This window comes from Salvelinus alpinus, chromosome 1, assembly GCF_045679555.1.
Source record: "Salvelinus alpinus chromosome 1, SLU_Salpinus.1, whole genome shotgun sequence".
NCBI classification, from domain to species: Eukaryota; Metazoa; Chordata; class Actinopteri; order Salmoniformes; family Salmonidae; genus Salvelinus; species Salvelinus alpinus.
In genome coordinates this window covers 94,286,561-94,430,739 of record NC_092086.1, presented here as the reverse complement: position 1 = coordinate 94,430,739, position 144,179 = coordinate 94,286,561, and the positions used below count along the sequence as shown (strand labels likewise).

The following is a 144,179-nucleotide window of genomic DNA, read 5'->3' as shown; positions in this document are numbered from 1 at the left end:
GCTGTCATGCATATTCATGATTTGCAGTACTGCCTGGCTCTCTAAGCAACTCTGCTACTCTTAGTTAGTTTGCCTGGGCCCTCAGCCACAGTGAGGAGTGGAGGACACTGCACAGACCTTGGGGCTCCTCAGCCCTCATTAACAGCAATTAAGAGCCAGTCTGAGACGGCGGCTATGCCTAATTGCCAATTACAGATATGTTAGATATGGGTGAAAGTGACAGAGCTATGTTTAGAACACATCAGGGTAAATTGGCAAACCGTGTTGATGCCTTTTAAATGAGACAGAAATGAAAGGTTGGAAAGTATTGAGGTGGTGCTCATACTACACTTGAGTATCATTCTGCTTTGTATTCACAGGAATTCTTTTGACGATAGAAAGAGAAATGCTTACTGTTTGTGCACGTACTAACGGTTACCTTTTCCAAATCATTGCAAAAGATAAGGAAAGCTTTTCTCATTTTCTTTTTTTACAATAAAACTTAATGGAGTCAATCAGTCCCTGTGATGTGTGCAGTGGAGAAATGTGTGTCTGTATGGATTTTAGTTGAGGCACTCAGGTGGCTGTCCCCTCCCTCTCTTGCTCCCTCCTGATGTGCCAACCCTGTGGTGTGGTAATTGACGTGACATATTGATGGGCACTCTCCCGCGGCCAGGGAGACGCGCGCCTGCACACCCTTCCAGCTCGCTAATAATTGCTGATTAAAAACTAGTTAAGAGCCCATGAAGACTCAAATGTGCGTTAACCAAATGACCTTCCGGGACCGGGACTGAAAAACAGTGTGCTTTCCTCCACCAAAGTAAACTGACTGCTTCATATGTGAATGTGGCTGCAAAGCTGTTATTGAAGAAGTGCAGATAAGGAGGAAACAGTAGGGTGGGCTGTGATTGCATATTACTTTTTTTATTTGTCTCGAGAATGTGTTTTGCCAATATCCTTTTTGTCATTCACAGATTCAAATTTACTTTATCTTTATTGAGTTCTTATCAAGCTGTTTATGAGCTTATATATTAAGGGAAGGTTGTGCGCTGCCATACTTACACATTAAAGTGCCTGCCAATGTCTACACCAAGTCTCCATTTGTGGCTGATCTGCTATACGGATCATGCTTGACCTCAATTTAATGAAACAAGTAGGTCATAAAACTATTTAATTCTAAAAACAAGTGTCTTTGCATTAGGTAAAGTCAGTGAAATTGCAATGACCTTAACCAATCAAATGTCTGGTTACACATGAATTATGTATCAAATATTGTTTTGGAAGCTTAGAATCAAATCAAATCAAATGTTATTTGTCACATGCTCAAAATACAACAGGTGTAGACCTTACAGTGAAATGCTTACTTTACCAACAATGCTTTAAGAAGTTAAGAAGAAAAACGTATTAAGTAAAAAAAATAGATATGCAAAAAATAAATAATAATAATAATAATTAAACAGCAGCAATAAATAACAATAGCAATAGTGAGGCTATATACAGGGGGTACCAGTACAGAGTCAATGTGCAGGGGCACCGGTTTGTCGAGGTTATTGAGGTAATATGTACATGTAAGTAGAGTTAAAGTGACCATGCATAGATAATAAACAGAGAGTAGCAGCAGCGTAAAAGAGGGGTCTGGGTAGCCCTTTGATTAGCTGTTCAGGAGTCTTATGGCTTAGGGGTAGAAGCTGTTAAGAAGCCTTTTGGACCTAGACTTGGCGCTCCGGTACCACTTGCGTTGCGGTAGCAGAGAGAACAGTCTATGACTAGGGTGGCTGGAGTCTCTGACCATTTTTAGGGCCTTCCTCTGACACCGCCTGGTATAGAGGTCCTGGATGGCGGGAAGCTTGGCCCCAGTGATGTACTGGGCCGTACGCACTACCCTCTGTAGTGCCTTGCAGTCAAAGGCCCGAGCAGTTGCCATACCAGGCAGTGATGCAACCAGTCAGGATGCTCTCGATGGTGCAGCTGTAAAACTTTTTGAGGATCTGAGGACCCATGCCAAATCTTTTCAGTCTCCTCAGGGGGAATAGGCTTTGTCGTGCCCTCTTCGTGATTGTCTTAGTGTGTATGGACCATGATAGTTTGTTGGTGATGTGGACACCAACAAACAGCCCTTGGGGGCGTGCTCAGTCCTCCTTTTCCTGTAGTCCACAATCATTTCCTTTGTCTTGATCACGTTGAGGGAGAGGTTGTTGTCCTGGCACCACACGGCCAGGTCTCTGACCTTCCTATAGACCTTCCTGTACTCCCTGTCCACTCATGCAGTCATGAGTGGACAGGGAGTACAGGAGGGGACTGAGCACGCACCCCTGAGGGGCCCCCATATTGGGGGCGGCCCGTCAGGAAGTCCAGGATCCAGTTGCAGATGGAGGTGTTTAGTCCCAGGGTCCTTAGCATAGTGATGAGCTTTGAGGGCACTATGGTGTTGAACACTGAGCTGTAGTCATTGAATAGCATTCTCACATAGGTGTTCCGTTTGTCCAGGTGGGAAAGGGCAGTGTTGAGTGCAATACAGATTGCATCATCTGTGGATCTGTGGAAGCTTAGAATCATGAATGCATTTATCAATTAAAAAATATATATAATTGCAGCATTTTTCTGAACTGTCAACTAACTCTAAATGATACCAGTACTTGTCATCCAATTTCCACATGTCCCCAAATTATGTATGACATCTCATAAAGGCCCAGTGCAGTCAAAAACGTGATTTACCTGTGTTTTATATATACACTGAGTGTACAAAACAGTAGGAACACCTGCTCTTTTCATGACATAGAGACTGACCAGGTGAATCCAGGTGAAAGCTATGATCCCTTATTGATGTCACTTGTTAAATCCACTTCAATCAGTGTAGATGAAGGGGAGGAGACATGTTAAAGAAGGATTTTTAAGCCTTGAGACAATTGAGACATGGATTGTGTACACGTACCATTCAGAGGGTGAATGGGCAAGACAAAAGATTTAAGTGCCTTTAAATGGGGTATGGTAGTAGGTGCCAGGCGCACCGGTGTGTTAAGAACTGCAACGCTGCTGGGTTTTTCATACTCAACAGTTTTCTGTGTGTATCAAGAATGCCTAAGGACATTCAGCCAACTTGACACAACTGTGGGAAGCATTGGAGTCAACATGTGCCAGCATCCCTGTGGAATGCTTTCGACACCTTGTGGAGTCCATGCCCAGACAAATTAATGCTTTTCTGAGGGCCAAAAGGGGTGCAACTCAATATTAGGAAGGTGTTCCTAATGTTTTGTACACTCAGTGTATTTCCACACTATAAGGTTAGAATAATACTGTGAATTTGTGAAAATTATGATAATGCTCTTTTAGTGTAAGAGCTGTTTGGAAAGACCGCCTGACATTTCTGTCTGTGTGATGGAGTGGTGAATGAGTTAATAGACCAATAAGAAAGAGAGTTCCAAACCGCTCTGCCAAAAGCAACTAGTTTTCAGTTTTCCCCACTCAGACAACTCCCAGACAGTCCTAGAAAAATTCTTGCTTGAGAAATTGCTCTTTGCTAAGAAGGTATTTTTATTTATTTTGGTCATTTTAATTGAAAACAATCACAGTAAGGTACTTCATTGCTACCCAGAAATCATTTGATATTGAGATGCCTGTACCTGCAGGCCCTCTAGACTTGAAGTGATTATAGTAGCAGTAATTAGAAATGGTCCCATGGGCTTTCTGTAGCCAACCACTCCAAAATATGTACAGTATATAGAATCGAGGTAAGGGCCACAGAGCAACTAACACAGAAAATACTGTCATTGTGTTTCTTCTTTCTTGCATTATCTACTACTAAGAGGGTTCATAAAGCTCACGGAACAACAGCTTTGCCCTAGATCAAAAAGCATGCAGCTGTCTGCTCATCATTCATTAATGTTATCACCCTGAAAGATTGGACTCCCTGAAATCAATAACTTCCTTAGAGCAAATTGTATTGAGTAACACGCTTAAGAAGCTGAGAAATACATCAGTCATTGTAGGACGACAGTACGGGAATACTGAGGACACAGCAGAGGTTTCACACTTACCCACAACAACTGGTGGTGCTGTCAATCAAGAGATACATGCAGAGTTTAAAAATACAGTGACAAAGTAATTTCAAAGGTCACCTGCCTTATATCAATATTACTGTCAATATGTAGAAAATAGAACACTAGGGCTAGGGTTAGCTCTACTGTCGTAAGTACAATGTATTACCAGTCTAAGGTTGGGGTTAGGGTTAGCCTACTGGTAATACATTGTACTTACAGCAGTAGAGCTAACCGTATCCCTAAACCTACACTGGTAATACATTGTACTTACAGCAGTAGAGCTAACCGTATCCCTAAACCTACACTGGTAATACATTGTACTTACAGCAGTAGAGCTAACCATATTCCTAACCCTACACTGGTAATACATTGTACTTACAGCAGTAGAGCTAACCATATCCCTAAACCTACACTGGTAATACATTGTACTTACAGCAGTAGAGCTAACCGTATCCCTAAACCTACACTGGTAATACATTGTACTTACAGCAGTAGAGCTAACCGTATCCCTAAACCTACACTGGTAATACATTGTACTTACAGCAGTAGAGCTAACCGTATCCCTAAACCTACACTGGTAATACATTGTACTTACAGCAGTAGAGCTAACCGTATCCCTAAACCTACACTGGTAATACATTGTACTTACAGCAGTAGAGCTAACCATATTCCTAACCCTACACTGGTAATACATTGTACTTACAGCAGTAGAGCTAACCATATCCCTAAACCTACACTGGTAATACATTGTACTTACAGCAGTAGAGCTAACCGTATCCCTAAACCTACACTGGTAATACATTGTACTTACAGCAGTAGAGCTAACCGTATCCCTAAACCTACACTGGTAATACATTGTACTTACAGCAGTAGAGCTAACCGTATCCCTAAACCTACACTGGTAATACATTGTACTTACAGCAGTAGAGCTAACCGTATCCCTAAACCTACACTGGTAATACATTGTACTTACAGCAGTAGAGCTAACCGTATCCCTAAACCTACACTGGTAATACATTGTACTTACAGCAGTAGAGCTAACCGTATCCCTAAACCTACACTGGTAATACATTGTACTTACAGCAGTAGAGCTAACCGTATCCCTAAACCTACACTGGTAATACATTGTACTTACAGCAGTAGAGCTAACCATATCCCTAAACCTACACTGGTAATACATTGTACTTACAGCAGTAGAGCTAACCATATTCCTAAACCTACACTGGTAATACATTGTACTTACAGCAGTAGAGCTAACCGTATTCCTAAACCTACACTGGTAATACATTGTACTTACAGCAGTAGAGCTAACCATATTCCTAACCCTAACCTTGTACTTGTAAGACATTGTACTTATGACAGTGGAGCTAACTAACAGTAACCATAAACTTAGGGCTGGATTCAATCCATATCGCCAAAGTGTCGCAGAAGATCCGTGTAAAAATGTAAAGATAACTTCTGATTGAACCGACATTTGCATAATTTTTCCCGTGAAAGCAGTCTCCGCGACCGCGGGAACATTGCCTTTAATTGTCAATCGTGCTTTAAAGCGGATATTCAGGGTTACTGATTGAATAGAGCCCTTAACACTCACCCTATCCTTGGCCACAGCCATATACGTAGATGCACACACAAACTTACATGAAGGGCTTTAGCTGTAGCAATATTTCCTCCATCCAACCTTCATGCACAGCTGTATAAAATGCATTGAAAACAATATGCAAAGGCAGTGGGATTTCAGAAGAAATAAGGGCCTACTGAAAATGACCATTGTTAGTAAAACGTTTACTGTTGACAGGAGAACAAGAGGAGACAATAGGACGAGGTGGATAATTTTATAATAAGGCCGTTTAATCACATGTAAAGATATCTTAGTAAAATCTTGCAGCAAGGCTCTTTCTGTCTGATTCCTATTGAATCGTCCGGGAAAGAGATAGTTCCAAGAACCGTACAGTATTATATAGACAACAAGCAAAGTAGGTAGATCTGCGAGTCTGGCCTTCCGATTGGTCGATCTGGGTCTTGGGTAGTCCTGAACAGCCCTGGTGTCCACGTTCCATCGGTTCCTGAGATAGTTCTTTGTCCCGAGCTCCAAGGAGGAGTTGTGTGTGTCTGTGTGATTGTCATGGGGGAGGGGAGTTGTGGGTATCGTGTAATGAGTCCAGCATATGTCCAAGAGAGAAGAGGGGGTGTGTATGTTGTGTCAACTATAGCTAATGTTGAGAAGTTGTTAAAACAAGTTACCAATATCTAATACAATTTCTTACACCATTCAATCATTCATAGCTCATTTCAACATTTCATCGAAGGAAGCAGAAATTGACCAGGGACTGCTTCACTTCAAAGACAATGCTGACTTGAAACCAGGTCTTTCATTCAAAATTCAAGCCCACATTCATGCCTGTAACGGAACAACTCTCGATAACAACAATACTTGTCTTCCCTCATCTTTCAGTTACCGCAAAGAAAACACAATCACCCCTTTAGATATCTTAAGAAATGTATTCCCTGGAGTAAGCATGTTGAGGACCACCAGGCAACTCAGAAGAAAATCTTTATTTTTTTCAATTTCAAAAACACAGAATCCATAAAACTCTGCACAATGACAAAAAAAAGCAATTTGCTAACAAATGTTTTGACAATGGCTTTCCTTTTTTTACCTGAGCAGTCAGAAATGTACGCACAATTTAATACCCACAAACAATCACCATTGTGAATGGATCCACAGATATTCTGTATTTTTTCTCATTATTGTTCCTGTGCTATGGAAAAGTAGTCAATGGCCCATATCACACAAAATACATTATCTCATCCTGCCATCCTCTCCCTCAGCGCACAAAGCTTAATTCATTCCATCTAGTACCAAAACAATATTCACCAGCTTGGTCAGAGGTTATTATGAAAGTCTGTAGCTAATTGTTTTTAAGACAAACTCACCGGTATACTAAACACACTAAAGTGTGATTAGAGAGAGATGCAGAAGTCTGCATAAGCCATCTAAAGTGTGATTTATGGTCCAAGTGTGATTTTGGTCCACCGAACCATGATAACCATGATATTTAGCACAAGGTGAATTTGCACATCACAGCGAAGACTTGCTTTGTACATTTTCCAGATGAGCGACATCTCTCGTTTAAATGATACCATAATCATTATTTATTACTATAAATACAATCCTGAAAAGGAATGAGTGAATCTAGTAAATTGTGAATTGTCAACATGAGTGAATCCAGCTGTGAGTAGCTGTTGAGATAAACTATGTGTGACATAGGCGGGAGGCAGTGGAGTGTGCTGGGCACTTGGGGCTCTATGCTACAAGCAGCCAGAGGTGGTTCACCTGAGGCACAGCCCACAGGCACAGAAAGTTTACCCCACCATTCTCCCAGAGAGCAAGGCCAATTTAGTATTCCACACACGGATCAGGGAGTGCAGTGTCACTGTTAATGAAATGCCTTTTGGACTAATCCAGCATTGCATCCTGAATATATTCCAGCATATCTCTCCCTCATATCCACTCTCCTCTCCGTGCACTCTCCCCCTCAGGTTATTAATCATGATGGCATGTGATGCTGAAACAGTGGGATATTCAGAAATGTGACTTGCTCTCAGCATGACATGTCTGTTTTTCTCTGTCTGATGTGTTCTAGGGCTCAAATCCTCTCTCTGGTGGATGGGCCATCACTGTATCATCTGTGACGTGTTCCACAACACACTGTCGTCAATTTTGAGAACAGCCTCCTTTTTTTGTGAGTGGAATAAAGTTGGAATAGAATAAAAAAATAAATGTATGACAGCAATAATGACATCGATTTCCTATTTTGTATTTGTCACACAGCATGTGCATTTAGTGCCAACCTAATAACATTAATTAGCTAGTAAAAGGAATCCAATGAGTCACTGAGTTCAGACGAGCTGAAGGAAATACTGGTTTACATTTGATAACACTAACATGATCCCACCCTGTGCACCAGGAGCCAGCTGTGATCTGCAGGAGAAGGTTAAAAGTACTTTCTGTTGAATTTGATCCTCTTAAAGATGGCATTAAATATTGATCAGGCTCAGGAATGGTCAATAAGCTGCTATTCAGATATGTCGCTGTGAGCCTGGGAGCCAAAGTCTAGTGCCTCCTGAGTCACGACTCACAGCCAAGGGGGAGGACGAGTACAGGCACAGACAGGAGCACCGCTTGCCCCCCTTTAGCTACATACACATCCTATTGCAGGAGGGAGCATGGAATTCAAATAAATATAGATTTACAGTGTGACTATATCAGATCACAAGACAAACTTTGAGCAAGTTATCACATACAAAGCTGTTGTACAAGAATAAACCAAATATAAGGGGTTCACCAACATCGTTCTCTGAGAAACATAGATAGGTTAACAGCTTTGTCTTTTACTGGGGGTGGAATCCTAACTTGAGATACAGTGTGTGGATGACATTTTACGAGCTAGGATTCAGACGTGCCTGCTGAATTCAGTTTTCATCTTTCTGCATTTAGGGCTTCTCTCCCTGGTTGAGAAGTTTCTGTTGTTTTCATATCTTGATGGCCAAGGGCAAAAGTTTGAGACACACATCATTCATCATTTCCACAGCAACTGTCCCTGTATTGGACAGCTATGCAATCAGTGGCCCATCAGACCTGCAGTCTGGCTGTAGCCCCTTTGTCTAACTCTGCTAGCCGTCATAGTCAGATAAGATTATCACTGACAACCTCAACTCTGAGTAGCTCCAGTCTGTATGACAATAAGGAAAAAGGGAGGGGCTTCCTACTTTTATTTCTTTCTCATTCTTTATTTTATTTATACCCCAATCTCCAGAAGGATCCTCTCCTGTCTTGTCAAACTGACGCTCCTATTGTCAAACCCTGCAGAAGGAATTGCCTTTCAGAATCCAATTTGTCAAGGTCAAAGCATGGCACTCCAAGGGAATGCCTTGGCATCTGCATTGAGGTCAGTGGTAACTTTATCAAACCACACGTCAGGAGGATTTAAATCTGCACAGCAATGCTATGAATGAAGGAGATACATAAAGATGATAAACACTTCAAGAGACAGTCATCGTCCAACGCCCTGAAATGCAAATGTTTCATGAGATTATTTGTCACGTCAGAAAATTTAAAATCACAAAATACATTTGATAATTTCTCAGTATGGACATTGATTAACTATAAGACTCACATACAATAAAGGAGACCATGTCAACATTTCAATAAAAAGCCACAAAGAGCTACAGTGAAGGAGTATTACATGACAATGCATTCCCATGCAATTTTTGTGCAACCATGCTTTGGTGAGAGTTATCAATTACCATTGTTGAAATTTATTCTCACTATCATATTGGGTCTCTATTAGTTTTCGTTCCATTTTAGTGAGCGACAGAGTTAGTAAGTGGGACTCTGGGCTGAGGCTTGGTCATCACCATTTCCTACCACCTACCACTGTCAGAAATTAATCCTGCATGATTTATTTAAAGCAGAAATTAATAAGGTCAGATTCATCATAGTCTTCTTTCTCTTATAGTTTTAATATTTAATGTTAGTCTGAGGACAAAAATAAGCTTTCTCTCCTCCATTCCTGCTTTCTGTGACATCTGTGATATCCCATCACTCATGAGCTTCTTATCATGGAACTCATATATCTACTGTACATACTGTAGGCCTAGAAGGTGCTGTGGATTCATGTACTTAAAGCAGAAAGGGCCTGGATCTGACTGTGAGGTTTGACACTGCTTTCAAGGTTATTTTATCTTCAGAGAGAACGCGCCCTTCTCAAGGACACAGGAAATGTAGAAAACAAATAACTGTCATAACCACACCCTCTATAGTTTATATCAAGGCTCTACCTTTCTGCAGACCTTTTGACAAATGTTGTAGAGACAAATGAAAACATTTTCAATCCTGATATCTTAGACCTGAAGACGTTTCATGAAGTCCCAACTAAAAACAATCATGTTTTAAAGACATTCTTATGAACTAGTCGTTAAATTATAAATTGTGGGACGCCTCGTTGAAGTCAATGGAGTGGAGGTTTGGATTGCTTCAGCCAATTACTGACAGACGCGCCTGCAGTGCTGTGTTTGGTGTAGGAGGCCCTGTCTCTCATACAGGATTTAATGGGAGGTACAGAGCAAATTTGAAATCAGAATTTTAACACACACTTTTTTTAGAATCACTTTTTTAGAAATGATGTGACCCACCTACTCATTCCAGGGTTTTTCTTTATTTTTACTATTTTCTACATTGTAGAATAATAGTGAAGACATCAAAACTATGAAATAACACATATGGAATCATGTAGTAACCAAAAAAGTGTTAACAAATCAAAATAGATTTGAGATTTGAGATTCTTCAAATAGCCACCCTTTACCTTGATGACAGCTTTGCACACTCTTTGTTTAACACTTTTTTGGTAACTACATGATTCCATATGTGTTATTTCATAGTTTGATGTCTTCACTATTATTCTACAATGTAGAAAATACTAAAAATAAAGAAAATCCCTTAAAAGAGTAGGCGTTCTAAAACTTTGGACGTAGTGTGGTTGTTGCATTCATCAATTTTCAGTCACACAAAGTGACTGCTTAAGTGATTGTTTTTTAATTAAAAGTTAACCCTTTATGACCTCACATCATACAATTCAAATCAGACCTGGAAGTCACAATATGCTGACTTGTAAAGTAATGTGTAATTCCTATAGAAAAACAGCCATAGGGAGGATAATCAACAATTGGAACATTTTATCACCCACATTCTGAGTTCAGAATGATCGCTATGGTGAAGACCTTGTCAAGCAAGACTACTTAAACCATCTAAACTGGAACAACCATCTCAGTAACAGGTGCAATAAGTACAACCACTTACAGATTGGATTAGTTTAGAAAAATGTAAGTTATTTATCTTATATCAATTAATCAATTAATTAATTAATCAATCTGCATGCAGAAACAGTAACCAGGTTTCCATCCAACCATTTAATGTGAATGAATTACCTGACTCATAAAAAAATTCACAACCAGACTGATGGAAACAGGAAATGTTGGTTCAATTTAATAAATGTCGACATACAATTTGTTAGTTCGACATGGTGGGATCTTTTTGTGTCCGTAAAATTAATTATGCGAAAAATTAATTATGCGAGAAATGGAAGTGGAAGCATATTTATACACAAATATTGATATAATAACTATCATATGGGTGGCGGGTGGCCTAGCGCTTAAGCGCGTTGGGCCAGTAACCAAAAGGTGGAAAAATATGCCGTTCTGCCCTTGAGCAAGGCAGTTAACCCCCAACAACAACTGCTCCCCGGGCGCCGATGACGTCGATTAAAGCAGTCCCCTGCACCTCTCTGATTCAGAGGGGTTGGGTTTAATGTGGAAGACACATTTCGGTTGAATGAATTCAGTTGTGCAACCGACTAGGTATCCCCTTTTCCATAAACTTGGAGTCACACTACCACTACGACGTGGAAAAACATGAATAGTGTATAGGCAGATGAAATAAATTATGATGAACTTGGTGTTGGTTAAGTGATGGATGGTTGTGGTGAGCTTGATGCAAATTTCCAATAAATATTGACAGTATTATTTGAATGAGGGTGACATGATGATTGATGCTTGGCTGCAAATGATCAAATAAAAATTATATTGCTCTTATCCATATCTCATCACGTAACCTACCCTGTCTACTTTATCAGCAAACTGCTCCAAAACCAGATTGGTCAAGTTTGTGATTTATCGCAACAGTTTTTGTGACAAAACCATCCGTAGTGGTGAAAATGCAATGGAAACCCATTTACCTTGTATTCCACTGGTGTTAACCCCACTAGAATCAACACTCAGATATAACACTCACAACACTTTTTACCTCAACAGCGAGATTTTAACACCCGCAAATTTATGTTTGCCCTGTCTAACCCACAGCCACAGGTATCCGTCTACAAATAAAGTAATTACACATGATATCTCTTTGTCCAGAAACATTGCTTATTTTTGTCCAGTTAAAACAGACATTAGAAACACTGTATTAGTGTAATATAGTATCATATCTCAAGATCCATGTTCATAGTGCTATGATATGGGGGGGAAGGTTAGTGTTAGGACATAGACAAACACACTATCCAGGTGACACTTCCACACTCCATTCCCCCGGGGGGCAGCAGCAGCAAACTTGTCCAGGTACTGAGCCTGATTGAAAAGCACATCAGGTGCTGCCAATTAAGGTGATTGTCAGTCAGAGTCCCAGCTTGCAAGCCACGAGGCTGTGGGTTTTGTTTGATGGCCATGAGGCCTTTTGTTTTTTAGTCTTAGGTTTGGGCATGCCTTTTGTATTTTTCCTTTTTGTACATACTGTATTTATGTTTCATCACCATTTGAACCAACAACAATCTGCTTGGACTGGCTGACCAAGAGGTCAAGAGAGACAGAGCTGGCCCTGGACCTAAGGTAAGGTTGCTTTCTCCCTGGGCACATGTGTGTCCAACAAGGTCCTCACATAAATGCACACATGAATTCAGATTACAGACCAGTCAACTAGGCCTAAGACCCCTAGATGTAGCGAGTGCAACAATATTAGCACCCTAGTTAGTCAGTTTTGTAACAATAGTGGCCCCATACTTGTGTTGATGAAAGGCAAGGCAAGCTAATTCTGACCAGCGCAGCTTGGACTCCTGTCGTGACAATCAGGACAGGATGAGGTGCTGTTCGGGGATGATGAGAGTAGGCGCTACCCTGCCAGAGGTCATTATCATAGCAGGGGTGCCTGGAGGAGTTACATGTGTGTTACATTACATACAGACAGGAGCTGGGAAACAGAGTTCCTTCACCCTCTCCTGTACTACAGGGACGTAGGGGGACTGGGCCTGCGTCCTTGTTTATTCTCAGCCAGGCTGGTGGCAGCAGGTGCGTCCCTAACTTGTGGTTATGGCATCAATTGAAATGACAGATAATTACTTTTGTGACAATGTGCCAATTAGATTAGGCCCAGGCAAACAACATAACGGCAATTTGCTATGCTCTGGTGAGCAATAACACACCGATCATAATTAAGAGCTATGACCAAAATAGCATGCTACTGTGAATTGCAAATACTATTACAAACCAAAACGAGGGGAAAAAATGTGGATGAAAAAACAGGAGAATTATATTTCTGACCTGTTGAATAACATGAATCAACTTGAATGAACTTATTTAGCCTTGTTTCCAGCCACAATGATTGGTGAAGGTAGGCCTCAAGGCAGCAACTGTCTGCTGAGTTTCCAAAAAGATAAACAGACAGCATGAAGTCGATGTTGTGTCTACGATGTCAATGCCTCTTTGAATCTGTCTATCTGTGTTTTGCATAAATTGCCTCAGTCAACTTTTAATTGTTTCATACCACTACCAAGAACACAGCTGGACATGCAAATTCATCACAAATGAGACTATATAAACAGGGACATATGTTTCCAGTATTCAGTCTTCATTTACAACCCACTTATGACTGCCTACCAGGGGAGTCTTCAGCATAATTCATTGTTATTATTATGTAATTGGTTTGCAAAAGGCTTAATCGTCCTTCAGGAATTAACGGGGGGGCTGGGGCTTCGGTGGTGGTAAAGGATTTGAATAACTAAAACTTGCGGAAAGGCACTCTTTTCCGTTCGCTCTGACTGAAACTTGGCAGCACCACGGCGCATCTCTTGGGGTGGCTCCCAGAGCGAAGCGCCTAGCTAACGAGAACTCAGTCATGGCAGCCAGCTCCATGTTGTTTATCTGAAACAGACGCCGCCTCTTCCCCTACGTCCTCACGCCTGAATGACCGGCATGAAGAACGCCAGGGGCCTACGTCAAAGCACGAGGGCACCTTTACCCATAAACGTCTCCTTTGAAATAGGCTTGGGGGGAGGGGGAGGCCTACCTGTTTCAAACGGTGTGAGACGGCACAGTTACATAGAGGAATATGCACCAGGGAACTTTACCCGGCTTCCTGTCAATAGAACTTGGAGTGAGGCACCATGAATAATATATCTTCTGGCATTTGCCGTCGGGGGCCTTAAGAGGGATGAAGGGACCGTGATGCCAGTCATCCGGCACGCAGCGTGACAATTGTTCTCTCTCAGTTGTCATGGGGATTCTTATTTATTTATTCGTTCTCCAGTTTTATCGGGATATGGTGATGGACCAGATGGGGGGGGTTGTTTTGTGGCGGATGCATGCCTCTCTTTTAAATGTAGTCATTTGCTCTGCTGCGCTCCGAATGATTGTCATGCACTCCCAGATTTACCTCTTACAGGCCTGTTATTCTCAAATTCAGATTTACACCTGACTTTTCCAGTTCTGAGTCTCTCCCAGATCCAGAGCTGTCACTCTAGTTACACAGAAGCAGGGACGCACACAGGCACACTCGTGCATGCACACCCTCGTGTGCACATACACACCTGCACACACTTATAGATATCTCAAATATAGAAATGGGGTGATTCCAAATGAAACTAGAACAAAACAATATGATCAATAGAAGGGTCCTTTGGAGGAAAGAGTGTTGACATATGTATCTTAAAGCATCATTGAGAAAGAATGAATTGAAGTTGGAACATTTGTGACATTTTAGCTGTACCCAGGCCTCCTTCAGGACTCCATAATGTTTCATCTGTAGGTGCTACAAAGCTAAAAGTTGTCATACGAAGCTTTACCGCTTACTCTGTAATATAAGTAGGATTTCGATTTCAATAACAATTGTCTTATATTAATTTATGAATATTGACAAATACAGCGAGCTCAAAGTGTTGGGACTGTGACCATTTTGTTGTTGTTTGGCTCTGTACTCCAGCACTTTGGATTTGAGATGATACAATGACTGAGGTTAAAGTGCAGACTGTCAGCTTTAAGTTGAGGGTATTTTCATCCATATCGGGTGAACCGTTTAGAAATTACAGCACTTTGTGTACATATTGTAGTCCCCCCATTTTAGGGGACAAAATTCACTTACATTCAGAAAGTATTCAGATTCCTTGACTTTTCCACATTTTGTTACGTTACAGCCTTATTCTAAAAATGATTAAATATTATGTTTCCTCAATCTACACACAATACTCCACAATGACAAAGCAAAACTTTTTTTTATAAATAATTATTATAATTAATTAATTATTATATCTTATTTACAAAAGTATTCAGATCCTTTGCTATGAGACTCAAAATTGAGCTCAGGTGCATCCTATTTCTATTGATCATCCTTAAGATGTTTCTACAACTTGATTGGAGTCCACCTGTAGTAAAATCAATTCATTGGACATGATTTGGAAAGGCACACCTGTCTATATAAGGTCCCACAGTTGACAGTGCATGTCAGAGCAAAAACCAAGCCATGAGGTCAAAGGAATTGTCCGTAGAGCTCCGAGACAGGATTGTGTCGAGGCACAAATCTAGGGAAGGGTACCAAAAACATTCTGCTGCATTGAAGGTCCCCAAGAACACAGTGGCCTCCATCATTGTTAAATGTAAGAAGTTTGGAACCACCAAGACTCTTCCTATCTCTGTCCGCTGAGCCAAACTGAGCAATCGGGGGAGAAGGGCCTTGGTCAGGGAGGTGACCAAGTACCCGATGGTCACTCTGACAGAGCTCCAGAGTTGCTTTGTGGAGATGAGAGAACCTTCCAGAAGTACAACCATCTCTGCAGCACTCCACCGGTCAGGCCTTTATGGTAGTGGCCAGACGGAAGCCACTCCTCAGTAAAATGCATATGACAGCCCTCTTGGAGTTTGCCAAAAGGCACCTAAAGGACTCTGACCATGAAAAACAAAATTCTCTGGTCTGATGAAACCAAGATTGAACTCTTTGAATGCCAAACGTCATGTCTGGAGGAAACCTGGCACCTTCCCTAAAGTGAAGCATAGTGATGGTAGCATCATGCTGTGGGGATGTTTTTCAGTGGCAGGGACTGGGATCTAGTCAGGATCGAAGGAAAGATGAATGGAGCAAAGTACAGAGAGATCCTTGAAGAAAACCTGTTCCACAGCGCTCAGGAACTCAGAATGGGGTGAAGGTTCACCTTCCAACAGGACAACAAACTTAAGCACATAGCTAAGACAACACAGGAGTGGCTTCAGCTTGTAGCGACATACCCAAGAAGAGTCGAGGCTGTAATCCCTACCAAAGGTGCTTCAACAAAGTACTGAGTAAAGGGTCTGAATACTTATGTAAATGTTATATTGGGGGAATAATGGGGGGGTTTATTTGTGAATTAGCAAAAATGTCAATCTGTTTTTGCTTTGCCATTATGGGGTATTGTGTGTAGATTGAGGGGGAAAACTATTTAATCCATTTTAGAATAAGGCTGTAAGGTAACAACATGTGGAAAAGTCAAGGGGCCTGAATACTTTCCGGATGCACTGTATGTTTATTAATGTAGTAAAAAGTTAACTATTTTATTATAAATGAGAATATGTTTCTAAACACTTCTACATTAATGTGGATGCTACTGAAGGGGTTAAACCATGGCCTCATACCTTTTTAAAGGGTTAATAAATTGTGTTATGATAAACTGTAAGGTCTCCTCTTCTAGGAGACCTCTGTGTGTGTATTAACACTTGTTTTGAGTGTTGTACCCTTCAGACATTATCAGAAGGTGGAAACCGCCTACGTTCATACACCTGGCTATCTGAGGTTCTGAGAATACGACTGGTTTTCTGAGAACACAAGGCTGCCGCAGGCACTTGCCACCTGTCAGAAGATGCTTGGACTCATTCACCTTGTTATGACCCTATAATTGTGATGAAAGGTCAAGTTTCGGTCAAACCCACTTCTGAGCTTTTAATTTCTGACAAGATGGTTGCTGCTGTCAGGGGGAGGTTAGATTTATTAAAATGTTGTTGCCAGGGAAACTCACGCAAGGAGGACTGGGAGAGGCTATATGAGTTACAGGATGTCTTAGACATTTTGCAGAACCTGCGGAGAGCTATCATATACTGTACTCTGTACCAACTTCTGCCTACAATTGTACTAATAAAGGAGAATTGTAATACTTAAATAAAGAGTCTGTTTCCTTTCCATTACTAATGTATGTTTGATAATTATATAGACCTGATCATCTGTTGAAGAAATTGACCAACACTACCATGATACAGATAATCCTGAAAATCATGAGTGAGAAAGTTAGAGGCATAAATATCATACCCCTCAAAAAATGCTAACCTCCCCTGTTTTTGGTAATGGTGAGAGGTTAACATGTCTTGGGGGTATGATATTTGTGCGTCTAACTTTCTCACTTATCATTATTCATGATTTATTCAGTACTATCCGTAATCATGGTAGCATCCACATTAATGTAGAAATATTATATTATTTTATACAATAAAAGTGACTCCAAAATGACACATTACATTATGTACCATTCATTTCTGTTGGGCACAAATTTATCTGGAACACAACCAAAACAAACAGGAAAAGAATCCAACAAGTTTGTAGAGTTAAAAGCTTGATGTAATCATTGCATTCTAGGAATATGGGACCAAATACTAAACATTTGACTACTTTAATACACGTGAATTTTTCCCAATACCTCTGGTACACAAAAATGGGGGGACTATGTATAAAAAGTTCTGTAATTTCTAAACGGTTCACCTGTTATGGATGAAAATACCCTGAAATTAAAGCTGAGTCTGTACTTGTATCACTTCAAAGTGCTGGAGAACAGAGCCCAAACAAACAAACGTGTCACACTCCCAATTCTTTAGGTACTTACTGTATAAACATGAATATTGAAACCATACCATTTTTGATTTGGCAATTTTTTTGAAAGTCTTCAAACCCCTTGACCTATTCCACATTTTGTTGTGTTACAGCCTGATTTCAAAATGGATGAAATAAATACAAAATCTGACCCATCTACACACGTTTTTAGAAATGTTTGCAATTTTTTGTAAATGAAATAGAGATGTATATGTAATTTGCGTAGGTATTGACACCCAAGTCAAAACATGTTAGAATCACCGTTGACAGCAATTACAGCTGTAACTCTTTCTGGGGCTTTGAACACCTGGATTGTACAATATTTGCCCATTATTCTTTAAACAATTCAAGCTCTGTCAAGTTGGTTGTTGATCATTGTAGACAGCCATTTTCAAGATTTACCATAGATTTTCAAGCCGATTTAAGTCAAAACATTAACTAGGCCACTCACACCTCCACCTTACCTGCCACCCTAGTCTCACTTCAATTTGCTTACCACCCCAATAGATCCATAGACGATGCAATCACCACCACACTGCCCTGTCCCATCTAAACAAGAGGCATACCTATGTAAGAATGCTGTTCATTGACTATAGCTCAGCATTCAACACCATAGAACCCTCCAAGCTCATCAAGCTCGAGGCCCTAGGTCTGAACCCCGCCCTGTACAACTGGGTCCTGGAGTTCCTGAAGGGTCACCCCCAGGTGGTGAAGGTAGGAAACAACACCTCTTCGCTGATCCTCAACACTGGGGCCCCATAAGGGTGCGTGCTCAGCCCCCTCCTGTACTCCCTGTTCACCCATGACTGCGTGGCCAAGCACACCTCCAACTCAATCATCAAGTTTGCAGACGACACAACAGTAGTGGGCTTGATTACCAACAACGACGAGACAGCCTACAGGGAGGATGTGAGGGCACTCGGAGTGTGGTGTCAGGAAAACAACCTCTCACTCAACGTCAACAAAACAAACAAGATGATTGTGAACTTCAGGAAACAGCAGAGGGAGCACCCCCCTATCAACATCGATGGGACCGCAGTGGAGAAGGTGGAAAGCTTCAAGTTCCTTGGTGTACACATCACTGACAAACTGAAATGGTCCACCCACACAGACAGTGTGGTGAAGAAGGCCCAACAGCGCCTCTTCAACCTCAGGAGACTAAATAAATTTGACGTAACACCTAAAACCCTCACAAACATTTACAGATGCACAATTGAGAACATCCTGTCGGGCTGTATCAACGCCTGGTACGGCAACTGCACCGCCCACAACCGCAAAGCTCTCCAGAGGGTGGCACTGTCTGCCCAACGCATTACCGGGGGCAAACTTCCCGCCTTCCTGGACACCTAGAGCACCCGATGCCATAGGAAGGCCATAAAGATCATCAAGGACAACAACCACCCGAGCCACTGACTGTTCACCCCGATATCATCCAGAAGGCGAGGTCAGTACAGGTGCATCAAAGTTGGGACCGAGAGATAGAAACTGTTTTTCAATAAAGGCCATCAGACTGCTAAACAGCCATCACTAGCACATCAGAGGCAGCTGCCTATAGACATACAGTTGAAGTAGGACGTTTACATACACTTAGGTTGGAGTCATTAAAACTCGTTTTCAACTACTCCACAAATGTCTTGTTAACAAACTATGGTTTTGGCAAGTCGGTTAGGACATCTACTTTGTGCATGAAACAAGTCCTTTTTCCAACAATTGTTTACAGACAGATTATTTCACTTATAATTCACTGTATCACAATTCCAGTGGGTCAGAAGTTTACATACACTAAGTTGACTGTGCCTTTAAACAGCTGTGCTCCTTGCCAGTGGAAAATGTGTGTGTTGTATTCTGAAAGGTCAAGGTGAGTTTTGCTGGGTGGATGAAGCCACATCCCGAAAGATTTGAGTGGATTTTTCCTTTTTAAGGGCAAAATGACACACATGATCCAACTTCAATTAAATATTTCTCAATTATGCTTTTTTTTATACTTTGTTTTTATTTTAGGAACACAAAAAGTACAAATAAAGTCAAATGAAAGAACAACAAAAAGAGATCTGGCAGTTACAGTGCACTTCATACCTTCATCATCATATCAGTTACAGTGCACTTCATACCTTCATCATCATATCATCATATTAGTTACATTGACATCTTTGAATTAGACCTTTTCCAAGTATGAAACCCATTTCTCCCAGTATTCCTGACCTCTCTCCTGTTGAGTTCTTAAAGCAAAGGTCATACGCTCCATGTGGTGTATTTCTTCTACAATGTCTATCCATTTTGTCACTGTGGGAGGGTCTTTTGTAGCCATTTCCTAGTGACAGCCTTTTTACTGGCTGCCAGTAGGACCTTCAAGAGGTACTTTTCTCTATTGTGTAAGTTATCAGGTATTTCACCCAAATACAAAGAAATTAATGTTTGTTCTATGTCAAATCCCATTATTTTTCCAATGTTAGATCTTATTTCTCCCCAGTAAGTTTCGATTGCGGGGCAAGTCCAAAAGATATGAGAGTGGTCCGCCCTCAATAGACCGCGTTCTCTCCAACGGTGTAGGGAGCCAGTCTGTTTTGATTTCAGTTTAGGTGTTATGAAGAAACGTATAACATTCTCTCCAACAAGGGTGTAGGGAGCCAGTCTGTTTTGATTTCAGTTTAGGTGTCATGAAGTAACGTATAACATTCTTCCAGCAGAATTCTCTCCATGACCTTGAGTTGGTGGAGCTTTGTTGAGTCTCTAATATGTTCAACCATGTTTCATCAGTTATTTCAATGCTAAGTTCCTCCTCCCATTTCTTATTAATATAGTTTGTAGAATGTTTCTTTGATGATTGAATACCCAAGTAGAGATTTGAAATAGTTTTTTTGTTACTCCAAGTTGTATGCGTTAGTGAATACTTGGATTAATTTTGGAGGTGCTCGAGGGTCAGTCACTTTTATCTCCCTTAAGAAATAGTGTCAAACTTAGGTATCTGTAAAAATCTTGTTTATCCAAGCCATGTTTTTTACTTAGGTCCTGGAAGTTATCTAGGTTCCCATTCCTTATAATTGTACTGAATGATGTGATGCCTTTCTGCGTCCATTGTTTAAATCTGCTGTCCTGAGTTGCAGGGATGAAGCTGGGGTCGTATGCGGGTCAACTCAGCAGTTTGATCTCTCTGTCTAAATTATTTTGCTTAACTACCCTAAACCATGTCTTCAGAGAGAAATTAATCCACTGATTTTGTCTATTTCTTTTACCATGTCCTTATTTCCCAAAACTGACTGTATGGGTATCTCTGTCAAAGTAGTCTCGATGTCTTTCCATTTGGATTCGTATTCTGAATTGCACCAACACACCAGAGGTCTCATTGGGCTGACACATAATAATCTTTTAGGTTTGGTAAGGCCATACCCCCACAGTTTTTTGGTAATTGTAATGTTGCATATCTAATTCTTGGTCTCTTACTGTTCCAGATAAACCTTGATATCCGTTTATCCCATTCCCTAAACTGTTTAGGCGGGATTTCTATGGGCAGTGATTGAAACAAATACAGTAACCTTGGCAGGATGTTCATTTTGATTGTTTCAATTCTACTACTAAGATCTAAGGGAAGTGAATTCCACCTGTCTAGGTCATCATATATTTTGTTGTTGATGTGATCGTAATTCATGCAATAAAGTGTAGGTGTATCTTTTGGTAGATATAGTCCAAGATATTTAATGGATGAAGAGGTCCAGGTGAAGTTATACCTACTCTTCAGCTCTTCCTGTGGGGTATAATTATATACTAGGGCTTGGGTCTTGTGTACGTTAAGCACATACCCTGAATATGTTCCAAATGTTTGTAAAACATCCATCAATCTAGGTACACTTGAGCCTGGGTCTTTAAGGAATAACAGAACGTCATCAGCATACATGCATATCTTATGTTCACTGTCTCTTATTGTTATTCCCTCTAAGGTTGGGTCCTGTCTTATTGCCTGTGCTAATGGTTCGAGGTACAAGGAGAAGAGCGTGGGTGAAAGATTACAGCCTTGTCTTGCCCCTCCCACTAATTTTATCGTTCGTGACAAATGTCCATTTATCTTTATTCTAGCGGTCGGACTTGAATACAGTGTTTTGATGCACTGTATCACTTCTTTGTTGAAACCAAATCTTTCCATAACTTGGAATAGGTAATCCCATCCCACTGAATCAAATGCTTTTTCTGCATCTAGACTGATTAATATTGCACTTGTCTTATTCTGAGTAATGTGGTCCATGACATGTAGTGTTCTCCTTATATTGTCCTGTGTCTGCCTATTTTGTATGAAACCAGTTTGATCTCCGTCAATCAATTCTGGGATTATGTTCTCCATCCTTTTGGCTATTATTGATGCATATAGTTTATCATCTGTGTTAAGAATTGCGATAGGTCTATATGAACTGCATTCTTTCTTATCTTTACCCTCTTTTGGAATTACAGATATGAGACCCCCCTCCCTCAGAGTCCAGTTAAAACAGGCCTTAAGTAGAGGTGCTAATTGTTCTCTGAAGGTCTTGAACCATTCTGAAGGGAAGCCATCAGTGCCTGGAGACTTGTTGACTTTTTGCTGAGATATTGCTTTATTAATTTCTTCGGTGGATATTTCTAAAGTTAGTCTATCATTTTGCTCTGTCCCAATTGAGGGGAGATCAAGTGAGTTCAAAAAGTGCTCTATTGTCTGTGCATCTGCCATCTCTGGTTGCGTGTACAGATTTGTGTAATATGATTCAAATGCATTCTGTATTTCATCTAATTTGCATGTGATCTTTTTTGTTTTGGGGTCTTTTATTTTGAAAATGGTATTCTGTGCTTGTTGTTTCCTGAGTCTCCATGCTAGTAATTTGGTTGCCTTTGAGCCTGCTTCATAATATCGTTGTTTCAGGAACCTAAGCTTTTTCTCTACTTCTTATCTATAAATCTGGTCAATTTCCTGTTTTACCTTTTGAATCTCTCGTAATATAAGAGGGTCTTTGTATTGACTATGAGATCGTTCTAAGTTTCTTAGGGTTTCCTGTAATTTCAGCAGTTTCTGTGCTTAAATCTTTTTCTTGAGAGATGATGTGGCTATGATCTTTCCTCTAATAACCGCCTTAGCTGCATCCCACAATATAGCAGGAGATACTTCCCCATTATCATTATTCTCCAGATAGATGTTCCATTCTGTCTTTATTGATTCCTTGAATGCTGGATCATTTAGCATGCTTGTATTAAGTCTCCATATAGTATTTATTGGTTTGCTATCAAGGTGTAGAGTAAGGTAAACTCCATTATGATCTGATAAGTCGCTCTGCCCGATCCTACAATCCTTAAGCCTGTGTCTATCTGCACTGTACATAAAAAAGTAGTCTAACCTGGAGTATTCAGTGTGGCGGGCTGAGTAAAAAGTATATTCCTTATCCGTCTTATCGGTCAAGCCATACATCGAGCAGTCCTAGATCCTGCAGTATCCTATTGATCTTTTTGGCAACTAGGCTCATTTTCCTATTTTGATTTGTGCTGTCCAATTTTGAGTTTAGAATTGTGTTAAAATCCCCTCCACAGATAAGAGTGCCAGTGGTTTCTGTGGCAATTAAATCAAACACCTTCCCGTAGAAGACCATGTCACTCCCTGGGGGTGCGTATACATTAAATAATGTAACTTTCTTGTTATCCAGTTTACATTTAACAAGTATAAATCTACCCTCCTTGTCTTTTATTTCTGACAAACTCAAAATGAACTGAATTTGGGATCAAGATTGCAACTCCCCTTCTACCCATTTTGTAAGAAGAAAAAAAAAGTGTTCCTATATCCCATTTCTCGTGTTCAGGTGTGGATAAGTGAGTTTCCTGCCAGAATAGTATGTCAACTCTCTCCCGTTTCATCTTTGCTATTACCTTACTTCTCTTGATGGCACTCCCCAGTCCGTTTACATTGAGACTTATGACCTTAAATTCCCGATGATGCATCGATATAAATTAAAAAAAAACTGTGCACCATATCTGCCTGCTTATCTTGAGCCTAAAAATGAACGAAAAATCAAGAACGATAATAAAGTAAACCAAAGTGGGAAAATACTTTGGTATTTGGACTCCCATGTCAGAGGACTGTCTCTTGCCTCTGGGGTTTGCTCGAGTCTTTCCGCTGGTGATGTCGCCTTTCTCCTGACGGTATACTCCACTGGGAAGCCCCTTGACTTCAGGTCCTCAGCCGCCTCGTCTGCATGCTTGTATGTAACCGGGCCATTTTCCAGAAATACCCGCATTTTTGCCGGGTATGGTGTTTGGAAGCGAATACCCTTCTCTTTCAGTGCTTTCTTAATGGGGGTGTATTCTTTCCTTCTTTTCAGTATCTGTCCTGCGTAGTCATGATCAAAGAACACTCGTTGGCCTTGGAAGTTAACAGGCTTTTTCCAGGTTGCATGTAAGACTTTCTCTTTGACTGAGAATTTTAGGAACCGTACTACTATGGATCTTGGTGGGGCACCGCTGGGGGGTTTTGAGGCCAGAGCTCGGTGTGCTCTCTCGATTCACAGGTCAGTGTCGTCGTCAAGTATGTCCTTGAATAGACCCTCCACGAAGTTGGGCATAGAGTCTTTTCCTGCGCCCTCTACTACGTTATAAAGTCTAATGTCGTTTCGACGTGAGAAACCTTCGAGTTCTGTCACTTTTGCCTGTAGTGCGTGTTGGCTTTTCAGTGACTGTTCAAGTATTTCCTTGACTGCGAAGTTCCATGTGTCCGTTTCCCCAATGCGCTGTTCTGCGTCCCCCATGCTTGTAGATATGATGTGAAGTTCTAATTTGTTTTCTTCCATTTTCTAGTTAATGTCCTTCTTGAACTCATTTAGTTATTTTCTTACATCTTCCTGAAGTTCCTCTCGTGAGCGCCTCGCGCAATTCCTCCTTCACCTCGCGAAATGAGGGTTATTTTGCTGCTGCTATCTTATTTGCACTAGCAGTAGCCATTTCGGGTTTATCGACGATTATATCTTCTGCTGTCTTGTTACGGGCTGTTGTTGTAGCTCCGCGACCTTTTCCTATTTTCCATTTTGCGTAAGTTATTATAATGCTCTGAGTAAATACTTGAATTTAGGGGGGGAAATACCCAACCGATGTGCAGTAAGAAAAACTAGGCAGCCATTTCCTAAGTTGCGTCACCGCTGGACTCTCTCAATTATGCTTTAAGACACAAATGTAAAATATACTGTATGTCAACAATCCCCCAATGTGCACATGTGGGAATGCTATTCTATATCTCATATATGAGAGAATTCTCTCAGAAAAGCAGACTATTACTCTTTCTATCATATACAGTAGTATGGACAGCAATTGTGAAGGCAATTTCAGAAAGCTTCTGTCTCATCATTTACCTCACTCTGGACCCTTTACTGAGATGACTGACAGAGGCGTATCTCTATGTTTTCAGCCTTCAGTTCGATTTCACGGCAGCCTAGTTTCTTTCTTACACTATACTTAACTACAGATTCAAAAATAAGGAGCAAAAAGGGAAGCCAAAATCAAAGACCTTCCAAACATCCGCATCGTTTCAGTAGGAAGTACACATGCACCAAGCATCTGCCCTTCTATTTGCTACAGATGACAACTACTCAGTGAACTGTGTTGCACGCACTATAGACAGAGGCCTTTCTGTCCAAGCGCAGATGGAACCGAGCGATAACAGCTTCACCCAGTGGCAGCAGAGGAACACTCCCCCCTCCTTTCAGAGAAACTCTCATGGCTTCAGGCTATTATTCAACAATGACATTTCCCAGCTAATCAATATCTCATCATTGGCAGTCAACACAGCCTGATCCCAGTCCCTGGAAATAGCTGGGGTTCTAAGCGTACAGATACCAGTTTTTGTGTGCGTGCGTGCGTGCGTGCGTGTGTGCGTGCGTGTGTGTGCGCATTTGCCAGTTGTCACATCTCACAGCCACTATTTCATTAAGAATACTTAAGCAACATCAATTAATTGATAAATGTGTGACAGACATTATTAGATAACATTTCCTAGACATCTAATCTTCTCATACATGACAATGAGGTGAGAGAATGTTCTCTTATCCTTTTTTTTCTCTCTTTATGCAAATGATCAAAGAAACACATAAACACCACAAAACAAAACACACAGGCTCAATGGTGAAATGTCAGTCATAGTTCATAAGCTAATAAGCTTTGAGGCCCCATGAGATTCCATTTCTTTTCTTGTGGAAGACAAAGCAGTTGAAGAGGCGGATGATGGAGTGAGGTGCGATGATAGGGGCTTTTATGGTAAATATGAGCAGGATATAAGTCAACAGATAAAATAAGTCACTCAAAGCCATTTCCTCTCCATTTCACACACTGCGATATAGTTACATTTAGAGCTGTCCGTCAAAGTGACTGGCAGCCAGTTCCTCTTCAGCGATAACATTTAAAAACCTGACTGTGCTTTCAATATAGAATAATATCCTGTTTTCTATTTCATTGTTGTTTTTGGGGACACATTTTAATGACAAACTGAAATGTTATTACATTTAGGGCTCAATTCAATCAAACCCACATTGCAATATTTACACAGTAACTATTTTGCCAATGGTCAAATGAACACAGACTGGTCTTTAGTACGGTATAAAAACTATTACCAGGGAGACCCCTCTCACAGGTATGTTTCACTTTTCAGAATTAAAGTGTGTGGGCACGGGATGTACTGTATATTGTAAATAAAGACTGCGTAAACATTTGTATTTCTGGTTTGAAGGAATCCCAGCCTTAGGAGTTATAACCTGAATCTGAATGCATTCATCACTGAACGTCAGAGAAGTCCATAATATAAGATCTATAGTAAACACTTCCCATAGATGTACAGACAGTGGAAAGTATTTGACTGGGCCTTATGAAGGAATGAGGAAACCTTACTGCTGGTTGGCTAGTATGTCTCTCCAGGGCCTGGCTCATCAATACAGTCTGACTGTAGGCTTGCCTCCTGCCCCACGGAGGTGGAGTGATGTCTGGGTAATGGGCCTCCCATCACTGGGTTCGCCATCTTTCCATTGATCTTGGTTGGAGGGCGGCTGTGTGGGCTGGCAGTGGGATCGGATGGATGGGCGGTAATCAAATGGGAGCCAGTGTTGCTGCATCACCTGCACAACGAATGGGCCCTCTTGACGTGACAGCTCTGTTGATGGGCCACGCTCAGCACTCAACGTGGCTTCTGATATTAATTGGTGTGTTTGGCACAGCCCCAGCTGCTGCTTGGCCCTGCCTCCTCAGATAGCCTGCCAGACGCCGTCCTAAACTTTTCTAGTTTTATGCATTTATTACGCTCAGTCCACTTGAGTGGAAGAGTCGAAGGCATTCTGATCAATTCAATTCCAGTCCATGCTCCATTGGAATCATTTCTACCTACACTACAGATCCTTGCCAGGAATCTAACCAGAAAAAAATAATTACATGCCTGGAAAGACTTTTAAAGGAAATATTAGGGAAAGCTTGGACTGGAGCCAGCAGGAGGAAATGCAGCTGAGCTTTTGCGCTCTCTGCAGCATCAACCTCACACACACTGACAACACCCAGCACACTTTTAGAAGTCAATATTCATTCAAACACAGCATGCAGGTATTGTAATAACACAGTGTATGGATCTGGCATGCGGTCCACAAAGCTTACGCTTTTGCTCTGAAGAGCAAGGCATGATGAGAGCCTCTCACTTTCTTCATATTAGGTTGGCTTACACCACTGCTACATCAATGGCAGGTAGACTATTGCATTGAGGACTTATTTGCAATACTGATCATGATGGATCACAATTGACGTTGAATACAACCCAGTCTGTATGTTTAAAGGTGTATTTATAGGAACGAGAACCAGGGCGCTTTTCACTTCATTTTGAGCTTAACTCTCAATGAGATCTTCTGATGATCCAGGTTGTCATTGTCCACATTCACTCTGGAATTCATGTCACACGTATGGGACTGTTTTTTACTATCTCATATCTATCATTTTCATTTCTGTGTTTATAACTCATCTCCACACCAAAGCCAGGCCGTTAACCATCAGGATTGCTTTCCAGATGATTGTGCGTGAAGTCACAGGTTCTATTATCATTCAGGCATTTCTCCAGGTACAACAGGGTAAGATTTGCGCATCAAGCTCCACTGTCTTTTTTAACAGCAAAAATAAGGTTAATAATAAGAGACAGAGGCAAGGTCATTGCCTTCAAATGATGCTTAGCCTGATCTGAAATATCTCTTTTGTCAGCTACAGGGACTGGACAAATTGTGGTGGTGGGAAATCTCAAGCTTTCATGAGCTCCTTTCATTTAACCCCTTGGCTTTGTAAACCCTGACTAGCTGGGTTCCTTTGAATGGAAACCTGGGTGTAGAGACCACAAAGGAATAGGATCTATCTACCTTCTGGTGCTGGGACATGGAAAGGAATTCTCCTCTGGTCAGGAACAAGTAGAGAGGCCATTCATGCACTCTGCCAATCCTAATGACAACTATAGGTTTTATACAGAACTTCAGTTATATCAGACTGGTAGATTCTCATGGTATTTGAACTGGAAATATTGTACGGATATCTTTTTAGGGTTATTTGAAAATTACATTTGTTAGAAGGTAACGTGTCAGCTTTAATTGTATTACTTACAGTACAGTATGTTGTGAGGATCTCTTTCTCTCGTCTATTTTTAATACTGCTATTCTAAAACAGTATCACACAAACCCCCCTAATGAATACTGAATACACACAGCCAGAATAGTATGCAAAACAATGTAAAAAGCTCTCATTTTTCTCAGCCATATGTTGACACAATACTATCATTATTTTACTTACTGTGCTATTTTTCTTGCTGCACTTTTGGGACAAATGAAATAATGGCACAGGGGCAGTGTGTGAATGGCTGTATTTAACGGCTGTTATCAACCTCCTCCATTCACAGTATCCCATCCATTACACTGAGACCTGGACTGGAGCTGACACCCGCTGGGCCTCTCGTTATATGACACAGAGAGGGGGGGTAGAAAGAGACAGATCACAGCACTAAAAACACACTTTCTGTATTTGTATTGTCCAAATCCAGCAGGATCAGATCAATCAGTGGGCTGGAACAAGCCCTCACTGCCTCCAACATGCAATAAGAAAGAGCCGTGTCACAGACAAGGACACTCTCTGAGACAAAGCCTCAGTCCCATCCTTCCTGCCCCCATGTCAAGGGTAATCTTGTTCCCTGTTTGTCATATTGGCCACCACAATGAGAGGCATCATGACTTTTGCCTGGGCTGACAAAAGCAGACAGGGACTGTGAACAGAGAGGACCCGTGTGGGACCACAGATACTGTCAACATAAAGCTAAAGTGAGGGATTTGAGAGAATGGGAAGGGCGAGAGGGACAGACAACAACAACACTATCTTCCATTCAAAGCAGAGAGATCTGGAGGCCATCAAACCCCCTGTACCTGTGCATTCTTTCAAAGATACAATGAATAACAAATACTTGCTTAACTTTGCAAAAGTCGCATTTTGCCAAGTCTTATTTCATAGAACATCTGTTTTCACCTTTGATTTGAACAGTTCACTGACCGCCTGTGCAAACATGCACAGCGTATCTGTGGTGCTATCTTAGTTGACCTGTTTTTTTATTCTCATCACAAGCTTGTTTCTGAGGTGAAGGATTCAGCACCATGTACAGTATAAGTCAAAAGTTTGGACATACCTACTCATTCAAAGATTCTTTATTTTTACTAATTTCTACATTGTAGAATAATAGTGAAGACATAACTATGAAATAACACATATTTGATATGAGATTCTTCAAAGTAGACACCCTTTGCCTTGATGACAGCTTTGCACACTCTTGGCATTCTCTCAACCAGCTTCATAAAATAGTCACCAGGATTTCAATTAACAGGTGTGCCTTGTTAAAAGTGAATTTATGGAATTTCTTTCCTTAATGCGTTCGAGCCAATCAGTTGTGTTGTGACAAGGAAGGGTTGGTATAAAGAAGATGGCCCTATTTGGTAAAAGACCAAGTCCATATTATGGCAAGAACAGCTCAAAAAAGCAAAGAGAAACGACAGTCCATCATTACTTTAAGACATGGTCAGTCAATCCGGAAAATGTCAACAGCTTCGAAAGTTTCTTCAAGTGCAGTCGCAAAAACCATCAAGCGCTATGACGAAACTGTCTCTCATGAGGACAGCAACAAGAAAGGAAGACCCAGAGTTACCTCTGCTGCAGAGGATAAGTTCATTAGAGTTAGCAACCTCAGAAATTGTAGCCCAAATAAATGCTTCACAGAGTTCAAGTAACAGACACATTTCAATGTCAACTGTTCAGAGGAGACTGCGTGAATCAGGCCTTCATGGTCGAATTGCTGCAAAGAAACAACTACTAAAGGACACCAATAAGAAGAAGAGACTTGCTTGGGCCAAGAAATATGAGCAATGGACATTAGACCGGTGCAAATCTGTCCTTTGGTCTGATGAGTCCAAATTTGAGATTTTTGGTTCCAACCACCATGTCTTTGTGAGAAGCAGAGTAGGTGAACGGATTATCTCTGCATGTGTGGTTCCCACCGTGAAGCATGGAGGAGGAGGTGTGATGTGGTGGAGGTGCTTTGCTAGTGACACTGTCAGTGATTTATTTAGAAGAATTCAAGGCACACTTAACCAGCATGGCTACCACAGCATTCTGCAGCGATATGCCATCCCATCTGGTTTAGGCTTAGTGGGACTATCATTTGTTTTTCAACAGGACAATGAACCAACACACCTCCAGGCTGTATAAGGGCTATTTGACCAAGAAGTAGAGTGATGGAGTGCTGCATCAAATGACCTGGCCTCCACAATCCCCCGACCTCAACCCATTTGGGATGAGTTGGACCGCAGAATGATGGAAAAGCAGCCAACAAGTGCTCAGCATATGTGGGAACTTCAAGACTGTTGGAAAAGCATTCCAGGTGAAGCTGGTTGAGACAATGCCAAGAGTGTGCAAAGCTGTCATCCAGGCAAAGGGTGGCTACTTTGAAGAATCTCAAATATAAAATATATATTGATTTAACACTTGTTTGGTTACTACATGATTCCATATGTTATTTCATAGTTTGATGTCTTCACTAATATTCTACAATGTAGAAAATAGTCAAAATAAGTAGGTGTGTCAACTTTTGACTGGTACTGTGTATGCCAACATACAGTACCCTCTACTGTGGTTAAGCCTTGTTAGGAGCATCGATGCATTGCAGACAACTACATCCTAATCAAATGCAGATAATATAAGGAAATATTGTAATAAAAAGTACATTTAAACCCATCCACATCTACTATGTCTACAGTTCAAGTTCAAATGTTGTCACATGCACAAGTACAGTGGAATGCTTAACTTGCAAGCTCTACCCAACCGTGTAGTAATCAATATCAAAATAGTATAATTCATATAACAAATATTTATATATACAATAAAGAAAATACAATAAATAAGAGGAAGCTATATAGAGTAAAAATCGAGCACACAGACATGCAATCTCCATAGACAAACATTGGCAGTAGAATGGCCTTACTGAAGAGCTCAGTCACTTTCAACGTGGCACCGTCACAGGATGCCACCTTTCCAACAAGTCAGTTCGTCAAATTTATGCCCTTCTAGAGCTGCCCCGGTCAACTGTAAGTGCTGTTATTGTGAAGTAGAAATGTCTAGGATCAACAACGGCTCAGCCGTTAAGTGGTAGGCCACACAAGCTCACAGAATGGGACCGCCGAGTGCTGAAGCTCGTAAAAATCGTCTGTCCTCAGTTGCAACACTCTACCAAGTTCCAAATTGCGTCTGGAAGCAACGTCAACACAACTGTTCGCCGGGAGCTTCATGAAATGGGTTTCCATGACAGAGCAGTCGCACACAAGCCTCAGATCCCCATGCACAATGTTAAGCGTCGTCTGTGGTGGTGTAAAGCTCGCCGCCATTGGAATTTGGAAAGCGGAAACGCGTTCTCTGGAGTGATGAATCACGCGTCACCATCTGGCAGTCTGACGGATGAATCTGGATTTGGCGGATGCCAGGAGAACACTACCTTCCCAAATGCGTAGTGCCAACTGTAAAGTTTGGTGGAGTAGAAATAATGTACTGGGGACGTTTTTCATGGTTAGAGCTTAGTTCCAGTGAAGGAAAATCTTATCGCTACAGCATACAATTACATTCTAGAAGATTCTGTGCTTCCAACCTTGTGGCAAGTTTTGGGAAGGTCCTTTCCCAAAATTAGAACCCTGACTGCGAGCCAGGCCTAATCATCCAACATCAGTGCCCGACCTCACTAATGCTCTTGTGGCTGAATGGAAGCAAGTCCCCGCAGCAATGTTCCAACATCTAGTAGAAAGCCTTCCCAGCAGAGTGGAGGATGTTATAGCAACAAAGGGGGGACCAACTCCATATGAATGCCCATGATTTTGGAATGAGATGTTTGACGAGCAGTTGTCCAAATAGTTTTAGCCATGTAGTGTACTTCTGGTAATATTCTAATGGAAATATATACATGTACACAGGAGTAACAGTGACCAGTAGCAGGATAAATAGATAATAATGGTTATGGCAATCAAAAATCAATGAAACGCAGCATAGTGTTAATAATATATCTAATCAATTATCATTGTAGCAGCAGTGTAGGTGTGAGGGAGAGCAGTAATGGTTAGCCATTTATGGCCAGGGGATAGAAGGTGTTTAGGGTACTGTCTGCCAGACAGGAGCATGTAGAATAGTCCATGTATTGGGTGGTTGGGGTCTTAGGCCTGAAAAATTTACATTCTCAGACACCGCCTGGCATGAGGTGGAAGAGGCTGTGCCTTCTTCACGACTGTGCTTGTGTGAAAGGACCATGATAAATCCTCAGTGATGTGGGAACCAAAGAACTTGAAGCACTTGACAGCCAGTCATATCAAAGTTGTATTAGAGAACATGTTTGAACTGAAAAGCTTCTAAGGTTAAATTGGTCAGGCAACCGAATTCAGATATTTTTGTTCACTTTTGACCAATCAGATCAGCTCTGAAAAAGATCTGATGTGATTGGTAAAAAATACCAATTAGTGGGGGAAAAAATACCAGAATGGGGCTGTCTGTGTAAACGCAGCCTCAGAAGCATGTTGAAGGGCTCCTCCTTTCCCTTTACTTATGAATCGTCATGGGCCCACAGCACCATCTACAGGGTTCAATATGGTAGCCATTGGTAGTACCACTGCAGTGAAAGTCAAATAAGATTAGGGGGCTCAATCTTTTTTTAACACCTATAATGTTACATAAACATTTTCCATTAATAATGTCACCTCCCAGTGCTGTGAATTTCTTCTCATCTACTTATTAGCATTTACAAGGAAAATTCACAGATAATAACAACAAACATTGCAAGAAAACAACATTGTCTGTTCATATGATTCATAAATCGAACAGAATGGGATGACACATGCTACAATATTGCCAATGTTTAGCCAGGTGAATGGATGACAACTAAACCACAGCACAGGGAAGTGACCCAAGTGGAGAATATTCTCAAGGGCTGGTGGAGAATTAGTTGTTGAAAAAAAATATTTAACCTTTATTTAACTAGGCAAGTCAGTTAAGAACAAATTCTTATTTACAATGACGGCCTAGGAACAGGAACAGGTAACTGCCTTGTTCAGGGGCAGACTGACAGATTTTTACCTTGTCAGCTCGGGGTTTCGATCTAGCAGCTTTTCGGTTACTGGCCCAACGCTCTAACCACTAAACTACCTGCCGCCCCCAGTAATCAAAATCAATCAAACTTTATTTGTCACATGCGCTGAATACAACAAGTGTAGACCTTACTGTGAAATGCTTACTTACAAGCCCTTAACCAACAGTGCAGTTCAAGAAGAGTTAAGAAAATATTTACCAAATTAACTAAAGTTTTTAAAAAGTTTTAAAAAGTAACACAATAAAATGTAAAAAATGAGGCTATATACAGGGGTTACCGGTACCGAGTCAGTGTGCGGGGGCACAGGTTAGTTGAGGTAATTTGTACATGTAGGTGGGGTGAAGTGACTATGCATAGATAATAAACAGTGAGTAGCTGCAGTGTACAAAACAAATGGAGGGGGGTGTCAATGTAAATAGTCCGGTGGCCATTTGATTAATTGTTCAGCAGTCTTATGGCTTGGGGGTAGAAGCTGTTAAGGAGCCTTTTGGTCCTAGACTTGGCGCTCCGGTACCGCTTGCCGTGCGGTAGCAGAGAAAACAGTCTACGACTTGGGTGACTGGAGTCTCTGACAATTTTTGGGGCTTTCCTCTGACACCGCCTATTATATAGGTCCTGGATGGCAGGAAGCTTGGCCCCAGTGTTGTACTGGGCCGTACGCACTACCCTCTGTAGCGCCTTACGGTCAGATGCCCAGCAGTTGCCATACCAGGTGGTGATTCAACCGGTCAGGATGCTCTCGATGGTGCAGCTGTAGAACCTTTTGAGGATCTGGGGGCCCATGCAAAATCTTTTCAGTCTCCTGAGGGGGAAAGGTTTTGTCGTGCCCTCTTCACGACTATCTTGGTGTGTTTGGATCATGATAGAACTTGAAACTCTCGACCTGCTCCACTACAGCCCCGTCGATGTTAATGGGCCTGTTCGGCCCACCTTTTCCTGTAGTCCACGATCATCTCATCTGTTCATACTCATGTACATAACATTCCAGCATCCCATAGCAAGTGTTATTTAGAGTATTCATGGCATACACTTTGTTCCTGTTGGTCTCTAGTGAAAAGCACACATAGCTTCAGCTCCTCAGTAGAAGGACATGTGTGTTAAAGACTGGCCCTGATAGGTCCATTCCAACACAGCTACAGAAGACATTCGCTACTGGTCAAAGGTTTTAGAACACCTACTCATTAAAGGGTTTTTCTTTATTTTTACTATTTTCTACATTGTAGAATAATAGTGAAGACAAACTATGAAATAACACATATGGAATCATGTAGTAACCATTTTTTTTTTAAACAAATCAAAATATATTTGAGATTTGAGATTCTTCAAATAGCCACCCTTTGCCTTTATGACAGCTTTGCACACTCTTGGCATTCTCTCAACCAGCTTCATGAGGTAGTCACCTGGAATGCATTTCAATTAACAGGTGTGCCTTCTTAAAAGTTCATTTGTGGAATTTCTTTCATTCTTAATGCGTTTGAGCCAATCAGTTGTGTTGTGACAAAGTAGGGGGGTACACAGAAGATAGCCCTATTTGGTCAGTCAACATGGAACATTTCAATAACCTTGAAAGTTTCTTCAAGTGCAGTCGCAAAAACCATCAAGCGCTATGATAAAACTGGCTCTCATGAGAACCACCACAGGAATGGATGACCCAGAGTTACCTCTGAGGATAAGAGGATAAGTTCATTAGAGTTACCAGACTCAAAAATTGCAGCCTAAATAAATGATTCACAGAGTTCAAGTAGACACATCGGTTCTTGGTGACCTCCCTGACCAAGGCCCTACACCCCCGATTGCTCAGTTTGGCCGGGCGGCCAGCTCTAGGAAGAGTCTTGGTCGTTCCAAACTTCTTCCATTTAAGAATTATGGAGGCCACTGTGGTCTTGGGGACCTTCAATGCCGCAGAAATGTTTTCATACTCTTTCGTGCCTCGACACAATCCGGTCTTGGAAATCTACGAACAATTCCTTCGACCTCATAGCTTGGTTTTTGCGTTGACATGCACTGTCAACTGTGGGACCATTTATAGGCAGGTGTGTGCCTTCCAAATCATGTCCAATCAATTGAATTTACCACAGGTGGACTCCAAGTTGTAGAAACATCTCAAGGATGATCAATGGAAACAGAATGCACCGGAGCTCATTTTCGAGTCTCATAGCAAAGGGTCTGAATACTTATGTAAATAAGGTATGTTTTTAATATTTTATATTTTTGCAAACATTTCTAAAAACATGTTTTTGATTTGTCATTATGGGATATTGTGTGTAGATTGAGGATTTGTATTTATTTAATCCATTTTAGAATAAAGCTGTAAAGTTACAAAATGTGGAAAAGTGTAGGCGTCTGAATACTTTCCGAAGGCACTTTATGCGTTATGAATGACCAAAGGTGTCTGACTTCATAGTAATTATAGCGTCATATGATACAAGGCATTTCTGTATGTGTTATACATGACCAAAGGGGTCTGACTTTAAAGTACAGTGTCATGCGATAGAGTCTTTACGGATGTGTTATGATTGACCGACGGTGTCTCACTTCAAAGTATTACAGGACACTTCACAAAGGGTTAATAAATAGGTTATTAACGTTCTGCTGATTTATGAAAATTCTCTCCTGATCCACAGGTTACTGTAGGGTGTGAGCGGTGTCTAAATGGGTTGATGGACCTACCAAACTCTGTCCAACCTGAGACTACCCCACCAGTTATTCCTCTTCTGTTCCCATGCTGGAGACCAGGGCTTGATTACAACCTGTTACAATGGTGCCAACATGTTGTGGCTGATCTTTCAGCAGGGGAGTGGGTGAATGTGTCAAAGACCTGACTGGGCGGTATTGCCTGTTAAAGTGTTGTGTGCATGTTTGTGTACTGAGGAACATGTAACTTGGTTCCAGAAGAAAGCCACTTTAAAGTGTCCTTATGTTGGGGGCTTTCATTAAGTGTTGTAACGTTGTCCCCAGGCTATTGTGCACACAGCACATATAAGCCTGAGATATCGACCATTCAAAGTTGGCCTTAGTGGGAGTGACCATAGAATTCTATGGGATTGACCTTACTGAGTAAAATATTTGTCATCAGGCTATGTCCTTTACTAGCAAAAACATTCCCCCTGGTCGTCACTAGTTAACACAGCCACAAAGTCATAATTATGGCTAAACCCTTTTCGTTTCCATAATTTATCTTCTTAAAATTGTATTTTAACCCTAACTAATGAAGGCCAAGTTTTATGCATTGGTCCACCAGACGCACGGAAGTGTCTGGGAACCAGATGAGGTGTAATGTGACAAACATGACTTCACTTTAGAGCTTGTGCCATTCTTCAGCAGACAGGTCACCCTTCATAAAACACGTTTATATCATATTTGACATAGTGGTTTATGCCACATTTGACATTGGTGATTGTCACACAGTTATGCCACATTAATGAACCCTTTATAAAGCATGACATATGGTTATGCTTGAACACATTCATGTATTGCTTATGAAGGCTTTATAAGCTGAACGTCATTTAAAGCGGGGGCGGTAAGGGTCGTCAATACCAACTACTGAGAAGTGAGTAAGAAAGGTGTAAATTCCCTAAGTTGAAATCGGACCGTTTTACCCAAAAAGACTCACAGCTGTAATCGCTGCCAAAGGTGTTTCTAACATGTACTGTATTGACTCGGGTGAATACTTATCTAATCAAGATAAGTGTATTCCTTTTCTGTAATATATATATTTTTATGAATTTTTCTTCCACGTTTACATTAGAGTTTTGTGTAGATCGTTGACAAAAAAAATGACAAATCCATTTTAATAGCACTTTGTAACACAGTCAAATTTGACGAAATCCAAGGAGGGTGAATACTTATGATATGCACTATACCAGGGATTTATGTTAGCAAACAGTTGGCTACCAGAACCCAAGCTAATACCCTGGTGGAGATAACGCCCAGGGAAATAGAGGAAGGAAGCCCAGTTTATTTTGGGAGAAGGTCTGCTTTAAGCCGACAGCCTTTCTAATATCTGCTGACAGACTAGGCCTACACAGATTCAAGGCCATGGCACAGGATGACAGTCCATTACAGGAGCACACGTCCGTTGGGGGATTTCACCAGGCCATGATGGAAGAATTATTACTATCAGCAGAGTAATAGCCTCAGGAATGGATCAGTGTCATAAACACTGACTGATGCGCCGCCATAAGCTCACATGGGAGGTGAGGCACCGGAGGGCTCAGAGCAGCGCCCAACAGCAGTTTGAACCACTAACCAGGAAGGGGAGGAGAGCAAGAGAGTCACATTGAACATGTTAGGTTGTGGATGACCTTTGACCTGCAGGACAGCAGACAGGTAATTATCATGCCATCAAATAACTTATAAGCAGTGACAAGCTCAGAGGCAGGTGTAGACCTAGCTGGTAGAGGCCAAGCCAAAATATCCAACACAGGTGACCAGCCCTCATGAGAGGCCTAGTTGGAGAAGCAGAAGAGGATATAATGTGATATCTATGATGGGGAAAACCCCACTATTGAGCCAGCCAAAGAAACATCAACCTTATCATAATTTTTCATCAACCATTCACTCAAATGCATATCGAATGACTTCCCACATGAGTTGTTGTATAATGCACTGCATGGCCATTTCAATCCTTCCCATTTCTCTCCACACATCCTCCAAGTGGGGTTTGAAAATGAGCTTCAATTATAATTTCTCCCCTTTGATTGTTTTTTCATGAGCAGCCAGATGTACAGTAAAGTCCAGGCTGCACTCGTGAGGTGATGGCTTGCTTTCCTTCCAAAGCCACTTAATCAAAACAGACCCACATAGGTACAGTAGCTCTGCTCTACCAACTCATCCACCCACTGACAAGAGGAATGCACTGAAAAGGTTTTGGACTGACAGCGGCTGTTCATGAGAAAGGCGGCTTACAGCCGCAGCAAGTCAAAATGAGCCAGACCCTTGAATGACATCCGTCATAATTGTTGTCCCCCGAATGGGCTGGGTACGTAATTGTTGTCCCCCAAGTGGGCTGGGTACGTTTCAGCACTGTGTGAACTGTACAGTCAAGAAGCCTCTTGAAGTCTCTTGAACTTCTGAGACTACATCTTGAGAGGCCTCATCTGTACCGCCAATGTCTCCTTCGAGCCTCACCCCAACTCTCAACAAATCTTCACACTGCACCTCTCCTGTGACCCTTCAAGAAGGGTACCCCCAAGATGGCACTGACAGAGAGGGCTGCCTCGCTTCTAGTCCTTAGGAAACTTTGCAGTATTTTGTTTTTTATGTATTATTTCTTAAATTGTTAGCCCAGAAAATCTTAAGTGTTATTATTATATACAGCCGGGAAGAACTATTCGATATCAGAACGACATGACCAAGAATATGACCTTCCCGAAGCGGATCCTTTGTCCGAACCACCCAGGGCATTTGAACTGATTCCAGAGGCTGACCCAAAACAACGCCGCCGGAGAAGAGGTAGACGGAGCGGTCTTCTGGTCAGACTTTGGAGGCGTGCACACCACCCACCGCTTTAGACTATATTACTCGCTAATGTCCAGTCTCTAGATAACAAGGTAGATTAAATTAGGGCAATGGTTGCTTGCCAGAGAGACATCAGGGATTGTAACATACTCTGTTTCACGGAAATATGGCTCTCTCGGGATATGCTGTCGGAGTTGATACAGCCACCTTGATTCTTTGTGCGTCGTGCAGACAGGAATAAATATCTCTCCGGGCAGAAGGAGGGCGGGGGTGTATGTTTCATGATTAACAACTCATTGTGTAATTGTAACAGCATACAGAAACTCAAGTCCTTTTGTTCACCTGACCTAGAATTCCTCACAATAAAATGCTGACCGTATTATCTCCCAAGAGAATTCTCCTCGGTTATTGTCACAGCCGTGTATATCCCCCCTCAAGCCGGTACCACAATGGCCCTCAAGGAACTTCACTGGACTATGCAAACTGGAAACCATATATCCTGAGGCTGCATTGTATTGTAGGTGGGGATTTTAACAAAGCAAATTTGAGAACAAGGCTACCTAAATTCTATCAGCATATTGACTGTAGCACTCGCGCTGGAAAAAAACTGGATCACTGTTACTCTAACTTCCCCGATGCATACAAGGCCCTCCCCCGCCATTCTTTCGGCAAATCTGACCACGACTCCATTTTGCTCCTCCCGTCCTATAGGCAAAAACTCAAACAGTACCCGTGCTAAGGACTATTCAACGCTGGTCTGACAAATCGGGAATCCATGCTTCAAGATTGTTTTTATCACGCGGACTGGGACATGTTCCGGGTAGCCTCAGAATAATATCGACGTATACGCTGATTCTGTGAGTGAGTTTAAAAGGAAATGTATAGGAGATCTACCTTATGTGACTATTAAAACCTACCCTAAACAGAAACTATGGATAGATGGCGGAATTCACGCAAAACTGAAAGCGCGAACCACCGCATTTAACCATGGAAAGGTGACTGGGAATATGGCAGAATACAAACAGTGTAGTTATTCCCTCCGCAAGGCAATCAAACAAGCGAAATATCAGTGTAGAGACAAAGTGGAGTCGCAATTTAACGGCTCAGACACGAGACGTATGTGCCAGGGTCTACAGACAATCACGGATTACAAAAGGAAAACCAGTCACGTCACGGACACCGATGTCTTGCTTTCAGACAAACTAAACACCTCTTTGCCCGCTTTGAGGATAATACAGTGCCACCGACGTGGCCCACTACCAAGGACTGTGGGCTCTCCTTCTCCGGGGCCGATATGCGTAAGACATTTAAACATGTTAACCCTCGCAAGGCTGCCGGCCAGACAGCATCCCTAGCCGCGTCTTCAGAGCATGCGCTAACCAGCTGGCTGGTGTGTTTACAAACATATTCAATCTCTCCCTATCCCAGTCTGCTGTCCCCACATGCTTCAAGATAGCCACCATTGTTCCTGTATCCAAGAAGGCAAAGGTAACTGAACTAAATGACTAACCACCCCGTAGAACTCACTTCTGTCATCATAAAGTGCTTTGAGAGATTAGTCAAGGATCATATGTCACCCTAGACACACTTCAATTTGCTTACCGCCCCAATAGGTTCACAGACAATGCAATCGCCATCACACTGCCCTATCCCATCTGGACAATACCTATGTAAGAATGCTGTTCATTGACTATAGCTCAGCATTCAACACCATAGTATTCTCCAAGCTCATCATTAAGCTTGAGGCCCTAGGTCTCAACCCCGCCCTGTGCAATTGGGTTGTGGACTTCCTGACGGGCCGCCCCCAGGTGGTGAAGGTAGGAAACAACATCTCCACTTCGCTGATCATCAACACTGGGGCCCCACAAGGGTGCGTGCTCAGCCCCCTCCTGTACTCCCTGTTCCCCCATGACCGCGTGGTTATGCACGCCTCCAACTCAATCATCAAGTTTGCAGACGACAACAGTAGTAGGCTTGATTACCAACAACGACGAGACAACAGGAGGCTGAAGAAATTTGGCTTGTCACCTAAAACCCTCACAAACTTTTACAGATGCACAATTGAGAGCATCCTGTCAGGCTGGATCACTGACTGGTACGGCAACTGCAAGGCTCTCCAGAGGGTGGTGCGGTCTGCACAACGCATCACCGGGGGAAAACTAACTAAATTTGATTCGATTCGATTTTTTTTTCTTTGATTCATCTTCTCTCTCACTTTCCTTCTCATCTGTTGGCCCCCTTTACCCCGCCAACTTCAGAAAAGTAAAAAGGGTGAGAGAAGAGTGAGAGAGCTGAAGAGAAATGATAGCAACACTTTGAATGACAGACATAGAAAGAGACCCAGACACAGGCAGGCAGTGTGGGACCTAAAGTAGTTGACTTTCCTTTCATCTTAGTCCTCTCCTCCACACATCCTGTCTACCCTGCAGCTGCCAGACTTTCTCTCAGACCTGAGGATGCTTAAGGAACCACAACAAAACAGAGTTAGGCTTTTCTGATGCTTATCTGCCTTCAAGCCATTCCAGACTTGAGGGGATGCACAAAAAAGCTTTGGAATGAAAGAACATGCCTAGCTGATTCAGAACAAGATAACAACATGCTAGTTGTTTGCAGTTAAGTGAAAAAGCACCATTACGTAGTTCACAAAAATCCAGGAAAAAGGAATATCATATCCATGCTTCACAAAATTCATAATCCATCGAACACGACTATCTAACCAACTAATACTCCCACTATTTCTACTGCAGTTCCATTCAAATCAAATTTTATTGGTCACATACACATGGTTAGCAGATGTTACTGTGAGTGTAGTAAAATGTTTGTGCTTCTAGTTCCGACAGTGCAGCAATATCTAACAAGTAATCTAACAATCTGTAGCGTTTATTACTTTGATTATCAACTTCACAGTGCAAACAGAGGAAATCTGAGAAAATAGGCATTGTGAGTGCGGCTGAGCGTTTTTGTGGAACTTTTCTGCAGAGGCATTTCAAGGAATCCTGTTGATGAATGCTCCATCCTCAGAGGCATCTAAGCCTGTGTAGGGATGTGATTTGAATGTGACTGAAGGAGAGGGATGGTTGCTTTGATTTATTTTTGTATTATCTCGGGCACCCCCCTACCCACAATGGAATATATTATTTTTGTTTTGTTTCAATACCCCGTACTGTAGGTGGCAGCAATACACCAATAGGTGTACAATAGAACTGAAACGATTTATGAAGCGTCGTTTCAATTACCTAATACGATCACAAAGCATGTCTCAACCCCTAAAATTGCAATAATGTGCATATGTAAGTAAAACCTTTGTAAACGTTCTCACTGACCCACAGGGCACGGCCATCTTGAAAACGTCAAGTCGGTGACGTCATCTGCATGGTCACCTCTCACTGACAGCTAGCAGTGATAGTGTGTTCATGTCTCGCAAAACTGGGAACTCTGAAATCTCTGACTTCAGTGCGTTCAAGACAACTGGAAACTCGGGAAAAAATTGTTTTGAAAGGTCATCCAACTCGGAATTCGAAGTTGGAAACTTTGGCATCTTTCTAGACTTTCCGACCTAAAGATCACTGACGTCATGATCTGAACTCTTTTTTTTATCTGAGTTCTCAGTTGAAAAGCACTTGAAACACCATTAGTTATTTTCAATAACTGAACTTGCCCTGGCATGCACCAGGAGTGTGAATAGAAGGTTCTCACATGCGCATTGTGCAGGGAGAGACAACATACCTAGAACGAGAAGAGCTCGAGAGGCTGTCTTTCGTATATATACTCTATAGGGAACAATTTGGTGGTGGAATAAATTAAATTGCATAAAGACATTTGGCATGGAGAAATTAATATGTAATTGGCATTTTGTTATTCATTACACCATTTCCTACAGTAGGCAGCATCAAATATATGAAGGATAAACAACATGTAAAATAGACTGCATGAGGAGGTCTAATGTTCCCATCATAAAAAGCATTTTCAAATTCGTAGTAATTGCGATCATATTGCATGGACCACACAGGCAGGTATAGGCATTCAGTTCCTCTTCCCCAAGTGCCCTCAGGGTGAATTGCCTATAGGCAGTCAATCTGTAAAGACTGAAACATGCACACTAATTATTAAATGCGCCCTTATTGTAAGAAATAAATGAGGTCCTTAAAAAATAGAATGCTTATGATTGTAACAGTAATCAGAAGTATGGTAATAAGAAAATATATAATTATAGATTGTGCGCGATTTTGGAATGGATTCAAGGGAGCAAACAAATAATAGGCATTGAAAGTGGATTGCGTTACTATCTGTAAAATGTCAACAAACGCACCTGTCATTACAGTAGCCAGCTAAAAGTGGTTGTAAACAACTAGCTAACTATCTTGGCAACTTGTGGGGCGACACAATTCACCAGACTTCACTTAGTTATTTTGATAGCTAGCTTTCCTAGCAAACAAACGTACTGCCTCTGATTAGGTTTTGTTTACATTCATTGACATTGATGACATCTCCACTTTCACCCAATCAATACACATCAATATGATCAAACAGCGCAGTGACACAGGATAATCTGTAAATAGCTAGCTAGCTAGTTCCTGTTATTGGAGACTTTTGGAGACTGATGTGAAAGCACGTATCGTTCTTACTCTTCTCAACGAGCAGCGGATGCTGCGGTGGGCCCCACCCCCGTCCCAAAGCACTCACAGGCGGCCCAGTCCTCGTGCAGCAGTACCTCCCAGCTGCAGTCAGAGCAGGAGATGTTCACCAATCCGCGTCCAAACTGCAAATGAATCGCGCATGCGGGAAGCCGCCGCTGGCTGATCCCGCCCTGGCTTACATTCAGGGCGTGATGTAAATGTAAAATGTTCTTTGTCTAAAATAAATCACTGCATTTGACTCACACAGCCTCAGTCACGTACTCACCTTGTCCACTGTGTGTGCCTCTCTGTGACATAAGCTAAACATCTAGCTGGCTAGCTCATCATGTCTCAGTCTAAGCTGTACACTCAAAAATACAGAAAGGAGTGGGAATCAAACCCTGAATTCAAAGGCTGGTTGAAGCCGTTTATTGGAGATGATACATGGGCATACTGCCTGTATTGTAAGGCTGATTTCTATGCCAAACTTAGTGATGTAAAAAAAACACATGACAACTCAAAAACATACTCAAAAGGCAAAGCCTTATAAGAGTTCCATCCAAAACAAGCTGTCATTTATGGTTAAAAAAATTGACTGCAAAAAAGGCTGAGCATTAGCTATCGCTGAACACTGTTCCATGCTGGCATGTGATCACATTGGAGAAGCATGTAGAGCTGCTTTCTCAGACTCCACTGCTGCTACCCACTTCAAAATGCACAGGACAAAGTGCACAGAAATGATTAATGGTGTTCTAGCAACATACTCTGAAAAGGTTGGTCGCAGATGTGGGTGACCAGCGTTTCAGCCTCCTCCTCGATGAGTACACAGATGTAAGTGTTTCTAAGTACCTGGGGGTTGTGATAAGGTACTTTAGTGACACCAAGCAGACAATTGTATCAACATTTCTGGGGCTTGTTGAGTTTGAGGGAGGAGATGCCAAAACTACAGCCCATGCTGTTGTGGCTTTCCTCGAGAAGTGTTGTCTTAAAAAAGAGAAACTCCTGGGGATAGGGACTGACAATGTCTCTGTTATGACGGGGATTAACAATGGGGTCCATAAAGTGCTGAAGGAGGAGTATGGCCTCAAATATCTGGTTCTTATTCGCTGTGTGTGCCACTCTCTGTAGCTTGCTCATTTGTAGTTTTAAACATATTTAGGGTGTTTTTTACTCACTTTTTGTCACGTCGTTCGTAATAATGAAGGTCGGACCAAGGCGCAGCGTATGTTGAGTTCCACATATTTTAATGAAAGTGAATACAAAAAACAAATAAAGAATAAACGAACCGTGATGACAATTCAGTGCGAACAGGCAACTAAACATAAACAATATCCCATAACCCACAGGTGGAAAAAATGCAACTTAAGTATGATCCCCAATTAGAGACAACGATTACCAGCTACCTCTAATTGGGAATCATACACAAACACCAACATAGAAAAATAAACCTAGAACCCCACATAGAAATAATAAACTAGACTAAACACCCCTAGTCACGCCCTGACCTACTCTACCGTAGAAAATACAGGCTTTTTATGGTCAGGACGTGACAGTACCCCCCCCCCCCCCCCCCCCGTACTCCGACCGCAAAACCTTAAACAAAAAGGGAGGGTTGGGGGGGTGTCTAGTGTCGGCTCTGGTGCGGGGCGAAGTACCCGCTCATCCGCCAGCATTGGGGGTGGCTCTGGTGCGGGACGAAGTACCCGCTCATCCTGCGGATCCAGCAATGGACCCAGGCTGAACACTTTGTCTGGACTGGTCATCGGCGCAGGGGAAGGCTCCGGCCATGGAGCTGGAGGTTTTGAACTGTGGACCGTCTCAGGAGGTCCCGAACTGTGGACCGTCTCAGGAGGTCCCGGACTGTGGACCGTCTCAGGAGGTCCCGGACTCTGGACCGTCTCAGGAGGTCCCGGACTCTGGACCGTCTCAGGAGGTCCCGGACTGTGGACCGTCTCAGGAGGTCCCGGACTGTGGACCGTCTCAGGAGGTCCCGGACTGTGGACCGTCTCAGGAGGTCCCGGACTGTGGACCGTCTCAGGAGGTCCCGGACTGTGGACCGTCTCAGGAGGTCCCGGACTGTGGACCGTCTCAGGAGGTCCCGGACTGTGGACCGTCTCAGGAGGTCCCGGACTGTGGACCGTCTCAGGAGGTCCCGGACTGTGGACCGTCTCAGGAGGTCCCGGACTGTGGACCGTCTCAGGAGGTCCCGGACTGTGGACCGTCTCAGGAGGTCCCGGACTGTGGACCGTCTCAGGAGGTTCCGGACTGTGGACCGTCGCCGGAAGCTCCGGACCGTCGCCGGAAGCTCTGGACTGGGAACCGTCGCAGGAAGCTCTGGACTGGGGCTCGTCGCAGGCAGCCTGGTGCGTGGGGCCGGTACTGGTGATACCGGGCTGGTGACACGCACCTCAGGGCGAGCGCAAGGAGCAGGCACAGGACGTACTGGACTGGGGAGGCGCACTGGAGGCCTGATGCGTGGGGCCGGTACAGGTGACACCGGACTAGTGACACGCACTTTAGGGCGAGTGCGGGGAGCAGGTACAGGACGTACTGGACTGGGGACACGCACTCCAATGAGAGTGCGAGGAGCAGGAACAGGACGCACCTGACTGGGAAGCGCACTTGAGGGAGAGTGCGAGGAGCAGGCACAGGACGTACCGGACTGGGGACACGCACTTGAGGGAGAGTGTGAGGAGCAGGAACAGGACGCACCTGACTGGGAAGGCACACTTGAGGGAGAGTGCAAGGAGCAGGCACAGGCACAGGACGTACCGGACTGGGGACACGCACTTGAGGGAGAGTGCGAGGAGCAGGAACAGCACACACCTGACTGGGAAAGCGCACTTGAGGGAGAGTGCGAGGAGCAGGCACAGGACGTACCGGGCTGTGGAGACGTACTGGAGACCTGGTGCGTATAGCCGGCATCAATTGTTCCGGAACTTTAACACACTTCTCAGGATGAGTACGGGGAGCTGACTCAGGTTGCACCAAACTGACAACACGTTCCTTTAGTCCAAATCCGTGCATCCTCCACCAACTCAACAACTCTCCCATTTCTCTCTCCTCCAAATTCTCCTTCTCCCAGACTGGCTCTGGTTCACTCCTCGGCTCCGCCGACTGCTCCATGTGCCCCCCCCAATTTTTTTTTATTGGGGTTTCTGTGGCCTTCCTCCCCGACTTCGTCGCTATCCCTCCTTCGCTGCTTCCGCCTGCTTCCATGGCAGGCTCTTCTCTCCTGCCATTATGTCGTCCCAAGTCCAGGATGTTCTCTCCCTAATCTCCTCCAAAGACCAGGATGCCATTAGCTCCCGTGCACGCTGCTTGGTCCTTTGTAGATGGGATATTCTGTCACGTCGTTCGTAATAATGAAGGTCGGACCAAGTCGCAGCGTATGTTGAGTTCCACATATTTTATTGAAAGTGAAACTTAAGTAAATACAAAAAACAAATAAAAAATAAACGAACCGTGACGACAATTCAGTGTGAACAGGCAACTAAACATAAACAATATCCATAACCCACAGGTGAGATCTTCTGTCGCGATCGTTATAATAAGTGGACCAAAGCACAGCGTGATCTGGGTTCCACATCTTTTAATTACTAAGTGAAACTCACAGCTAAACAAAACAATAAATCTCAAACGAAAAGTGAAGCTAACAATAGTGCTAACAGGCAACTATCCATAGTCAAGATCCCACAAAGCACAAAGGGGAAAATGCTGCCTAAATATGATCCCCAATCAGAGACAACGACAAACAGCTGCCTCTGATTGGGAACCATACCTGGCCAACATAGAAACATAATCCCCTAGATGACCCACCCTAGTCACACCCCGACCTAACCAACATAGAGAATAAAAAGCTCTCTATGGTCAGGGCGTGACACTTTTTGTCTCTCCCACGACGTTATTCCTCTCTTCTACAGCGTCCATCACAATTACATGCACATGGTGTCGTGGAAAATTGCAAGATTATGTTATAATGCTTGTATTGCATTATAATGGTTGTTTTATTCGACAGAATAGAGTATTCTGTTAACTATTGTGTGTGTGTTCCACTGAGGATGGGCCTCTATGAGATAGCACTGACAGAGGAGATTTACGATGTCTTTGGGTGATAAAACCTAAAGAGCATTCCAGATAACATGAGGTAATGTTTTTGTGCTTTGAAGTACCAGGAACGAGATTAGAACCTCGTCTTAGGGACCAAACTGAACGATAATTTATAGCGAATGCTATCTGGCTAAGGGATACTCCTTTCTCATTATAAAGTCTTCCTTTCTGACCATTCTAAGTATCTGTGGTTCGTCATGTAGGTTGAGAGGGGTGTATCTTGGCTATAAAAGATCTTTGTACTTTTCTGTTGTCACTTTCAATGGTTTGTTAGAGATGGTGCATCATTGAAAGTCAAAGGCTATTGCAAAGCTCTTATTGTTAAAGATGTAGTTTAACTATAACTCTGACTGGTGTGTGAAGTTTGTAACTCTCCTCATTAGGTAAAGCAGAAATATGCCACCACAATGGCCAATTATGCAAATAAGGTGATGACATCATTTAGCGACTTCTAGCAACTTTTAGGACAGCCAATAGCTACTTTCCTTACTGAGGAGTTGGCAACACTGCATCCTTGTGGTTGGTGGAGGGGCGGGGGTTTTGGCAGGGGGGTGCAGCACCGCAAATGGAAGACCATGCTTAGCCATTGTTCTCTCTCTTTATGTCTGGTCTTAACAAGAGATGGGTCACCGTTGTTTGATACTGTTTTCCTTGGTTTATTTGGCGTAGGCTTTGACCAAACAGTAGCATGTGTTAAATTTGGTTAATAAACCAGGAATTCGTAAATGCAATCCTCTTGTCTGGACATTTTGTTCATTTATGATCTAGCCAAGTCATTACAATACAATGTAGTTGTCCTGTGACTGTGGGCATCGTAGTACAGTTGTGCCACAAGCGCACTACTCACAATTGTTCAGCCTGTGGTGTAATCGGTCTACAACTACATTATCTTGCTCAAAATGACTTGAAGGTACTACTAGGGAACAACGACGAACAGGTTCAAAGGCATATGCCAGGGGATGAACAGGGACAGTTTGGATGAGTCTTCTTCTTTGGTTTAATGGCGTTCGCAACAACTATTTGTACATTCCGCCACCTACTGTACTGGTGGATAATAAGGATCCAAAAAGGAAAAAATGCAGAGTAAAAATAAATTAAAAATCCATACAAACAATCTGTAACAAAATGTTAATTAAACTAAAATTGCCTGCTTTTCTGTTTTAATCAGGTTCCTACACAGGCTCAGAAGGATCCTGTGATGGTGGAACATTTCCTGGCGACAGTAGTTCTTGCATTGCTTCTGCTGTTAAGTTTTTTAAGGCCCAAAAACATATCGGCTGCAGATATAATGATGTCCAGCTTCTTGGACACTTGTGCAGTACAATTAATAACTGTGGCTATAAATGCTACAAAATCCACCTTCTTTACAATAAGAGTATCCAAATCACTTGATTGACGTATAAGATTTGCAACTGGTTGTGGTGCATCCACCGCCATATCTTCTTCAGAACTGTGGCCTATTTCCCCTTCAACACTCTTCACCGCCTCCACATAGAAGATTTGCTGTACAGCCCTGATCATTGATAACTCAACCTCTTTCACCCTAACAGGGCACTCAGGGAATTCAGAAATATGATCCCCCACCACAGTTGCAACATTTTACATTGACTCTTAAATAACATATTCCTTCTGTCTGCAAACACTTGACACATGGCCAAACTTTTTACACTTCTTGCATTCCATCATGTTTTGCATGAACGATCTTACGGCATATCTTATATATCCCGACTTTACATAGGGTGGTAAATACTCATCAAACATCAGTAATACAGATAAAAGATGCTCCTATTCCCATTCTCTAGACGGGTCAAGTGACAGGCAAAAAATTCCAGGAGTAGTTATTGCACAAGATATTGATTATCAATGTGCACTGCTCCGATAATCAAAGGTGTTCACTTCATGCGTAGATAATTATGCAAGCCACAATGCATGCTCCTTTTGCTCTTTAGATACAGACGATATCAACACCATACCAGTCTTGGACACTTTGACTGCATCCACTTTTCCCAACGCCTTCTTCACCATCCTCGTGACTTCAAAAGGGTTTCCCAAACAAACATCCTTATCCAAAAAACGTACTCCAACAAACAACGATTCATCAGACTCATTTTCCACAACAATTTTAGCCCTTTTTGTTCCATTGTTGAACTTCACTGTTGTCCACTCGTCTTTCTTGCTAACCGTACTCGACGTGCTTTCAGCTTCAAATGACACTCCTGCTTCCGCCATCTCCCCTTCCGTGCACCTTCCCCAACTTCTCTCTCCCTGTGTATCGCTTGGATGGGTCGGTCTTCCACCATTTTTTAATTTACCAGTGTGTTAATGTGCGTGGCTAAGACGCAATCTCACGCTACAAAAGATGGCGGAAGTGGATGAACAGTTTGAATCAAGTAGAGCGTCGAGCAAAGTTGGTGAAGACCAATGTTCTGAATGGACATTAGTCTTCACCATAAACAGTAGTATCGAAAACTATAAGAAAAAGGAAATGGTCTAAAATTGGAATGGAGGATACTTGTATGAATGATAATGAATCACTTCGTGTTGGGATGCGTTTGAGTAAGGACGCATATGTGGGAGCCCCTGAGGTGTGGAAATGGTGAAGTATGCGCTGGGAAAAGTGGATTCTGTCAGAGTGACCAGGAGTGGTCTTATTTTGATTTAATTGTAATTCTGCAGAACAGAGGAAGATTGCAGTGAGCCTCTTCCACACACCGTTCTTCAATATACTCTGTCTGTCTGCACATACTTGAAAAATGGCCAAATCCTTTACAATTCTTAAACTGCAATGGTTTGGGAACAAAAGCTCTTACAACGTATCTTAAATAACCAAGCTTCACATGCGTAGGTATTTGCTCTTTATCAAAAAAACAACAGGACTGACAGACTTTCTTATTTTTCTCCATTCACCCAGCGGGTCAGACGCTGGGCACCAACCACACCAGGAATTCTCTTCAGGGATTCAACCTGAACATCCGTTGTCACACCTGAGATGACTCCTTTGACTGGTTCTCTACTCCAAAGATCAAAACTTCTGTTGTCTGGATTCTTTGGTTATGTAAGATACGCTGTAAGAGCTTTCGTTCCCAAACCATTGCAGTGTAAGAATTGTAAAGGATTTGGCCATTTTTCAAGTGTGTGCAGACGGACAGAGTATATTGAAGAACGGTGTGTAGAAGGACGACGGTGTTGCAATTGTGGTGGGGATCATGATCCTGAGTTCCTGGAGTGCCCTGTAAGGGTGAAGGAGATTGAGGACATTATTGTGGCTGCAGCAGGAAGGTTTTTGGGACTTAAGGATTTTACATCTGAAGACTTGCAAGGGGTACTGGTACCAGAAGACCCACCCTCCCAGGTTCCCCTTGAGCCTGTGTAGGTATCACATCTGTTTTATTTTTAAAAGAAAAGTTGTTTCGTTTATTTTTTTAAATTGGGGTAATTTGGTAGTTGTTTTGGTATTTAGTTACATTTTTGGTAATCCTGTTTCCATCCCGCACAGTAGGTGGTGGAATACACATTAAATTGGGCAATCACAAATATACCATAGAAGAAGGATATCACGCTACCATTCCGATGTCAGTCCAACATGCCGGTGACCTACATTTTTCCAAGTACCTATGAAGTCTAATATTTAGCTTCTTTTTTTTAAGTTTCATTTCACGGTATATTATTAAATACTTATGAGAACATGATATCATGCTTTGTTTTAGCATTTCAGTTAATCTTTAAAGAACAAGACAGAAGAGTGCGTGAAAGAAACAATGTTCACAAGATAACAATCTTTGGCATGATATAGTGAACTAGCTCACGTTTGCTGGCTAAACGTTTGCTGCCAGCTAGCTAGCTAACATCAACATAACAGAATTTTCATGCAATTTGTTTAGCTAGCTTTTTTGGATTAGCATGCCAGCTAGCTAGTTACCTAACCTTTGAACTCAGGTACTGTCTCTAGCTAGGTAACTGGTTAGTAGGCTAGCTAGCATCCTTTGTCAGCACACTAGTGGTTACAATGTTAACAACCAGATCTCAGAGAATTTACTTAAATCTGATACACTCCATTTAGTACAGGGGCTCCCAAAAATGTTTGGCCTATGACCCCATTTTGATATCTGAAAATTCTCACGAACTCAACCATGTGAAAAAAAATACATGTAATTAACAGCCAATGTTTACTTTAATAATTGGGTCAATAATTATGATAGTCATTTGCAAAACATTCAAACAGTATTTCTAATTGTATTCTCAACTCACCTAGTTGTTGTAATTTTTACCCCCTTATCGTTGCAACTCCCCAACAGGCTTCGGAGAGGCGAAGGTCGAGTGAAACCCGCCAAACCGTGCTTCTTAACACCCGCTTGCTTAACCCAGAAGCCAGCTGCACCAATGTGTCTGATGAAACACCGTTCAACTGAAGTCAGCCTGTAGGCGCCCGGGCCGCCATAAGGAGTCGCTAGAGTGCGATGAGCCAAGTAAAGTCAGGAACCAAAACTCCTCCATAGTGACCTGGAAATGCGTTGTCTGCAGCATTCGGTCACATGACCACTCGATCAGCTGTTCGATTTCACATACCGGCATGTCAATTGAGCCAGGATTACAGTCAAATAATTTTTTTTGTATTTCCCCTGCATGCTCGCGTTCAGTTTCCCCAAATACTGTGTCTGTTACATATGCAAGGAGGCACATTTTCTTTTCATTACACAGAAAGTCAAGTCTGTTTTTTACATCCATTGCGAATGACATTTCAAAAAAATATTTACAACACTCCCCTCGATAACCACCAAGCCTCGTGGGAAATAGAACATTGTCATGCTCTAATCCCATATCTCCACATACACTATATATACAAAAGTATATGGACACCCCTTCAAATTAGTGAATTTGGCTATTTCAGCCATACCCGTTGCTGACAGGTGTATAAAATCAAGCACACAGCCATTCAATCTCCATATACAAACATTGGCAGCTCTTCCTTACTGAAGAGCTCAATGACTTTCAACGTGGCACCGTCACAGGATGCCACCTTTCCAACAAGTCAGTTTGTCACATTTCTGCACTGCTAGAGCCGCCCCGGACAACTGTAAGTGCAGTTATTGTGAAGTTTAAACATCTAGGAGCAACAACGGTTCAGCCGCAGAGTGGTAGGCCACACAAACTCACAGAACGGGACCGCCAAGTGCTGAAGCACGTAAAAATCGTCTGTCCTAGGTTGCATCATTACCTACCGAGCTCCAAACTGCCTCTGGAAGCAACTTCTGCACAATAACTGTTCGTCGGGAGCTTCATGAAATGGGTTTCCATGGCCAAGCAGCCGCACACAAGCCTAAACTTACCATACTCAATGCCAAGCGTCAGCTGGAGTGGTGTAAAGCTCACCGCCATTGGACTCTGGAGCAGTGAAAACGTGTTCTCTGGAGTGATGAATCACGCTTCACCATCTGGCAGTCCGACGGACAAATCTGGCTTTGGCAGATGCCAGGAGAAGGCTATCTGCCCGAATACATAGTGCCAACTGTAAAGTTTGGTGGAGGAGGAATAATGTTCTGGGGCTGTTCAAAGGTGGGCCAAGTCCTGGGACAGAGCACCAATGCATCACACCCAAAAGTGAGAAAATAACTATTCACTTAAACGCAGATTTAACTCCCACAAAAGACCAGAACAAAGTTTTGAAAATAAGGTTGCATGATGATACATAAGGGTTCAATATTATAAGCATTTGTAAATTGTTAATAACTGGAGGTAAATATTGGCTCACTACTTGGCAAACACTGACCAGTTATTGCACTATTTTGACCAATGAAATAACCATTTATTAATGGTTTAATGCATTTACAAATAATTAAATAATCGTTAACAATTATAACCCTTTTATAAACCCCTTACAAATGGAACCTTATTGTGAAGTGTTACAGTATTGGGTAGTTGTAGTGGCGACTAACATTGGAACTTTCTAAAAAGAATACTTTAAGATGTTTTTAGCTCACATACTATATACTGAACAAAAATATAAATGCAACATCAACATATAAATGCATCAAAATTGAAAAGTGCTGGGGAAAATGCATGGTTGCCACACGTTTGCCAGCAGCCCTACATAGCGGGGCAACTTCCTGCAGACAGAAATCAACAACAATATTCCGAGACCTTTTGTCACTAAGCACAAAAAGGAGATCAGTAAAGAGTACATGTATAACACAATGGGTTAAACAAGCAAGTTGTGTCGGTAAAAACACCTCATGACAGAGGAAGCAAAAAAAAGAAAAACAGCTGAGGCAGGTTCAGTGGCAGTGAAAGGATGGGAGAGGGAAAGCAAGGCGCAGCCAGAACTACACAGGATATTATTAGAATCAAAGGTTTTCTCAAATCAAACTTCAGCACTAATATAAAATAACACGGCTATTACTGGAAAGTATTCATACAGTACATAGTTCATACACTACTGAAAAGTGATGTGTATACTGATTTATTCATACATTGCCTTATGCTTCTTAGATAAATATCAAGTCTACACTGATTTTTTGTTTTAACAGCCATACTTGTTGGTTGGGGCTGTGAGCCTGGAAGAGGATTAATCAGATAAGCGATTTGTGAACCTTAACTAGCTACAAACATATGATACACATGCATAAATAGTAGAACACTAAGGTTAGGAGAGGAAATGGATGAAACCAAGAGAGAAGAACAATTTTGAACAAGTGGGTTGATTTTCTGGCTTCAGGAATGGTGGTTCAAATCCACTCTCTTCCTGTGCGTTACACTCCAGCTGGGCTTTGCAGATGGACGCCACTGAGCGAGGCAGATCAGTCAAACTAGATCAGAAAACTATTTAGATCTGCTACTCTGCACCTGAGACCTGAGAGACGCAGAAAGTCCAGACACACAGAAACAAAGACACACAGCCATCAGCTTTACACAGCTTCATTCCAGCTAACAGCAAACAGCAAGAAGTGCTGCTTGCCACAATATGAATAGCTATACTGCAGTGTTTCAGGACCACCAGGAGATGGGGGTGTTGTCAGGGTAACTGGGACAGCACTTTACCACTCATGTTTATTTTCAGACATAGACAAATTAATGTTTTTCTGCTATCTAAAGTAGCCTCAAATTTTTATGAATGGGTTACCTAATGTAGCCTATGCATTGAGTACTTGTTCCTCATTTGCCCACAGGGTTTCCAGTGGTGTAAAGTACTTCAGTAAAAATACTTTAAAGTACTACTTAAGTCGTTTTTTGGGGGTCTCTGTACTTTGCTATTTATATATTGGTTACCAACATTCCTAAATAAAATATACTTTTTACTTCATACATTTTCCCTAACACCCAAAAGTTACATTTTGAATGCTTAGCAGGACAGAAAAATGGTCCAATTCACACACTTATCAAGAGAGCATCCTTGGTTCTCTCTACTGCTTCTGATCTGGCGGACCCACTAAACACAAATGCTTCGTTTGTAAATTAGGTCTGAGGGTTGGGATGGGGACCTGCCTATCCGTAAATTGAAAAAACAAGAGAATGGTGCCGTCTGGTTTGCTTAATATAAGGAATTTGGAATTATTTATACTTTAACTTTTGATAAAGTATATTTTAGCAATTACATTTACTTTTGATACTTAAGTATATTTAAAACCAAATACTTTTAGACTTTTACTCAAGTAGTATTTTACTGGGTGCCTTTCACATTTTCTATTAAGTTATCTTTACTTTAAATCAAGTATGACAATTGGGTACTTTTTCCACCACTGAGGGTTTCCGTGTTTTGTTCTCTACCTGTAGCATAGAAGGAACTGTGTTTAGAATTACAAACTCAACCTTTTTTGGTTTCCAGACCAATGTATACCCCCTTTCCATCTGGTTTCAACATTTGTTCATCCCAAAATACTGATATAAATGGAAGAATGGCGCCACAAATAAAACGTGGTATTACTCAACTTTCAATGCTCACCAACATAGCCGTCTATAGCACAAGGTCAGGTGCTGCAGCAACCTTCCATTTTCATAGCAATTCAGCAATGGAGTACCACAGTATGAGTCATAATACCCATAAAACCTAGCAGTCAAACAGGCTAATGGTTCCAATCGTTTTCCCACCATTCATTTTTAGAAACTTAAAATGTGCTGTGTTTCATGTAGACTTACCCTGGCGTGACGTTTTGATAACCGTGTAAATCTCTCTGGGACAAGGTGACTTATCAATAGTCATCTTTATTTACCCCCCAAAAATGAAACGCTAACTAGCTGTGAATGTGGCTATTATAAAATATAAAATAAACAAATGCCGTAATCTGGACGAGACTGCCGAATCGAGGCAAAGATAAGAATCTCAGGATTAACTATGTTAGTAATGAATAAATTGGCTACATTTCTTTAAATGGACAATTCTGTGAACTGTCTTGTGCAAGTTTTAAATCGACACAATACCTGTTAGCAAAGGTGTCAGCTAGAGATGACATGCAGGAGCTTGCAGGGATTTGTAGTCTTGCATGTCTACTTTGATGGTAATTAGCATTTTAAAATCAGAGTAAAAAGAGCCAAATATATTGGTAAGTCACCTTGTCCCGGAGAGATTTATGGTTATTTAAACATCACGCCAGGTAAGCCGATGAGAAACACAGCCCTTTATTTTAAGGGTTTCTAAAAAATAAAAACTTATGGTAAAAATGAATGGTGGAAAAACAATTGGAAGCACCGCTGGAGTTTATGGGTATTATGACACCTCTACTGTGGGGCTCTATTGTCGATTCAGGCACAGGAGGTTGGTAGCACCTTAATTGATGAGGACAGTGTCATGGTAATGGCTGGAACAGAATAAATGGAATCGAACTCAAATACATGGTTTCCGGTTGAGCCATTATTATGAGCCATCCTCCCCTCAGCAGCCTCCTGTAGAATCAGGTGCACTTCTTCAATTTTCCAAGTCCTGTCCCAGACCTACTGTGAAATCCTTTATTTCACAGTAGGTCTGAAATAACATTATTTCCAAATGTTAGGGTAAGGGAGAACAAAACAACTGAAACCGGTAAGGATTTTGAAAGGAAATGTAACACTAATGGAAACTGAAATTGTGAACACTGAATTTCTTTAATTTATTACATTGTTTGGAATTTAAGGGATATTATCATGCTTTAAAAATAAAAAATACATTTAGGTACTCGTAATGTGATGCATTTGTTAAACCATTTCAGATGTCACATTAACACTTAAATGTCAAATTATAAAACAAATACACTTTCTGCTGTTGCCTCAAATTCTGAGGGGTCAATTTACTTGGAGCAGATTGATAACTCATCAACAGGCACAACAAGATATGACAGTGAGAACTGGTACAGAGATGAACTTGGCACCACACAACTGTAATCTTCAGACACATATTCCGTATGACCACACCACCTTTCAAAAGAAGCAGTAGCACTGTGGAGTCCCAGAAATAAAACACTTCTTCCTTGTCGTTAACATAGTGATGCGTCTACAAATATCTCAGGTGCCAAAGAGAGTAAACATGCATGCGCCCGCCCACTCCCCCCATATGAAAACGTTATAACAGCAGGCATGGACAGCAAGAAGTGGGGGACAGGATGAAAATGGAGCACAAAACACTAAGTCCAGCATTTCCCATTACAGACAATCAATAACTGGAAGAAGCAGCACTTTTGGTATTTGTTATTATTTCTGGGTTTTGGGGGGGGGGGGGGGGGGGTTGTCCTAACAAATACAACAGACTCCCACAATGGCATTCAGCTGCTGTGGTCCCACCCAAACCTGACTGGCTCAAACAACGGGTTGCTTAAACCATCAAAGTCTTCCCAATCTAAGTGCATGGACCATACAGTAGCTGAATATCTGAGTTGTGTACTGTACCTTTGGCAAACTTGAAATAAGATAGATGTACTGTTTGACAACCATCTCCTTTACGTCGCACCCCTTTAACACGTGATGAACATCAGGGAGAAATTCTTATCAGGAACACTTGGTGTTCAGTGCTCACATCGCCACCATTACTATTTGAGGAAATCCATTGAACATAAATCATGTGTACTCTGAAAAATAGCAAAACTAAGCAAGGAGTAGGCTTAACATTTTCAGCCACAAGGATCTGAACATTGGGGCTTTATATAAAATTGAGAATTCAGCTTCAATGTACAGTAACGAAAATTGTCTTTAAAAAAGTATGTACGTGTTATGATCAAATGAGACAACCTAATTCTCCCCATTTTCCTTTGAAGCAAAGTATTTTCGCTCTGGTTGTGCAACTACAAATAAATGTGACAATTCAAAAATAAAACAGCTTAAACGTGTGTTAGATCAATTGAAAAGTGAAAGTCAACATTGCTCTACTTCAGACCATAACGACGGACTGACTAGAATATACCAGCAAGCAGTTTATTCAAACGCAAGCCCACTGAACAATTATTTGCAGGTCATATGATTGAGAGCTGTGAAATTCATTCAAAACAGCTAAAACGCACATTGCTTTCAGCTTCTTCCATGTCAGTGAAAGGAAGCAACAAAGGAAGCTGTAAGAAATGTTCAACAGCATTTCTACAAAATGTTGTAGAAAGAAATATTGGACAAAGAAAATGGCACATCATTTTAGTAACAATTTTCAAAACACAAAAAAATTCTTAAAATTACTGTAAAAGCATACTTTTCACAGGCACCTGAACATGGTCTTGAAAAAAAAAAAAAAAAAAGGGACACTTGCATATAATTGGAAGAACTCACTTTCACACCAAACAGCTAGGCAAAGTGGCCTAACCAATCATTCGGAACTCAGAGGCCCGTGTGAGTATCCTTGAGGTGCTTGCACCTCCTAAGGGGGTTGAAAATACAGAGACTCATCACTTTCATGCTTTTCTTTCATCACACCAACTCGTTCACTTGCCCAGCAGTGTGCCCATAAAACAATCTCCATTAAGAACCAGTTTTTGGTTTACAGGCTACAACACTATCGTTAAGTAATATAGCTATATGTTTTTCTGAAATGCATATACAAAAAAAAAAAAAACACACATTTTGCTTAAGTGCTTGAAGACTTTTGCAATATTTCCCTGGAGATCACTGATCCCGCTTAAAAAAAGGTCCAATGCAGCTGTTACCTAATATCAAATCATTTCTGGGAACAATTAGGTACCTTAGTGTGATTTCTTTTTGACTGTTTTAATTGAAAAGAAAAAAAGAATGAAAATAGCTTTTTAGCAAAGAACAATTTCTCAACAAAATAATTGCTAGGACTGTCTGGGAGTGGCCTGAGTGGGGAGGGGGAAAACTGACAACTTGCCTAGCTGTTACTGGCAGAGAGGTTTGGAACTCTTTCTTATTGGTCTATTAACTAATTTACAGCGTAGTGATGTCACCAGGCAGGCCAAAACTCCATCCCACCAACACAGGCTGAAATTTCTGGTCATTATCATCATTTACAACCTCAGTGTGGAAATATATAAAACATGGGAAATTACATTTGACTGCACAGGGCCTTTAAGAATCAAATTCAACATAAGGGGACATGTCTGAATCAAAACAATGAACAGATGAAGTACTTTGGATTGTTAGCGCACTTCTACACACCCACGCAAGAGACTGCTCCCCCTGTTTTACAAAGAAGCATAGGGCTTCTTGTTCTTCCACTCAGGATCAAAAGTAAAAGAGGGGTTAGAGTTATGAAAAAGACAACTTGTTTTGGCTTTTTTACCTCATGGTATGATCTGGTGTTTCCTATTCCAATATTTAGGGAACCCAGTAAAGTTACATCATCAACTGTGCATAAACAATCAAAGCACAAAAACCCAAAACAGTTTTAGCCGCTAATGTCCACCATTGCAAACTGGGTTGTCCATCGCACAAAGATAATTTCCGCTGCCAATCAAGTCAAAATAAGTGATATTTTCGCTATTGTGCAGCATTAGCAAAATAAGATATTGTGCTCTTGATTGAAGCTGATCTAATAATACTTCAACACACAGCATACAATGGAAGCAAAACAAAAGGTTTTAAATACCACGTCCCAGAGGTCTATCCTTTGCTTAGAATTCCACAGTGAAGTAACTTAAGTGTGTGTGAGACACAGTTTTGTACACAACAGGGGGTGTGTTTGACCTTCTTGTAGTTCCCTCTGTCTGCAAGAATAAGCCAAGAGGTTACCAGGAACCCCAAGAGAGGGCTGGACTAGGAATCTCAGGCATAGATTCCTGCCTTTGCATATAACCTGGACTGGGATTTAGCAGTGGGTACACTCAGAAATGCTTCAGCCCATGAATGACGAGGTAAAAAGTAGAAAAATAAAACTTAAACCAAGGACAGTAAGATCACACTGTCCTATTACAGGTGGAAACCGGTGGATATCAGTGTGCTTATTAAAGTGAAATTGCATGAACAGAGAACTTAAAGGTTCGAAGCCTACATATCTATGACAGCTGATTGCAAGCCATGTCAGTGTTTTCTGCAAGCAAAATGTTTTGGTATTTTAAATCACAGCTCTGTAGTTCATTATTAAATATCACTCCAATTCATATTTGAGCACAATACGAGGATCTTGTTCTGAACCATTTGGCAGAACACAATATTATCCAACTTTGTCATGGCTTTACCAATACTACCTGAGTGACATTTTGTATTTCGGTATTTATTCATTTATTTGTCTTAAAAAGAACAACAGTCCAAAGCCATTCTTAAAAGAAGTTAGTATTTCATGTCATTATATATATAGTATGTGTATCTGTAGTAATTAAAATATATATTTAAAAAAAGTGTTACATAAAGTGCTATTAATCCACACAATAACCAAATCACTTATGCTAGAGAAAATAAACTAAGACACTTCCTCCCTTAGCTCAAAAAAAATAAAACAAAAAGAGAGATTGTAGTTCCAATGACATTGTGGCTATCCACTCATTGTATTACCAAATGTGGCCTGCCTTGCCATGTATAGGCCTCTTGACACAACCACTTTGATCAAAGACACTGACTGGATGATACTGTATTATGAAATTATCACCACATCTCTACAAACAGTATAACAAAGAGTGGCTGGTCTGCGACATGAAATAATTAGTATTGCGATGGTTCTGTCATCTTTTCTTGGTTATATTAAACTGCGACTTCTCACGTCTCATCCACACCAATACTTTGTGCAAGAAATACATTGTCATAACTAGAGAGAAATTAAAAGACCAAATGCTGAAAAAGCACAAAGTATCCTAGGCTGAATAAGTTGGCTTGCAAATGAAAAGCAAATTGCTTGAGCAAGAAAATAAGGAAATGAGCCATTTCTCCATGTAGTATCAGCAAATATGGCCTAGGTAGGTCTAATTAATTACTGACATCTTGAGCCTCTTAGGGATCAAATACACCAAACCAAAAATATATATATCACATACATAGCCCTTGTGCCACAATAAAGTCACTTCTCATCTTTCAGAAAACTCCCACAATCAGGTGAATAGCTCAAGAGAAGCTACAAATTAAGGAATAGCCTACATCCATCTTAATTTGAAATTAAATATGTGGACTGACAACTGCAAGGGCTTAAGAAGAGTCAGAATAATAAACATAAAAGCAAAACACAGATGAAGACAATTATATAATAAAACAGTTTTTTCAACTGATTAGCATGCCTACCAAAAAGTGAGAACCGAACCACAAGATTAGGACCTGTCTTTAGAGAAGTGTCCAATTAGAATGAAACTATCTATGCTCTGGGAGTTTGTTCCTACTGTAGATCACATCTGAAATCGCTAAACCATACAAAACAAAATAGGTGTCAAGAGATACCCAGCAGTCAGTTCTTTGCTGGGCATAGTTATTTCACTAAAGTAATTAAGACAAATGCTTTCCCTCAAATGTATTCATCATTTAACCTGCAGCCTAACAGTCTTCTCGTAATCTTTCAGTTTCAAGGCATTCTTATCTGAGCTTATAGTTCATTTTATTTCAAAATGAATTCAAATTTGCACATATACTGATGTGCATGTATAAATCATAGCACAGATCTACATATTGGAATAATTTGAATGCATGAGGACATAAAATGATTGAGGCATCTTACTGTCAGACCGATACTCGCCATATAGTTCAATGGGCAACAGGATAAAGGCTTGGGAGGTGCAGTTTGGGCCTTCATCTTATTTCTCCTCAACACCCAGAGGAAGGCGCTATGAGACCAATGTCTAACACAGCAGAAAGTGTCACAAGTGTCCGTTCACATGGGAGACTGAGGCACCCAACATCTCTTTCAAGTGTTTGCGTCTTTGTGTAGTCCAGAGCGTCAGCAGAAGCTTCTGCGCTCAAATTAAATCCAATACTTGGATTTATATGTCCTCACATTACCCCTCCCCTTCCTCTGCGGCGATGCCCCCCACCCCCGGCCAAAAATGTGTCCCCATTATGCCATTCTATATTTCCAATGAAAGTCTGTCACAGGACACTCATCCGTCAGTCCCAATATCACAGTTGTCTCGATTTTGTTTTTCCAAGGGGATTATAACCGCCAAAAAAAGATAACTGCAGCACCCAGGTAGGGAGAAGGTTAGTGTTGACAGACATTCACTACCTCACTGATCAGGTCCATCCTTGGTCTTGTCATAGAAGACTACTCTTTTTGGATCTGGGGGAAGGAAAGGACAGAAATGTTTCAGTGTGTAGGCCCTGTGGAACTTAGTTAGCAATTCATAATGTATGTTATTCAAACTTCAGCTGTATACCTTTTGAACATCAAATAGAAAACCCAATTTCACAACTTTGAAAACACTATACAGAAGAGACCTTTACCTTGTTTTTGCAAATTGAAAACGTATTCCATTTCTGTATAGAAAAAACAAAAATCGATTAATACCTCCAGGTGCATAATATATTTTATTATTAGACACACAATTATGTGATGCTAAAGGATTAAAAGCTTTTGGTGCAAGTGAAATAGTAGGTTAAAGCTACCAATGTGTGATAACCAGTGCTCGACTTGGGCCAGAGCTGTTTGGAGTGCTGTACCGGCACCTCCAATTTTTTGAGAACTGCATACCGGCTCCTCTATGAAACAAAGTTGCCTATCGCCGGTCCGGATTCACACACAGCGTCAAAAAAAGGTTGATCAAAGCGGAATGAAGGTGGGACATGCATCGAATAGCAATAGAGAGTGGGCATTCATATCCTGATTCTACTTTGTTCAGGTTTATTTGCCACTAGTCTGTGAATCCGGTATATGCGTGCCAGTAGACTGAATTTGAGATTAAGAATGCGCCATGCCTGAAGGCGCAGGATGCGCTGTTCCAAGTTGTCAAATAAGGGAAAGTCATGGAATTTTAATATTGCGTTTTCGTAAATACAGTATATTATCAATCTATCAGCCATGATCAGAATTAGGCCAAACATTCAGCGTGTCTCTGTGTGTGCTGTGCATCATTTGCGTGTGTGCCAGTGGGCTGTTGCCTGAGGAGGTAGCCTATAAAATAATGATAGACTAACTATATAGCCAATTCAAAACATAACTAGTCATACTACAAGCTCTCTCGCTACTTAACCATTTAGCTATAAGCATTAATGTTGTTGATGCCTTTCCACCAGCACTGTTGAGAAATAAATCTGATACCGTTATTGGAAAGCTGGGATTCCTCTATTGAAACAGTAGGCTAGCCATGTAATTCCGACATCAAAAATATTCGAATAGCCTAATCGACAAACAACTTCTATGCTGTGCATAGATATTTAACCTTATAAGGTTATAGATAAACATGTCTTAGTTAGGCTACTTCAAAGCAAGGTAGCTAACTTATCAATGTTATTTCTGATTCACTGAATGAGGGAATAACTGAATAAATACAAAAGTATTTGGTTGTAATATTCTATATCAAGGGTGGCCAACCATCCTATAGGAGAGCTACTGGGTGTGCAGGCTTTTGTTCAAGCCCCGCTCTAAAACACAACATTGTAGCCTAAACTTCAGCTGCTCATATAGAAAACAGACCAGCAGCCTTCTAGTGTCAATACCACATTTATGCAGACTTTTTCCATGTAGGAGACACCACTAAATATTGGTCATGGAAATTTGGTTAGAAGTCATGAAATTCCATCAGTCAAAATGTGTATGAACTCTTAACAGTGAATAATCAGATCTAGCTATAGCATAATGTACATTTGTGAACATGGTCTAATGGACCGGCACCGCTTTCATCCCAAGTCAAGCACTGGTACTACCATTTGTTATGCGTTTATAGAAATGACACAGCAGAGCAAGAGGACTTACCTTTAGTGTGATAAGTAACAGCAGCTTTCAGATCAAACAACCCCCAGCTACCTCTGTCCAGGCTCTTAGAGTGGGCCTGCTCTTTAGATGGACCCAACACCAGGTTGGTCAGGGGGGCCTGTGCAGGCTCATCACTAATGTCTTTACCAGAGGCCAACACAACTGCACCTAGACCCTTCGCCTCGCCCTTTGTCTCATCCGGTCCAGACAGCTGAGCCTTTGCCCCATCCTTTATTGTAGCAGGGAGGCAAGCTGGGGCACTAGTCCTTTTCTCTGAGTCTTGAGCCAAAGTGAGAAGCAAAGGCTCTGGGATTGATAGGCTAGCGTCAAGGCCTGGCTCAGCTGCAACCGCAGGGCATGGCTCCCCTTGAAATGTGACCACCGTAGCCTTTCCCTCCACAGCAGCCACTGGCCCGCTTCCTTCTTCTGACCCCACATTTGGCTCATTGATGAAGGACAGCCCCCACTGATTCTGGAAGATGTCCCCCAAGGCTTTCTGATTTGTCTGAGCAGCCGGGGTGTCCACTTGGCGAGCACTCGGGAGCACAGGTTGCATATTTAAAGGGTTTAGGGGGTAAATGAAAAGAGTACACTTTCTCAGATCTGCTGTAAGGTTGGTTGAAGAATTACAGTCATTGTCCAAAAAGGATGCTACGTTCTCCCCGCATGGGAGAGAGGGGGCTGGTGGAATACTACTAGCAGCAGGAGTGAAGAAGGTACCGACAGAGGGATAACCATTTCCATCTCCAGAAACAGGACCATTAGTAATGCTAGCTGAGGTGATGGTTTTCATAGCAGACATGGGGACCTGTGATAATCTACCAGGCACCTGAGGATGTACCTCTCCTCCAGCTTGGCCTGCTTTGTTGAGGTTCTCCTTAACTTTACTTGCATAACTGATCTTGGGCACAATTTTAGCACTACTGTTGTCCACAGGAAATACTGGAGGGGGCTTGAATAAAGTCCAAGAGTCCTCTTTTGTAGAGGTTGAGAGCTTGGCTTTGGGCCTATCCTCAAACTTTTTACCAAAGGCAACTGCAGCAGTTTTACTGTCTGAGTTATTCCTCTGCAACTCACCCATAGCCACTTCTGGGGCCCCCATCTGCCTGACTGCTGTCTGGGCATCTGCTTTATGGACAAGTCTCGAGTTCACCGCTTTCTCCATTGGTTCAAGTCCAGAAGCCTCTGGCTCCTGTGTAGCATTACCCTGCTGCATGGCTCTCTCCTTTTCGCTTGTCACATGCTCTGTGTTCTTGATGCTGTTGCGTCTTGCCTTGCGTTTCTTAGGAGTAGTATATCCACTTTCTGAGCCACTGCCATCGTTGTCAGGGGGTGACTTGCTGGAGTAACCATTGGTAATATGAGCAGAGTTTACCACCCCATTCAGAAGCAATGCAGACTCCTTGTCCAACAGCTTTCCCTCATAGTCATTAGTGAAATCCAAGTCCTTGTGGCTGTCCATATTCTTCTTGTGATCAAAACCTTTGTTGTCCATTTTTGAAAGAGTGGTATAAACCTTTCGTGTTGACTTCTGTTTTACATTAGTGTTTATCAAATGTCTGTTACCATTGCTGTTGGTGGGACGAGGGATACAAAAAAAAATATTTGCAGACAGTATCTTCTCCCCCTCCACGTCACTGGTGTTTATTTTCCCATTGCCTGTAAACGGAAACAAAATAAAATTGCACTGCCAGTGATACAATAACATGTGGACACACAAACATATAAGTCCAAGGAAATTCCATAATTCCCTACCACCTCTCTATATCAAAAGGGACTAACAGCCCTAATCTGTTTACAAGACCTATGCAACCTCGAAGCTCCTTTTGCAGGAAATATGGTAAGGTCTTTATAAGACGATGCTGTATCATGGCAATTTAGACTGAATAGGTCAGCTGGTAGCAAGCAACCATGCCAGTACCCAGATCAGATTCCCTTGAACATAGTAGTCCCATAGCCTACTTGTTAACAGATACCATACTTAAATCACTTCAGGAAAACGTGTGCTGTATGTAGAAATAGCCATTACCTACAGTCCTATAACTTTTGGTAACCTGGAAGGTGGTTGTCAGTGTGACTGAGCATGACTTTGCTAGCTAATTGAACAGTATTTACCACACTAGCGTCTAAAGACAAAGCTTTCAACTAAATTAATGATTTGCCATCTTGCTCCTAAGATATCTGTTTACAATATGAGTGAAAAAATAACATCTTAAGTAATGTTATAGAATAACAAATTGTGTTAAGCGTTTTCTTCTCCTTATCTTAACTGAAGCGAGGGTTCAATGTATGCACAATTGTTTGCATGCATACCATCAAGTCTAAACTAGTCTAAAGAAACTGGTACAATTACATTTCAAATCATGTAGCTAAAACATCAGTAAGCAATTGTTTCAGAATTTTTTATTAAAAATCTAAATCCTATGCATCAATCAGCTAACTAGAAAGACAATTCTGTGTTAACACTCCTCAGGTCATCTACCCAGGCTAACATGTTTGCGTGGCTTCATGGATAGTTAGACGCAACAGGCCCGACCAAGCCGCAGCTGCGTAAGTGTAAAATGTCTGGCACTAGCTCCAGTAGTTATTTAAATCACTGGAAAGTCTCAAAATTAAGTTAAGTAACTAGGCATCTTACTTTTGTAGCCCTGACTGTAGCCAAGTGGTAATTTGTAAACAAAATAACATTGAAACTTATTTTATGCTCGCTCTCGTTATTAGGATTAGCCAGCTAGCTCGTTAGCTTCCCCGCTTACATTTTCTAACATGGCCGACAGGAAATGGCAATTCAGAACATTCCAGTGGAGCCGGCTTGTTTTTGTTAACAAAATATTTCACGGAATTGATACCAAATTGGCCCTTACTTTGTGGGGTAAACTCAACGTATTCAAGTCACAAAATAATTTAACTACAAAATGACTAATTAGTCACACAGGGGAATTGTCAGAGTACCATAAATGTAGAAATGGGTGGTAAAACCGGCGCACAAGGTCAATCCCCTCTGTCAAACCACCAGCGACAGCTGTCACGCGACGTTTAACTATCCCTAAACTAGCCATACCCAACTCTAGTCACAGCTAACTAATAGGTTAAATTTATATTTACCAGCTCGCTACCATCCTGCTATGACTGTCTTGCGAGCTAGCACGCTACATTGACGTCGGTAATAATGTGGCTATCTAGCTAGTTAAGTAATTTGTATTAGCTGGCTAACTTTTCCGGATGGCCCGACCTGTTTTCTTCGTCTGCGTTTCCTGGTACTGGAAGTAGATCTGATCATTTTTTAGAGATGATTTGTATTGAATATGATTTCTTTCTTCTCCATAGTGGTGATATCGTCTATCTTGTGCCCGATCTTTGGGCTGTTCCTCCATTGAAGTGTTATAGAATATCCGAGTCCTTCTACCAGTGTGCGCCGTAGCTCACTGGGCAAGTGAAGCAGAAACAGGGACCATCTCAATTATGTCACCCCGCGTCCTTTCTCCTCGTCTCCTTCTCAAAACCCATTGGAGGAGAAGATCAGAGGGGCGGTACCTCTGGCTTTCTCATACAATGGGTTTTGAGAAGGAGAGAGGACGCGAGGAGAATTCAAATTAAGATATTCCCACAGTCTACTGTCCAATCAACGCGACTGACAAACGGAAGCTATTCGAGGCCTCTGTAAACGTCAGCAGTATGTCTAAAAAGTATCAAAGTCTACTATTTTTGGTGGTTCCCCACCATCATTGCAAACAGAGGTATTGTAAATACATACATATACAGGTTGAACAAAATAATAGTTTATGCGAGATTATATAGAATTCAAGCAAATGTGAGATGCCACAAGTGGTCTTCACGACCTCTGAGATCTGCTGAGACCATAGAGCTAGATAGAGGACTCATCTTCGTATCTGGGCTATTATGGCATCTGTGACAGCATGGGCAGCGCCATTGAGGCTATATTCATGATGATTTACCCGCCCGCCACCTGCAGTGCTGGTGTACTGAACCAAATCCTGCATGTCATTCATTTATTGTGGCCACTACATGGTGGTGATATAGCTAAAATCTATTTACAAACCAAAGGCATTCAAATTTGAAGAAGACAATGCTCTGACAATTGGCTGATAGCTCCCTACCACTGAAATATCCAAGATGTCCGATTCATGGACTGTCTATATCCGAGTTGCATCCGGTTTATACAGACCAATTTCACATGCACACTAGCACTCAGTGCGCACAGGGAGCAGTGCAAGCAGCGATGACATCACACTGGCGTACCGGACACCCCAGCAGCCTCCGCAATATATATATTTTTTTTAACCGATTGAAAGTATAAGCGGATATTGGTGAACAAATGCGTGGTCAAGGCTACGACGGTGCCAGTGCAATGAGTGTGGTCAAGGCTACGACGGTGCCGGTGCATTGAGTGGCGTTTACTCAGGTGTTCAAAAGTGCATTTCAGACCGAGAGCCTAATGCTTCTTAGGTAGTTCTTTATGAGTTTTAGCTTATAAAACGATGTCTACACAGAAGCAACAGTTACAGGGATGGTAAAAACAGCTTGATTGCCGTAGCAACAACAGGGAAACTGGGCAAAAGGGAGTGGTGCTTCAAATACAGCAGTTCTGCAACATCTTTAATTGACCCTCTCATTCTCCTCAGTTGCCGGCCTTAACATGTTACGGAAAGATAGTAACTGTATAGGAAGCTCTGTGGACAGGTTGTCTGAATACTGGACAGCCAATAAATTCAAATTGTGTGTAGCGCAATGGACATATAATCCACTATTTCTCAGGAAAGTCTGGGTTGGCAATAATCAGTATAGAAATAGTCTGGCCCGCAACCTGGACCTAAAGGCCGTAGTGAAAACATTTGCACACAAAAGAAAGAGGACTTCAGGAGACCAGGGGAGTCTCTCAAGTTGGATTTGATTTAATTTACTTAGAATATTGCAGCCCATTTGTGTAGGCTATTAGCTGAACTTATCCTCAAGGTGACTACTTTTTTTGTAATTGTTAGGATATTTGATGTCATTTTAATAAAACATTTTTAAATAGCAGTCAAATAGCTGCTAAATACGGTATAAGCTATAGATAGTACACTGCATAATGAAACAATCCCTAGTAGGCAAGTGTTTTGAGGTTGAACTGACTGTATTATTTGACATTAATAGACTGGTTTTATTGATAAAGGAATTTATATGTTTAAAGTAATGATTAAAGTATTCCACCCTGAAATCATATAATTGTATGAAATGTGTTAGAGTCATAATTTAATAATGTGTGTGATTAGACCATTGTGTTACTATTTCGCAATATGAGCTGGGTAGAGTTGAGAATACAAAGGACAACTGAACTACACATGACCTGGTTATAATTCTGAAAACTGACAACAGGAAAGAGGGCCCTTCCAAGGCCCCTCTAATCTAGGGAGGAGAGGAACGGCTAGAAACTGCCAGGATGGTAGAAAGTGATATGTGTGTGTGTGTGTGTGTGTGTGTGTGTGTGTGTGTGTGTGTGTGTGTGTGTGTGTGTGTGTGTGTGTGTGTGTGTGTAGGTGGGGGTGGGAGTTATAAAATGACTGTGTTTGCATTTTTGACTTCAGAGTACTCTCTGAATAAAGAATTCACTTTTTGCGGAATCTGAGACTTTGCCTAATTATTATTAAACCCAGGGTCTTACAAACCTCTGGGAATTGGTCAAAGTTATAAAATAGTTGAGTTATCATCATTGGGATTGAAAATTCTCGTGACATTTATGCACAACAACTTTCTATCCAAGCTGGGAGAGAGTGCGAGTACGGCTCATGTCATTCAGGTATCCTATACAGGACAGTTGTATATTCAAAATATATATATTTTACAACAGGCAATGTTTGAATTTCCAACTTTAATTACTGAACAAGTAATGTATTTATTGCCACCAGCTAGAAGTCTCAAACTGATAGCATTGCAACACCGTGTATAGCTTCTTGAAATGTTAGGCTTAACATGAGAGATGACAACCAAATACACCTACCAATAAACATTTATCCATTAGCTAAAGCAAAGCTATACATGCCCTGGCTCCACAGAGAGCCTATAATTGATTCAATAGGTATGCAGCTGCATAGACATGTCGCAATTTCACCACCATGCACAGTGATCGGTGGTCTATTCTTTGTGAGTGGCTGTCTGGCTGACACATTCAATTACATTATTTTTAAGAGGGGGAGGGGTGAACTTCAACATTGCGGGGTCCAGAAAAACTTAATACCCAATAATGACGACAGGAATTTTTTTATCTGACTTTTCTATAATAAAATATTTTTTAGACTGGTGGGGGAGTGCTAAGATGGAGGCGCGGTGATTTCAAAACAGTGCCCATTGTCAGTCATTTAGTGTATATACATCGTTGGTTATATCCATCTAGAGTCCTCTATCTATCTCTATGGCTGACACACATTGTGGGGTACTAGCTGCACAGCAGAATGTTTTTTACAATTTGTAATTCTGAAATGTGCTTCATTCTAGCTGGTATTCAACTCACACAGGATATCATAAACAACATACTAAACTGTCTGTGTGAAAAGCATACCAATTAGATAATATTGATGAACAAAATGTAGAATTTTCAAATATGTGTTGTTGTAGCCATCTGACATTTATTGAGTGGGGTGTGGTGTGTGGTGGACAGCAGTGGTGGAAAAATAACCCAATTGTCATCGTTGAGTAAAAGTAAATTCAATTGCTAAAATATACTTAAGTATCAAAAGTAAAAGTATAAATAATTTCATATTCCTTATATTAAGCAAAGCAGACGGCACCATTGTCTTGTTTTTAAAATTTCCGGATAGCCAAGGGTACACACCAACACACACATAATTTACAAAAGATGCATGTGTGTTTAGTGAGTCCCCCAGAACATAGGCAGTAGGGATGACCATGTGTTATCTTGATAAATGTGTGAATTTCACAATTTTCCTGTTCTGCTAAGCATTCAACATGTAACTAGTACTTTGGGTTGTCAGGGAAATGTATGGATTAAAAAGTATAATATTTTCTTTAGGAATTTAGTGATGTAAAATTAAAAGTTGTAAAAAATAGAAATAGTAAAGTAAAGTACAGATACCCCAAAAAACAACTTAAGTAGTACTTTAAAGTATTTTTACTTAAGTAGTTTACACCACTGGTGGACAGCTCTTCCCCTGTTAGATCTACTGTAAATTGCTATCCAGGCACCAGGTGGTGCCATTTCATAGTTTATAGATTTCATCCCATAGATTTCATAAACTTTAAATGCTGGTAGTCAACGAATGTTTGACCACTGAGAGCGACCCTGAATTTGGGTTTTATAAGCACATACTGATATTAATCCTTGTATAGACATATGTTCTCAGGGTACTACCATGCCATAATAAGAAATTACCTTGAACTGTGAATAGCTTTCATTATAGCATGAAGATAACCCCGCTATTTCCCATTTACTTATTGAATACCATAAGGCACCACTAGACATCTGTTATGGGATTTTTATGAATAATGACTAAATTATGTATACATTTAACGTAGAACTATAACTAAAACTACCCTGTCATTGTATGATTGTATGAAATTTTTTAGAATCATACATCTATAAATCTGATGTGTGTAGTTTTAGTCAGAATTAGGACTTTTTGTTCCTTTTTAGTATGTAAGCAGGGTGCAAGTGTGAGACAATGTATGAGATAAGAGGAGCTATCGACAGACAAGCTCTACTACTGTGTTCCTTACAGGACATTCTGTCCCCACCCAGGGAGGGAAGAGATCTTGGGCTTGTAGTAGATTGTATAACAGGTGGCAGACAATGTATGACAGGAAGACTTGTGAACTATATTGTCATTGTTTCTGAGAGGAGGAGGGACATTTATGACGAAATGTGAGGTATATAGACCAATGTACAGGAAATGATAGGCAGAACGTTCCCGTAAATAAACATTTGACTATTGTAGACTGGGCCTCTGTCTGTTTTTTTTTTCTATCAGTATCCTACAAATCCTGATATAGCAGACTGAGTAATTTAATTTAATTGGTTAAAGAACATGAGAACTTAATTCTCCTAACAACATCTCATCACAGAAGATATGTAATATTGGACATCACAAGAGAATCCTTCCCCATAGAGAACCTAGACATTGCCAGTTCCAGTGATTCAGCCACCCCCTCCCCTCCTCACCCTTCCCTTCCCCCCTCAGCCTGCTCTCTGAGGCGCTGGAGGTCCCTGTGCATGTGTTGTCCTCTGGAAGTCTACTTGAGTGCAGTGAAGATGAGGATGAGTTAATGTGGCATTATCCTCATCGGCTCCGTTGCTGCTGGCTGCTCGCTTTCATTTGCTTTTCAATTTCTCTGCTCCTTTTGGCGCTGTGGGTGATGCAGCAGGACGGGTGTGGCAGTGAGCAGATTGTGGACGTCCTCTCTCTCAGGAGCCACAGAGACTTTTGGTGGTCCTCGGAACATTGTCCAGTCTGTGGAACGATTGAGCACAATGGTAAGATTCAGCTGTGAATCACTTTTGTCTGTGTGTGATGATATCTCGAGTCATTCATTTCTATGTAGTTGATAATAGTTTGTAAGTTATGTATTTTCCATCATACCAATCAAGAGTTGTATTACACAATTTGCCCAGAAGTGCAATTAACTAATGTGAAGTCTTAAGCAGTCTGAGATTGTTATGCTGTCATTGTATGTTAAAGACTCACAGACTGCATGAGGGGATCCATGTGAAACAGCAGCACATTATGCTATGTCCTCCAGACCACAGTCACTCCAATGGAATGGAATCAGGGCTCCGTGACAGGATGACCACCAACCTGACCAGGGACATTGACCGTAAGTAGAAATACAACAGTCAAGCATGTGCATTACTCTGAAACTGTAATCTTTTAATAAAGTGTCTTTGGTTTTCAGTCACTCAGGCAACATAGAGGGCTGTGAAGGCACTTGCCTTCTTTACTAAAGTGTCTGTACTAAAGTGCATGTGCCAGACACTTAAGGCAGCCCTCATCCTCCACATACAACACCCGTTCTGTCAGTCACATTCTGTTGAAGGTCCCCAAAGCACACATATCCCTGGGTCGCTCCTCTTTTCAGTTCGCTGCAGCTAGCGACTGGAACGAGCTGCAACAAACACTCAAACTGGACAGTTTTATCTCAATCTCTTCATTCAAAGACTCAATCATGGACACTCTTACTGACAGTTGTGGCTGCTTTGTGTGATGTATTGTTGTCTATACCTTCTTGCCCTTTGTGCTGTTGTTTGTGCCCAATAATGTTTGTACCATGTTTTGTGCTGCTACCATGTTGTGTTGCTACAATGCTGTGTTGTCATGTGTTGCCTTGTTACAGTATGTTGTTGTCTTAGGTCTCTCTTTATGTAGTGTTGCGTTGTCTCTCTTGTTGTGATCTGTCCTATATTTATATTGTATTTATTTTTTATTTTGAATCCCAGGCCCCCGTCCCCGCATGAGGCCTTTTGCGTTTTGGTAGGCCGTCATTGTAAATAAGAATTTGTTCTTAACTGACTTGCCTAGTAAAATAAAGGTTAAATAAAATAAAAGGCAGTAACCACACTAATATAGTGCTGCTGGAACCCTGAGGTCTGCTTAAAATGGGTTCAAAGCAGGGGTTTGTTTCTTTGTTTTATTCCAAAGTGCTTTGTTTATGCTGATACCAAATTGCCACAGCTTGAATGCTATTGTGGGGAAAAGCCATGTCTTTGCACAATAGACAAATATTGATATTTACGTATGACGTTGATTTACTTTGAATGTTTGCTTTGTTCGTTTATCCCGTATGTGTGTCCGTGTTAGTTTGCAGAGACCGAGGTGTTGACTTGTTTCCCTCTCTGGCTGAAAACACCAGATTAATTAGATTTTCTGCTCAGCTAAGCGTATTAACCATTTTATTTCTCTGCATTGTACAGTTCATTATTTCAGAGACTTGTCTTCAGAAAGAGTGCTCATTAAATAATTTGAAGGCCTGAGGAGTGAATTAATTTAACTGTTTATTTAAAGGATTTTCTCTGTGGTAGGATGAGAATGTCTAAACCTTTAACATGGATTTCCAAGGCTTGCTGGGTTGAAAATAATAGTTACTTTTACTGTTATACAGTGCCTTGCAAAAGTATTCACCCCATGTCACGTTCTGACCATAGTTCTTTTGTATTTTCTTTGTTTTAGTGTGGTCAGGTCGTGAGTTGGGTGGGTAATCTATGTTTTATATTTCTGTGTTGGTTTTCTGTGTTTGGCCTGATATGGTTCTCAATCAGAGGCAGCTGTCAATCGTTGTCCCTGATTGGGAACCATATTTAGGTAGCCTGTTTTCTGTTGGGTTTTGTGGGTGGTTGTTTTCAGTCTTTGTGTGTCTGCACCAGATAGAACTGTTTCGGTTTTCACTTTGTTGTTTTTGTATTTTGAGTTGTTCACTTTCATTAAATAAGATGAACAATTACCACGCTGCGCATTGGTCCTCTGATCCTTCAAACTTCTCCTCCTCAGACGAGGAGGAAGACGACAGCCGTTACAGAACCACCCACCAAAATAGAACCAAGCAGCGTGGTAACGGGCAGCAACAGGAGAACCAGCGATATCTGGAGAAATGGACTTGGGAGGAGATTCTGGACGGCAAGGGACCCTGGGTACAGGCTGGTGAGTATCGCCGCCCCAAAGTTGAGCTGGAGGCAGCGAAAGCGGAGAGGCGGTGGTATGAGGAGGCTGCACGAAAGCGCGGCTGGAAGCCAGAGAGGCAGCCCCAAAAATTTATTGGGGGGGGCACACGGGGAGTGTGGCTAAGCCAGGTAGGAGACCTGAGCCAACTCCCCGTGCTTACCGTGGAGAGAGAGCGGCCGGGCAGGCACCGTGTTATGCAGAGATGCGCATGGTGTCCCCGGTAAGCAGGCATAGCCCGGTGCGGTACATAGCAGCACCTCGTATCAGCCGGGCTAGAGTGGGCATCGAGCCAGGTGCCATGAAGCCGGCTCTACGCATCTGGTCTCCAGTGCGTCTCCTCGGGTCGGTGTACATGGCACCAGCCCTACGCATGGTGTCCCCGGTTCGCCAGCACAGCCCAGTGCGGGCTATTCCACCTCGCCGCACTGGCCTGGCTACGGGGAGCATTCAGCCAGGTAGGGTTGGGCAGGCTCGGTGCTCGAGACCTGTAGTGCGCCTCCACGGTCCGGTCTATCCAGTACCTTCTCCACGCACCAGTCCGCCTGTGGCAGCCCCTCGCACCAGCCCAGTACCACCAGTGCCAACACCACGCACCAGGTTTCCTGTGCGTCTCCAGAGTCCAGTACGCCCTGTTCCTCCTCCCCGCACTCGCCCAGTGGTGCGTGTCCCCAGTCCGGTACCACCAGTTCCGGCACCACGCACCAGGCCTACTGTGCGCCTCAGCAGGCCAGAGTCTCCCGTCTGTCCAGCGCCGCCTGAGCCGCCCGTCTGTCCAGCGCCACCTGGGCCGCTCGTCTGTCCAGCGCCGCCTGAGCCGCCCGTCTGTCCAGCGCCGCCTGAGCCGCTCGTCTGTCCAGCGCCGCCTGAGCCGCCCGTATGTCCAGCGCCGCCTGAGCCGCCCGTCTGTCCAGCGCCGCCTGAGCCGCCCGTCTGTCCAGCGCCGCCTGAGCCGCCCGTCTGTCCAGCGCCGCCTGAGCCGCCCGTCTGTCCAGCGCCGCCTGAGCCGCCCGTCTGTCCAGCGCCACCTGAGCCGCCCGTCTGTCCAGCGCCGCCAGAGCCGCCCGTCAGTCAGGAGCCGCCAGAGCCGCCCGTCAGTCAGGAGCCGCCAGAGCCGCCCGTCAGTCAGGAGCCGCCAGAGCCGCCCGTCAGTCAGGAGCCGCCAGAGCCGCCCGCCAGTCAGGAGCCGCCAGAGCCGCCCGCCAGTCAGGAGCCGCCAGAGCCGCCCGCCAGTCAGGAGCCGCCAGAGCCGCCCGCCAGTCAGGAGCCGCCAGAGCCGCCCGCCAGTCCTGTGCTGCCCTTCAGTCCGGAGCTGCCCCTCAGTTCTGAGCTGCCCCTCAGTCCGGAGCTGCCCCTCAGTCCGGAGCTGCCCCTCAGTCCGGAGCTGCCCCTCAGTCCGGAGCTGCCCCTCAGTCCAGAGGCGCCCCTCAGTCCAGTGGGGCCATTTAGTAGGGTTGCCAATCCTAGGTCGGCGGTGAGGGTCGCCGTTCCTAGGAGGCCACGGAAGCGGGTAATGACAATGGTGGAGTGGGGTCCACGTCCAGCGCCAGAGCCTCCACCGCGGACAGATGCCCACCCAGACCCTCCCCTATAGGTTCAGGTTTTGCGGCTGGAGTCCGCACCTTGGGGGGGGGGGGGGGGGGTGCTGTCACGTTCTGACCATAGTTCTTTTGTATTTTCTTTGTTTTAGTGTGGTCAGGGCGTGAGTTGGGTGGGTAATCTATGTTTTCTATTTCTGTGTTGGTTTTCTGTGTTTGGCCTGATATGGTTCTCAATCAGAGGCAGCTGTCAATCGTTGTCCCTGATTGGGAACCATATTTAGGTAGCCTGTTTTCTGTTGGGTTTTGTGGGTGGTTGTTTTCAGTCTTTGTGTGTCTGCACCAGATAGAACTGTTTCGGTTTTCACTTTGTTGTTTTTGTATTTTGAGTTGTTCACTTTCATTAAATAAGATGAACAATTACCACGCTGCGCATTGGTCCTCTGATCCTTCAAACTTCTCCTCCTCAGACGAGGAGGAAGACGACAGCTGTTACACCCCCCTTGGCGTTTTTCCTATTTTGTTGCATTACAACCTGTAATTTAAATGGATTTTTATTTGGATTTCATGCAATGGACATACACAAAATAGTTATCTATGCATTGTGCGTGCATATGTTGTCACTCCCCTTGCTATCAAATCAAATCTATTTATATAGCCCTTCTTACATCAGCTGATATCTCAAAGTGCTGTACAGAAACCCAGCATAAAACCCCAAACAGTAAACAATGCAGGTGTAGAAGCACGGTGGCTAGGAAAAACTCCCTAGAAAGCCCAAAACCTTGGAAGAAACCTAGAGAGGAACCAGGCTATGAGGGGTGGCCAGTTTTCTTCTGGCTGTGCCGGGTGGAGATTATAACAGAACATGGCCAAGATGTTCAAATGTTCATAAATTACCAGCATGGTCAAATAATAATAATCACAGTAGTTGTCGAGGGTGCAGCAAGTCAGCACCTCAGGAGTAAATGTCAGTTGGCTTTTCATAGCCGATCATTAAGAGTATCTCTACCGCTCCTGCAGTCTCTAGAGAGTTGAAAACAGCAGGTCTGGGACAGGTAGCACGTCCGGTGAACAGGTCAGGGTTCCATAGCCGCAGGTAGAACAGTTGAAACTGGAGCAGCAGCACGGCCAGGTGGACTGGGGACAGCAAATAGTCATCATGCCAGGTAGTTCTGAGGCATGGTCCTAGGGCTCAGGTCCTCCGAGAGAGAGAAAGAAAGAGAGAATTAGAGAGAGCATACTTAAATTCACACAGGACACCGGATAAGACAGGAGAAGTACTCCAGATATAACAAACTGACCCTAGCCCCCGACACATAAACTACTGCAGCATAAATACTGGAGGCTGAGACAGGAGGGGTCAGGAGACACTGTGGCCCCATCCGATGATACCCCCGGACAGGGCCAAACAGGCAGGATATAACCCCACCCACTTTGCCAAAGCACAGCCCCCACACCACTAGAGGGATATCTTCAACCACCAACTTACCATCCTGAGACAAGGCCGGGTATAGCCCACAAAGATCTCCGCCACGGCACAACCCAAGGGGGGGGCGCCAACCCCCCCTCCCTATGAAGCCGCTAAATAAGATCTGGTGCAACCAATTACATTCAGAAGTCACATAATTAGTTATAAAGTCTACCTGTGTACAATCTAAGTGTCACATGACCTGTCACATGATCTCAGTATATATACACCTGTTCTGAAAGGCCCCAGAGTCTGCAACACCAACCAAGCAGCACTATGAAGACCAATGAGCTTTCCAAACAGGTCAGGGACAAAGTTGTGGAGAAGTACAGATCAGGGTTGGGTTATAAAAAATATCCAAAACTTTGAACATCCCACGGGCACCATTAAATCCATTATACATTTTTTTAAAGAATATGGCACCACAACAAACCTGCCAAGAGAGAGCCGCCCGCCAAAACTCATGGACCAGGCAAGGAGGGCATTAATCAGAGAGGCAACAAAGAGACCAAAGATAACCCTGAAGGAGCTGCAAAGCTCCACAGCGGATATTGGATCTGTATCTGTCCATAGGACCACTTTAAGCCGTACACTCCACAAAGCTGGGCTTTACAGAAGAGTAGCCAGAAAAAAGCCATTGCTTAAATAAATAAATAAGCAAACATGTGGGAGACTCCCCAAACATATGGAAGAAGGTACTCTGGTCAGATGAGACTAAAATTGAGCCTTTTGGCCATCCTGGAAAACGCTATGTCTGGTGCAAACCCAACACTTCTCATCACCCCGAGAACACCATCCCCATAGTGAACCATGGTGGTGGCAGCATCATGCTGTGGGGATGTTTTTCATCGGCAGGGACTGGGAAACTGGTCAGAATTGAAGGAATGATGGATGGCGCTTAATTACAGGGAAATTCTTGAAGGAAACCTGTTTCAGTCTTCCAGAGATTTGAGAATGGGACGGAGGTTCACCTTCCAGCAGGACAATGACCCTAAGCATACTGCTAAAGCAACACTCGAGTGGTTTAATAAGGGGAAACATTTAAATGTCTTGGAGTGGCCTAATGAAAAGGTCTGTCTAGCATACAGATATAAGATTTTTTTTACCTTTATTTAACTAGGCAAGTCAGTTAAAAACAAAATCTTATTTTCAATGATGGCCTAGGAACAATGGGTTAACTGCCTTGTTCAGGTGCAGAACAACAGATTATAACCTTGTCAGCTCGGGATTCGATCTTGCAATCTTTCGCTCTAACCACTAGGCTACCTGCCGCCCCGACTCTGCCCTGCAAGTTATGTCTGTCATATGCACCATATGTTTTTCTTGGCAATCCATGCCTTATGGTACTACAGATGTAGGATCTTAGTTTGATTTAAAAAGGCCTCTAACTCCAGTTCTACACAGCCAATGTAATAGGGCTACAGGTCAACAGGTCTGATGCAGACTGCAGACTGTCTGGGGCTGTAGTGAGGCTGTCTGAGGCTTTCTAGTGGTGGGGCTAAAAGTAAAATAAGTGCAACAGTTGATTGAGTTGTTGAGCCAAACCTATCTCAGGAATTTTTGTATTATTCGTATTCTCCAAGACATTCCATTTAGTATGATATGTTACATTTCGTATGGTATGTATTAATTTGTGGATGTCCATCATACATTTCGTATGATATGTTATGAATTACATTTCGTATTATATGTTATGAATTTGCAAAACGTACAATATGTTGCGAATTCTAGCTAGGTGGCTAGGTGGCTAACGTTAGCTAGGCTAGGTATTAGTGTTAGGTGTTAGGGTTAAGTTTAGGAATTAGGTTAAAGGGTTAAGGTATAGGGTTATGGGAAGGGTTAGCTAACATGCTAAGTAGTTACAAAGTAGCTAAAAAGTAGTAAGTAGCTGAAAAGTTGCAAATGAGCTAAAATGCTAAAGTTGTCCGTGAAGAGATTAGAACTCGTAACCTTTGAGTTGCTAGACATTCACGTTATACCAAACTTAATGTCTTACTAATTTGAGTGTCCCGGATTTAAATAAAATAAAATAAAATAATATTTGTCACATGCGCCGAATACAACAGGTGTAGTAGACCTTACTGGAAAATGCTTACTTACAAGCCCTTAATAAACAATGCAGTTTTAAGAAAATAGAGTTAAGAAAACATTTACTAAATAAACTAAAGTTTAAAAAAGTAACACAATAAAATAACAATAACGAGGCTATATACAGGAGGTACTGGTACTGAATCAATGTGCAATGTGTCTTATGGCTTGGGGGTAGAAGCTGTTGAGGAGCATTTTGGACCTAGACTTGGTGCTCCAGTACCGCTTACAGAAAAAAAACAATGAAAAAACAATGAAAATAATAGTTGAAATATTTACTACACAACAAATGAATGTTCAGGGGCAGAACGACAGATTGTGGTAGTGGTAGCAGAGAGAACGGTCTGTGACTTGGGTGACTGGAGTCTTTGACAACAATTTTTTGGGCCTTCCTCTGGCACCGCCTAGTATAGAAGTCCTGGATGGCAGGAAGCTTGGCCCCAGTGATGTACTGGGTTGTACGCACTACCCTCTGGGCAGTGTGGAGTGCAATTGAGATTGCTTCATCTGTGGATCTGTTGGGGCAGTATGCGAATTGGAGTGGGTCTAGGGTTTCCAGGATGATGGTGTTGATGTGAGCCATGACCAGCCTTTCAAAGCACTTCATGGCTACTGACGGCAGTGCTACGGGGCGGTAGTCATTTAGGCAGGTTACTCTTGCGTTCTTGGGCACAGGGAATAAGGTGGTCTGCTTGAAACGTGTAGGTATTACATACTCAATCAGGGAGAGGCTGAAATGTCAGTGAAGACACTTGTCAGTTGGTCTGCGCATGCTCTGAATACACGTCCTGGTTATCTGTCTGGCCCCGCGGCCTGAATGTTGACCTGTTTAAAGGTCTTGCTCATACCTGCTATGGAGAGCGTGATCACATAGTTGTTCGGAACAGCTGGTGCTCTGTGCATTCTTCAGTTTTGCTTGCCTCGAAGCGAGCATAAAAAGTATTTAGCCCGTCTGGTAGACTCAAGTCACTGGGAAGCTTGCGGCTGGATTTCCCTTTGTAGTCCGTAGTAGTTTGCAAGCCCTGCCACATCCGACAAGCGTCAGAGCCGGTGTAGTAGGATTCAATCTTAGTCCTGTATTGACACTTTGCCTGTTTGATGGTTCGTCTGAGGCCATAGTGGGCTTTCTTATAAGTGTCCGGATTAGTGTCCCACTCCTTGAAAGCGGCAGCTCTAGCCTTTAGCTCGGTCACTGTGGGGACGATGTTGTCGATGCACTTATTGATGAAGCCAGTGACTGAGGTGGTATACTACTCAATGCCATTGGATGAATCCCAGAACATATTCCAGTCTGTGCTAGCAAAACAGTCCTGTAGCGTAGCATCCGCGTCACTGGTACTTCCTGGTCAGATTTGCCAAATGGAGGGCAATGGAGAGCTTTTTATTTTAAATGGGTTTTTTTCTCCCCAATTGGTATTTACAGTTTTGTCCCGTCGCTGCAACTCCCGTACGGACTCGGGAGAGGCGAAGGTCGAGAGCCGTGCTTCCTCTGAAACACGAACCCGCCAGGCTGCACTGCTTCTTGACAAAGTGCCCGCTTAACCCGGAAGCCAGCCGCACCAATGTGTCAGAGGAAACACCGTACACCTGGCATCCATGTCAGTGTGCACTGCGCCCGGCCCGCCACAGGAGTCTCTAGAGCGCAATGGGACAAGGACAACCCGGCCAACCAAACCCTCCCCTAACCCGGACGATGCTGGGGCCAATTGTGCCCCGCCACGTTGGTTTCCCGGTCACGGCCGGCTGCAACACAGCCTGGGATCGAAACAGGATATGTAGTGACGCAGCCTTATACCATTGCGCCACTCGGGAGGCCCGGGCAAGGGAGAGCTTTGTACGCATCTCTGTGTGTGGAGTACAGGTGGTCTAGAGGTATTTTTTTCTTTTGGTTGCACATGTGACATGCTTGTAGAAATGAGGTAAAATGGATTTAAGTTTCCCCAGCCACTGGAGTGCTGCTTCTGGATGAGCACTTTATTGTTTGCTTATGGCTTTATACAGCTTGTTGAGTGTGGTCTTAGTGCCAGCATCAGTTTGTGATGGTAAATAGACTGCTATGGAAAATATAGATGCAAACTCTTTTTTTTTCACCTTTATTTAACCAGGTAGACTAGTTGAGAACAAGTTCTCATTTGCAACTGCGACCTGGCCAAGATAAAGCATAGCAATTCGACACATACAACAACACAGAGTTACACATGGAATAAACAAAACATAGTCAATAATACAGTAGAACAAAAGAAAACAAAAAGTCTATATACAGTGAGTGCAAACGAGGTAAGATAAGGGAGTTAAGGCAATGAATAGGCCATGGTGGCGAAGTAATTACAATATAGCAATTAAAACACTGGAATGGTAGATGTGCAGAAGATGAATGTGCAAGTAGAGATACTGGGGTGCAAAGGAGCAAGATAAATAAATAAATACAGTATGTGGATGATGTAGGTAGATAGATGGGCTGTTTACAGATGGGCTATGCACAGGTGCAGTGATCTGTGAGCTGCTCTGACAGCTGGTGCTTAAAGCTAGTGAGGGAGATGTGAGTCTCCAGCTTCAGAGATTTTTGCAGTTCGTTCCAGTCATTGGCAGCAGAGAACTGGAAGGAAAGATGACCAAAGGAGGAATTGGCTTTGGGGGTGACCAGTGAGATATAACTACTGGAGCGCGTGCTACGAGTGGGTGCTGCTATGGTGACCAGTGAGCTGAGATAAGGTGGGGCTTTACCTAGCAGAGACTTGTAGATAACCTGTAACCAGTGGGTTTGGCGACGAGTATGAAGCGAGGGCCAACCAACGAGGGAGTGCAGGTCGCAATGGTGGGTAGTGTATGGGGCTTTGGTGACAGAACGGGTGGCACTGTGATAGACTGCATCCAGTTTGTTGAGTAGAGTGTTGGAGGCAATTTTATAGATGACATCACCGAAGTTGAGGATCGGTAGGATGGTCAGTTTTACGAGGGTATGTTTGGCAGCATGAGTGAAGGATGCTTTGTTGCGATATAGGAAGCCAATTCTAGATTTAATTTTGGATTGGAGATGCTTAATGTGAGTCTGGAAGGAGAGTTTACAGTCTAACCAGACACCTAGGTATTTGTAGTTGTCCACGTATTCTAAGTCAGAGCCGTCCAGAATAGTGATGCTGGACGGGCGAGCAGGTGTGGGCAGTGATCGGTTGAATAGCATGCATTTAGTTTTACTTGTGTTTAAGAGCAGTTGGAGGCCACGGAAGGAGAGTTGTATGGTATTGAAGCTCGTCTGAATGTTAGTTAACACAGTGTCCAAAGAAGGGCCAGAAGTATACAGAATGGTGTTGTCTGCGTAGAGGTGTATCAGAGAATCACCAGCAGCAAGAGCAACATCATTGATGTATACAGAAAAGAGAGTCGGCCCGAGGATTGAACCCTGTGGCACCCCCATAGAGACTGCCAGAGGTCCGGACAACAGGCCCTCCGATTTGACACACTGAACTCTGTCTGAGAAGTAGTTGGTGAACAAGGCGAGGCAGTCATTTGAGAAACCAAGGCTGTCGAGTCTGCCAATAAGAATGTGGTGATTGACAGAGTCGAATGCCTTGGCTAGGTCGATGAATACGGCTGCACAGTAATGTCTCTTATTGATGGCGGTTATGATGTCGTTTAGGACCTTGAGCGTGGCTGAGGTGCACCCATGACCAGCTCTGAAACCAGATTGCATAGCGGAGAAGGTACGGTGGGATTCGAAATGGTCGGTGATCTGTTTGTTAACTTGGCTTTCGAAGTACTTAGAAAGACAGGGTAGGATAGATATAGGTCTGTAGCAGTTTGGGTCTAGAGTGTCTCCCCCTTTGAAGAGGGGGATGACCGCGGCAGCTTTCCAATCTTTGGGAATCTCAGACGATACGAAAGAGGGGTTGAACAGGCTAGTAATAGGGGTTGCAACAATTTCGGCAGATCATTTTAGAAAGAGAGGGTCCAGATTGTCTAGCCCGGCTGATTTGTAGGGGTCCAGATTTTGCAGCTCTTTCATAACATCAGCTATCTGGATTTGGGTGAAGGAGAAATGGTGGGGTCTTTGGCGGGTTGCTGTGGAGGGTGCCGTGCAGTTGACCGGGGTAGGGGTAGCCAGGTGGAAAGCATGGCCAGCCGTAGAGAAATGCTTATTGAAATTCTCAATTATAGTGGATTTATCAGTGGTGACAGTGTTTCCTAGCCTCAGGGCAGTGGGCAGCTGGGAGGAGGTGCTCTAATTCTCCATGGACTTTACAGTGTTCCAGAACTTTTTTGAGTTAGTACTACAGGATGCACATTTCTGTTTGAAAAAGCTCTTGGTAGTTAGTGTGGTCTACAGCTTATCATGAGGTACTCTACCTCAGGTGAGCAATACCTCGAGACTTCCTTAATATTAGACATCACGCACAAGCTGTTATTGACAAATAGACACACACACCACCACATTTACTATATAACGTTTAGCCTATGAGACCAGGCTGTTGAGCCTGCTGGGAGGTAGAAAAAAGACTAGTTGACCACCACCACTGTAAAAACCCTTTCAATCAGAGAAGATCAGATCTCACTCAGGGAATTTGATGTATTGAGTTGTGTGCTCATCGACAAATAATGATAAGTACTTCTTTACAGCAGCGGATATGCATATATGCATAAATGCAGACACTTTTTTCTGTAATGTAATTCCTTAGGCCACAGTTGTAAGTGTCAAAATGTTTTTTCAGTTCATTCTTTTTTAAGGGCACTTCACTAACTCACAAGCTCTGGTCCTAAGCCAGAAATTGAATCTAAACGGCTTTTATCAGATCACGTATCAAAGAGCAGACAGTGTGAGACAAACTTGCTTCTTGTCAGGCAACAGAGTTGAATTCCCGCGCCAGCACTGGCGTAGCACACACCCCCGAGCCCAGGGGGTCGGGCCCCCCAGATAGCATAGCATATGAAAGACATTTTTAGAATTACAGGAAAATAGCAACATTTTCTCTCAACCTCATGGCAAAATGTGTAGAATAGCAGGAAATTAGCTCAGAGATTCTTGAAAGTCGGGACAACAACTTTATTTTTATAGTAAAAAAAAAAAAAGGATTTTGTTGCATAATCTTTTTGCTTAAAATTGACATTTAGTGGAATTTTATAAGGGAAAAGATTTGTTTGGGGATTTTTCAAAATACTTTCAATATTATTAATTTCCATGTCGGCTCTATGCTTGGAAATTCCCTTGTTTGGAGCAAAGGATCACAATTATAAACTCTTCCAAAAAGTAAAAAAAAATAATCTAAAAACTGCCAATAATGGATATTAACAAAATAAATGTAGTTTCTTGCAATAGTACTATTGTTTGTACAGATGAACGTGGTACCTTCAGACATTTGGAAATCGCTCCCAAGAAAGAAACCAGACTTGTGAAGGTCTACAATCTTTTTTTCTGAGGTCTTGGCTGATTTCTTTTGATTTTCCCATGATGTCAAGCAAAGAGGCACTGAGTTTGAAGGTAGGCCTGAAATACATCCACAGGTAGACCTCTAATTGACTCAAATTATGTCATTTAGCCTATCAGAAGCTTCTAAAGCCATGACATCATTTTCTGGAATTTTCCAAGCTGTTTAAAAGCACAGTCAACTTAGCGTATGTAAACTTCTGACCCACTGGAATTGTGATACAGTGTATTATAAGTGAAATAATCTGTCTGTAAACAATTGTTGGAAAAATTACTTGTGTCATGCACACAGTAGATGTCCTAACCGACTTGCCAAAACTATAGGTTGTTAACAAGAAATTTGTGGTGGTTGAAAAACGAGTTTTAATGACTCCAACCTAAGTGTATGTAAACTTCCGACTTCAACTGTACCTTTTTTTAAGGTATCTGTGACCAACAGATGCATATCTGTATTCCCAGTCATGTGACATAGATTAAGGCCTTTATTTATTTCAACTGACTGATTTCCTTATGAACTGTAACTTTAAAATCTTGTTTTGCGTTTGGAAGAAAGGCATTTCACTGCACTTGTGACATTGAAACTTGAAACTTGATGTTGTGTTTATATTTTTGTTCAGTGTATATTTTAAAATGTTGTTAATATTAAGATAAATATAAATATATATATATATATATATATTTTTTTTTTTAGATTGTCCCGTCTTTCAAAAATCTCTGAATGTCACACCCTGGTCTGTTTCACCTGTCCTTGTGATTGTCTCCACCCCCTCCAGGTGTCACTTATTCTCCCCAGTGTATTTATCCCTGTGTTTCCTCTTTGTCTTTGCCAGTTTGCCTTGTATGTTAGTTAAGTCAACCAGTGTATTTTTCCTGTACTCCTTTTGCTATTATCTTTTTGTTAGTCTTCCTGGTTTTGACACCTGCCTGACTCTGGACTACTTTACCAACTGCCTGATCATCCTGCCTGCCCTGACCTTGAACTTATCAAGGTAAAAAAAAAAAGGCCTGCCCTTCGGTACCTTTTGGACTCTGAACTGGTTTTGACCCTTTTGCCTGTCCACGACCATTCCATTGCCTTACCCTATTGGATTAATAAATATTGTAGGACTCCAACCATCTGCCTTCTGTGTCTGCATCTGGGTCTCGCCTTGTGTCAAGGTACTGAACTCTAAAACAGCAACATTTTCTCTCAGCCTCATGGCAAAATGTGTAAAACCGTATGAGATTCGCTATAAATACTGCACGTTTTTCTTTCTGCACCATGGAAGAAAACATTTATTCTGAAGTAAAAGGGGGGTGAGGGGCTTACTCTAACCTTTCGGGGGCCCGCGAACTGCACTGCACTGCTAATACCCAAGTTCCTTTGGAAACATCACTCTAATCGCAAACATAGGCAAGGTTCTCACTTCTCACCAAAATTATATTTTTAAGATAGTGAGAGGGCCCTAAATGATAAGGAAACCATTTCTGTTTAGTCCTGTTTTACTGAGATATTGTGACATACAATAACTGTATTATGTGTGATATTGGGCTCTTTTGCCAAATGACTCTGCCCTGCAAGTTATGTCTGTCACAAGCATTTTATGTTTTTCCTGGCAATGATGTGTGTGTAGGATCTTAAATTGAGCACTCTTTCGTTGCTGAGAATCTTCCTGCTCCCTAGTAAATGCAGATGAGTTTTGTGATTTGCATAAATTAACTGAAAGCCCACACTAACACACATATTAACAGTATTGCACTTTTCATGTAGTTGACGTTTGGCCATCTAATAGCCTAACCATCGATCAACAACATTATGGACTAACCGTTCAAATCCTGTTGCTGCAGGACTATTTTGATATGATAATATAGGTCAAATTAAGATCCTACATATGTAGTGCTAGACAGCCTGACTCCCAGTATGCAGTAATGCTTAGTCTCATAGATTAGGCACAAGACACAGAATGGTTGCCTTATTTGCAGTGACACATTTTACTGTAGTGTGTTTGCAGGAATAAATCACTTAAAGATTTAGTCCGATTCTTGTCTACGTTTGCTGTTTATTTGTTTGTATTGTAATGGCCATCTGTCATGTGTACCTGCTTGTGTCTCATCTAGCTCGGGGACGCCTCTCCATGCCACAGTGTCAGTGTGAGCCACAGCCACACCCTGGGGTTCCGAGGGACCAGGAGTGGGCCAGAGATGGCAGAGGACCAGCCAGCCAACAGGGAGGGCAGTGTGAAGACTGTGAGATGTGTCTGTGGTGTAGGGGAGTCCAACACAGTCCTCATAACACCAGGTAGGACTCTGCAGAGGCAGGATTTGTTTATAATGCATTATTCCTAATGCTTAGAGAGAAGTGTATAGCACTGGGCAGAAAGTATGTATTTCTGTTGACGGGCCATGTCTGAAATGTTATCGTTAGCCTTGGATCTGCAGAAACCACACATACTTAGTATGAACTTTGTATGTAATGTGCATGAATGTGTTTTCATAATATTATGTATAAGTTGAGTCTTAATATGAGCATGAGTCTACGAAGAGCATGTTTATTTGTGCAGTGTGTGTGTACAGTATGGGTGTGTGTTATGCCTGTCCATGTGTGTATGTCTTGTGTACGCTGATGTGAGGACTGATGTTTCTGGGTTAATTATTACACAAGGTAAACCAGTCAAGCGAAAGAAGAGAGATGCAACCCTGCATTTCCCCGGGCATTAGCTTTCAGCTTCCATACAGAACAACCCATTTTATTTTTACTGTGATGCCAGTAGAAGTCAAACACAACCCTGGTAGTTTGAAGCATAAATTTGTGTGATGGTAAAATCACATAATCATTTTTAAATTGCTTGTTTATTTTGCTTAATAACAAGCGGTTGGAGATTCTGTCTGTAATGAAAAGCTCTATAAAAGTAAAAAAAATTATTATCATTATTATAATAGATATTTATTCCACAATATTCTTAACTGTGGTGTGTTTTCTTTACCAAATATGTTGTGATGTGCCCTCCTAGATGTATTTATATCACGCTACTTATCATCTGCCATCTGTTAATTTAGCCCCTGACTTTCTGGACCAGTGTCTGTGGCTCTGTTTTGTCAATTCTATATTTTCCTGTTTGATTACCGTTTACAGTTTTGGTAAATTGCTACTTGTGTGCCGTGTTGTTTTTGTCACTGCCGAGGAAAGTGGAACTTATTGAACCAGGGAGAATTCTATGGAGAGCGGGGTAAATTAGTGCTAACCCAGAGCTTATCGCCCAGGCTTTAATTAGCACATAAACCATGAAGGGACCCCCACTGACTCTCACAGCACTTAATAGACAGGCTGGATGTAGCATTTTAATTGCTGGTGTTGACATTGAACTGACAGAAAGTAGACGTTGCTCTGAATCATAGATAACACAGAGGGGAACATGCCCTGCAAGAATGTTACTTGTCAGTACCATGTTGGATTGTGCGTTTGAGGGTTCCCTCATTCAGACTGCTGGGCTCAGAAGTAGCCTCTGGCAGGACATTGATTGACTCTTGAAGTTTAGGTCAGGTCAGGGGTCACTGTTGAACTCTAGGGCATCTTTGGAAGAATCTCAATTGCATACTCCTCACGTCGTCTCCCCTCGCCTCCTTCTCAAAACCCATTGGAGAAGTTCACCTCTGGCTTTCTCATCCAATAGGTTTTGAGAAGGAGGCGAGGAGAGAGGATGTGAGGTTTATGCAATTGAGATTCTCGCACTGTGCTGATAGGCCTAGATGGAGAGCATGGTCTGGCGCGGTTTTCTGAGGAAGTCATTACAGTACATTTCAAATACATCCATTAATGTGTTTGAAATTCTTAACCACCCACACATAAAGATTACCCACTTTCAAACTTTTCACATATTTTGGAATGATTTGTGAGAAAATTGCTGTATTTACTCAACATTTAACAATGTATGTACGATTCGTGCTTGTCTGTGTTTCAATGTATTTTCAATCCACACAGTGTAGGACTGGAGACTCTCTCAGACATTAATGAGAGGCTTCAGCGTTCGCTACAGGGCATCATTGATTGGCTATCTGTGAAGGATGAGGAGCTATCTGACAGTTTGCCTTTACATGGCGATATAACAAGCTACAAGCATCAGAGTGAGGTACATCAGGTAGGCCAAAACAATCTATGAGATATACACTATTGTTCAAAAGTTTGGGGTCACTTAGAAATGTCCTTGTTTTTGAAATAAAAACATTTTTTGTCCATTAAAATAACATACATTTGATCAGAAATACAGTGTAGACATTGTTAATGTTGTAAATGACTATTGTAACTGGAAACGGCAGATTTTTAAAAATGTAATATCTACATAGGTGTACAGTGGCCCATTATCAGCAACCATCACTCCTGTGTTCCAATGGCACGTTGTGTTAGCTAATCCAAGTTTATCATTTTAAAAGGCTAATTGATCCTTAGAAAACCATTTTGCAATTATGTTAGCACAGCTGAAAACTGTTGTTCTGATTAAAGAAGCAATAAAACTGTCCTTCTATAGACTAGTTGAGTATCTGGAGCGTCAGTACCCGCAAAACACCAGTCTCAACGTCAGTTGAGTGAAGAGGCGACTCCGGGATGCTGGCCTTCTAGGCAGAGTTGCAAAGAAAAAGCCATATCTCAGACTGGCCAATAAAAATAAAAGATTAAGATGGGCAAAAGTACACAGACACAGGACAGAGATATGGCTTTTTCTTTGCAATTCTGCCTAGAAGGCTAGCATCCCAGAGTCGCTTCTTCACTGTTGACATTGAGACTGGTGTTTTGCGGGTACTATTTAATGAAGCTGCCAGTTGAGGACTTGTGAGGCATCTGTTTCTCAAACTAGACACTCTAATGTGCTTGTCCTCTTGCTCAGTTGTGCACCGGGGCCTCCCACTCCTCTTTCTATTCTGGTTAGAGCCAGTTTGTGCTGTTCTGTGAAGCGAGTAGTACACTGCGTTGTACGAGATCTTCAGTTTCTTGGCAATTTCTCGCATGGAATAGCCTTCATTTCTCAGAACAAGAATAGACTGACGAGTTTCAGAAGAAAGTTATTTGTTTCTGGCCATTTTGAGCCTGTAATCGAGCCCACAAATGCTGATGCTCCAGATACTCAACTAGTCTAAGGCCAATTTTATTGCTTCTTCAATCAGACAACAGTTTTCAGCTATGCTAACATAATTGCAAAATGGTTTTCTAATGATCAATTAGCCTTTTAAAATGATACACTTGGATTAGCTAACACAACGTGCCATTGGAACACAGGAGTGATGGTTGCTGATAATGGGCCTCTGTACGTCTATGTAGATATTCCATAAAAAATAAGCTGTTTCCTGCTACAATAGTCATTTACAACATTAAAAATGTCTACACTGTATTTCTGATCAAATGTATGTTATTTTAATAGACAAAAAAATGGCTTTTCTTTAAAAAACAAGGGCATTTCTAAGTGACCCCAAACTTTTGAACAGTGGTGAACATTTTATGTTTGACTTTTATTGTCAATTTTTTTTGCAGGATATGTACACAATATACATGTGCCGTATATAAATAAAATATTAGCATAAAAATGGCCTTGTACAGTTATTTCACATTAAGCCATTGTTTATGGGGCGGTTGGCAAGAATGGTTTTGATGATCTTTATATGCCCGTGAAAAATCATCTCTACAGTCTTTGACGTCTGTCGGTTGTACTGAATCGCAAATTCCCAATGTATGAAATGTAGTCCAAGTGAAATTCTAAATAGAGAGAGAGTACGTCAACCCACATTATGATGTAGTCTGAATGTATTGTCATTGGAAATCAACACAGATTCAGTCTGGAGCCTGAGCGTGTGAATATTTCTTCTCTTGTTTGCTCCTGGCTATATTTGCAAGTCCACAGAGGTCTGTTATCTAATTCAGTTACAAGGATGAAAAAAAACAAGATATCCAGTGTCTTGTGCATACTCCAGTTTTCTAGTTTATTAACGTTAAGTCTTGTTATGCTGCTATGTACAGCACTTAACCCAGAGCAGATAGAATGACGATAAAACGGATGTCTGTTTTGTTCTCTTCTTTAGGTTTTCGTTGAGGAGTTAAAGTCTCGGGGACCCTTTATTTACTCGGTGTTGGAGTCCGCTCAGGCCTTTCTGTCACAATGGGCCACTGTGGATCCAGATGACAGCAAAGGTGGGGAAGTCAACAAGATATGGCAAACCCAATTATCAGACTAAGAAGTTATGTGTTCCTGGTTAGGAAGAAAATGCTTATTTCATAATAAGATGAATCCTGATTTGTCATTGTCTCTCCAGTGAGATCTGCCCTTTATGTTCCTCTGCATCTCCTGTCTGTAGACGTGAGTACTCGGCAGCAGAGTGTCAGTCGCTGGGTGTTGAGGCAGGCCGCAGTGGCCGGAGACCTGTGGGAGAGTGTGATGTCACGCAGTGTTCAGCGCCACAAACACATGCAGTGTACTCTGGAGCGCCTCACAGAGCTACAGGGGGCTGTGGAGGAGCTGTGCCTGGACATAGAGCAGGCTGAGGGGGTGCAGGAGGCCTGGGGGCCCATAGGAGACCTCCTCATTGACTCACTGCAGGACCACATCGACGCCACCAAGGTATGCAGGAATCAACAACATACAACCATTTTTGTTTTCCACTACCAAGGTCCATTTTTATTTTGCATTATATAATGACTACTTAGACTGACATTGAAAATGAGCTGATATGCTCCAAATGCTTAATGTGTGTGCATGGGAATAGAATAACTAAATTAGCAGCTATTCTCTGCACATTATAAAGTTTGATTTATTCTAGATTGCTTTACCAGCAGATACAGCATATTTGGTCAAAGACCCTACATACCAGGATGTTGTGTTATGATTGGCAAATGGTTGCCATGTTAGTGACTGGCATGGCCTCTATGTTGTAGTTGTTCCAGGAGGAGCTGACTCAGGGTCAGGAGGGCATGAAGCATGTCAACCAGCTAGTCCACCAGCTGACCATCTCCAGTGTCCCCCTATCAGAGGACAACACCCAGGGTCTGCAGCAACTCAACACCAGGTGGAAACTGCTGGAGGTACAAAAAAGGGAGAGGCTAAAATCCTATATGAGATTTTACAATCCTGATCTTCCCCTGCAACAATGTTCTCCAGCAGTCTCATTTTTCCCATCACTTTTCTAAAGCCTCTTGTCAGATCCCGTGTAGTATGTTACTCTGTCCCTGGGAATGTGCTGTAGCAGGCTTAGAGATGTGTGTGCTGTAGTGTGTGTGTTTCCCTGTTGCAGGAGTCCACTGAGAAGAGGCTGAGGCATCTGCAGGATGCCCACAGAGACTTTGGACCCAGGTCCCAGCATTTCCTCTCTGGTAAGCTGTGTCTCTCTCTCTCTGCTGGAGAACCCCCTCAGAACACTGGTTACATTTGCCATGCTGTGTGCCCTTGCTCTTCTGTTTACATTTTCCATGCTGCATTGTTGTGCTTGCTTGATTTACATTGTTTCATTTTAGGTTCAGTGCAGATTCCATGGGAACGTGCCATATCGCCCAACAAAGTGCCATACTACATTAAGTAAGCATAAATAAAAACACAAAACCAGTGTGAAAAAACATCAGCCTTCCAGCACAAATACAAGTCTAGCAGCATACAGTGGTTCTTCCTTTAAAAGTTTAGAGCTTATGCCGCGACCGTTTGTGGTAGATGGTGGCAGATTGGGGTAAATTGTGTCATTCTGGCACAATAGCTGACACTTAAATAACGTGCCATATAATTATGCGGCACTCTGCAAGCTGTGCTGCAATAAGGCCGCAACTTTTAAGGGAAGAACCACTAGCATGTCACAACAGTTTCCCTCTTTTTGTGACCCGTGTCCCAGTTTGTTTACTGTGACCTCAATATTTACTATGACCTCTGTCCCTCTACGTCTCTCCACATGTTACTCTCTCTTGCTACAGCCATCAAACCCAGACCACTTGTTGGGATCATCCACAAATGAAAGAGCTCTACCAGGCACTTGGTAAGACTGAAGAAAAGGATCGCCATATGATTGCAAGGATGCTTCCTATTATAGTGTTGATCTAAAGATGCCATTATTTACCATCTTTCCCCAGCTGATCTGAACAATATCAGGTTCTCTGCCTACCGAACAGCCATGAAGCTGCGACGTGTACAACAGGCCTTGAGATGTGAGTGTGTTACTGTGTCCAGTGGCCTGTCATATTAATTGCCCCACTCAATCACCGCAGCAGTAGTGTCACAGCTAGCGACCTTCTCCCTTTCCCCTCTACCCAAAGTGGACAAGCTGAGCCTTGGCTGTGTGGCAGCGGTTTTCCAGGGCCTGGGGTCGGGGTACGATGACCCCGTGGTGGAAGCTGTTGAGGTTATGGATGTGCTGGAGGTCATCCATGCTCTGACCAGCCTGTACGAGCAGCTGAAGGAGAAACATGGCGTCTTGCTCAACATCCCGCTCTGTGTGGACATGTGTCTCAACTGGCTGCTCAATGTATACGACAGGTCTGTCTAATGGAACATCTTCTTAATTTTCTACAGTTTATTCCCCTTTTTGTCTATCCTTTAGCCTTTCTATTCCCAATCACTATCTATTCCGTAACACGTCACTCTCTCCACTCTTTACCTTAAATATTTTTCCCCCATCTCTCTCTGCATCTTCCTCTCTTCCTCTAAGAGACATCCTAGGTCAGTCCCACATCAGGGGTTGCTCTCTCTATCTCTTAGATAATTTAGCTACAGTACATCACTCTTAGCAGGGCTCCTTGGATTAGCCATTCAGTTTAGTGAACAATATTCCCCAGGGCAACATCACCAACCAAGTATCAAATAAATATCCAATGATGCGTGACAGCGCTCAGTTTGTGTGTGTGTGTTTTATACTGCGGCATTTACGCTCTTTGGATAGCGTGCATTTGTGCCTGGGCGATTGTATGTATGTGTGTGTGTGTGTGTGTGTGTGTGAAGACTGTGTGGACGTGTTTAACTTCATGTGGGGATCAGAAGTCCCCACAAGAGTAGTAAACAAACAAACATTTGACCAACTGGGAACATTTTGTTAGTCCCCACGAGGTCAAATGCTATTTGTAGCGGGTTAAGGGTAGAGTTAGTGTTAGTGTTAAGCTTAGAATTAGGGTTAGGAGCTAGGGTTGGTTTTAAGATTAGGGTTAGGTTTAGGGTTAAGGTTTGGTTTTGAGGTTAGGGTTAAGGTTAAGGTAAGAGTACGGGTTAGGGAAAATAGGATTTTGACTGGGACTGAATTGTGTCCCCCCACAAGGTTAGCTGTAAACGTGTGTGTGTGGCTATAGATGCATTCATATGCACTTCAGCTGAGCGGCTGAAGGCCAAAACAGTGAGTTTAGCGCTCTGGGGCTAACACCTGGATATCTTATGAATGCGTGTGGGTAATGAACCATGTGCATTTGTGTGTGAGAAGGATAGTGAGGGTGTATTACTGCATTATCTCATGCTTAGATGGCAGTTGACGCTGTTGAGTAAGAATGTTTTCCACTGTGAAAAAACATCCACCTCACTCCATACTGTGTGGCAGTCAAACACTGAGACTTCCTCTTTTTCTCTCTCTGCACCCTCTAGTGGCCGTAATGGGCAGGTGAGAATCCTATCCTTCAAGACAGGACTGGTGTGTCTATGCAATGCTGACATTCAGGAGAAATGCAAATGTAAGATGTGCTTTGTTACTGTATATGATGCATTTCCAATCAACCGTAACTCACATAATCACTACAAGCAAGTTCAAGAGTACAGAGAAGTATAGGTTGTGTCCTGTCTGAGGAGAGGGTATGTCAGATCTGTTCTGGCAGGTGTCTGGGCCTGGTGGATGTGCTGACCAGCAGCACCTCAATGCCCTGCTTCAGGAGATAATCCAGATCCCATGGCAGCTAGGAGAGGTGGCTGCCTTTGGAGGGAGCAATGTGGAGCCAAGCGTGGCCAGCTGCTTTCGCATGGTGAGCTAGGATTTACATTGGTCAAACTAGCTACTACTGTTAAGTATAGCTAAGGTTTCCCCCATCTAATTCCCTGTTATTGTGTGAGATTACAATAAGTAAAATCCAATCTGTGTTAAAAACTGATTCTTGTCATTAGATTATCTCCAATCTTGATATGTGATGTTGATTATCAAAGTGGATTTTGAACATTCTTTATGCATTTGTAAGGTGTAATCTATAACAAATAATGTGAGCAGCAGACTAATGTCACAGAGGATTTGAGGCTGTTTATAAGTCTGAGTAGCTCTGAGACCATGGTGGAGAGATGCATATGCCTGATTAAACACTGTGAGCCCTATTCAACTAACCATCTATGATGACAGTTATGCTAACTCAAACTGTATAATGTTAAAAGCTAATGTCAAACATTCATGATAAATACTGAGACATCAACGCCTCTGATAGACTCTTTTAGATCAGCCAGTCATATGTCTGCTGCCTCTTCATCTTGACATATCTGAGTGAGATTAGTAAACAGTCAACTATGTCAAAGGGGTCATGGCATTTTAATAGGCTGTGTTAACTTATCTGAAAGGGCTAATTACCACAGGCTCTGTCGCTCTGACCTTTTGCTGTCTGTCAGCTTGTTTGTGTGGGCTTTACGGAGGTACATATGTGTACATTGGTGTATTTGTGTACGTTGTGTATATTTGCATGTCCACATGCATGTCTGTTTTGTGTAGTAAACATGTGATTTGTCCTCTGGTATGTCCCCATGATAGATACTCAGCAGTCCTTCACTCCAGTGGCATCGGGATGCTACTATAGTAGACAGGCTTTATCAGGCTCCACAGCTGGATTAGAGCACACCACTGGAACCCAAACGGGAATGACAACTTAATTATGCAATTTCTCTCATCAAGGCCCTCAAGAAATTTAACATGGAGTGCCTTTCAAACCCTTTTAATGAGAATTTAGTCCAGTAATGAACATTAGTGACTCATGAGGCTTTTCTTTAACATTTCTTATCATCAATGTCATGAATCATTTCTGGCAATGAATGACTGTGAAGCGCCAGTAATTTACTACAGCTCTACTTAGTCAGTCTCTGAAGGGGACCAGCTGCCCTCAGGGTGCCAGATAGCACAGGCCCTGCCTTCGGGATCTCTGGTGGTCTCATGGTCCTCTTCTCCTCCCCACCGTGTGGCTGCAGGCTCCTGGGAAGACCTCCATCCAGCTGTCCAACTTCCTGGAGTGGATGAGCCTGGAGCCCCAGTCCATTGTGTGGCTGCCCGTGCTGCAGCGAGTGGTCCAGGCAGAGAACGCCCAACACCAGGCCAAGTGCTCCATCTGCAAACAGTGTCCCATCAAAGGCTTCAGGTGAACCACAGGGCCTCGACAGGGGAACACCATTTTAACCATATAGAGAATGTCAATAATATTTAGGCTTTTAACTCCTTTTCCCCCAGATACAGAAGCCTCAAGCAGTTCAATGTGGACATTTGTCAGAGCTGCTTCCTGTCCGGACGTACTACCAAGGCCAAAGCTTTAATTTACCCCATCATGGAGTATTACACCCCAGTAAGACTCATTTTATTATGCTATACTACACCCAAGCATGGCTACAAGAATATTCCCATGGAATTGAAATGTACATTATTTTCTGATCTCTGGCAGACCACTTCAGGGGAGAGGATGCGTGATTTTGCCAAAACACTGAAGAACAAGTTCAGATCAAAGCAGTACTTCAGCAAGCATCCCCAGAGGGGCTACCTGCCTGTACAGTCTGTCTTGAGGTCAGGGAGTGAGGAGACGTGAGTCCACAGAATTAGGTCTAAAGCCTGGGAGGTCTTATGTGATGGCACATCCGGAGACTGTCAGCACAGATTGACTCCTGACTTTGATTGACATCTCTGTGCTTCCTTTAGGCCCAGCTCGTCCCCGAGGCTTCCCCACTCGGACACACACTCCAGGATTGAGCACTATGCCTGCAGGTATGAGTCAAGAAATCCTAATATAGCATCAGCCACCTGCTGCTGCCCATTAGCTGGGTGGACTTCACCCTGGGGGTGTTGGGTCAGGCTGAGTCAGAAAAGTGAGCCTGAAGCCTACCAGCGCTAGGGCCAGGAGGAAAGCACGCTGAAGGTTAGCAGTGTCCACAGAACCCTATAATCCAGTTTCTCAGGCAATAACTCCTGCAGCCTATATTTGGAACAGCTGGGCTGAGATCAGCAGCCTGCTGAACACTGCCACACATTTGTCAGTTTCTTTACTTCAATGTCAGTGAAGAAAAACTTCTCTAGTAACTTCTTAATTTTCATCTGTTCACTATCAATGCATGCAGTCTTTATCTGTCCCTACATTCGGCCCTCAGCAGCACTGCTCACGATGTGCCTTTTCTCTGAAATAATCTTCTCCACACAGATGAACATGATGCCACTAATGAGTATGGTGGAGTGGCGTGACTTCCTTATTTTGGCTTAATCATATTAAAACATTTAGTCTGGCGTGTCCTCTTTCTCTGCAAGATCATGTTTATAAGAAATTAAGCAAAAAGTGAAGAAAACACAGAAATGTAATTCTGCCAAGGAAAGTGTCTACAGAAAAGCACAGAAGCCTGATTTAGGAGCAACAGAAGGAGCAACAGTTGTTCCCCCTTGTAATGTTTAGACTGCTGCATTTGTACTTCTTGGAATTCCCTCCCATGATACATATTCCATTTACCTCGCAGTGAACTACAGTACCAGTCAAACGTTTGGAAACACCTACTCATTCAAGGGTTTTTCTTTATTTTTACTATTTTCTACATTGTAGAATAATAGTGAGACATCAAAACTATGAAATATCACATATGGAATCATGTAGTAACAAAAAAAGTGTTAAACAAATCCAAATATATTTTATATTTGAGATTCTTCAAAGTAGCCACCCTTTGCCTTGATGACAGCTTTGCACACTCTGGCATTATCTCAACCAGCTTCACCTGGAATGCTTTTCCAACAGTCTTGAAGGAGTTCCCGCACTCGTTGGCTGCTTTTCCTTCACTCTGCGGTCCAGCTCATCCTAAACCATCTCAATTGGGTTGAGATCGGGCGATTGTGGAGGCCAGGTCATCTGATGCAGCACTCCACCACTCTCCTTGGTCAAATAGCCCTTACACAGCCTGGAGGTGTGTTTAGTGTCATTGTCCTGTGGAAAAACAAATGATAGTCCCACTAAGCGCAATCAGATGGGATGGTGTATCTGTGCTGTGGTAGTCATGCTGGTTAAGTGTGCCTTGAATTCTAAATAAATCACTGACAGTGTCACCAGCAAAGCACCATCACACCTCCTCCTCCATGCTTCACAGTGGGAACCACACATGCGGAGATCATCCATTCACCTACTCCGCATCTCACAAAGACACGGCGGTTGGAACCAAAAATCTCACATTTTGACTCATCGGACCAAAGAATGGATTTCCACCAGTCTAATGTCCATTGCTCGTGTTTCTTGGCCTAAGCAAGTCTCTTATTATTGGTGTCCTTTTAGTAGTGGTTTCTTTGCAGCAATTCGAGCATGAAGGCCTGATTCACACAGTGTCCTCTGAACAGTTGATGTTGAGATTTGTCTGCTACTTGAACTCTGTGAAGCATTTATTTTGGCTGCAATCTGAGGTGCAGTTAACTCTAATGAACTTATCCTCTGCAGCAGAGGTAACTCTGGGTCTTCCTTTCCTGTGGCGGTCCTCATGAGAGTCAGTTTCATCATATCGCTTGATGGTTTTTGCGACTGCACTTGAAGAACTTTCAAAGTTCTTGACATTTTCTGGATTGACTGACCTTCATGTCTTAAAGTAATGATGGACTGTCATTTCTCTTTGCCTATTTGAGCTGTTCTTGCCATAATATGAAATTGGTCTTTTACCAAATAGGTCTCTCTTCTGTATACCACCCCTACCTTGTCACAACACAACTGATTGGCTCAAACTCAATAAGAAGGAAACAAATTCCACAAATTAACTTTTAACAAGGCACACCTGTTAATTGAAATGCATTACAGGAGACTACCTCATGAATCTGGTTGAGAGAATGCCAAGAGTGTGCAAAGCTGTCATCAAGGCAAAGGGTGGCTACTTTGAAGAATCTAAAATCTAAAATTATATATTGATTTAACACTTGTTTGGTTACTACATGATTCCATATGTGTTATTTCATAGTTTTGTTGTATTCACTATTATTCTACAATGTAGATAATAGTCCAAATAAAGAAAAACCCTTGAATGAGTAGGTGTGTCCAAACTTTTGACTGGTACTGTATGTTTTTACTGTCTGCTTATGTTCAAGACTCGCTGACATGGAGGACCAGAACTGCTCCTTCTTCAATGAGAGCTTGTAAGTTCATCATAAAAAGCTCTTACTTAATGATACAAAATGAGACTGTCCAAGATTAACATTACATTATCTTTCTTACATGTCCGCATAGTTCATTCTGTCCTTCCCTCTGTTAATGGCCAGGGATGAGGATCAGTATCTTGACCGCCTGGAGCAGGACTCCCTGGCCTCCTGTCATCATTACCTGGGTTATACAGGCTGTGAGACCCAGGATGAGCTGCAGAGGACTCTGGCCATGCTGGAGAACGAGAACAGGTGAGAGGTCACTAACGCTCATGTCCTTATCATTTCATGAGTGGTGAGGTCAGTCCAATCACGTACAAATCAAAATATTTCTGCCATCAGGGTATCGAATCCAATCATCATTTGTTTACCTCTGATCTGCCATAAGAGCATAGATGAAAACATAAAAACACAAATGAGTGCCTGGGGTCACAAAGGTGTAATTTCCCCCAGGGTGCTCCAGGGGGAGTACCGACGTCTGAAGTGGCAGCACGCTGAGGCCCAGGCATGTCCACACCTGAGGGAGGGCTCTGTGGACCAGGAGGACTACCAGGACCAGGCCTTGCTGGCTGAGGCTAAAGACCTGAGGCACCATAAGGGCAGGCTGGAAACCCGCATGCAGATCCTGGAGGACCACAACAAGGAGCTAGAGTCCCAGCTTCACCGGCTCAGGGAGATTCTACAACAGGTGAGTCTCAGCCAGAGGTTAGCAAATAGGGGGATGCCTCAAATGCACAGTCCTGTCCACATGAAAGTGCATCCTTTTATTTCCTTGTGATATTAGAATATGTTTTGTGAGTCCAACAGAACAGAGAGGGTTCAGAGGACAATGTATCGACTGGAACACCGTCATCCGTGTACTCTCCTGTGTCACGAAGAGACCAGCTGGGGAGACAGCTAAGCTCAGGAGCCTCCAACACAGAACCCCCAGGTAACATACTATGCTAGTTTGATATGAGGATTAACTATCAAAGACATGTTGCCATTAGGGGCTTGTCTAAAAGGGAGCCCTCATGCCTTTTTTTCCCTTATGTGTAATCAGGGCCGGCCTTGGAGCCAGAGCAGGGTGTTACAGCCTATCACCTTCAACAGGTCATAGAGCAACTGAAGAACGTCTTCCCCTTAGAGACCAGAGAGAACGGTAAGTTCAAAGGGGTGATAACCTGGCACAAAGGCTGCATTCTTCTGATAATGATCAATGAGATATCTCCACTGCATAATCCTTATTACATCAGAAAAATATGTCTGAAAAGTATGCCAGACTTCTTTGACCGTCTCTGGATATTCTCTAATAGTGTGTACTTAGTACATTTAAATGTCTGTTCTTTTTCTTTTTGGCCCCATAGGTGTTGCATCACCTTTTTGACTTGTTTGCCATTCCAGAGACCAGACTGTGAACCTAACAACACCTATCGTTAACGGATAGCCTTCAAGATACCTCTCACTATCATCAAGCACATATCACTACTGAGATCCATGTGTGTTTTATCCAGCTTAAAAAAACACTGTAATGAACAAACAGGCTGATAATGAATACGTTTTACAAAATAAGTGTACATTATGGATGTCCAGTGGCCAAATGTACTACTGGATGGAAATATGATGTGTTGTTTTGTGGTGTCAGGTCCATCTTTGTCAATGTGTAATATTTCATGATGTTGATATTTTTACATTTTCAAGAATTAATCAATTCATAATTCAATGTTTCTCTAACCGTTTAATTATTTTGCACAAAAGTACATTTCCACATGCAGTTATTCATGTCAGTATTCAATATTCTGTCTCTCAGTAATAGTTTAAATATATGAAAAAGTTATATTTCATTGTCACAATGTAGGCACACAGAGGGAACAGCCATACAAATCACTTATCAGTACTTTCCATGCAAGGATATTCTCTTCTGTTAAATGGACTTTATCGACAGAACGGCACAATTTTCACGCCACTATACCGAAGTGACTTTTTCGTAGCAGGTTAGGAGAATTTACACAACAGGTTAAGATAATTAACGTAGCTGGTTAGGAGACTGAGGTTAAGGTTAGGAAATGGTTAGGTTTAGAGAACGCTCTCCAGCCGACCCACGAATTTCCGGTTTACTACCGGTGTACGTCATTTACATGTGGTCCCTTACATTTTTCTTCATTTGAGCACCTGCCCCAGGAGTGTGCAGTCATGGTATGTTTATTCTCCACGCATTTCTAATTCATAACTTTTTCTAATATGTATATTAGCTAATGTACAGACATACATACAAGCCATTTGTTTGCGGCCCTAGCTAACGTATTCGCAGAGGTGTTAGCTAGCCAGCCACGTAGCTAACGGTAGCTAAGCGAACACTTCCAATGTGTACTTAGCAAAATCGCTAGCTAACGTTATTGAAATTGCTAGCAAGCAATGTGATACAGGCTTCAGTGGAGTGAAGTCTTAACTATATCTTTGGTTCAGTCGTTTACTAGTGTTTATGTTGTATCTAGGTAAACGTACCGAAGACCCGCAGGACTTACTGCAAGAAATGTAAAAAACATCAAACTCACAAAGTTACCCAGTACAAGAAGGGCAAGGATTCTCTGTATGCACAGGGTAAGTTTGCTACGGTGTTTAACGTGCAAATCAAATTGTATTGGTCACATACACATATTTAGCAGAAGTTATTGCGGTTGTAGCGAAATGCTTGTAACTTTTTAAACTTAGGAGATAGAAGCAGAGCTGCCATGTGTCGTTACTTCCCAGTCTGTCTGCTTGAACATTGACATGCATTTATGCGTGGTGTCTACCTCAACATGCATTAATCAGGTAACAATGTATTTTAGGCAAAAGGAGATACGACCGAAAACAATCTGGTTATGGTGGCCAGACAAAGCCTATTTTCAGGAAGAAGGTATGCAAGAATCACAATGGGGAAATATTTTACAAATGCACTGTTACCCTAGTCTTCCCTTCTAAAGATGGGACTTGTTTGCAAATTGCCTCTGTTTTAGTTACCATGTCTACTCTAGTCGGCACATGAATGATTTCCATATTTTTATGTTGCATGCTTGAACCCTTGTGATTTGTCCTGCAGGCTAAAACTACAAAGAAGATTGTGTTGAGGCTGGAGTGTGTGGAGCCCAACTGTCGGCAAAAGAGAATGGTTCCCATCAAGCGATGCAAACACTTTGAACTGGGAGGAGACAAGAAGAGGAAGGTAATAGTACTGGTTCTCCTCAATTTTGAGAGCCAGCAATCCTTTGTGCCTAATTGTGAAAGGTAGGCACGAAGCAGATGGTGGTGTTAATGAGATGGACACTAAGACAATTTAGCTTCTTATAGATGGTGATTTGAATCTATTTGCAGCAATCTGTGAAATGTTATATTTTTTTACCTAATCGCTATCCTTTTTCTTACTCTTTCAGGGCCAGGTCATCCAGTTTTAAACTGTTTCTCTTTTCTTGGGCCACTTTTATCAATAAAATATGTATTCTAACTGTACCTGAACTTGTACTGTTGTCACTTTATAATAAACCTCTAGTATACGTTGAAACATTGGATCTAGTCAGACAAGTGATCTTGAATTGTCTGACACATGCAGTTACACATGATAATGCAATTCTGACCACGGCTCCATTTTGTTGCTCCCAGCCTATAGACAGAAACTATAACAGGAAATGCCCGTGCTCAGGTCTGTTCAATCTGATTCCACGCTTCGATCACGTAGACTGGGATGTGTTCCGGGATAGCGTCGAACAACATTGATGTATTCGGTGAGCGAGTTTATTAGCAAGTGCATCAGTGATGTTGTACCCACTGCTACTATTAAAACCTTCCCAAACCAGAAACTGTGGCAGCATTCGCGCGAACCACTGCTTTTAATCAGGGAAAGGCGACCGGAAACAAACAGTGTAGCTATTCCCTCCAAGCCAATCAAACAAGCTAAGCATCAGTATAGAGACAAAGTAGTCGCAATTCAACGGCTCAGACACGTGGCAGTGTCTACAGTCAATCACGAACTACAAAAAGAAAACCAGCCCTGTCGCAGACCCTGATGTCTTGCTCCCAGACAAACTAAACTTCTTCGCTCGCTTTGAGGACAATACAGTGCCACCAACACAGCCCGCTACCAAAACCTGCGGGCTCTCCTTCACCGCAGTCAACGTGAGTAAAACATTTAAACTTGTTAACCCTCGCAAAGCTGCCGGCCCAGACGGCATCCCTAGCCGTGTCCTCAGAGCATGTGCAGACCAGCTCGCTGGTGAGTTTACAGACCTATTCAATCAATCCCAGTCTGCTGTTCCACAATTGTTCCTGTTCCCAAGAAAGCTACGGTAACTAAGCTAAACAACTATCGCCCCGTAGCACTCACTTCCGTCATCATGAAGTGCTTTGCGAGATTAATCAAGGATCATATCACCTCCACCCTACCTGACACCCTAGACCCACTCCAATTTGCTTACCGCCCCAATCACACTGCCCTAACCCATCTGGACAAGAGGAATACCTATGTAAGAATGCTGTACATTGACTACAGCTCAGCATTTAACACAATAGTACCCTCCAAACTCGTCATTAAGCTTGAGACCCTGGGTCTCGACCCCGCCCTGTGCAACTGGGTTCTGGACTTCCTGATGGGCCGCCCCCAGGTGGTGAGGGTAGGAAACATCACCCCGCTGATCCTCAACACTGGGGCCCCACAATGGTGCGTTCTCAGCCCTTTCCTGTACTCCCTGTTCACCCACAACTCAAATCAAGTTTGCAGACGACACTACAGTTGTAGGCTTGATTACCGACAACGACAAGACGGCCTACAGGGAGGAGGTGAGGGCCCTCGGAAAATAACCTCACACTCAACGTCAACAAAACAAAGGAGATGATCGTGGACTTCAGGAAACAGCAGGAGCACGCCCCTATGCACATCGACGGGACAGTAGTGGAGAAGGTGGAACGTTTTAAGTTCCTCGGCGTACACATCACGGACAAACAAATGGTCCACCCACACATAGCGTGGTGAAGGCACAACAGCGCCTCTTCAACCTCAGGCGGCTGAAGAAATTTGGCTTGTCACCAAAAACACTCACAAACTTTTACAGATGCACAATCGAGAGCATCCTGTCGGGCTGTATCATCGCCTGGTACGGCAACTGCTCCGCCCACAACCGTAAGGCTCTCCAGAGGGTAGTGAGGTCTGCACAACGCATCACCGGAGGGAAACTACCTGCCCTCCAGGACACTTACACCACCCGATGTCACAGAAAGGCAAAAAAGATAGTGACACATTACATCCAATTTTTTATTATTAAAGGGGCTAGAGATTTGAGTCAGTATGTTGGCTGTTTATCAGTCTGATGGCCTTGAGATAGAAGCTGTTTTTCAGTCTCTCTGTCCCAGCTTTGATCTCACCTTTTTGATTTGTTTAATTGAGGATGACAAAGTCAATACTTGACACAGTATGATAATCAAGGACATTGCCTAACTAGACAATTCAATATGTCCAGCATTCACTTCTGTACCAATAATGTACAATTACATAAAGTGTACCATATGTTGAAATCAATATATTTGTAGGGGTTTATGATTTGCTAATGTGGCAATCCACAAGAGTACAAAATAAATAATTCTGAAATACCAAAAAATATATATTTTTCCATGCAGTCCTGCTTCAATATCTGGACTTGTGCCCTCCATGGGGGTGACATTAAAAGTATCCATAGTGCAAGAGGGCCTATATGCCATTAGTGCGTTCCATTGGAATTGTAAAAAAAAACTTACGGATGACACTTCGAAGAGACATCAAGTTTGCTTACTTTCATAAAAAAATGAATGGAACTGGACATGCAGTCAGTTATTTATCCATTGGCACAGCTGATGGATTTTAGCATTGTCTCAAAGTGTTCTGTGGAAGATTCAACTCGGTATTGGTTTCTAGTGCTATAATTCAGTCCTCAGATGTTGGTTTGTCACAGAGTAGCTCAGATGGCTTCATTCCGTAGCACTTTGTAGGTGAGCCAATAGAAAACATTGAAGCAAAGGAAACTCAGAGGGAACACAGCCCTGGATATAGTGTCAATCCTTTTTGCCCGATCTACAAATGGCCTGCGGATGTCATACAGTGGAAACCCAGGAGGTAAGGCCTGAAAGATTGGGGCATCCATCTCTGGTGGTGCATCTTCTGCTACTCCATAACTATGGAGAAAATAGGCCTGACTCTGCTCTGCCAGTGCCTGCTCCTAGGAAAGAGCAAAAGGAAAAGGGTCAAATATGTCTGTCACCCTCAACCTGCAACATTTTCTCCACATACAGTATTATAATGTGGCAAAGGACTTGGATTTTGTGATGAATACATTTCACGAGAGAGATTAAACAGATAGCGATGACAACCGTATCACTGAAATCTACCATTTTGATTTTCTAAGTTAACAAACAGTGGAATATCCCCATTAAACTAGACTCCAGTCAATGTGAGAAAAATAGGCGTTTTTACCCTGGCACAGACACTGCACTGCTGAGGGCCAGACAAGGTCCCCTGGCAGGTGTTGTTGCCTGGCACGCTGTTACCTTTGACTTTGCTGCTCTCACCACTTCCACTTCCCTGCTGATAGAGCCAGAGCAACATGGAGGTTTAGCAGGCATACGGGAATACTGTGATTCAATCTAAACAACATGCTGTGACACATTACTGATGACATTCAAGTATGTTAACAGAGTCTGAGAAATACCAACTGAATGTGTAAAGGTCTCAAAATAAGATGAGACTTAGGTAAAACAGTAGGCTACCTGGTCCCTGGAACTGATCTAGATGGAGGTGTCAGGGAAAAGTATTGGACATTTTCATAATATAGTGGAAGGCTAACTGTGGAGCTACAGACAAACTACTACCTCAAGTCAGTTCAATAATTCCAGATAATTCTTTTTTTGATCACTCTTTTGGGTTACTTGTTTATTTTGAGGTCCGAAGTGAAACGGAAAGCCAAGCAATTATGGCAAGAAGAAGGAAGAAAATGACAAATTCAGAACAGGTCTGTGGATCTCCCAGCATGATACGACAGCCAGCTGAACTGTGTTGCTGCTGCATAACAGGGCCTAGAGGGAATAGCAGGTGACAGCAGCCTGAGGGAGTGGGCTGCACAGGGTCTTGTACTCACAGTTCTCTGCCGCTGTTGTTCTTTGATCTTTTTCCTCAGTCTGAAGAACTCTTTGTGCTGTCGTGAGACAAAGTTTACTGCTGCATACTCCAGCAGTGCAGCGAACACAAAAAGAAGACACACAGCCATCCAGATATCAATGGCCTTCACATAAGATACCTACAAACAGATGAATAAGTGTTAGAACCTCAACATGCAGGTAAACAACTGAAAGCCACTGGAAACACAGGTCATTCATGGTGTAGCCAACTAGAGCACAGAGGAGAAGGGAGAACACGGGTTTCTTTTATTCATGATCTAGCCTGCTACAGAGGGAGAGGCAAGTTTATATATAAAGTTGTCAACATCAAAAGCCTGTCTAGTCAAGTGTAGAGAATGGGGAAAAAGAGGCACCAGGAAGTGAAACTAGCCAAGTGCAAAGAATGCATAAAAAAAGAGGTAAAACTCACAGCTTTCCAGCTGCATAGAGCATGTCTGAATGTCCATAGGGAAGTTCATCAGATCCATAGGGCAGGACAGGATCAGAGTTAACCTGACTCACAGAACCAGAAGCACATAGTGAGAGGGTGACTAGAAGACAGGTATGGGGAGCTTTGTACACTAATCTTACTTGTGGCTTCAAATTGAGTGTTGATCATTATTGTTACTGATCACATGTTATAAATACTCTTATATATCATTATGAGGAGACACTGTTTTAGAGACATCGGCCACCTGATACTGTAGAGGACATTCCCATTTTGAAATATCCGCAGCAGTTTGTTGTCTGTGGTGACTTCGTGAAAGTTTGCCCCTTTTTCATTGGCAAAGAAAAGGTCAGGTTTCCAGATGGAGTCCAACATGGAAGGGTCCAGAGTCGTCAGGGTACTCCTTATAGGCTAGTCGTGGGTCATTCCATTGTTGCCGTAGAAACACATTGAGCCGATAGTCCTATGGTAGTTATAGTAGAAAAGAGACAGTCTATTAAAGTGAGCGAACAGCCGCTGTTTGGAGGAAAGGTGGATGAGGATAAAAAGCCCTCACCATAGTGGTTTCTGTGATGGACCCAAAGCTGTTGATGAACAGGTTGATGGTGACATTCACAGGAGGACCTGAAAAATAGTCCATGAGAAACACAGCTACTCATATATACTGCATTATAATTTCCATGTGTTTCACTATACTATTTTCTGAAACAGACCATTTTTTCATTGCTTAGCCTGTACTGTAAAATGCATTAGTCATACAGTACATATTCATACAAATGTATTCATATTTCAAGGAAAATATCTGTGGCAAATAAAAACGGATCTGAAAACATTGTCAGGTCTATTTAATGATGGTATAATATTGTATTCCAGCGCACAATGGAATAAGAACTATTTTACTGTATATACTGAACAAACATTGTAAACGCAACATGTAAGGTGTCGGCCCCATGTTTCATGAGCTGAAATAAAAGATCTCAGACATTTTCCATAAGCACAAAAAGCTTATTTCTCTCAAATTTTGTGCACAAATTTGTTTACATCCCTGTTAGTGAGCATTTCTCATTTGCCAAGATAACCCATCCACATGACAGGTGTGGCATATCAAGAACCCGGGGACAATAAAAGGCCACCTGTGGCGGACTGCACTAGCATCGAATAGTCCCCGTGATATGCAACTTTTCAGGGAAGTCAGGAACCAATACACGGAGTCAGTCAGGAAAGCAAAGGCTAGCTTTTTCAAACAGAAATTTGCATCCTGTAGCTCTAACTCCAAAAAGTCCATGGAGAATAAGAGCTCCTCCTCCCAGCTGCCCACTGCACTGAGGCTAGGTAACACTGTCACCACCGATAAATCCACGATAATCCAGAATTTCAATAAGCATTTCTCTATGGCTGGCCATGCTTTCCTCCTGGCTACCCCAACACCGGCAAACAGCTCTGCACCCCCCGCAGTTACTTGCCCAAGCCTCCCCAGCTTCTCCTTCACCCAAATCCAGATAGAAGATGTTCTGAAAGAGCTGCAAAACCTGGACCCGTACAAATCAGCTGGGCTAGACAATCTGGACCTTCTCTTTCTAAAATTATCCTCCTCCATTGTTGCAACCCCTATTACCAATCTGTTCAACCTCTCTTTCATATCGTCCGAGATCCTTAAAGATTGGAAAGCTGCCGCGGTCATCCCCCTCTTCAAAAGGGGGTGACACTCAAGACCCAAACTGTTATAGACCTATATCCATCCTGCCCTGCCTTTCTAAAGTCTTCGAAAGCCAAATTAATAAACAGATCACTGACCATTTCGAATCCCACCGTACCTTCTCCGCTGTGCAATCCGGTTTTCAAGCTGGTCACGAGTGCACCTCAGCCACGCTCAAGGTACTAAAAGAAATCATGACCGCCATCGATAAAAGACAGTACTGTGCTGCTGTCTTCATTGACCTGGTCAAGGCTTTCGACTCTGTCAATCACCGTATTCTTATCCGCAGACTCAACAGCCTTGGTTTTCTCAAATGACTGCCTCGCCTGGTTCACCAACTACTTCTCAGACAGAGTTCAGTGTGTCAAATCGGAGGGCCTGTTGTCCGGACCTCTGGCAGTCTCTATGGGGGTACCACAGGGTTCAATTCTCGGGCTGATTCTCTTCTTTGTATATATCAATGATGTCGCTCTTGCTGCTGATGATTCCCTGATCCATCTCTACGCAGACGACACCATTCTGTATACATCTGGCACTTCTTTGGACATTGTGTTAACTATCCTCCAAACGAGCTTCAATACCATACAACACTCCTTCTGTGGCCTCCAACTGCTCTTAAATGCTAGTAAAACCAAATGCATGCTTTTCAACCGTTCGCTGGCCGCCCGACCAACATCACTACTCTGGACGGTTCTGACTTAGAATATGTGGACAACTACAAATACCTAGGTGTCTGGCTAGACTGTAAACTCTCCTTCCAGACTCATATTAAACATCTCCAGTCCAAAATTAAATCTAGAATCGGCTTCCTATTTCGCAACAAAGCCTCCTTCACTCACGCCGCCAAACATACCCTCGTAAAACTGACTATCCTTCCGATCCTCGACTTCGGCAAAATAGCTTCCAATACTCTACTCAGCAAACTGGATGCAGTCTATCACAGTGCCATCCGTTTTGTCACCAAAGCCCCTTATACCACCCACCACTGCGACCTGTATGCTCTAGTCGGCTGGCCCTCGCTACATATTCGTGGCCAGACCCACTGGCCCCAGGTCATCTATAAGTCTATGCATAAACTTGTTCTCAACTAGCTTACCTGGTGAAAAAAAAAATATATATATATATATTTTTTGCAGTTTTGTCACATAACCCAATGCCACAGATCAAGTTTTAAGGGATTGTGCAATTGGCATGCTGACTGTTGGAATGTCCACCAGAGTTGTTGCCAGAGAATTGAATGTGAGTGAGTAATTGAATGAGTAATCACAAACAGACAGGATAAAATGGTTGTCGTTTCCAATATGCTCCCATTAGTATATTGCATCTCTCAACTACTGACATCATAAATATTTCATAATCTAATTTCCTAAGAGGGTATAATTTATTGATTCTACTTAAATTAAATTAGTGTATTTATAGACAATCAGCAGGGAGTTACTTTGCATTGCATTCACTGGCATATTTCAGTGATGTGCAGCAAGTATAAAATATATATGATGAGATTTGACCCTTGAGAAATAAAGAGGAACTATGTCAGAGGGAATCTGCTGGCTTCGCTGGCTGTGGAGAAACAGACTGAACTGACTGATTCATTCTGATCCCGAGATAAAAAAAAATGGTAATTTCCGATTGAGCTGACATATGCAGCATATACTGTGAATGCAGTCTCCGCTAAAGCGGGAATATTGGCTTTACATTTCAATCACACTGTAAGGCTGAACTTCTGTGACGCGGATTTAATAGAGCCTAAGGTCTGTGGGTTATCATACACGCAAAATTACACTTTTCTAACCAAAAACTAATGCTCTGAGTAATTCCGGCTTTAAGTATCAAAATAAATCATAATTATAATATGAAAGTGGAAATCTTTCAGATTTATATCCAATTGTATCTTAAATATATTCTTTAAAGCTACTGTACTACAGCCACCTGTTTAGGCTTTACTGTACTGTATCATAATGTGTATAACTGTATATGTATTGTTGTATAATCTACAGTGTATTGCATTATACCTTTGAAGTTGGGTCTAATGCGGGCGTCATACCCAGATGTCCTTCCCATGAGTTTATCCAGAAAGTCAGATGGGGAAGGGGCCTTCCCTACCCTGCTAGGTAGCTTCATCTCCTTACAGGACCCAGGCCTGCCAGAGGGGAGGAAGAGGAGCAAACTGTGAGAGGAATGTCAGGAGTGGTATTATCTGGAACTGATGGGCAACTACTGTTTCAGACGGGCATGATAAAGAGATGTGATAGAAAGGATTTGATTTATAAAGGTGAAGAGTTACATACTCTGCTCACCAAGTGATTTTCTGCAAAAACAAATTTCTGAAAATATAAGGCGGGAATAAGAATGGTAGGGACGATATATGCTTTTTGTAATTACTATTTCTTTGTAATCAGCCACAAGCAGTAAAGTAGTGACTATTTTTGTAATAAAATTTGAATATTCATGTGATCATTTATATTGATTTTAGTAAACACACAGGTCATGTAGCTTTCTCCTTTATGTAGACTGCGTATATCTAATCCCTGGACAAAATCATCTCTCCACTGTGTCTTTCCCAACATTCCAAATCACCTTGCTCCCTCTATCAGCGGTTTTCTTTCATAGATGATCCTACTTTGTTAAGTGTAGGACGTCTACGGTCTAGTCCCAATGCATTAGACTAACAGCAGAATCGTATAAAATTGTTACGGTAAATGTAGAGTTGTTGTATGAATAAATATTTAATACAGGGTAAAAGTCTGCAAAATTTGGAGGAATAACTATGTCATAAACCTTTTAGTATACAGTCCAAATAAATATCCTACAGTTATTGGTAATTATTTGTACAAAATGTAATGTAAAACATGATTAGCTCATCAAAATCAATTTAATATCTATTATACATGTATTATTTTTAGGCACATTTAAAAAACATAATATCTTGTAGAACTTATGAACCTTTCAAGGTGAAAAAACTGATTTTATTTCTCTGCGATTTTCATATAATTTGGAGAACATTGTACATTCCCCATGGAACAACTTCTCTCACTTCAAAAGTAGCAGATCTCTATTTCTTCAGTTTACACAAATGCACATTGAAACATTTTCATTTTTCTTAGTCTCCTTTTAGTTTTACTCAAACAACCACAGGCTATAATAAAACAAGAATTACTTACTAAGCCAAAAGGCAAGACAATTATGTATCTTACCTGCATTGTAGAAAGCAGACCGAGGAGACCCATACCATCCACAGGACTAGTGAAAGCATTCTCTGCTTACAGCTCTATGTATAAAATAAAATACAAATGGATGAAGAAATGTTTAGAGGCATATAACTCAGTGAAGAGTCTGTGAACCTAGGCTGAGAAACATGGTGTTGCTCCTCTACCCAGACAAATCCTTATTGAGCCCTCTGTGCCTCCGGCTCAGGTGTAACATCCAAGATGATGCTGGTCTATAATTCAAGGTCTGGGGAAGTTTTGCCATGTGATTTTTTGTGTTGAAGACCCACAAGCTTTATGTCTTTTTCATAGCCAAATGCATGCTCCAGGAATTACAGCAGGAATATTTAAAGAGACGGCAGCATTTGAGACCTCTTAAAAAAAAAACTTTAAAAAATGTCAGTGCATCTTTAAAGTTCCAAATATTTTGAGACTTTATCTTATGATGGCTTTAGACTTTAATGAGCACAGTTTGGATCCACAGTCAAGGCATTTTCTATTAAATACCTTTTTTCACCTAAAAATAAAAACACAATCATAACAGAAAACATGGACATACATTCCCCAAATATATATACACTGAACAAAAATATAAACGCAACATGTAGTGTTGGTCCCATGTTTCATGAGCTGAAAAAATAAATGTTCCATACGCACAAAAAGCATATTTCTTTCAAATGTTGTGCACAAATTTGTTTACATCCCATTTCTCCTTTGCCAAGATAATCCATCGACCTTGATAGGTGTGGCATATCAAGAAGCTGATTAAACACCATGCTCATTACATAGGTGCACCTTGTGCTGGGGACAATAAATTACCACGTTAAAATGTGCAGTTTTGCCACACAACACAAAGCCACAGATCTCAAGTTAAGGGAGCGTGCAATTGGCATGCTGACTGCAGGAATGTCCACCAGAGCTGTTGCTAGAGAATTGAATGTTAATTTCTCTACTATAAGCCCTCTCCAACGTCATTTTAGAGGATTTGGCAATACGTACAAACGGCCTCACAAACACAGACCACATGGGGGGTATTTCTGAGGAGTATTTCTGTCTGTGATGAAGCCCTTTTATGGGGGAAAACTCCTGATTGGCTGTGCCTGGCTCCCTAGTGGGTGGGCCTATGCCCTCCAAGGTCCACCAATGGCTGCATCCCTGCCCAGTCATGTGAAATCCATAGATTAGGGCCTAATGAATTTATTTCAATTGACTGATTTCCTTATATGAACTGTAACTCAGTAAAATCATCGCATTTATATTTTTAAGTATATTTCTAGATACAAAGTCTACCTCCATTATTAAAATAATTAATTTCAAGAATGTATTAAATAAACATTAATTGGTAAAAGGATTTTGAATTATTCAAGGATGAAGAGGGGCACTCAAGGCAGTTAAGCAGACAAATGAAAGAATAAAGGGCACAACATTGTTATCAAAAGGAAAGTACTTTCAAGGTGTACAATACAAAAGGGAAATACATTTTGTATATTTCTTTATGAGAAGTTCTCGACTACTTAATTAAACTATCCCTCGAAGGGATACGTTGTCTATTCACAGGTTAATTACTTGTCTCTTTCAACACCTAGATAAATTATCACACCTTTGGAGGAACTCGGTAGTAACAGTCAGACAAAGCGGCAATACATTACTTTTAATAATTACGCCTATGGCAGACTATCTTAGCAAAAGCGATGCTAGCTGTACCTCACACGTGTTAAGACATTTCCTTCACATCTGTAAAAACTTTCCCGCCTTCCCACAGGGAGGTGTTTAAGAGGCAAATAGTGTCAGCAGATTGGGAGGAAAAAAAATCTTTAAAATCATGCAAGTTTTCTGCATGTAAAAGCATGTCCAGCTCCATAGTGGTTAAGTAGGCCAGCTTTAATTTTAAATGTGGCAGCCTTCTGTAGAGTATAAAGTTATACTGCAGACCTACTTTCCCAGTGAGTGTTTCTGTATGCTGTAGCCCACACAGGTCAGGCACCCTTGGAGCAGGACTGCCTGTTCCCATCCACTCTGAGGAGAGCCATGGCACTAACCTGAGAACTCCCAGGACAGGAACAGTCTACGTGGGAGCAGTGCAGGCAGGTGAGCAGTGATGGTTGGGAATGGATCTTTTGTTCAACAACAGTCTCAACATGGTAAACCATAGCAAAAGCCACTGCATAAGAGACTCCATATTTGAGCTTGTGTGATTTAATTACCAACATTTAAAACAATGTCAAACCATGTTATAATACAAGTTCTCTTGGAAATGTATCAAGGGACTTTAGTGCTTACAGTCCATATCAGAACCAGTTCTCCTAACCGAGTGATAACATCTTAGGAAATAAAAATGCAAATGGTAGGATCATTTCAATTTAAAAACATGTTTATTGCAGCCTTTAACAATAGGAGCTGCTCTGATGACACTGAAAAACAACCTCTATGTACCAGTATGTTGTTAGGCTTGTACACTGTCACCTGTATTCCCGGGATAGACAATTTCACCTTGATCACAAAACGCAACAGAATAGATCTGGGGATATGGGGGCGGCATTCATTCTATATAGAATGATTAGACTGATCGACATGGGGAATATTTCTACTCACTATCTTGAATAGAAAATAAGAAAAAAAACATGCATGTGATAGAAATTACAAACATGACAATATTCCAGCGACATTAAAATGTACAGAGTAGATTTGTGTCCAGAGATTCTCCCTTTTCAAGTGCATCATCATAGTGGGGTCTGCCAAAGCCTGGCGATGACTGTGAAAGTTCAAAGCCTTTATGAGTAGTGACAGCACACGTCTCTCCCAGCATAGGCTCAGCCTCCCCAGAGGAGACTCAGTCCTCGTGAATGTTGAAGAGCTTAGCCACTTCATTCAGATCGGCATGTTCCTCTCCATCTTTGATGATCTGCAAAGACAAGAATGCAAAGCAGTCTATATTTAACTGTTTTCAACATCACTTAAGTGACATGGAGCGGGTTAAAGAACAGAGAAAATATGTATCCTCTGACATTTGTGACAGTTCTCACCTTCCTTGCAACGGGCATTCTGTTGAACACGTTCCACAGGATAATGCCCACCACCACTTTGTCTCGCAGATAGAAGATCACTCCTTTCCCGTAGTTGTCCTTCCGCTCGGGTACTGGAGGAGGTTCAGGGGTGGAGGAGGCTACAGGGCTACTGGCCGTCCCCTCAGTCTCACTCTCCGAACGGATTCCAGTTCCTATCAGGATAGGAAAGACGCTCAGTCTATGTCTTTGAAACAATGTTTTGGGAGGGGGGTTTAAACGTTTAGTTGATTTGTAAAATAGAGGTCCTTCTGTAGAATCAAATAGTTGTCGTCACATGCTTTGTAAACAACAGGTGTAGACTAACAGTGAAATGCTTACTTACAGGCCCTTCCCAACATTGCAGAGATGAAAAAATAAAAAATGGTACCGCGAGGAATAATTACACAATGAGCAACGATAACTTGGCTATATACACAGGGTACTAGTACCGAGTCAATGTGCAAGGTAATAGAGGTAGATATGTACATATAGGTAGGTGTAAAGTGACTAGGCAACAGGATAGATAATAAACAGTAGCAACAACGTATGTTATGAGTCAAAAGAGTTCATGCAAAAAGGGTCAATGCAGATAGTCCGGGTAACTATTTAACTAACTATTTAGCAGTCTTATGGCTTGGGGGTAGAAGCTATTCAGGGTCCTGTTTGTTCCAGACTTGGTGCATCGGTACCACTTGCAGTGTAGTAGCAGAGAAAACAGTCTATAACTTGGGTGGCTGGAATCTGACAATTATGTTGACTGTAAATCAGTATAATATAATACCTGACTTCTCTGTGGCAGCTTTGGGGGTGTCCTTAGCAGTGGCTTTGGCAAATACTCCAACCGTTGGAAGGCTACTGTCTACTATCCCAATGGCCTCATAGCCTACATCAGGCCCCAGGTCACTCCTGTGGGACATATTAGGACATGCGATACAAGGTTAGAGGAGAGCGAGTCACTGACGACTACTGACAAGGAAACTGAATGATATGACTCGTACCAGAACATGGACTGATGCCAGTAGGGCTTATTGGCTCCCGTCATGTTCTCTCCGGCCAGCCGGCCACTCACGACTGCATGGTCATGGTGCTCCACTCGCCTGCGGCCCAGTCTGATGTCATAGAAGCACGCTGCATCACCTGCCTGTAAACAGAGGACACAAAGGATCACAACAGTGGCCTACATAGTCATGACACATCGGTAATAAATGACAACACTTTTTAGTTTATAGTTTCCTTGTGCGAGTGAGAGTAAAGGATGCATATCTTATGAGATGTTCTCAATCTTTCAATGGGGGAGCTCTTCGTTACTGAGAATTGACCTTTCAGAAGAAAATGAAGTAGGAGCCGAAGACAACCACTTGAATTTGCACTTACCACCCATATATTGGACCTAGCCTGCAGTTCTGCGTTGACCCGAAAGCCCCCAAAGTCAGAGTCTACCTCCAGACCTGCTGACTTGGCCAGCTCTACGCTGGGCTCCAGCCCAACAGCTGCAACAATATGGTCCGTCTTCACCAGACGACCATCCTTCAGTTTGATCTCCACTTTACCATCTTTGAAGCTCACAGCTTTTACTAACGCTTCTGTGATGACCATCACTCCCTCTGTAAAAGGTGAGAGATGAATTTCAGTATAAATAACTTATTTCAAAAATGTATCAACCAGGCGAGGTTGGCAATGGCTACCTCAGTCATTTCCACAGGGGAGAAGAAACTGCCATATACAGTCCATTAGTGAAACATACAAGTAATAGAGATTAAGAGGTTTCCCCTCCTTACCGCTCTTGACTTTGGCTGTTGTCCAGTTGCTTAGATACTCCGGCAGCACCTTTCCCATGTTGCCCTTCTCAGGGAACATCTGGATTACCTCCAGGTCAGAATCAGCAGCTGGGAGAAGGATGGACAGAGACACATTACAAAAAGGGGCATTTCACTCTGGTGAATGTTGGTTCAGTAACAGTGTCAAATCGATTGGAAAAATACATGTTTGAACATTTGGGCCATAGACACATCCTATGTGTTTTAATCAAATCAACTATATGCACTGAGCTTGTCTGATAATTATTTCTTCAAACAGTTTGCTTAAAGTAATAATTAAGACACACAAATGAATAGAGGGAGTTCGACCGCAATTGATTTGAATGTGCCTGGCTGCAGCGACCACCACAAAACATCAACTGTGTGCCTTGTACTGTTTTTACCGAAATCTCTCATTTGTCTTTGAGAAACATTCCCTATCGAATGCATGTGACCAATAGGGCCTGACCTATAGAATATTATTAGCACATCAATTAATTGATTATAAACAAACTCTGAACACCGTAACAACAAAATGGATGCAGAGTACGTGACAAATAAACTCGCAACGGGGGAATGTTTACTGGTTCCGCAGGAGGTAAAGGGGAAGTCTGATGTGTGGAATAAATTTGACTGGTTGTGGAAAATACTGGAGATCAAGAAACAGAAAGGTATGGAGCAAGAGCTGCGTGGATATTATGTGCGCCAAACAAGTGCTGTTAGATTACAATATAATTTTCCTGACCGTTTGGAACCACAAACACAAAAATTGTAAGTGTAATTGAGTGTTGTAATTTTTGTTTTGCCCTTTTGTAAAGCCTTTATTACAGAAAAGACTAAAAACAGTCACATTCATCTGTGAATGCAATTCCCGAAATGGAACGGTTTAAGGCCTATTTATTGTTCATGCTAATTATTCAATGGTTGCTTTGTTATTTTATTTTAAAACAAAATGCTTGATTGCATTTCATATCATGATTGACTCCTATGCTGTGTGATGACATGAACAAATTAATGATTGATTCAGTAGCCTATATAAGTATTGAAATATAGGCCTAAGTTAGTTAAGCTATTAAGACTAAGCAGGATGCGCTCTAAGGCCTATAGCTCAATGATGGAATACAAGGCTAGTAAACCTAGTAATAACATTACTTATTGATCATCATAATAGTAATAATAACAATAAGGAGATCAAGGAAAGAGGGTTATTATAATAAACATAATTTGACCATTTGGAACAGCGTAAACACTAAATAACAATAATACCATGGTCTAACGAAAAAAAGTATAAAGCCTTTATTAAAGCACAGCAAAGATTACAAACAGCCACATTTGTGACATTTTTGCATGAGGCTTGGTGCTCACGGAATCAGTAGGCTATTAAACAAGCACCCAAACAGGATCTGTCATATTTCTGTAGATACAGTGAATTTGGAAAGTATTCAGACCCCTTTACTTTTGACATTTTGTTACAGCCTTATTCTAAAATGGATTAAATCGTTTTTTTCCTTCATCAATCTACACACAATCCCTCATAATGACAAAGCAAACAGGTTTACAAACACTTGCACATTTATTTAAAAAAAATACAAAAACTGAAATATCACATTTCCTTAAGTATTCAGACCCTTTAGTCAGTACTTTGTTGAAGCACCTTTGGCCATGATTACAGCCAAGTCTTGTTTTTTTTTTTGTACCTTTATTTAACCAGGCAAGTCAGTTAAGAACAAATTCTTATTTACAATGACGGCCTAGGAACAGTGGGTTAACTGCCTTGTTCAGGAGCAGAACGACAGATTTTTACCTTGTCAGCTCAGGGATTCGATCTAGCAACCTTTCGGTTAGTGGAACAGCGCTCTAACCACTAGGCTACCTGCCACCCCATATAATACCAAAAGCTTGGCACACCTGTATTTGGGGAGGTTCTCCCATTCTTCTCTGCAGATCCTCTCAAGCTCTATCAGGTTGGATGGGGAGCTTTGCTGCTCAGCTATTTTCAGGTCTCTCCAGAGATATTCGATCGGGTTCAAGTCCGGGCTCTTAGCTGGGCCACTCAAGGACATTCAGACTTGTCCCAAAGCCACTCCTGTGTTGTCTTGGCTGTGTGCTTAGGGTCATTGTCCTCGTGGAAGGTGAACCTTTGCCCCAGTTTGAGGTCCTGAGCGCTCTTGAGTAGGTTTTCATCAAGGACCTCTGTACTCCGTTCATCTTTCCCTCGATCCTGACTAGTCTCCCAGTCCCTGCAAAACATCCCCACAGCACCATGCTTGACCGTAGGGATGGTGCCAGCTTTCCTCCAGACATAACGCTTGGCATTCAGGCCAAAGGGTTCAATCTTGGTTTCATCAGACCTTTTACTGAGGAGTGGCTTCCGTCTGGCCACTACCATAAAGACATAACTGGTTGAGTGCTGCAGAGATGGTTGTCCTTCTGGAAGGTTCTCCAATCTCCACAGAGGCACTTCTTAGTCACCTCTCTGACCAAGGCCCTTCTCCCTCGATTGCTCAGTTTGGCCAGCTATAGGAAGAGTCTTGGTGGTTCCAAACTTCTTCCATTTAAGAATGGAGGAGGCCACTGTGTTCTTGGGACCTTCAACGCTGCAGACATTTTTTGTTACTTCCCCAGATCTGTGCCTCGACACAATCCTGTCTCCGCGCTCTACGGACAATTCCTTCGACCTCATGACTTGGTTTTTGTTCTGACATGCATGGTCAACTGAGGGACAGGTGTGTGCCTGTCCAAATCATGTCCAATCAATTGAATTTATTGCAGGTGGACTCCAATCAAGTTGTAGAAACATTTCAAGGATGATCAATGGAAACAGGATGCACCTGAGCTCAATTTCGAGTCTTATAGCAAGGGGTCTGAATACGATACAAAAAAATAATTTTGTTTTATACATTTGCAACATTTCTAAAAACCTGTTTTTGCTTTGTCATTATGAGGTATTGTGATGAGATTTTTTTTTTTTTTTTTTTTAAATCAATTTTAGAATAAGGCTGTAAAGTAACAATTTGGAAAAAGGGGTAGGAATACTTTCCAAATGCACTGTATATACAGATGATTTATAAAACAAGGCACATTTAACAGTTAGGCAAATGATTATAAAACTAAATTGGGTTTTCCTCTCTCCTCAGTTTTCTTAAGACAATTAAGGCAAGGGCTGTTTTCTCATCTCCCAACTCTGCTGCTGCATTGTTCTCAACACCAATATGCTGGTTAACTTTGCTATTATGCACATAGCAACATGGTCTAGGAAATGGCGCCAATTCAACAGCGCACTGATGTGTTTCAGAATTGTGGACAGTGACCACTATCCAACGCAGGAGAAAGCGCATTTGTTATAAAATAATATTTTATTTGTGTTGCACCAACATTCTCACATAATATAACCACCATATACAATTTTAGTTTCACATGTATTAGACTGATGGACTGTGCCATCTCCACGGTCTCCCCAATGGATAAGTCCACAGTGACAGGTGCGACTATGAAATCTTGGTCGACCAATAGCCTATCAACCAAACAATCGACCAGTGGACAAAATGTGGTCAGCCCTACTTAACTTACATCTCCTACCCAGGGCACAGGCCAGCTCACTCCCCAAGAAACCTCCTCCAATGATGGTGATGGATTTGGTGTCTCTGGAAACCTTATCCAAAGCTTTGAAATCTTCAACCTAGGGATGATAGCAAAAAATCATTTTCATGAGGTGGATTTGAAAAGTAACTACAAGTATTTCCTGTCAAAAAACATACTTGCTGGCACTTATCTTAAACCTTAATTTATTTTGAATGATCGACATCACTATAGTTTTATGCAAAACAGGAAATACATGACATAACTCATGGCTCCATTGTAACAAACCTAACGCAATGGTAAATCTAAGTGCAGGGGGTAGCGCTATAGGTTCAGCGGTGTCAGAAATATTTTTACTAATTTCACCATCACAGTTATCGGTGCACTTGCTGGCATAGGCGCGAAAGGGCTAGGTTTTGATGAATAGACAATTTGTGGGTGTGGCGATACGTGGTTGCTTTAAGTTCTGTATTGCCTTGGAATCAACTCCAATTCCAATGTTAGCTCGTTATAGTTTGCTAAATGGCTTACAGAAACAAAAATAAAATGTAGACCCATCTTTGATAAATAGGTTAACTTGAACCCATTTGCAGTCCACATTGTTCTAAGTAATTGCCTGGCTTCAATAGCATTCACAATGATACAGGGGCTAGGCCTACTGTAAATGAATTATTGATAAAGGCCTAAAAAGAGAAGGAATAATTTGAATCAAATTCTAAACAAAACAACCAGTTTTAAATAGGCTGTCACACTTACAGGCACCATCATTTCTCCCTGTTGGCATATAATATTAAAATGACAGACTATGGAGAGTTTAACACTTATCCAAACTTTTCACAGTAGCTGGACAAAGATCCAATATAAATAGCAAAAGATAATGTCGTTATACTGCTCCCAAATAGGCCATGAACATAAATCGGAACTATCTTACAGGTCAGATCTCCAGAAGTTGCATTGCAAGTGCGCTATGGACATGGTCAACATAAAACCAGGAAGGTAAATTATTCTAACAAGTTTGGTTGTAATAAAAGTAAATGTAAAAGCAATATGTTGTTTTTTAAACAATAAATGTAAAGATATCATAAAAATCGACAGGTTAAAAATACACGCATTGCTGTCGAACCAGCCTTCGTTATAGTAGGCCTAAGGGAGGGCTTGGGTTTTTAACGTATGAAACGGGAAACAAGCTATTTTTACAGGTTACAGATAACTTAAAAATTTGAGGTTCACCGGTATTCACCAAGGTTCTCATCTCTTGTTTCATGATAGGCATGGACATGTAGCCTGCAGCATGGAGGGGGTTTTACGCACGTCCAAAACGGGACCTACATGACTAAAATAATGTGGGCCTGCCTACAATGCATAGATAAAAAGGGAATGTCAGCTCAGTTTTACTCCTCTCAAACTTGATATTTTAAGAAAGCTTTGATGATGAATATATATTTCCAAGCTGTCTCAGAAGCCAAACCCTTTATCAACAGTCCTGACTACTTCATGATTGAATTGGGCAGACAAAAAAAGCCATTGAGAAGGCAATGCTTGGTTAAAAAAATAAAATAAACGAAAATGGGAAGAAACATTCATTTTTTAAATACAAAGTATACAGAGGCACCAAAAGCACATTAGGCTACTCTTGTTCCATGTTCATATGGGCAGTGTGCTTCTTGGCTGGATAGGCTGCGTTTGAGGTCAAAAGTCATGCCATAACCAACTGCGTTATCAATAAAACCAGCATTTGGTTGGTCTTAAATATCCCCATCAGTACTGCCAGAAATTAGCACTTAAGGACACCGCACATATTTTCACCCCGCCCAACTGAGCGCAATTGAGCTAATAGAAGACAGGTAAATTGCCAAACCTGGCGTTAGGGCTGGAAAATGCCAGCACGACTGTTTGCAATTCCGTCATGGAAAAACTAACGTGCGTTTGACACTAGCGCCGCCTTAACTCCAGCCCGAAAATAGAGCCCCCAGGCTTGTGATGCATTAACACCAGATCGCATCAATCAAGCACAAAGGCTCTCCCTGGTGGCTCTCCTTACAGATAGAACATGTCGAAGTTATGACTTGGAAGTCCCTGAAGATGACTAAAATAATAGCCCCTACCTAACATTGTAAAGGACCTAGCTTCAGCATGTTTTGTTGTCATGTCAATGGTACCAAACACCAAATTAATGAATCATCGTCTTGTGGCTTCTGCCCACACCTTTTAAAATATTGATTCTTTAGGCAATGTGTTTACCTTTCTAAACAGTGTAGTCCGCTTTGTCACCTCTTCTCCAGCTCGCTCAATCACTTGCAGATTCCTTGGGACTCCACCTTAAGAAAAAAGCTCAGATTAATTACTGCTCAGTCCTAGCCTGTTGTGAATGTCACACCCAAGTCAGCAGCTTAAACAGGATGCGCTCAATAAACTGGATTTTCACCATGATTTACCTGTGGCAATCAAGCACTTATCATAGGAGATCTCTGTGTTGTCACTCAGTGTCACTTTGTTGCCCCTCACGTCCATGTGCACCACCTGAAGAAGATTGGGGAAGTTTTGATAAAAATGTGATATTAGGACATGCTCATCACTCACAGATTATTCTTCATGGAGGTTGGGTGCTGGATTCTCATTAGTAAAATACATTGAGTGACTCTAAGGGTACGGTTTAATAATTGATTCACCAATAAATCATTCACGAATAATTTAATTATTAAAGATTATCCTTGGAGTGCTGTCCATTGCAATCTCCAAGAAGGTTTGATAAATCCTTTTACTAAATCGGAATAAGTTGGGAAAAGATAGTATAACTAATGAAATGTAAGCAAATTCTTCAATTATATAGAATATAGCTCAAGACCAGAATACTATGCTATAAAAACAAAAAAGCACCAACCTTTTTCCCAGTGAGCACAGCCACTCCTCCATTCTCCACTTTCTCCAAATCCTGAGGACTGACGTAGAATGAGGGAGGCTGGAAGTAGATACTGAAAACCAGAAATAAACATGCATTAATACAAGAATATTGCACATGTTGATTGTGTTCTGTTAACATGTGAGAACACACACACACCTCCTCTCCTTGCCATTCCACTGTTTGAAGCGCAGGGTGTCAACCACACTGGGGTCATCAGAGAACCACAGCTCCTTGGAGAGAGGAGGCCTCATGTATGGAAGGTCTGGTTCATCAGTGATAATCAATACCTGTGGACAGATAACAAAAGAAAAATAGATTTTTGTTAAGGAGCTAAAATAGATTAGTTATGGTCTAAAGAAATCAACATGAGGTAGGACTGCATTATTCTGCAAAACTCAAACCATAATGAGCCTACTATTATAACACAGCTTGCTAAGTTCTTGGTCACTCCATAGATCAACAACAGAGAGGCCCACTAACCCTGGCTCCTGGGTCCCTGGCCCTGATGGAGCGTGCTGCAGCGAAGGAGGCCGTGCCTCCGCCAATCAAGAGGTAGGGGGCGTGTGAGGGAAACTCTACAGGGGTAGGTGCAGGGACCTCAGCAGGTGCAACAGTTGCAGGTTCCGCAGCTGGGACAGCAAATAGGTAAAAATCACTGCCTGATCTGATACTGTGGACTCAGAGGTAGACCCCAAGCATGCTCCATCCTGCTGTACAATGGAAAACCTCAAGTCTAAAAACACCAGAACCATGTGTAGGAGATTATCGTTTAGCCGTACAATGACCATTGCACAAGTAACCTTAAAAAGGAAATGAGATTCAAATGGAGTTAAGGGAAAACAAAAAAAGTTAAATTGTTATCCATCCATGTGAGAGCTTTATCACTTAGCATAAACAGGACCCAAACATATACAACAAGTAACCTTAACTGGGAAGGAGAAAATGAAATAAACGTAACCGTAAACAGAATATGAATAAAGAAATAAAAAAAGGAGAGATGTGTTGGAAGTAACCATATCGTGTTTACAGGAAAAACCATAGTGCTGTGTTGTCTGTCTGCCCCCTCCCACTCCAGCAGAGGTTGGACTCAGGTCTTACCACTCTCTGTCTCTGTCGTAGTTTGCGGCTCCGCTGTTTCTGCAGGAAGGCTTTCTGCTACTGGTGTTGGTTCTGTTAGTATAACCGAAGCGTTAGGCAATTGGGGAAAAAATCTGAAAAATCTATTTTGATCATTGAAAAATATGGGATCATTTTCCCATGCACTGGTCTGAGTGCTTACCACTCTCCACAACTGGAGCAGGAGGCTCTTCTGTAACCTCTACGGGGGACGGTTCCACTGAAGGTTCTGTTTAGCACAATGGCATTTTTTAAATGTAACTGCTTATTCATTATGCTAGTAGTGACTTCACAAAAAAAAGACTTCATCTTCATTGGCCAAAGCGCTTACCAAATCAGAGCTGGTGCACTTGGCTGCGCCACTGCTTTTTCTGAGACAGATCTAGCTACAAGTGCTGCTTCTGTTAAGCATGGGTCCTAAATTATTATTATTAACTCTCTCTATTTCCACTAAAATAAAAATGAACAATTATTTATTCCATGAAGTCAGATCTTACCACTCTCAACTACTTTACCAGCATCAGGCGTCCCTACTGATTCTTCAGGAGCTGGTTCTACCACCGGTTCAGGTGCTGTTGGGGGTAATCCATAGTCCATGATTATAGGGTGAACTCCACATCAAAAACCTATGGGAGTGGAGGGCCTGCTTTCTTCATCCATGCAACCATGCCTTACCAATCTCAGGCTCTGGTGTGGTGGGTGGATCCTCTTGTTCCACTGCAGCAACTTCAGGGGACACTTCTGTGTATTTGACCAACATTCTTTAAAAAAAGTTATGGGGGTCTATGATACTAACAGGCCAAGCATTGATTTGACTAAAATGGGGAGTTTTCTTCTAGCAACTTTAAGCCATCCCCTCACCTTCGACAATAGGGGTTACTTCCGGAGTTTCCGCAGGAGCATCTTCCGTAACATGTGCAATCTCTGTTAGTAGGCATGACCGTAAAGGTTAAGGGGAGTGGTACAAAAATGGAACGCTTGAAAATGTGCTGCACTGGTTTTAGCTCTTCTCCATTTGATATGACGTAGGCAGCTTAACGGACTTCATAGAGGAGTTAACTGTAAAGGTGGGATCTGCCTCCCTCAATTAACACAACCAGAACATTAAGGCAAAACATAACGCAATAACACACAAATTTCATTTTCAACAATATATAATAAAACAGAACATTCCCATAACATCTAGTAGTTATAACGGGAAAAGAAGCAGAGATTGGAAAGGCTGTGGTGTTAGTCAAGATTTTAAACTATTAAAATCAAACTTATTAAAAGTTTGATTGATACAGAAAATGTGAGACAGGTGGAGAACCATTCACAATCATGGACCTGTGGGCTAGGTATTGTGTCAACCAACAGACATCCCATAGATAGCCGACAAACTCCAATGACTATGCCCCCACGAACCTGTCCCATCCAATTACCCCATCATAGCTATACGTTTGAAATAGTACACATTACATTCAAGGACATGGTATGGTGGGGCATGTGAGTGGAGTTCCAGAACACATGTGCTGTCACAAAACAAGATCGGATGAGTACACATTGCACCCAGACAGTTGATCCAAGTTTGAGACGACAAAAACAATTGCAGAATAGGAACAAAGTAGACAACAGGGAAATGTGCTGAAGGGAGGTGAGCAACTTGAAGAGGGCGTTAAAACAGAAATAGTCACATGCCACAGATAGAAGAGGAGGTTTGACCAGAAACCGGCCCCATGCAACACCCAGTACAGGCAACTAGATAAGCTAGTTCTCAGTCTCTAAACTTAAGCATCTCTATACACATAATGGGGTGTGAATGAGTTTGGAAGTTCCAGACGTGACGGAGGAATATACATATATAAATAGCTATATATTCTATAGAACTTGTAGATAGTTCCGTTGTTTCACAGGGGGCGGGTTCCTCTGGAGGTGGGGAGCTCTCCTACACAGCTGAAAGCGACGCCTCACTCTCAGCCGCTATAGGCTCAGAGCTCTCCTCGCTCTCAGCCGCTATAGGTTCAGAGACCGAACCCTGCACAGAGGTCTCTTCATGGTGAGAGATCACATGCAAACTCAACACATATTAGTAGCTAAGGGCCATATGATTGACCAAACTTAAAGGATCAAGCTCAGCAAAGCTAAAGGCAGCCTGGTAAGTGCAAGATGATAGACAATGACTAGGTTGTACAAATGGAAAGCAGAAGCATGGTAGGTTGGTAGACAAAACTATAGTTTTCATGTGTTAGCTTTACTTTGAACACACAATTTACAAACTATTAATAACAGCCAAATTAGTGTTGCAAACAGAAGTGACATTGGTGTGATGCCAGGGGTAACTGCTTTATAGAGTATTCATGTTTTCAGTGAAATCTTGCTATGCCCACCAAACTTTAAAATCTGAAAAGTCACAAATAAAAACCGAACCATGTAAATAAAAAAAATATTCAACATAAGCATCCATGCCCCCTAGTGGTGCTTTTCCAGAGTTCGACAATAAACATCTAAATATGAAATATACAGTACATTCGGAAAGTATTCAGTCCCCTTGACTTTTACACATTTTGTTACGTTACAGTCTTATTCTAAAATTGATTAAATACAATTTCTCATCAATCTACACACAATACCCATAAAGACAAAGTGATAACAGGTTTTTAGAAATGTTTGCTAATGTATTCAAAATAAGAAACAGAAATTCCTTATTTACAAAAGTATTCAGACCCTTTGCTATGAGACTCTAAATTGAGCTCAGGTGCATCCTGTTGCCATTGATCCTCAAATCAAATGTTATTTGTCACATGCGCCAAATACAACAGGTGAAATGCTTACTTACAAGCCCTTAACCAACAGTGAAGTTCAAGAAATAGTTAAGAAAATATTGAATAAATAAAATAAAAAGTAACAGTAGAACTACGTAACAATAACGAGGCTATATACAGGGAGCCCGGTACCGAGTAAATGTGCAGGGGCACAGGTTAGTCGAGGTAATTTGTAAATGTAGGTGGGGGTAAAGTGACTATGCATAGATGGTAAACAGCGAGTAACAGCAGTGTAAAAACAAAGAGGGGAGGGGGGGGTCAATGTATGTAAATAGTCCGGGTGGCCATTTGATTAGCTGTTCAGCAGACTTATAGCTTGAGGGTAGAAGCTGTTAAGGGGCCTTTTGGACCTAGACTTGGCACTCCGGTACCGCTTGCCGTGCGGTAGCAGAGAGAACAGTCTATGACTTGGGTGACTGGAGTCTGACAATTTTTGGGGCCTTCCTCTGACACCACCTGGTATATAGGTCCTGGATGGCAGGAAGCTTGACCCCAGTGTTGTACTGGGCCGTTCGCACTACCCTCGGTAGCGCCTTACGGTCAGATACCGAGCAGTTGCCATACCAGGTGGTGATGCAACCGGTCAGGATGCTCTCGATGGTGCAGCTGTAGAACTTTCTGAGGATCTGGGGACCCATGCAAAATCTTTTCAGTCTCCTGAGGGGAAAAGGTGTTGTCGTGCCCTCTTCACAACTGTCTTGGTGTGTTTGGAACATGATAGTTTGTTGGTGATGTGGACACCAAGGAACTTGAAACTCTCGACCCGCTCCACTACAGCCCCATCGATGTAAATGTGGGCCTGTTTGGCACTCCTTTTCCTGTAGTCCACGATCATCTCCTTTGTCTTGCTCACATTGAGGGAGAGGTTGTTGGCCTGGCACCACACTGATAGGTCTTTGACCTCCTCCCTATAGGCTATCTCATCGTTGACGGTCATCCTTAAGATGTTTCTACAACTTGGAGTCCACCTGCGGTGTGGTAAATTCAATTGATTGAACATGATTTGGAAAAAAGGCACACACCTGTCTATATACGGTCCCACAGTTGACAGTGCATCTCAGAGCGAAAACCAAGCCATGAGGTTCAAGGAAATGACAGTAGACAGAGACAGGATTGTGTCGAGGCACAGATCTGGGGACGGTACCAAAACATTTCTGCAGCATTGAAGATCCAAGAACAAAGTGTCCTCCAGCATTCTTAAATGGAAGAAGTTTGGAACCACCAAGACTCTTCCTAGAGCTGGCCGCCCGGCCAAACCGAGCAATCAGGGGAGAAGGACCTTGGTCAGGGAGGTGACCAAGAACCTGATGGTCACTGACAGAGCTCCAGAGTTCCTCTGTTGAGAACCTTCCAGAAGGATGACAATCTCTGCAGCACTCCACCAATCAGGCCTTTAGGGTAGAGTGGCCAGACGGAAGACACTCCTCAGTAAAAGGCACATGACAGCCCACTTCGGAGTTTGCCAAAATGTACCTAAAGGACACTCAGACCATGAGAAACAAGATTCTCTGGTCTGATGCAACCAAGATTTAACCCTTTGGCCTGAATGCCAAGCGTCACATCTGGAGGAAACCTGGCACCATCCCTACGGTGAATCATGATGTGGGGATGTTTTTCAGCGGCTGGGACTGGGAGAATATTCAGGATCGAGGGAAAGATGAACGGAGCAAAGTACAGAGAGATCCTTGATGAAAACCTGCTTCAGAGCGCTAAGGACCTCAGACTGGTGCAAAGGTTCACCTTCAAACAGGACAACGACACTTAGTACACATCCAAGACAACTCAGGAGTGGCTTTGGGACAAGTCTCTGAATGTCCTTGAGTGGCCCAGCCAGAGCCCGAACGCGATCGAACATGCCTAGAGAGACCTGAAAATAGCTGTGCAGCAACGCTCCCCATCCAACCTGACAGAGCTTGAGAGGATCTGCAGAGAAGAATGGGAGAAACTCCCCAAATACAGATGTACCAAGCTTGTAGCTTTATACCAAAGACTTGAGGCTGTAATCGCTGCCAAAAGGTACTGAATTAAGGGTCTGAATACTTATGTAAATTCAGTAAAAAAAAAATATATATATATATACACACACACATTTGCAAACATTTCTAAAATGCCGTTTTTGCTTTGTCATTATGGGGTATTATGTGTAGCTTGTGGGGGGGAACTATTTAATCCATTTTAGAATAAGGCTGTATTGTATGGTATCAAAATGTGGAAAAAGTGAAGGGGTCTGAATGCTTTCCGAATGCACTGTATAACTAGGCTTACATGTTTTTCCTCTTAAGAATAGTCATCAAATAATCCTTTATTCCAGGTTTTGAACACTGGTTTATAAAATTTCTCAAAAATAGACTCAATGCCTAGCTAGAACGCACCGGGTCAAATTGAAGAACAATTTTGCTTTAATCTGAACTGCGCAACATAATTTAGCATTTTATGATTCTCACCTGACCACTAATGTAAAACCATCATGCACATTGTTACATAAAACAGAGAGACTACATGTTAATGTATGACATAAGGGTTGGGGACAGGATTGTTATCGGCATGCAACTAAAATTCTCACCTTGTGGAGTTTCAGCAGCTTGTTCGCCTGAAAGACAAGATGTACACCACAAGGGTAATTTTGTTTAAATGTAAAGACCAAAAAATGCAGATGTGACTTCAGACTGCCAATGTGTGTTATGAATCGAACCTTCTCACCTGGGGCCTCTGTGATTGGTTGTTCTGGCACTACCTTATTTGGTCTGGAAGCAATTTCATTAATTCGTTCCTGATATCGCTCTTTGTCTCCTTTGATGGTGCGGTAAGCCTGTGAAAATACAAAACATTACATCTTTAAACCTCTTTTCAAGGATTTTTCTGCCATTGAAATCCTTGGGCAGGCCGCCTTCACGTTTTTTTCCCAAACAGTGTAAAAATACATTTGCTTTCAGGATGGAAAAACACACAGTATTTTTTCTTTAAATATAATCATTGAGAACTAACAAATCACCAAAATAAAAGCTAGACAGTCAGGGAGAAGTGAAAATTCCAAAAAACATACATTTAGCAGTATTGATTTTGTTATTATGTTTGAGCAAAATAACAGCATTAGCCATAGCAAAATGCATAGAATTGCAGGGAAACTAGCAAATAAAAAATTTTAAAATATTTCTCTACGTCGCCAAAATGGGGGCCTCTAAAATGTTATCTAAAATTCAGCCGTGCTGACAGGCCCGACTACCTTGGCCCCTTTTTGACGCCCCAACTCACTTGAATCTTAAATAACTACATTTGCCAGGTTTAAAACCAGAAGGTCCAACACAGTATTTAAAGGCCTCTGTTAAAAGACATGTAATGAATGGGTGAATGAGGCAAGAGGGCAATGACAACAACTGTTCAATTCCATTGAATAAAGTCCATACATAATCATTAATAGGGTGACCCACACAGTTCTGGCCAAACCCCAGAAGACATCAAATGCTGACCAGACTTGAAATAGCACCTTACCAGTTTGAAGCCCTGATGACATTTTGACTGAACTAAAACGGTCATCAGCTACAAAGGTCAATGACCTATGGTGTCCAATATATTTGCCCTACCTGTTTTTTATTTTTTAAAGCTAGCCTATAGCACTAAGCAGGTGCACGTGACAGTACACTTTCACAACAAAGCATGATTCACAGTATTACAATCAAAATCCTTTGCATTCACATTGTGATTAGACAAAAGTATAATGCACTGAAACTAGTGTGCATAACTGAAAGAAATGGGCAGGACACTTATTACTTACATAAAATCCTCCCCCTACACAGGTTGCTCCCACTAGGAGGTAGTACAAGTTGTTGTCCCCTCCACTCCCTGGAGTTCCTGAGGACATGTGGGCCTGTGGAACCAGTGGCAGTCTTCTCTCATTGTTCAACACTGAAATGAATCAAGGTGTGTGTTAAGTAAGCTGGGCTGGAGCAAAAGCCTGAACATATAGTAGCTGTCCAGTACTAGAGTTGAGGACTCCTGCTGTAGTGTTTTCCATTAGCCTAACTCAAATAGTACTTTACTTTTCAATGGATTAATGGTTATAAAGTAAACAGAAATAGCCTGCATGTGACAAGTGATGACACTAGTCAATTATTCTGTTGATTTCATAAAGGTCGTTTAACATATCAGTTGAATCTGTTCTTTGTCTCACCATCTCAATAAGAACTTATCTGCAAAGAAAACCTGACTGGCTGATAATGATGCATGGCTCAATCATACTAATACTTCCTAAAATACATATACACCTGATGGATGATACAGTTTGACATTATAAACAGTCTGAAATAAACGTTGTGTATATGCACCCGAGGCCTTGTTACAAGCCCCCCAAGTTATAGAATTTCTGCAAACATTCGAATATCGCCCAAAATGTGAGATAAACAAATTACTGAAGTTTCAAGTTCACATCTAGCTCAGCTGGCTTACTGAACTTCTTTCCTACAGAAAATATGTCACGATGGTCCAATGAAGTTGAGATGACGGTGCCCACCACGGTGGACATGCTTTCTAGCAACGACCTTGGCAGAATACATGGCCATGGGGAGGTTGCGCCACAACAGTTATAAAACAGGGCCACGTCGGTTTAAATGCGAGAATATTTAATCCTAGTTAGCAGACATACCTGTGTGTTTTATTACCCACCAAGCGAAGTGAGCCAGCTGACTACTGCTAACTAATCTAACGTTAGTAACTAGCTAGCTAACGTTAGCTGTCTGTCTAGTTAGCTAGCTACCTATGACACTTAACTAACGTTAGCTAGCTAACTGCCCGAATCTGTAGTTAGTGCATTTTACTGCACATTAACGTTACTGACTAGCTACCCTAGCAAAGTTATCAGACTGAAGTAGTTCATGTTTGACTTGGGGTGTAGTGTAGTGAAACCGGCTAACAACTGCACAGTTTCAAAGTTTCACTGGCTATCCAGGGCTCACCAAGCTGCTAACGTTACTTACCTACTCCCCTTGCATTTTGCCGGCACAAAGTTGAAGAGGATCTGGCGAGTGGGGCTAACTTCTTCCACAGGTTTTTACACGTCCACATTTCGAGTTCACGATAGAGAAACGGCTAGCTACAAGCTAGATCTGTACAACAATGTCGTTAGCACGCTTTTGCCAGAGACTTCTAGCTCAAATAGCTAGTACCTCTGAAGTATAATTAGAACGGCTAGTACTAGCTACAAGGCCAGACAGATTTTTTTTTTAGGTCATCTGCTTCAAAAGCGTTTTTTTGTCATCACGCAATGCCCGCCCATCTCACCATTTCATTGGTGGTTGACTTTATGTGTGCATGTTCTTTCGATGCACATTGGCTCACACGCATGTGTTCGAGCATATCAACAGTTTCTCTGGTTTCAATTTTACGCAGATGCAGTCGTGCTTGTTCAGGAGAGTTGGTGTGCGCAAGACTGAGAAAGTAGGCTTGCTCTAATAAATAGATTGTACAAAATAATGATTACAGAAAATATGGTTTAAAACACACGCTCAAGTTGTTTTTCTGTCTAATTTCCTGTTTCACAAATATTTTGCATCTTCAAAGTGGTAGGCATGTTCTGTAAATCAAATGATACAAACCCCCCCAAAATCCATTTTAATTCCAGGTTGTAAGGCAACAAAATAAGAAATGCCAAGGGGGTGAACACTTTCACAAGTCACTGTACTTCAAAATGATGTCCATCACCGATTGGTAATGGTCAAAACCTATTCCCTGCACTTGGAATGGACACTCCCGGAATATGGTCATGGAGCCAACAGAATACGGTAGCTTTTTGCTCCATCTTCAACAATGAAAAGTAGACTATTGGTTTTGGGCTAAATGTGATTATTTGTGTTTACAATTATACATCTGATATTTTCCTGCATACTGACATTTTCATTCAGCAACATCTTAGAGATGGGCTCCCGAGTGGCGCAGCGGTCTAAGGCACTGCATCTCAGTTCAAGAGGCGTCACTACAGTCCCTGGTTTGAATACAGGCTGTTTCACATCCGGCCGTGATTGGGAGTCCCATAGGGCGGCGCACAATTGGCCCAGCGTCGTCCGGGTTTGGCTGTCATTGTAAAATAAGAATTTGTTCTTGCCTAGTTCAAGGTTACACATCCTAGTATTATCCACTGGTGCTTTTGAAGTGACACTTGACAGTGAGCTAGTGTTGTCCTTTAAGTGGCTTACTGCGGAGCTTCCCGAACTTTTTCACTCATGAAATAGATGTGGCACAGTCCTATGGCCACAAGCACTGTCCCCTCTTGTTGACCGATGATTAATGCATGACTCAAACATTACAGCAAAATCAACAGGCTAAAAACATTAGCTGACGTGGGTTAGTTGATCTGTACATTTCTGACAAGTTCTGCAATGACAAGAGAAACTGCTGATGCATTACCTCATTTCAAAATTGACCACCTTGTATTGCATCGATGGGTAGAAACACTTAACTAAAGTTCCCTCAAATATACAGAATATTAGTGTTCTATTAATTTCTCTACAGATAGACCAATGTGGTCCAAGCTTGAATTAGGATACATCCCTACTTTCTGAGATCTTGGAAGGTTGCTTGTAGTTAACGTGCAGGCTAAGTCTACACGTCAAGCTAACGAGAGACTGTCTCATGGCTAAATTAAGGTCTGCACTAAACAGCATGCTGTGGGTTCAAGCCTGATGTCCTGCCACATATTCCTGCTGCCTTTAAAAACATGGAATACATCATAGCTTGCTTTTGCCCCCATTTAACGGCAACTATAAAATAAAGATATTACTGACAGACCCAAAGAATGTCAAATCAATAGGGAATTACCCTTTTGTTTTGATCTGTAAATAAATGTCAAGCGCAGTTTGTCAATGTGGTGAGTTGTAGACTGGCAAAAAGTTGAACTGCTAGACAAACACTTGAGTTAAATGGCAAAAAGAGTAACACCCTATTTTACAGTACACCAACTTGTACATTAGACCATAGGAACAATGGTATGCTTCACTCAAATACCTTTATACTATATCATATAATTTTCTCTGATATGTATAGCAGTGCTTTAGTAAAAATCTAAATGCTTTAAAAGACCAAATCATACTTGTAACTACATTATTCTCTTATGCATGTCTTCTATACCGTCGCTAAACCAGCCTTTTGAAGGAAAGGATTACATTCTAACAGTTAACATGAACATTAAAACATGACAAAGTACCAAAAAAACCTACATGGAATTAAGATTTTATTTAAAGCTGTTCAGAAAGGCTTAGAGAGAGAATGAGCGTGACAAATGTACTATTGCTATATAAAAGTACATTGTTTTGAGGAGTGGTGTAGTGGTATAAAAATAGGTGGGTAAACTGATCGCCGGTCAGGGTGAAAAAAGCAACACTCCACACATTTGCAATGCATTTGCGTTTACCCTCCACTACACCACTGGTTTTGAGGAATAAAAAGAAAGTCTATACAGAAGCAGTATTCATCTGAAATACGTAAATGCCAAGTTGACACTTTAAAAAAAAATCCCCATACAATTTTTCACAGTACATAAAATGTAATAATCCATGTATGACTTAAAATATAGTACAGTTTGAAAAGTAAAAAAGTTGAATTGATCATTTTAGAATCTGCGACGCTTGTTGGCAAAGTCAGCAGGGCCTTGGCCAGGGCCTCTTGCGAAGCCAGGTTGGCCTCCTACGGGCATGGTGTCATTTCCTGCCCCCTGCTGGAGAAAACAGAAAATAAATAACATGAGTGACATTTACATGACACCATTAGAACACCAGAGGTGAAATGATCAAATACATTCTTGTTTATGTTCTCCTTGGCACAATAAATTAGTTAATCTTGGTATGTAAATATATTGTTTGTTATTCTAAGTGGTCTCTTATATTACCATTAAAGGGGGGTTCTCAGCAGGCATGTTGGCAGCTCCAGGGTTGGGCCCGCTGGGCTTTCCTTCAACACCACCCATTGTGTTTCTGTTCATTCCTTGACCTACACCAAACCAAGACAGACAGCACATCTGCAAACCAATGCAATATATACTAAATAACATGGTGCCCTTGATAGCTCAGTGAAGATCTGACCGCTAATGGAAAACGTACCTTGCATGTGCATCCGCATCTCCTGCTCCCACAAAAAAAAAGAGATAAAAAACACATGAAAGGTATTTCTTAAATCAGATACATTAAACAATATACAGCTTTCAGAATACCCAACCAAAATTGTTTTTTTAGCGAATACTTGTCCTTTTTCCGATTGCTGAATACCAGTAACCACAAACAAAACAATTGTAAAGATGCTTAGAAACATTTTAGGCAACTTTAATTTCTGTGTATTGAGGAATAAATCTGTGCATTTAAGCAGTGTCAAGAAGCAAAGACTCACATTTCCAGGGAAGTTCCCCTTGAAGCCCTCCTGCTGCCTCCTCATCCTCTCCTCAGTGTGCATCCTCATCTCCTCCTCCCTCCTGCGATGCTCCTCTTCCTGACGCAATTCCATCTGCTTCCTCTTCTGCATCTCCTGGTTATGGAGCTCCTCCATTCTCCTCAGCTCCTCCTGACGCCTCAGCAGGTCTATAATGAGATGAATACCCCATTTGTTAGTAACCCAGTCAAAAGACCTAAAACATATGAATCAATTGCTAACAGGACTACATTCAAGCGGTGTGGTATGCGATTGACCTCTGGGCTAAATATGGTGGTAGGACACTTTTCCCATAAGACACCACGTTGTGTTCATCAGTATCCTAAACTTTGTATTGATATGCGTCTCTAGAGTGGACCGAGACCATACATGCATACCTTGTCTCATCAGGACAACCTGGTGCTCATGTCTGGCTGCCTCCATCTCCTGTTCCAGCTTCTCCTGAGCCTCCTTTATGTTCCTGTCGACCTGCTCATACTGCTGCTTCTCCATCTCCAAAAGGGCCTTCCAGCGCATGGCATACTCATACTCAAATGTCCCTGGCTGAGCAAACCTTGGTGGATGCTCCCGCTCCCTGGCGGAGAGATTTTACATAAGAGAAACAGCTCAGTACGCAACATTTTCAAGTTATGGATTGTACCTCTTTTCAGCAGCAAAGTGTGAGATTGTTGTACGCACAGTTCTGACCAATGCATTCTGAGAAAGTATGCCAACTCTGTATGATTACTCACTTGTGAAAAACTTGGTTTTTGTTTACAATCCTCTCCGGCAGTCCCTCATCCTCATCAAACTGCTCCATTGGTTCGACTGTTACTGGCCTGGGGAATCTGAAAGCAGAAAACAATCAGCATGACGACTTCTGCCATTTTGAAAACCTCACAACAAATGCATTTGAAACGTCAACATGTTTTAATACATTTCCAGCATAACAACTTACGCAGTCAATAGAAAGGCTCCATCTGCACACCTATCCAGAGCCTTCCTTGCTGCAGGCTTGGCTGTGTATTCCACAATCCCCTTTCCTGTGGGTCTCCCTCTATCATCCACTATAACTATGGCTCTTTCAATCTGGCCAAAGAAGGAGAAAGCCTCTTCCAGGAGCTCATTGGAAATGAACTGTGGCAAATTCCTCACAGCTAGAGCAGCACCATGTGTCGCAAACCGCACACGCAACTGTCTGCCTCTGAATGAGGTTTCATCAAGTTCAGCTTTAGCAATCTCAGCCACTGTTTTTGTCTCCTGTTGGTAGAAAATTATAAAATTAGAACATTTCCAAATTGATCACATAAATAGAAAGGTTGGCTATTGAGCAACAAATCCAACACTTAGGGCAAAACAGACAGGGTTGGCTTAACTTCTTATGGCTGCAGGGGCAGTATTGAGTAGCTTGGATGAAAGGTGCATAGAGGTGCCCATAGTAAACTGCCTGCTCCTCAGTCCCAGTTGCTAATATATGCATATTATTATTCGTATTGGATAGAAAACACTCTGAAGTTTCTAAAACTGTTTGAATGATGTCTGAGTATAACAGAACTCATATGGCAGGCAAAAACCTGAGAAAAAATCCAAACAGGAAGTGGGAATTCTGAGGTTGGTAGATTTTCAACACAGCTCCAATTGAACAAACCATGGGATATCTATGAGTTTGCACTCCCTACGGCTTCCACTAGATGTCAACAGTCTGTAGAACCTTGTCTGATGCCTCTACTGTGAAGTGGGGCCGAAGGAGACAGGAAATAGTCAGGTCTACCATGACCTGACCATGCGTGTTCACATGAGAGGGAGCTCTGTTCCATCGCATATCTGAAGTTAATGTAATTCTCCGGTTGGAACGTTACTGAAGATTTATGTTAAAAACATTCTAAAGATTGATTCAACACATCGTTAGACATGTTTCTACTGACTGTCACGGAACTTTTTGACATTGTCTGCTTTTAGTGAACGCGCTTTCTGACTTTTGATTTGTTTACCAAACACACTAACAAAAATAGCTATTTTGACATAAATGATGGACATTAACGAACAAAACAAACATTTCTTGTGGAAGTGGGAGTCCTGGGAGTGCATTCCGACAAAGATCAGCAATGGTAAGTGAAGATTTATAATGCTTTTTATGAGTTTTGTTGACTGCACAATTTGGCGGGTAACTGTATGGCTTCCTTTTGTGGCTGAACGCTGTTCTCAGATTATTGAATATTGTGCTTTTGCCGTAAAGCTTTTGAAATCTGACACAGCGGTTGCATTAAGAACAAGTGTATCTTTAATTCTATGTAAAACATGTACCTTTCATCAAAGTCTATGATGAGTATTTATGTTATTTGACGTGGCTTTCTGCAATTTCTCCGGATATTTGAGGCATTTCTGAACATGGCGCCAATGTAAACTGAGATTTTTGGATATAAATATTAACTTTATCGAACAAAACATATGTATTGTTTAACATGAAGTCCTATGTGTGTCATCTGATGAAGATCAAAGGTTAGTGATTCTTTTTCTCTATTTCTGCATTTTGTGACTCCTGTCTTTGGCTGGAAAATTGGCTGTTTTTCTGTGATTTTGCGGTGACCTAACATAATCGTTTGTGGTGCTTTCGCTGTAAAGCCTATTTGAAATATGACACTTGTAGGATTAACAACAAGATTACCTTTAAAATGGTATAAGATACATGTATGTTTGAGGAATTTTAATTATGAGATTTCTGTTGATTGAATTTGGCGCCCTGCACTTTCACTGGCTGTTGTCATATCATCCCGTTAACGGGATTGCAGCCATAAGAATTAAGGCATCAGTATGCATTAGTTCGGCTGGCACCCAACCGAACTCAGCTTGCATACTGCCTTAAAATACCTTGGCTTGAAAAATAAGAAAAAAAGCAACAATAGCACCGTTTGTCTATTTTGAGATGACATAGCCAGCATACACTTCCTCAAAAGTCAGATATTTCATTTAACTAGGCAAGTCAGTTAAGAACGAATTCTTATTTACAATGACGGCCTACCCCGGACAAACCCTCCCCTAACCCAGACGACGCTGGGCCAATTGTACAGCCCGGGATCGAACCAGGGTCTGTAGTGACACTTCTAGCACAGATGCAGTGCCTTAGACCGCTGCATCTAAGATGAGATTTTAGTCACGCAATTTCACATCTAATATGTTTGCAGTATTTCTCAATTAAAAAATGTGCATGAAAATGAGTTGTCTCTGGTTGAATGACAAAGACTATTGAAGCATCTCTACCACTGACCAATCACCAACAAAGGGGTGTAGACTTCAGCTTGCCACCAGAAAAAAAAAAGTGTGCGCTCCCGAACAGCTGAAAAACCCCTCACCGAAGTCCAAAACGTCACAAAATGTTGTTATAAAATATGCACAAACTCTTCCTAACTGTTTCGGCTGGGAAGCACACGGACGGCCTTTAGACTATTGACAACATGTAAACTATTTTGTCTCCAAATGTTAATAGAAAACAAAAACATTTGCACAATGAGCGCTTGTCTCACATACATCATTAGTTAGAGTTGTTAGTTGGCTAGCGAATTTGAGCATGGACATGACAGTCAAAACATGCCATGGTATCAATAAGATATGTGCTGAAACGAAGCCAAGATTCCCCATTGTTGCTAGCTATCTGACCATTCAGATTCATAACGTACACCTTCCAGCCACCTTGTTGTGCAAATCATGTGTGAGGTCAGCCAGTCTGTTTTCCATATGATTTCGGATTGAGGAATATAACTTCCATCACTTGAATATGCTGCTGCGACAGAGTGGAAATTCCACCTGACCGGGGTGCGAACTTTCAACCCTTCTCAACGTAACAACTCACTCGAGGCACTGTCAATACTACTGACCTGGAAATGCCAAGGCAATTCTGAATCCGGGGCGACAGCATTTATAGATCTCAGTAAGGCAGTAGATATCCACTTGGTCATCCACTACACTAGCAACTTACCAGTCTAATGAATCCAAACCCCCTGTCCTTGTTGATGAAAATCTCAGCTGCCTTGCCATACTTGGAAAACAACTTCTCCACCTCCGCCTCTGTAACACCAGTTGGTAAATTTCCCACAAAGAGACGGCTACGCTGAGTGTAAGTCTTCTCTCCTGGTTTCCTGAAGTTCTGTAGATCTATCGTTATCCCAGCATCTACAGAGAAACAAAATATTATAATAATCTAATACAGGAGGATTTCATTTCCTTCCAATACAGGGCTCAGGAGGCAATGAATCCCATCTTACTTGGGCTCTCCTGCTCATCTGCATGCTGTCCATTGCTGTTATCGCCAGGTTTTTTCTGACTTTCCATCTGGTGTCTAGATGGGCCATGATTCTGCTGTTCACCACGGTGGCCCCAGTTTCCTTGCATCTAATAAAAAGGACAGTCATTAACACAGTCACTACATTAATTATAAAGAACATAATCGGGTTAGCTAGTTATGAAACAAAATAAAAAGATTCCAAAGCCAGATGAACGATATAACGTTAGTTAGCTACTGTAAGTGTTCAGTTAGTTATATAACGTTAACTGATCATTTCACAAAGTCTAAAATATTTTTGGTTAACAAGCAAATAGTAGATGGTAAAGAGTGGCGTTTTGAGAGATAACGTTACTATCGGCTAAGTAATGAAATGCGACATCGCTGGCTAGTTAGTTAATTGTCAAGATAGAGTAAAGCGACTACCTAACGCGTTAACGCTAACTAGCCGAATTTGAAAGCCACCTAATTAGCTAGCTAACTAGTTCAAGGCGTGGATTGGCAGCTAGCAAACAAACATCGATGTTGAAACAATCAGTTAACGAACTAAAACGTATTAGCACACGTTCGATAACTAACGATAGCTAGCAGTTAGCTACCTTATACATTTGGGAAGCTGGCTAGCAACAACTCTAGCAAGCTAAGCTAATCACCCCCACTCCTAGCTAACAATAGCTAGCTAGCACACTCGTTTTTTTTCTAGCAAATGAATCCAACATATTGCTAACTAATATAAAATACTTTTCAGATGAAAGCACAATTTTTGTATATCCAACCATTACTTCATACCTTTACCAAAATAAATGTTTGGGTCAATACGATTCCAACGCACGTAGCAGGGAAAATCGCTCTATACAAAGAACAGAGAATGGATTTCACAAACAACCTTGATAACGCATGAGAAAGTAGATTTGCTGACGGAGAGGAGGCGGATGTCGTGAAGACATGCAGTGATTGGAACAATTGTTGTCAATTATATAGAGAAGAACATATCTAACAATCTGATTGGTGCATATTCTATTTGAACATTCTTTGATTTTTGTCGGGAAATGACGTTTATAGTTTGTACGACGCTAAAGGGTAAGACAAATAGTAACTGTGTCTTTTTGGTGGCACCAATAACTCCGCCATGGTTTGTTGGACAAAGCCTGAGGGAAATGAATGGCGTTTTGTGATAAACGCCCAAAATAAGGAATGTGGTAATCACAGGCTTAGCAGATTTTATACGTTTTGTCCTATGAGATCATCTTCATCAGCTAAAGTCACTTTTTGTGAATTCTGACAAATTTATGTTATAGAAAAAGCACACAAAGGCTTCATAATTCCAGTGGTGACCTGTCATTCAGGGAAGGTTTTGAGGCCTACCTTTTAAAAAATATATATTTTTGATTGCCTGTCTGGTGGAATAATTGTAATCAAAAGGAGAGACTTTTAGATTTCTTCAAAACAATCAAACTTTATTATTTCATTACTGCACTAATGGAGCTGGTCGGTAATCACCGCTGGAGGTGATCACTGAGAACTCAACGAGCTGGTTTGAGCCACAGCATTTTATAGCGAAGTCCATCCTCCTTCTGTCTACATGACAAACAACAGATGTATGGAATGGGTCACAAGGTTAAGATGTGTATGAAAGATACTTATAATTCACAGTTATCATTGTGTAGAGACCAAGGTATGGCCCTGGAGTCATCTCTCCCTGGTATCTTATAGAACAGAAACATTAACTCATGCTCTGGAATGCAGTATCACCCAAAGACATCGTAAATTTTCCAGAGTCCCATCCTCAGTAGAACACACACAGATGAGCGTTCTAACAACCCCTTATTCAAAACGACCATTTGATGCAATTACAACATTATAACATCATCTTGCAATTTTGCTCTCACACCTGTTTTGCATGTTATTTTGGCTTTAATACATGCCACATATCAGTTTGCAAACAATGTGAAAAATGAAATAATTTAGTTAATAAAGCCGCATACAAACTTGATCTGCTATTCAGGGTGTGTGGTCCCAAGTCTGAGTTTAAGGTCTCTTTTCCAAGCTTAAAAGGATAAACATTCAACATTGGCCGTGCTGTCAATCCAGCATGACATCTGCCACGCTCAAAACAACTGGAAACTCGGGAACTGGGAAATCTGTGAGTTCAAGACAACTGGGAACTCTGAAAAAAACGAGCTCCGGCTGGGATAATACGTTTTGAACGGTCATCCAAGTCGGGAATTCTGGCCTCTTTCAAGAGCTCCGACCTGAAGATCACTGACATCATCATGATTCAACCTTGTTTTTTCCCAAGTTTCCAGTTGTCTTGAAAGCACCATAAATCAAGAGAATGCCAGACTTTGATGACAAAGTTTGACAAAATTTGCCCACGAAGGACCGCCGCACCACCTCCCTGTTCAAGTGAGCACAGCACAACAAGGCAAGTCTAAAAATGTCTTTATGCTGCTGCATAAATGATGTAATATGCCAGGGAGATATGTATACTGTAGCTAAGAAAGTAATATTAAGTGTATGTTGTGTAGTAAGCTGTTGTCCCTCACCCTAAAATTTGGTAAATTTTCCCCTCTTAATTTCGCCTACTGTTCTCACTTGGCGGTGCACATGTAGCCTATAGCCTGTTTAGAGAAATGTCACCATCAAATATTGTAAGAGCTTTCATTGTCTGCTTATATACCCCCTTTATTTTTCATATGGTTCTGACTTGGTGTACAGGGAGAATATGGTAATAACGGCCCATGTTCAATTCTGTCGCTGTACATTTCAAAAGTGCTGAACAAATAGTTACATTGACTACGTCCGTCCTAGCTCACTCATTATTGTCTTAATAAAAATAACAGATTGCCTCTTATCCACTCGTTGTCCCCTTATGCCATAGTTTGTACAGCTCAATTGTCAGTAGAAACCACATTTGTTTAAGCAAGTCAGCCATATCAGCTATGTATTTTTAAAAGGCATTAAATTAGGCTGAATGAACTGTTTTGCTGCCGAACAAGGCTCTGCTGGTAGCCAGGGCCCAGTTTCAGAAAGCGAGTTTAGTGACTCAGAGTTAGTTGACCCAGAGTTGAAGGAAACTCTGGGTTTTCGGTTTGACAAAGCCAGTTCAGCTTAACTCTGAGTCAGTTACTATCGCAACATACTCCGTGAAGCTAACCTGCTCGCTGGCAGGTTATCTTCAACTAACCCTGAGTTTCTCCTCCTCTTTAGCTAAAGCCTGCAGACTGAAGGTGTCAGACATGGCGTGTCCTTTTCTTGAAGAGCCAGTTGATATTGAAGCACAAATACTCAGCAGAAATCTCCGTTGGGAGAGGATAATCAGACCCCGCTTGGATGTTTTATCATTCCCTGATGATTATCTGTTTGAGGGTTTCCGTTTTTCTGCACAATCGATCAAATCAAAGTTTATTTGTCACGTGCGCCGAATACAACAGGTGTAGTAGACCTTACAGTGAAATGCTTACTTACAGGCTCTAACCAATAGTGCAAAAAAGGTATTAGGTGAACAATAGGTATGTAAAGAAATAAAAGAACAGTAAAAAGACAGGCTATATACAGTAGCGAGGCTACATACAGACACCGGTTAGTCAGGCTGATTGAGGTAGTATGTACATGTAGATATGGTTAAAGTGACTATGCATATATGATGAACAGAGAGTAGCAGTAGCGTAAAAGAGGGGGGTGGTGGGTGGGACACAATGCAAATAGATCATTCATCTTCACAATATTTTCAGCCCTTATATCGTTCATGTGACACATCGTGGACATGCTCTCAGTTCGGGAAACAAATTCTTTGTGTTGCACTTTGTTTTTTTGCCAATATATGCTATATATATATAGCATTTTTCCAAGGCAACCGTCTGTCGGGCTGCCAGAAATGTGACTCTTGCACTGAAAAGTTTACTGTGCACTTTTGTGGTTTCCCAAGTCACAGACCCACAAGACTAATCAAAGAAGAATTCCACAGAATTGCAGGTATCAGTCTCAGCAATTATTTATTTATTTAGTATGAAGCTTTGAGACTTGAAGCACTAATCAGTTAATTTGAAATATTTTAGGGTTTCCAGGTGTGATTAGCTGCATAGATGGCACTCATATTCCTATCACAGCTACTGGCTGGCCTTCTAGGCAGATTTCCTCTGTCCAATGCCTGTGTTTGCCCATCTTAATCTTTTATTTTTATTGGCCAGTCTGAGATATGGCTTTTTCTTTGCAACTCTGCCTAGAAGGCCAGCATCCCGGAGTCGCCTCTTCACTGTTGACGCTGAGACTGGTGTTTTGCGGGTACTATTAAATGAAGTTGCCAGTTGAGGACTTGTGAGGTGTCTGTTTCTCAAACTAGACACTCTAATGTACTTGTCCTCTTGCTCAGTTGTGGACCGGAGCCTCCCACTCCTCTTTCTATTCTGGTTAGGGCCCATTTGCACTGTTCTGTGAAGGGAGTACACTGCGTTGTACGAGATCTTCAGTTTCTTGGCAATTTCTCACATGGAATAGCCTTTATTTCAAGGAACAAGAATAGACTGACGAGTTTCAGAAGAAA

The 144,179-nt window shown here is 42.1% G+C and overlaps 6 protein-coding genes across 17 annotated transcripts; 2 read left to right on the top strand and 4 right to left on the bottom strand.

Annotated features, from left to right (window-relative positions):
* Nucleotides 1-56,618: 56,618 nt before the first annotated feature.
* On the bottom strand, nt 56,619-67,266 carry LOC139535162 (FMR1-interacting protein NUFIP2-like). 2 transcript variants are annotated; one of them, XM_071334555.1, is made up of 4 exons: nt 67,002-67,266; nt 63,788-65,446; nt 62,320-62,352; nt 56,619-62,155 (listed from the first exon to the last, which is right to left on the bottom strand). In XM_071334555.1, the coding sequence occupies exons 1-4, from the start codon at nt 67,159-67,161 to the stop codon at nt 62,103-62,105; spliced, it is 1,905 nt and encodes a 634-aa protein (XP_071190656.1). In that variant the 5' UTR covers nt 67,162-67,266; the 3' UTR covers nt 56,619-62,102. The 2 variants fall into 2 exon arrangements, with proteins under 2 accessions (XP_071190656.1, XP_071190657.1); XM_071334556.1 differs by having other exon boundaries at nt 67,020-67,264.
* Nucleotides 67,267-71,419: 4,153 nt separating this feature from the next.
* On the top strand, nt 71,420-101,262 carry LOC139535100 (dystrophin-related protein 2-like). 4 transcript variants are annotated; one of them, XM_071334550.1, is made up of 24 exons: nt 71,420-72,272; nt 72,478-72,613; nt 87,059-87,239; nt 88,920-89,076; nt 91,007-91,115; nt 91,280-91,542; nt 91,857-92,003; nt 92,213-92,291; nt 92,433-92,493; nt 92,877-92,938; nt 93,033-93,107; nt 93,216-93,435; nt 94,525-94,610; nt 94,738-94,895; nt 96,091-96,257; nt 96,353-96,458; nt 96,555-96,691; nt 96,806-96,871; nt 99,203-99,250; nt 99,374-99,505; nt 99,707-99,941; nt 100,061-100,184; nt 100,296-100,394; nt 100,600-101,262. In XM_071334550.1, the coding sequence occupies exons 1-24, from the start codon at nt 72,270-72,272 to the stop codon at nt 100,617-100,619; spliced, it is 2,871 nt and encodes a 956-aa protein (XP_071190651.1). In that variant the 5' UTR covers nt 71,420-72,269; the 3' UTR covers nt 100,620-101,262. The 4 variants fall into 4 exon arrangements, with proteins under 4 accessions (XP_071190651.1, XP_071190650.1, XP_071190654.1 ...); XM_071334549.1 differs by having other exon boundaries at nt 96,347-96,458; XM_071334553.1 differs by lacking the exons at nt 71,420-72,272; nt 72,478-72,613 and adding an exon at nt 85,779-85,950 and having other exon boundaries at nt 96,347-96,458.
* Nucleotides 101,263-101,274: 12 nt separating this feature from the next.
* On the top strand, nt 101,275-102,721 carry rpl36a (ribosomal protein L36A). Its single transcript, XM_071334554.1, has 5 exons — nt 101,275-101,428; nt 101,728-101,833; nt 102,064-102,131; nt 102,315-102,437; nt 102,646-102,721. Exons 1-5 carry the CDS (start codon nt 101,426-101,428, stop codon nt 102,664-102,666), a joined length of 321 nt encoding a protein of 106 aa, XP_071190655.1. The 5' UTR covers nt 101,275-101,425; the 3' UTR covers nt 102,667-102,721.
* Nucleotides 102,722-104,543: 1,822 nt separating this feature from the next.
* glra4b (glycine receptor, alpha 4b) lies at nt 104,544-113,918 on the bottom strand. Its single transcript, XM_071387787.1, is given in 10 exon segments — nt 104,544-105,453; nt 105,708-105,818; nt 106,369-106,527; nt 106,577-106,617; nt 106,818-106,900; nt 107,083-107,223; nt 107,225-107,298; nt 107,392-107,459; nt 110,544-110,671; nt 111,726-113,918. Coding segments are annotated over 10 exon segments (1,134 nt in total). The 5' UTR covers nt 111,785-113,918; the 3' UTR covers nt 104,544-105,183.
* A 172-nt stretch (nt 113,919-114,090) lies between these two features.
* On the bottom strand, nt 114,091-132,232 carry aifm1 (apoptosis inducing factor mitochondrion associated 1). 6 transcript variants are annotated; one of them, XM_071334537.1, is made up of 21 exons: nt 131,946-132,232; nt 130,748-130,878; nt 129,676-129,784; nt 129,539-129,565; nt 125,036-125,098; nt 124,850-124,915; nt 124,672-124,746; nt 124,338-124,403; nt 124,157-124,228; nt 123,539-123,687; nt 123,215-123,345; nt 123,038-123,128; nt 122,592-122,676; nt 122,398-122,474; nt 120,148-120,256; nt 116,560-116,667; nt 116,156-116,385; nt 115,780-115,922; nt 115,563-115,687; nt 114,761-114,954; nt 114,091-114,639 (listed from the first exon to the last, which is right to left on the bottom strand). In XM_071334537.1, exons 1-21 carry the CDS (start codon nt 132,031-132,033, stop codon nt 114,568-114,570), a joined length of 2,211 nt encoding a protein of 736 aa, XP_071190638.1. In that variant the 5' UTR covers nt 132,034-132,232; the 3' UTR covers nt 114,091-114,567. The 6 variants fall into 6 exon arrangements, with proteins under 6 accessions (XP_071190638.1, XP_071190639.1, XP_071190640.1 ...); XM_071334538.1 differs by lacking the exon at nt 125,036-125,098 and having other exon boundaries at nt 131,946-132,222; XM_071334539.1 differs by lacking the exons at nt 124,850-124,915; nt 125,036-125,098 and having other exon boundaries at nt 131,946-132,222.
* A 1,945-nt stretch (nt 132,233-134,177) lies between these two features.
* LOC139534959 (non-POU domain-containing octamer-binding protein-like) lies at nt 134,178-140,579 on the bottom strand. 3 transcript variants are annotated; one of them, XM_071334525.1, is made up of 10 exons: nt 140,426-140,579; nt 139,620-139,746; nt 139,334-139,527; nt 136,319-136,620; nt 136,113-136,208; nt 135,759-135,955; nt 135,343-135,530; nt 135,060-135,081; nt 134,849-134,949; nt 134,178-134,677 (listed from the first exon to the last, which is right to left on the bottom strand). In XM_071334525.1, exons 2-10 carry the CDS (start codon nt 139,744-139,746, stop codon nt 134,573-134,575), a joined length of 1,332 nt encoding a protein of 443 aa, XP_071190626.1. In that variant the 5' UTR covers nt 140,426-140,579; the 3' UTR covers nt 134,178-134,572. The 3 variants fall into 3 exon arrangements, with proteins under 3 accessions (XP_071190626.1, XP_071190637.1, XP_071190636.1); XM_071334536.1 differs by having other exon boundaries at nt 134,178-134,674; XM_071334535.1 differs by having other exon boundaries at nt 140,432-140,514.
* Between the last annotated feature and the right edge of the window lie 3,600 nt (nt 140,580-144,179).

Excerpts from the sequence above, each read along its gene's own strand:
- LOC139535162 (XM_071334555.1), bottom strand. The coding sequence starts at position 67,161 with ATGGAGGAACAGCCCAAAGATCGGGCACAAGATAGACGATATCACCAC. Across the intron at positions 65,447-67,001 it reads AGGTCGGGCCATCCGGAAAA|GCAATGGGAAAATAAACACC; the intron begins GTTAGCCAGCTA and ends TTCCGTTTACAG. Across the intron at positions 62,353-63,787 it reads TGTTACTTATCACACTAAAG|AAATGGAATACGTTTTCAAT; the intron begins GTAAGTCCTCTT and ends TTTTCTATACAG.
- LOC139535100 (XM_071334549.1), top strand. Across the intron at positions 92,494-92,876 it reads AAAGTGCCATACTACATTAA|CCATCAAACCCAGACCACTT; the intron begins GTAAGCATAAAT and ends CTCTTGCTACAG. Across the intron at positions 94,611-94,737 it reads CATTCAGGAGAAATGCAAAT|ATCTGTTCTGGCAGGTGTCT; the intron begins GTAAGATGTGCT and ends AGGGTATGTCAG.
- rpl36a (XM_071334554.1), top strand. Across the intron at positions 101,834-102,063 it reads GGATTCTCTGTATGCACAGG|GCAAAAGGAGATACGACCGA; the intron begins GTAAGTTTGCTA and ends AATGTATTTTAG. Across the intron at positions 102,132-102,314 it reads AGCCTATTTTCAGGAAGAAG|GCTAAAACTACAAAGAAGAT; the intron begins GTATGCAAGAAT and ends TTTGTCCTGCAG.
- aifm1 (XM_071334537.1), bottom strand. The coding sequence starts at position 132,033 with ATGTGGACGTGTAAAAACCTGTGGAAGAAGTTAGCCCCACTCGCCAGA. Across the intron at positions 120,257-122,397 it reads GGACTACACTGTTTAGAAAG|GTTGAAGATTTCAAAGCTTT; the intron begins GTAAACACATTG and ends TATCATCCCTAG. Across the intron at positions 116,386-116,559 it reads AACAGCCAAAGTCAAGAGCG|AGGGAGTGATGGTCATCACA; the intron begins GTAAGGAGGGGA and ends CACCTTTTACAG.
- LOC139534959 (XM_071334525.1), bottom strand. The coding sequence starts at position 139,746 with ATGCAAGGAAACTGGGGCCACCGTGGTGAACAGCAGAATCATGGCCCA. Across the intron at positions 139,528-139,619 it reads AGATGAGCAGGAGAGCCCAA|ATGCTGGGATAACGATAGAT; the intron begins GTAAGATGGGAT and ends GTTTCTCTGTAG. Across the intron at positions 134,950-135,059 it reads GATGCGGATGCACATGCAAG|GTCAAGGAATGAACAGAAAC; the intron begins GTACGTTTTCCA and ends GGTTTGGTGTAG.